Source organism: Polypterus senegalus, chromosome 10 (genome assembly GCF_016835505.1).
Source record: "Polypterus senegalus isolate Bchr_013 chromosome 10, ASM1683550v1, whole genome shotgun sequence".
Classification (NCBI taxonomy): domain Eukaryota; kingdom Metazoa; phylum Chordata; class Cladistia; order Polypteriformes; family Polypteridae; genus Polypterus; species Polypterus senegalus.
Genome location: NC_053163.1, coordinates 145,674,724 through 145,799,207, shown reverse-complemented (window position 1 = coordinate 145,799,207; position 124,484 = coordinate 145,674,724). Strand labels below are relative to the sequence as shown.

Genomic DNA, 124,484 nt, shown 5'->3' with positions numbered 1-124,484 from the left:
GGGCGCAAGGCCACTGCAGACCATAAAGAAATGATAAATGGAAATGGAACAGTTGGTTTGCCAGTTCCAAAAAAATAGGCTTCACTTTGTTCATTGTTTCTTCTATCAATGAGAACTTTCAACCTACGTATAGATTTTGGATCTGATCATTTACGGCACTTTTAATAAGTGATATGGTATTTTGTACATAGTTGCATAGATTAGTTCTAGAAAATGCTATTTGTCCAAACGTGATGAGACATTTGGCAGAGTCTATTGTGCTGATAAATATTCTTAAGCATTTCATTCAAATATCATAAAGGACCCAAAAATCCCCCTTTCTGCAGTAGAATACTGGGAACATAGATGGGCATCTTTTGCAATAAGTAACTTCAGCAAAACTCAAAAGAGACAACAGAAACATTTGATTTAAAATTTTTGTTTAGTTTGTCTCCAAAAGTCACAGTTCTCTCAGTGACTTACAAGATTTTCTTGTATTTTGCTGCATTAATTTTACCTTCCAGGGCCTGCTGCTGGGAAACATCCTCACAGCCTGATGCTGCCGCCACCATGCTTCACGGTGGGGATGGTGTGTTTTTGATAATGTGCAGAGTTGAAATGAGGTGTTTAGTCTGATGGCCAAAATGCTCAGTTTTGATCTCCTTACACCAGGGGTTCCCAAACTCGATCCTGGGGACCCACTGTGGCTGCAGGTATTTGTTCCAACGAGATTCACAATTGGTGGTGATAATCGAGAACAACTGATCTCATTTAATTAGCTGGTCTTTTTTTCTTTTTTGCTCTTCTCTCATTGTGCATTCAGAAAAACACAACAGTATGTTTTTTACATTTATAAGACATTTAGAAATATTTCTATTTTCTACAGCTATAAATGCTTAACTCTGTTTTGTTGTTTTCCTATTATTTTCCCCTTTTCCTGTGTAGTTTGCTCCCTTCATTTTACCCTAATAGTGACAACCAGCACAGCAGACACCCGGGATGATGAAAGCAGCAACGACTTCAGTGTCAGACTTGCTAATTAGTAAATACACCTGGAAAAGCAGAGTGAAAATTAGGTGGAAAATACCGTTAACGACTTAAAAAAAAAAAAAAACCTACATATTCCCCATGTAACTGCTTGTTACATTTTAATACAAATCTACCAAACTTAGTTTGTAATTTCTACACTGACTCCAAAACACAGAAACTGGGAAATAGTGACTCACTTAATTAGACTAAGAGTCCATAGAGTCTAATGAAAAACAGAAGTTGGTTGGAACAAAAACCTGCAGCCACAGTGGGTCCCCAGGACTGAGTTTGGCATGGGTGAGGCTCAACTTCCTTCAGTTGAACAGATCTAAAACAGAAGCCATTTTAGTTGGCACACTACACCATCTTCGTTTTTCTACCATCACCAGTATCACTTTCTCTGGTCAAAACATTCCTCTTTCTGCATTTGTTACCAATTTGGGTGTTAAAATGGACTCTCAACTCACATTTGACACCCACATTAAACATCTCTGTAAGTCATCTTTTTACCATCTCGGGAACATTGCTAAATTTTGTCCAACACTTACCCTGGCAGATGCAGAGAGGCTTGTCCATTCCTTTGTCTCGTCCAGGCTGGATTATTGTAATGCACTCCTCATTGGGATTCCTGGCAAGAGTATCCAGAGACTCCAGTACATTCAGAACAGCGCTGCCAGGATCCTGATGAGGGTGCGAAAGCATAGCCACATCACTCCTATATTGAAAACCCTTCACTGGCGCCCTGTACCACTTTACCCATCAGTGCATCTATGGATCTGCTCCCCTGTATTTACAGGAACTCCTTATCCCTCATACTTCCTCACGCACCCTCCGCTCTGTGCATATTAACACTCTTCAAGTTCCCAGAACTAAGCTTAGCAGTATGGGTGATAGGGCTTTTACTTCGGTGGCGCAGAGGCTGTGGAATTCTCTCCCTGATTGCCTGAGAGCTCCACAGTCGACTGATGCTTTTAAACGAAATCTAAAAACTTATCTTTTTAGAAAGGCATTTTGTTAAATTATTTCTATAGATTATCTTGTTTGTTAATTTATTCTTATTTTGTAGCACTTTGAAATTAAATATGAAGCGCAATATAAATAAAATTTATTATTATAACCACTGCCTTAGACCATAGAACCCTCTACCAGCAGAATTCAGAGTCTCCCTTGTGCCGAGACGTTACATGTGTATTTTTTCTCTTTGCCACTGTCCCTTAAAGTTATGTCTAGTAAAGAACCTGGACAAAGCTGTTGTCTGCACAGTCTCTCTGATATCTGCACTGTAGCTTGTGATTCATTCAGAACTGTAACAGCTCTTCACATTAGTGCCCTTTTTGCACGGTCTCCCAGTTTTTGAGAACAGCCTGCTTAGGTAGATTTGAAGCTGTGCCATATTCTATTCCATTTTTCACTGATTGACTCTATAGGATTGTCAGTGAATGTTCTTGTATTTGTTTCCTGACTGAAACTTTTCAGTAACCTTGTCCTGGAGTTGTTTGATGTGTTCCTGTGTCTCATGATGTTAGTTTGCCCGACTTCAAGCAGTTTTTACCTTTCAGATACAGGTGTGGTTATGCTGCAGTCACTCAAAACACTTTGACTGCACATTTTTAAAAATAGATGGCTACAACAGTAATGATTTAGGTGCGCCATGAGTAAGTAGGCAATCAATTATTTTGTGTTTAATAACAACAGTAAATTTAGATCATTTTGTAGTCTTTTTTTTTATTTTATTAATTTTATTGCACTCCATACAAAGCAATCAAGTTTTTACAAAAAGAAAAATAGAGTTAAGAACAGATCGATCCCCACCCTTGAGATAGAGAGAGCAAGCCGAACGGCATTGTAGTCTTTTTCTGATGAACAGTGATCATCTTCTGGCTGCTCCTGTTAGGGGCAGATCATCATCTTCCATATCTTCCTGTCCTTTTCCTCTTCCTCTTGCTCTGTCACCCCCATCACCTGCATGTCCTCTCTAATCACATCCATAAACCTTTTCTTAGGCCTTACTCTCTTCTCCTTACCTGGCAGCTCTATCCTTAGCATCCTTTTCCCAATATACCCAGCATGCATCTCTCCTCCTCACATATTCAAATCAACACCATCTCGCCTCTCTGACTTTGTCTCCCAACCGTCCAACCTGAGCTGACCCTCTAATGTCCTCATTTCTAATTCTGTCCATCCTCACCACACCCAATGCAAATCTTAGCATGTTTAACTCTGCCACCTCCAGCTCTGTCTCCTGCTTTATGGTCAGTGCCACCGTCTCCAGCCCATATGACATAGCTGGTCTCACTCATCCTGTAGACCTTCACTTTCACACTTGTTGATACCCGTCTGTCATAAATCACTCCTTGCACTCTTCTCCACCCTCTCCATCCTCCCTGCACTCTCTTCTACACCTCTCTTGATAAAGTAGTGATAAACATCCTAATTACATCCATTGCAATTGAGTGTTGTAAAGCAATAAAACAGGAGAAAGTCCAGCAGGAATGAATACTTTTGATCGGCACTGTGTAACCCACGGGCCTCTTTTAGTTCATTGCAGGAAAGCCGTGAATTCCCATATTGAGACACCGATAGAGTGTTTCATTTGTCATTCTAACGTTTTCATAATCAGTTATGGAAATCTTGGTAATCAGCTGTGATGCCTTTCTAGTCTGCAGTTTATTTTAAGGGGATGATTCGTCCTTTTAAAACTGCATTAAGTGCTTCCCAGAGTGAAATCCTCAGAGAACTGTTGGTCTCTAAGAAAATATCAATTTGTGTGGAAATAGATGCATTTTGTAAAGTCCTTACCAGCTGGCATTAATTGATCAAGTTGCCACTGGTAGTACTGTAAATTGATTTTACAGACTCCAAAGGGTAGAAGCAAGCTGAAGTATCTTGTGAAGCAGTGAAAGCCACCTGAGGAATCACAAAACGCCTGTGACGCCAGTTGTCTCAAACATTATGGTGGCCTGAAATGGTTGGGGGTCCAGGTAGAAAAAGTGTCATTTGTAAAATGCTTGTAAATCCCCCTTAAAAGAAAGTCTGCAACGTGCACTTTTTAATAATGACGTTGGAATTGTGTGATTTGTAATTTTAAACTATAGAGCAGAGGGGGGAAATCAAAGACAAATGTGTCTTTGTCGTAAACATTATGGAGGGCACTGTATAAGGCAATGGGGGTGTAATGTGGGGCTGGGGTCTGTTCTTGGAGCACAGAATGCAAATCGGGAACCAAACCTGGATGGGGAGATGCACATACTGAGTCTGTCAACCATTACATTGTTGTGCTAGTAAGTCTTTGTCATTTATATCAAAGTGCAGAAGCGTCCTGGAATGAATTCAACAGAGTGGAACTGCAGTCCTTGATACTTATAGCGTCACTCGTGACCGCATCAGAGTCACTGAAGGGCGTTCTTCTCAGTATAACCATTTCTAGGCATTTGTGACTTGTACTTAATAAAATATGTTTTACCTTTATCATTCCAACAGGAAATTTAAAAAATTATTAATTATTTTTCCGCTCTGATGCTGATCTTTCTGATCATAAAATAGGTCCTTACGATAGCAACTGGCTAGAAGAATTCATAATTCACGTATGAGGATCCTTCTAGAGAGCCTCTTTCTCCGCACATCATCATTTCATAACAGGCTTAAGTCTCAAGTTTGGTATTTTTCCGTCCAGTTGTTTTAGCTGTAAACTGTTCTCAAGAAGCTGTGACACACAGACCGACACACACACACACACACCCATCATCGAGGTATTGATGTTTTTGGTGTCAGGGGACCCTAAAATGCATCTAATGATCCATTAGAAACCAGAGATCAAAATTTTTGATGAATTGAAAGTTTTCGCTCCTCCCCAGTAGACGGTAGGATGGGGGTGGTGTTACAAAGCAAAAATAGTCTGATAGTAGAAGTACAGTCTTCGGGAGCCTATTGAGTGTCACGCTCAGGGTCTGACTGGGTGAATCTCAAGTTCAGATCCTGAGAGGTCACAATGACCTCCTTATAGCAATTTAATAGAATCTCTTATTTATTTACATTACTTTTTTTTTTTTTTGCTGTATTAATAGGAACAGATATCCAGAATGTTTAATGGCCACAAATGAGATTAATACTCCTTCTATCATTCTTTATTATTTCCTGTATCCTTTTCTATTTAAAGTCCCCTTTAAGTTATAGTGTCAGATTGTCCATTTGTCTCATTTCTGCGCCATCTGCTGTAGGATTTGACCCCCGTAACCCTGTCTCCTGTCACCGTCACCCTGTTCCTGGAGGTAAAACTGCAGCAAGCACTCCCCTTCTGACATCCTCTTTCACAGAAATGCTGTCCCGTTTCTTATCCTGCTCTTTATCCTCCTGTTTCTTCCCTTAAACAAATAGAAAAATGACAATTTTCAAAGATAACCAAACTTCATGGAAGTTGTAAAACTTTTAATGGCCAGAAATGAATTTGGTTTTCCCTCTGTCATTCATTTTTATTTACTACTAGCTGACCCCTGCAGTTCTGCCTGTGTAGTAGTGAAACAGGACAAACTTTAAAAGTCAATAAATAAACAGGTATCGCTAGCTAAATGGAGGCATGGTACACTGTAAAACGTGGCGAGAGGTAGAGCGACTCGAATGGAGGCTGGCGTGTGAGTGAGGAGGGCCCTGCCCGACTCCCCACTCCTGACATCACACTTCCCCCTTCCCTCGGCCAGCAGCCCCTCTCTCGGATTAGTGTGAATAAATCACCTCTGCAAGCGAACTGTGATTCCTAGCATGAAGGGAGAAGTCGCAAAATATACCAAAATGTTCAAGCAAATTATAGAAAAAAGCCTGATCTAAATTCATTAAGTACTTCTCTTATGACAAACAGACAGACGATGGATTTTATATATAGATATTTTTTTTCTTTTTAACTTTCCTTTATCAAATTATAAAGTTTGTCTGTTTGTCTGCTGCTTAGGTTGTATACCATTTGCAATCAGAATCTCAGCAGGAATGTGCCATCTGTTGGAATGAGAAATGCTTAGCATTTTTTATTACTATAATCATTACAAAATACATTCTTAAAGATGGTGTATTGCAATCGTTAACACCGAATATGCCAAAAAGAGTGAAACTGCTGGACAGTCAAAAATTGCTTTATGCTCTTTTCCCATCGGTGTTCCAGCCTTTGGTTGCCCTCGGATTAATGAAACTCTCCATGAGTCACATCACTACACCACCTCATCGATGATGGCATCATCTGTGTCAAAACAGCGACCATGCCCGGTGTTCCTTCATCGCAGGAAAAAGAAAGAACTTGGAAGGTGCCAAGTCTGGCAAATAAAATGGGGGTGGTGTCGTCACAGTTGAAACTTGCTTTTTTGCAATGTTTCCACTGACATGTGTGCTCCATGTGGTGGAGTGTAGTCAGTCAGGCTTGTCGCCGACAGTTGCTGGATTGAAAGTTGTCATGAGCCTATCCCAGTAACTTAATGCAGGAGCAATTCCTGGACAGGGTGAACATACTTACTGTCACAATGGCACATACTAGGGCTAGTTTAACAATGCCAGTCCACCCAAACTGCATGTGCTTGGACTGTGGGAGGGAAACGGAGCACCTGGAGGAAACTCCACACAGTGGCAAACCTCAAGTCTCCTTTAGTGCGAGACAGCAGTGCTACCACTGCACCCTGTAATTTTATTATTATCAATTGCTATTCTCAGTTAATAATAGGGTTAGTTTAGTAATGCCTGTTTACTTAAATTTAATCAGATTGTTGTCTAGTTAAGTCTAATGCAGATGGTTTAATATAAGCAGAGTGGTAGTGCACGGCTGTCATTCCTGCCTCACAGCACCAGAGTCTACATGTTCTTCCCACGCATTTATAAAAATATTGTTGAAGTAGGCTGACACGGGCACCCTTAGCCCCAATGAAAACACTTGGAAACTCAGAATAGATAGCAGAATTAAGCATTTAGAATTAATTATCGTGTAGCGCGTTTACACTGGCGCACATCCACTGGCGTCCTTCAACATCTGCAATAAGATGCTGCAGATGTTCTATTAGACGGTTGTGGCAAGCGCCCTCTTCTACATGGTGGTGTGCTGGGGAGGCAGCATAAAGAAGAGGGACACCTCACGCCTGGACAAACTGGTGAAGAAGGCAGGCTCTATTGTAGGCACGGAGCTGGGCAGTTTGACATCCGTGGCAGAGCGACGGGCACTGAGCAGACTCCTGCCAGTCATGGAGAATCCACTGAACAGGATCATCTCCAGACAGAGGAGCAGCTTCAGAGACAGACTGCTGTCACCGTCCTGCTCCACTGACAGACTGAGGAGACCCCACACTATGAGACTCTTCAATTCTACCCCTTAGGTAAACGTTAACATTATACAAAGTTATTGTCTGTCTGTTATACCTTCATTGTTATCACTCTTTAATATTTTTCTTTATCAGTATGCTGCTGCTGGAGTATGTGAATTTCCCTTGGGATTAATAAAGTATCTATCTATCTTTCTATCTAACTACAGTGGTGCTTGAAAGTTTGTGAGCCCTTTAGAATTTTCTATATTTCTTCATAAATATGACCTAAAACATCATCAGATTTTCACTCAAGTCCTAAAAGTAGATAAAGAGAAACCAGTTAAACAAATGAGACAAAAATATTATACTTGGTCATTTATTTATTGAGGACAATGATCGAATATTACATATTTGTGAGTGGCAAAAGTATGTGAACCTCACGGATTATCAGTTAGTTTGAAGGTGAGGTGTCGGGTGTTTTCAGTCAATGGGATGCCAATCAGGTGTGAGTGGGCACCCTGTGTTATTTAAAGAACAGGATCTATCAAAGTCTGCTCTTCACAACACATGTTTGTGGAAGTGTATCATGGCACGAACAAAGAAGATTTCATAGGACCTCAGAAAAAGAGTTGTTGATGCTCATCAGGCTGGAAAAGGTTACAAAACCATCTCTAAAGAGTTTGGACTCCACCAATCCACAGTCAGACAGATTGTGTACAAATGGAGGAAATTCAAGACCATTGTTACCCTCCCCAGGAGTGGTCGGCCAACAAAGATCACTCCAAGAGCAGGGCGTGTAATAGTTGGTGAGGTCACAAAGGACCCCAGGGTAACTTCTAAGCAACTGAAGGCCTCTCTCACATTGGCTAATGTTCATGTTCATGAGTCCACCATCAGGAGAACACTCAACAACAATGGTGTGCATGGCAGGGTTCCAAGGAGAGAGCCACTGCTCTCCAAAAAAAACATTGCTGCTCGTCTGCAGTTTGTTAAAGATCACGTGGACAAACCAGAAGGCTATTGGAAGAATGTTTTGTGGACGGATGAGACCAAAATAGAACTTTTTGGTTTAAATGAAAAGCGTTATGTTTGGAGAAAGGAAAACACTGCATTCCATCATAAGAACCTTATCCCATCTGTGAAACATGGTGATGGTAGTATCAAGGTTTGGGCCTGTTTGGCTGCATCTGGGCCAGGACGGGTTGCCTTCATTGAAGGAACAATGAATTCTGAATTATATCAGAGAATTCTAAAGGAAAATGTCAGGACATCTTTGCATGAACTGAATCTCAAGAGAAGGTGGGTCATGCAGCAAGACAATGACCTTAAGCACACAAGTCGTTCTACCAAAGAATGGTTAAAGAAGAATAAAGTTAATGTTTTGGAATGGCCAAGTCAAAGTCCTGACCTTAATCCAATCAAAATGTTGTGGAAGGACCTGAAGCGAGCAGTTAATGTGAGGAAACCCACCAACATCCCAGAGTTGAAGCTGTTCTGTACGGAGGAATGGGCTAAAATTCCTCCAAGCCGGTGTGCAGGAATGAGCAAAAGTTACTGGAAGCGTTTAGTTGCAATTATTGCTGTAAAAGGGGGGTCATACCAGATACTGAAAGCAAAGGTTCACATACTTTTGCCACTCACAAATATGTAATATTTGATCATTTTCCTCAATAAATAAATGACCAAGTATAATATTTTTGTCTCATTTGTTTAACTGGTTTCTCTTTATCTACTTTTAGGACTTGAGTGAAAATCTGATGATGTTTTAGGTCATATTTATGCAGAAATATAGAAAACTAGCCATGTGCGCCCAACTATGTTGCACGTGTTAAAATTGTCTGTGACGGGCTCCCTGTTTAAACGTGGTTGCCAGTCGTGAACTGGGCCCTTCGTCGCACAGCATTATGATTTTTTATAAGGGAAACAAAATTACAAAAGAAAACCCTTGGATATTGATTCGATAGGAACGGCCTACTCGGAATCACTGTCTGAATAGTAATTATGTGGAGCATTTCTGCTTCTGTCCGTTCACAGTCCGACTCGTTTTCACGACGCTGTCGTTTCCTCTCACGATGTCTTCTCAACCTTTCTCCAATCTCGCAGGTTGCTTTGTGGCAATCCAAAGAGTAAGGCAATATACACGGAGCAATGGTTATAAAAGGGGGACACATAGGTATCCAGGCTCTTTAAAGCATAAATAGGGATCGCTTTACTGACATGTGAGCAAGCCACGGTACAACTGTGAGACGCGCAGCACTCGCTGGCTACAACGTAACAATAATAATAATAATAATTTCCGTAACGTGCTGTTACGTTGTCATTCATTTTACTCACTGACTTTCTTTCATTCATATGTTACGTAGTCACGTACCTTTTATCTTCGGCAATCTCATTCTCTAACCAGGCCTCAGGAGCTAACCAGCGTAACAATGTCCACCACCCCTTTCGTTATTCCGGCACATTGTTGACATCCGTGAGTTACAACAACGTACTAAACTGGAAGGTGGTCTACGCATGCGTGGAATTCGCGGACAAACAAAGATCAAGATCTAAATGAAGATCTCTTTAGTTAATTTAAAGCACGACAATTTGTTTAGTTTGAATGTCTGTGTTTTGAGGTGTGACTGGCGTACTACAGTCTTCAGTAGTATAAGCCTGGAGGAGATTCTTAATGGAATGTCTGTGTTTTAGCTGTCTCTCTACTGCCATCTAGTGCTTCTTCTTCTAATTTATTCACGGACAAACAAAGATCAAGATCCAAATGAAGATTATATATAGAGATTCTAAAGGGTTTGCAAACTTTCAAGCATGTATGTATGTATCTATCTATTATATAGTGCCTTTAACATCTATCTATCTATCTATCTATCTATCTATCTATCTACAGACTCAAGATGGAACAATGAGCCCCAGCAGTGGGCACCTTTTACTTTTATTTCAATGCTTATCATTTCAGCCATCATTCTTCCTCATGTGACTCCTAGCATTCCATTGCTCTAGTCCTGCCTCTAATTAATTCCACCAATAATTCTTAGTTAAGGGGGTATCAAACCCCGCTCTGTCCATCTTATTTGTTTGATAAGGACTGTTCAAGCTTGCTACTATAATTTACAGCCAAAGAGTTCACATTCTCTCTTTAAGCGAGGGACCCATCTTTCTCCAGCTTTCTTGCACGTCTAACCTTGGCTTAATAAACTATTGGTGGTTTCTAGCTCATACAGAATAATAAAAAATATGTAGGCATAAATCTTTTTAATCATAACTCTTACATCTTAATTCTTAGTAAAATATAGTGTCTACTTTTCTCATGTGTAATACTTTTCTAATACATAGAAATTAGTAATTATAAGAAAACATCTCTCTATTATAAAAGAAAATCTTAAGATGAGACAAGACTATTGCCAAGAGATTTTTTCAAGTCCTGCCCTCCTTTCCACCATTTCAGGTTAATAGCCCACACCCGCGGTCCTCTCACCTCTCATTCGTGTGAATGATTTTGTCAGACACAGTTCCAGCGCTCTCAGCTCTTATAAATTTTTACGTTTTCCTCACTTTAAGTTCCCAATAAAAGAAGACTTTATTATGTCCAACTCTTATTGAAGACTTTAATCCCAAAGGCTTATCAACAAAAGAAATGAGTACATGGGCAATCCTAGCACCGAGAAATGATGAAGTCAAATGAATTAACGTGAAAATTGTTGATCGGTTATACAGCAAATTGGTTAAATGCGTGTCGATAGACTCTGCTGAAAAAGTTGGTGGTGAATGTGCGGAAGATGAAAACATCAATTTACGATATCTCGAAGAATATCTACAACCACTAACACTGTCCAGTCTTCCACCGGCCGAATTACTATTGAAAGGAGGATGTATCGTAATGTTATTACGTAATTTATATCTGAGTGATGGACTATGCAATAGGACAAGATTAGTTGTATTCAAAATTGGTCGAACAATTCTGACATGTAAAACTTTAATAGGTGATAAGAAAGGTAATGTAGTACATCTTCAGGGGAAAACATCGTACAGCAAAGGAGATCTTGATATGCCATTCATATTAAAACGCTTACAGTTTCCCATGAGAATAGCTTTTGCTATGACAATTAACAAATCTCAGAGCCAAACATTCGAAAAACTCGTTTTATTTATTAGAGAGAAAGAAATGATATTCACTCACGGGCAGTTATATGTTGTGTTGTCACGATGTAAGTCCAAACACGGAATCAAAATTCAATGCGATATTGAAGAAAAGTTAATTACAAATATTGTTTTTACTGTGGTTTTACAGTAAAAGTGTAAGCTTAAAAAGTTTTGCGTGTTAATTTCAAAGACAAACACAACAAAAATGTATAACGCAACAAATACCTCTTAAAGCAACATGAAACATAGTTTTTTTTCAATTTATTACATTTTACTATTTTTTACTACGGTTAATTACTCGATATAATGTAAAATAGTTAGGTCTGTTATGCATATGTAACAATTAACATGAAAATAAGAATCTGTTTAAATTGTACATCTGCATCCCCATACGCGAGCGACAGTGCCACAAAGTGCCTAGCACGTAGCACCTGCAAAGGAGTTGGCGAGCGGAGCGAGTAGGGGGCAGAGCCCCCAAGTTTTTCTATAATGTCAAGTGCACTTTGTTTGGTGGAGTGGTGTCACTAAGGCCACCGCCGGAAGATGGTAGGATTAAGAGTTGACAGAAATTACCATATATACTTGTGTATAAGTCGGGTCTTGATACCTGAAAAATCGATCATATAATTAGATCCCGACTTATACGCCCATTCAAAAATGCAACACTTAAAATTTTCATTTATTTATTTTTTTTAACATCTTCTTGCCTCCTCCAATCTCGCACCAGTTTCTCAAACACATTGAATTTTGTTGCAGCAGCGCAGTTACCAATTTCTTTCACCACTTCAATGACTTTTAATTCAAAACCAGCTTCATGTTTTCTTCTGATCGAACGCTCCTTTGTAGATAAGGGATGCTCTTACGATAAAGGTGTATGAGGGTGTGAGATACAAAAAACACAAAGCAGTGCAAATGTCGCTTCGGCATAGTTTGGGCATTACTGTGTGGTCACGTGGGCACAATACATAGAAAGAAAAGGCCGTGTGCTCCGTGGTGACTCTCTCAGGTGGGCGTTAGCATATCGTAATTTCTTGGACCAATAGCGGGAGTTTTCCGCATTCGACTTATACGACCGACATTATAAAATACCAGTAATTATATGGTAAAATCAAGCCCCGACTTATCCACGAGCATATACGTTACAAACAAGGTGTGGCCTACTTAAGAAAACATGTCATTTACAGTACCTGACGTCACTCCTTCATAGGTAGGCTCATTTCCCATCAGATACCCCTCGTAAGATTGTATGTGGCATAGTCTTGCAGCAGTTATTCCTCACGGACACACAGCGTCTTGTGTTTGAATCTTGAAAAATAATCACTGTGGAGTCTGCATCATGTAAAGCACGTTGAGCTACATTGTTTGTATGAAAATGTGCTATAGAAATAAATGTTGTTGTTGTTGCACGTTCGCTGTGCATTCATGTCGGCTTTTCTCTGGGTACGCATGTCAGTTTCACTGGCAACTCTAAAGCCACTGCAGCTAAAAGTGAGTCAGTTTTGCTTTTACCCCACAAATGTTGCTCAAATTATTTTTCCTACAGCCCAGATCTGCTGAGTGTGAGCAGACATGCATCCGGAATTTTGCCCACACGTGCAAAACCAATGAAAACAAAAGTGTCAGACAGAGTCGACCACAATGAATGCCAGTAGTGTAGCTGCTGCCCAAATCTGCAAAAGTGTTTTCAATGGTTTCTGGGACTTGAACACAAAATTATGTCGAGAAGGTAGATTCGTGTTCTGTTGGCCTCATTTCTTTAAATTTATTTTGGATTGAATACATTTTCCTGGGGCATTTTTTTTTACTTTGATTCACTTTCACTTTAATTTGAGATTTGTTATTTTATTTTCCACTCATATTTTATTTTTTCTATGTGCACCAGCATTTTCTTCACCCACTGCGATTATGTGGTGACCTATGCTGAGGACACGCCCCCTGAAGTCGTGTCACATGACATCAGCAGCACAACAATATTTAAAGGATGCATTTGGAGTTTTTCAAGTCAGTTATTTCTTCACAATTATCATGTATATTCGTTTGACAAATGAACTTTTATTCTAAAGTAAAGCATATTTTAAAGTTTTAAAAAATAACTAGCCCGTTCTTGCATTTAGAGCATATGCATATGCATCCATTTTTCGAGCCAAATACTTGAAGTTCAACTTGAGTTTAGACACATATTTCAAAGCAATGTGTCCATGTTGTTTTAAGAAGGAAAAAAAGCAAAGCATTGGTGTTAAGATTCCACCATTTTAAAAGGAGACTGGCTTTAGGTTTCACTTTGCCGCTTGCCTTTAAGTTCTGGGGTGTGGATTCACCTCAGAAAGTCCTTGCCAAGCACCATTTTTAAATGTCGATGCACAGATCTGATTTGCTGTCTCTATTCTGTAGACAACAATAAGTAAAAAGACACACTTACTATTGCTCTTTTTTTTAATATATGGAAGCCAGTTTCATAATTTTGCAAACACATTGGTTGCTGCTGCAGGATTGATGATGCATGATTCAGGTAGCAGAACATATTGGGCAGGGACATATCATGCAATCAAGTGACAAGAACTGAACAGACATTATGGGCATCCATCCATCTTCCTATCCCACAAGTATCGGGCCTAAGGCAGGACCAATTCCAGGACACGCATGCCCTCACACTCACACCCTCATGCACACACTAGGGCCAGTTTGACCACACCATCCATCTGACCCGCATGTGTTTGTTTGAACTGCGAGATGAAACTCCACACAGAGGCGAACCCCAGTCTCCTTCTCTGTGAGACAGCACTGCTAACACTGCACCACCTTGGTGCTCAATAATATTATTATTAATTGCTATTTTCAGTTAATAATAGGGTCAGTTTAGTAGTTTACCTAAGTTTAATCAGTTTGTAGTCCAGTCAGTCTAATACAGATGTTTAAATATAGGCAGAGTGGTAGTGCAAGGCTGTCATTCCTGTCTCACAGCACCAGCGTCTACATGGAGTCTGCAGGTTCTCCCTGTGTATTTATAGAAGATAACAATATATCTCTCTATAAAATATAAAATCCAATATCTGTCTGTCTGTCTGCTTTTCACGAGAGAACTACTTAACGGATTTAGATGGGGTTTTCTTCTATAATTTGCTTGAACATTCTGGTTAATTTTGCAACTTCTCTCATCACGCTAAGTATCATAGTTTGCTTGAGGTACCAATTTCAGTCAGTCAGTCATCATCCAACCCACCATATCCTAACACAGGATCATGGGGGGTCTGCCTAAGCCAATCCCCGCCAGCATGGGGCACAAGGCAGAAACAAATCTCAGGCAGGGCGCCAGCCCACCACAGGGCACACACACACCCACACACCAAGCACACACTAGGGATAATTTAGGATCGCCTGTGCACGTAACCTGCATGTCTTTGGACCGGAGCACCTGGAGGAAACCCACGCAGACATGGGAGAACATGCAAACTCCACGCAGGGAGGACTCGGGAAGTAAACCCAGGTCTCCTTACTGCGCCACCGTGCCGACCAGGAACCGATTTATTTACACGAATCCAAGAGAGACGCAGTGGGCGCGGGGCCCTCCTCACTCACGCTCAGCCTCGGGGCGTTTCTTACATCCGCTTAACTAGTGAACATAAGAACTACTTAACGGATTTAGATCTTTTTTTTTTTTAATAATTTGCTTGAACATTCCATTTGATTTTGCGAGTCCTCTCATCGCACTAAGAATCACAGTTCGTTTGCAGGAGTGATTTATTCGTGCTAATCCGAGACAGAGTCTGCGGGCCGAGGGTAGGAGGAAGCGTGACGTGGGGAGCCGGGCGGAGTCCTGTTACACTAGTATGCAGGCAGAGACGTGCTATTATCAAGTTAAATGAAACTCTTAACATGCGATTTGTACCACACTGCCACTTGGAGTGTGTCTGACTCCGTAGGTTGTGTAAAATAAGAGAATGTAAAGGGCACGGGGTGCTGGGTTGTCATAACTCCACCCACAATGGCTGCTGCAAGCACACAAAACAAGTAAGAAACATACAGTTACATCGATAAAATAGATTGAGGAATCAGTGATAAAATAATTATTTCTAATTTCCTTCCGTTGTCACAAGGATGCCTCATAAATGCAGAAGGCATGTTTTCTTAAATTGCAACCTTTGTCACTTCAAAGTGGATATATTTGGTCAATTTTAAGGTTATTTTCTTTCAACTTTATACCAGGTACCCTACAGCCCCATTGTGAACTGCAAAAGGTATTTTGAAAACTTATATAAAAAAATGGAATGGCATGGTGGCACAGTGGCAGCACTGCTGCCTCGCAGTTAGGAGACCCGGGTTCGCTTCCCAGGTCCTTCCTGCATGGAGTTTGCAAGTTCTCCCCGTGTCTGCGTGGGTTTCCTCGCACAGTCCAAAGACATGCAGGTTAGGTGCACTGGCGATCCTAAATTGTCCCTAGTTTGTGCTTGGTGTGTGGGTGTGTGTGTGCCCTGCGGTGGGCTGGCGCCCTGCCTGAGATTTGTTCCTGCCTTGTGCCCCATGCTGGCTGGGATTGGCTTAGGCAGACCCCCCATGATCCTGTGTTAGGATATGGTGGGTTGGATGATGACTGACTGACTGAAATTGGTACCTCAAGCAAACTATGATACTTAGCGTGATGAGAGAAGTTGCAAACAGACAATGCAGACAATGACTGACTGACTAAAAAACGATGTTTCACTTTAGTACACAGTTTCTTGTGCCAAGTAACATATACCGTGATGATCAAGAAATGATTTCAACTTGAAATAAATACCAAAGTTCTTCTTTGCATAAGTGTTTCTTAAACTTTTTTTTCCCTCACAACCCAAACTTGCCCTTTATTATGTCTTTGAGTCCTAGAAATGTCCCTGAAAGTCATCCTGTCTCCAGTGGACAGTCACCACTGACAGTCATCTGGGAATGGGGGGATGCCAGCTGCGCCCCATCATGAGACAATCCATGAACCACTACCGACCCAATCTCATTGAATACAATAGTGAATCGCCACTCCACGTGACCTAAAAGCCAGCCCCACGTGTCGCAACATGGGTTATGACCCAAAGTTTTAGGAACTGAGCTTTAAGCCCAGATACCAACCTGTAGTGATGAAGTCAGAAGGCGAAGCTCTCGATTTACCAGTCCATCTACGTCCCTAACCTCACCTATGGTCATGAGTTTTGATTAATGACTGAAAGAACGAAATCGGGAATCGTGAATCGGGAGCCAGGATCGAACCTGCGACCCTCCGATTGCTGGACAACCCGCTCTACCGACTGAGCTACTGCTGCCCTGAAAGGAATATAAGATCTAACACCATCACATTGAGCACAGGTGCCCCCCAGGGTCGTGTGCTGAGCCATGATTGCACCTCCAACTCTGACACAAACCACATTATTAAGTTCACCGATGATACTACAGTAGTGGGACTCATCGAGAACGGCGATGATGCGGCGTACAGAGAAGAGGTGGAACGGCTGGCACTTTGGTGTAAAGACAATAATCTGTCTCTTAATGTTGAAAAGACAAAAGAGTTGATTGTTGACTTAAGGAAGACCAAGGCTGTCCATCTCCCACTCAGCATTGATGGCGTCACAGTAGAGAGAGTGAAGAGCACCAAGTTCCTCGGTATTCACATCACAGAGGACCTGTCCTGGACTAAAAAGAGCCCAGCAGCGTCTCTGTTTCCTGCGACGACTGAAGAAGGTGCACCTCCCCAAACCCATACTTTTACCACCTTCTATAGAGGCACCATAGAGAGCGTCCTGACCAGCTGCATCACAGTCTGGTATAGAAACTGCCATGCCTCCGACCGCAAAGCCCTTCAGAGGATTGTGCGGACTGCTGAGTGCATTATTGGCAACTCTCTACTCAGTCTGCAGGAGATCTACACCTCACGCTGCCTTCATGAAGCCACTAGCATCATGGCTGATCCCCACCACCCCTCCCACCAACTGTTTACTCCTTTTCCATCTGGAAGGCGACTCTGCAGCATCAGGAGCAGGTCAGCGAGATTGTGCACTAGTTTCTTTCCCAAGCAGTCCGGCTCCTGAAACCTGAACACCATGCTGCCCTCCTCCACACTGGACTCTTTACTCCATAACATTACATAACACTGTATATATGTTGTTCATTTTTTTGATTTTTTTTATATATATATATATATCTTGTGTATTGCACTTTTTGACCCTGGAGGACGATATTTTGTCCCACTGTGTACTGTAAGTATATTGTTAGGATGACAATAAAGCTCTACTTGACTTGACTTGAAAGGAGTCAAATTGAGGGGGTTCAGGCATCTGATACGGTGGGATGAGACCCCAGGGAAGACCCAAGGTTTGCAGAGAGGATTATATCTCCCAGATAGCTTGGGAATACCTTGGAATCCCACATTATGAGTTGGCAAGTGTGGCTGGGGAAAGGACATGTGGGCCTCACTGCTAAGACTGTTGCCCCCGTGACCCAGTTTCAGATAAGCGGGTGGGAAATTAATTAATGAGTGAATATTAAAAAGGAGTCTACCAATACATGTAAATGCATTCCATTATCACCGTTCTTTTTGAAAATGACTCACTGTTACATTAAATATTTAATAAACTCAAATTTATTAACTAAATGATAGACTAAAGCATTTTTGAAATCTTTAAACTTTGAAATCGGCTAACTAGTCCTCTGAATGCCCTGAATGTCACGCTGTTGTGTACATTTTCTCATTTGTTAGAACATTAGAACAATCTAGACTAAAACAGGCCATTCAGCCCAACAAAGCGTGGCAGTCCTGTCCTCTTAACTCTTCTAAAATAACATCAAGTTGAGTTCTGAAGGTCCCTTCAGTCCACAACACTACTTGGTCACGTATTCCATGTGTCTGCAGTTCTCTGTGTGAAGAAAATCTCCCTAATGTTTGTGTGATATTTCCCCTTAACAAGTTTCCAACTATTTCTCCATATTCTTGATGAACTCATTTTAAAGTCACCGTCTCAATCCACTGCACTAATTCCCTTCATAATTTTAAACACATCAGTCACATCTCCCTTTAATCTCCTTTTACTTACAGTAACTGTAAAGGCTCAGCTCTTTTAATCTTTCCTCATAACTCATCCCCTGTAGTCCTAGACTCAGCCCTGTTGCTTTTCTCTGGACCTTCTCAAGTGCTGTTATGTCCTTTTTGTAGCCTGGAGACCCAAACTGCACACTGGACTCCAGATGAGGCCTCACCAGTGTGTTATAAAGGTTGAGCAGAACCTCCTGTGACTTGTACTCCACACGTCAAGGCGCTATATAACCTGACATTCTGTTAGCCTTCTTAATGGCTTCTGAACACTAACTGGCAGTTGATCGTGTTGAGTCCACTGCGACTCCTAAATCTTCTCATAAGATGAACTTTTGATTTTCTGCCCTCCCATTGTGTATCTAAAAAAAGTCAAATTCTGAAAGTCCCTAAAGTCCTACTGTCTACCACACTAACTTGTGTATGTGGTTCTCTGTGTAAAACTTTCTAATGTTTAGGTGAAATTTACCCTTCAGAAGTTTCCAACTCTTGATGAATTCATTTTAAAGTCTCCGTTTCGATTCACTGGACTAATTCCTTTCATAATTTTAAACACTACAGCCAGGTCAACTCTTAATCTTCTTTTGCTTCTTTTGTTATAATATGGAGACTAAAACTGCACTCAGTACTCCTGGTGAGGCATCAAAAGTGTGTTTTAAAGCTTAAACATAACCTCGTTTGACTTTTACTGCACACATCCACCGTTAGCCTTCTCATTCCACTGTCTGGGTGTAGATGGTGACCAGTCAACTGTGACTCCGAGGTCCTTCTCATGGCGGGTACTTTCAGGTTTCACACTTCTTATTGTGTATTCATGTAATGTATACTCACCAGTGTAATGACACTATGCTACTGTAATTAAGTAATAAATATTTTTTTATTTGTCCATAGTGCTGAAGGCTGCCGCCGCATAGCTCCAGACGACAGGCTTTAAATCTCACCTCAATGGAGTTTTCATGTTCATTTCCCCAGGTACTCAAGATTCCTTTCTACTTCTTAAAGCTGCAGCTGATTAGCAGCCCTAAACTGGTTGGTAGGAGGGAGTGTGAAAGTGTGTGTGTGTGAATGTGTGTGAATGTAAGGGTGATTGTGAGGGTGAATGTGTGTGTGTGTGTATGTGAGTGTGTGTGCATGTGAATGTGAGTGTGAGTATGTGAGTGTGAGTGTGTGTGAATGTAATGGTGAATGTGTGTTTGTGTGTGGGTGTGAGTGTGTGTATGTGAGGGTGTGTGTGTGTTTGTGTGTGTGAATGTAAGGGTGATTGTGATTGTGAGTGTGAGAGTGTGTGTGTTCTTGCCCACAGCAGGTCAGTGCCTTTGCACACACAGTACCTCTTTGTCTGTAGATCAGATGTGAAGGTAAGAAAGTGAACAGATTTTTCTTATGGCTTTAAATTGTCTTGTTGTTAAAAACAAAAATAAAAAAATCCAAGTAGTAAGTACATATTCAGTAATGAACATTTTATTTTTTATTAAAACTGGGCCTCCAGATCACTGTTTGTGATTATTTCTGTCAAGATCCTCCACATGTGGATATATTTCTAAAAATGAAGATTGACATTCATTTTATTTCACTTTTTCTATTTTAGCAGGCCTACTATGACTTACAACACCCACACCCCCCACCCCCAAAAAGCATGTATATCCTAATAATTTTGTTTGAAATGTATTCCTATTATCCTCAGGCTTTGGCAGGGCTGCCTTTCCCATTATAAAGAGATACATTTATGTTTGTTTTCCGGACCCCAAATTGCCCATTCCCATCACCTCCCCTGCTGCACCCCTCTGCAATTCATTTGGGTTCTCTGCACCCCCCTACCCCAGCTCTGTATGAGCCACAAACTACTTGAGAAAAAAAAACATTTTTAGGAGGGCAGGCTAATCAAATGCAGCTTTGGGTGAGCTCTTTTGTTACATTAATTATAATAATAAAAAAAAAACAAAACACGAAGACACAAGACTTGGGGGTCAAAAGCAGAGAAACGGACAGTCGGCAGATTTAAGAGGAAGGTGTTGGAATTCACAGGTTCTGACAGCACTGCAGTTTGCTGGACCTCTGGCCGTCGGTGGTGGGTGGTACGCTGATGTCCACTACGTTGTTGCCCGGGGACTCATCGTGTGCTGACCGGTCAGCTATCTGCTTCTGTGATACGATGCGGTAAATCTCTAAAAGGGTAGAACAGAAACAGGAGTGAGCTTTAACAATCCCCATTAGTAAAAACAGGACATTATACCCCATTGGAAATCAGAAGACAGATTAGCCTCTTTATTATGATTAAGACCTAACACCGGGGTTTCTTGAACTTTTTAATATGAAGACCCAAATAAGAAAACTGGTACCACACTGGGGCCCAATAAGAGAATTATTAACATAACGAAAGTGGAGCCATGCACAGACAGCTAAAAATGACCATAGAACGACAACAACAACAACACCAGTTATTTCTATAGCACATTTTCATACAAATGATGTTGCTCAAAGTGCTTTACAAGATGAAGAAAGAAAGAAAAAAAAATATAAACATTTGGCAATACTACTTAACAAAGAATAAACTACGGTCTGATGGCCAGGGAGGATAGAAAAAAACAAAAAAAAAAAGCAAAATCTGTAGGGGTTCCAAGGCCATGAGACCACCCAGCCCCCACTAGACACTAACAAAAAACAGTTAAAGTGTTTGTTTCCATTCTAGCATACTTACCGCATGAATATAACTGAAAGAGGAAATTGAAACCCAATATATTGTTAATCTATACTAATAAACGGCAAAGCCCTCACTCACTCACTCACTCACTCACTCACTCACTCACTCACTCACTGACTTATCACTAATTCTCCAACTTCCCGTGTAGGTAGAAGGCTGAAATTTGGCAGGTTCATTCCTTACAGCTTCCTTACAAAAGTTGGGCAGGTTTCATTTCGAAATTCTACGCGTAAAGGTCATAACTGGAAGCTATTTTTCTCCATTTACTGTAATGGAGATGAGCTTCAACGCCGTGGGGGCGGAGTTTCGTGTGACATCATCACGCCTTCCACATAATCACGCAGTACGTAGAAAACCAGGAAGAGGCCCAAAAAGCGCTGAAGAAAACATGCATTATATAATTGAGAAGGCAGCGAAACAATAAGAAGCGAGCGAGTGACATATACAACCATATTCATGAGTTCTGCTACTTCGGAAACAAAGCACGATGTAAACCTAAACTTTAAATTAAGTTCATAGACAGGCTGCCGCTGGCGTTTGTAATTTAGTGCCTACCCATATAAGGCCGTCCGTCAGCGCAATCCAATAGCAAACTCCCACTAAATATTCACGGGTTAAGGACTGTGCTTATGCAGAGGAAGATGAGATGGTCAGGGTGGTGTTTGACACAAACTCAGTGAAACTGCGAGAGAAAGTTTTAAGTGCCGCGACTTCGGTAACATTAAATACAGCCATGGACATAGCACGAGATGGTACCAGCACACCTGGGAACCTTCGATGCATGTACACCGAGTGGCTCACGTGAACTGACGCAGTGCACAACCAGAAAAGCAACAGTTACAAAGAGCTGAACAAAAACCGAATTACACAATTGAAAAGGCAGCAAAAATATGAAGCGTCTGATACATACAAGCATATTCATAAATCCAGCTACTGTGGAAACAAAGCACACGGTGGAAAAAGTCAATGTCCTGCTAAAGGAAGACAGTGTAAAAAAACCCGTGCATGCAGTGTGTCAGGTCTCAGATAAAGAAGAAGACGAGCTGTTTATTGATGCAGTAAGAAACGAATCGATGAATGAAACCTGTCATCTTTACAACGATTGACAAACACGGAATGTAACTTGAACACAACACATCCTACAAATACGAACCTGATTGAAAGAAATAATGATAATCAAATCCTTGATGACAGCAACACTCAGTAACACTCACAAAACAAATACTGTATATTGACAGTCATGTTACGTTATTTTTAAAATGTTCCCTTTTCTTTTTCATAGCTTCTTTAACACACTACTTTTCCGCTGCGATACGCGGGTATATATATATATGTATATATATATATACCCGATCTACATACTCGAATAATGGATACTTTATTCGCCATCAATGATTGTTTTGGTAAAGCCATACTCAGTGTATTCATTAGATGAACGGTAAAAAGTAAAAGCGAGGGGAGGATGACTTATTGAGGCATGCAAGCAAAACCACAATAGCACGCGGGCTCGATGTACGAAAAAATATATCTTTTCAAGTTCTATTTAGTCCATATGTGTCAAACTCAAGGCCCGCAGGCCACATCCGGCCCGGCGTGTAATTATATCCGGCCCGCGAGATCATTTTATATACTGTATTATTGTTATTAATGGCCCGGGATATGAAGCGATGGTAACACAATAAACTACAGATCCCATAATGCAGCGCTTCAGCTGCCTTGCCGAACACTTACCGCGTCCCCGCGGTCTCTTCAGTCGTTTCCTTACTTTGCGAAGGAAGCAGCTTTCTCACAGCTTCTGCACTGTTTTATAAACGAACGATATATAAGAAAGTCCTTTTTCCTTGCTTCGCCAACGAAGCAGCCTTTTTATTTAATCCACGGGTTCTCCACTGTTTCATTGTTCATTTATTACGATTTTTATAGTTATTGTGTAGTTTTAATTTAATCCACGGGTTATCTTCTGTGTACACTGCGGTGTCTTCTTTCGTTTACGAGCTTCGCCAAGGAAACAAATTTCTCACAGCTTCTGCACTGTTTTAAAATCAAACGACATATAAGAAAGTCCTTTTTCCTTGCTTCACCAACGAAGCAACCTTTTTATTTAATTCACGGGTTCTCTTCTATTTTATTGTTCATTTGTTACGATTGTTACAGTTATTGTGTAGCTATTTTAGACTTACTTTACTGTTCAAATACCCATTTCCTTTATTTAATCCTAAACGTCTTCTGCTTCTTGGCCTGCGCCACCACCACCACCTACTCAAAGCATCATGATGCTCCAACAATGATGGATGGATCAAAAGCCAGAAGTCTACGTGACCATCATCATCAAGTAATTCCGTGAGAACCCTAAATCCAAAGAGGACTGTTTCATTTATGTTAGGTAAAATACCCAGAGGGCACTGGGTGGTCTAATGGTCTGGAATCCCTGCAGATTTTATTTTTTTTTCCAGCCGTCTGGAGTTTTTTTTTTTCTGTCCACCCTGGCCATCGGATCTTACTCTTATTCTATGTTAATTAAGGTTGACTTATTTTATTTTTCTTATTTTGTCTTTTATTTTTCTATTCTTCATTATGTAAACCACTTTGAGCTACGTTTTGTCTGAAAATGTGCTATATAAATAAATGTTGTTGTTGTTGTAAACCCCTGCCCTAAGTAACACTTTGAGGGTGGCACAAACTGTACTCCTGCCCTGTCCTTTTTATTTGCCCACTTTTGGGTGCTTTTCCAAGACAAGGCAATGCAGCACATGCCTGTGAAGATGTACATAAAGCCCAGTATCCTTTGCTCCCTAAAAGTAGCCACAGAAATTTGAGAAAAAAGGAAAAGGACGTCTATGTTAGTTTTGTATCGAGGAGCAAAGACATCATGCAGCATCTTGATTTGCACCCATCACTGAGAAGGACCATGCCAAATTTGAAAAGGCCACCACAGAAACCTATGTCTACTCCTTCCACTTTGTGGTAAAGAAGCCAGCGGTGTGCAGCTGCCGTTTCAAACAAGTGCAAAATCCGGGTATGGAAAGAATAGGTCTGTTGGTAGAAAATCTTTTTTTTATTTTATTTTTTTGTAATTGTTTGATGCTCTGACACTGACCTGCAAACAGCTGGCACAGCTACCGGGCATGCAGTGTGCAGGCTGAGCTATGTATGCCATGTGTGCTGTCCATGTCTTTGCGGCTTGTCCTTCATTACCTCAAAGCTGTTTGATTCTAATCTCAAGGAGTTTCTGTTTCGCTTCTAGCAGTTCATAGCCAACATGTTTCCCTGACAATCAATGGTTCCCGGGGTCTACTTAGTGTTTAAATCTACATATCCAGATTTTGTTAGATGATGTCAGAAGGTGCCAGAATGATCTAGCAATCCCTGGTCGGTCCCTTATCCTACCAAAGTCCAGACTCACATCCCTTAGGTGTCCATGTTTGGTTACTTCATTAGTCACAACAGTTGTTGTTTGTGTGTGAAGGATTGACTGGCATAGCAGCCAGCACTTGGTTTTACCCCATGCCTACCTTATGCCCAGTGCTGCCAGGTCAGGTGAGCTATGGACACAGTTCAGGTTTACTGTCATGTGTGCACAGTACATTTATGTAATCTAACAACCCCGGCTTGCACACATTTCAGACGTTTTACCTGTCAGAATATTTTTGAACGCCTCTTCTACGTTGGTGGAGTCCAGAGCTGATGTTTCAATAAATGACAAGTTGTTTTTTTCTGCATCAGAGGACAAAAATCAAAAGATGTGTATTAGCTCGTGTAGGTGGGGGAGAGAAAACTCGAGGGGGAGGACAATTTAAAAAACCACACCTGCAAAGGCACGGGCTTCGTCGGTGGGCACGGCCCTCAGGTGTCGCAGGTCACTCTTGTTTCCCACTAGCATGATGACAATGTTGTTGTCGGCATGATCCCTCAGCTCCTTCAGCCAGCGCTCCACGTTTTCATATGTGAGGTGTTTGGCAATGTCATACACCAGCAGGGCGCCCACAGCACCCCTATAGTACCTGCAAAAATAAAAATGATACAAAGGAAGGATCTCACAAAAGTGCCACACTTTGTTTCAAAAATGTTGCACGAATGTTAGATGTCAGGTCAGGTTGGTTAGGTATCTTCACACTGGAAGTCCACAAGTACTTTACATGTTTCATAATGAGAGGTTGGGGGCATGCACTGATACAGCGTGGTGCCGCACCCACCACCTGAGGATCCCAAATTAGGACCCGAGTGCAGTCGTGAATGGGTGACACCTCAGCACCACACTAGTTTGAATGGAGTGGAACAGTGGGAGGTTTTTGACAGTGGCTGGGGTGCCAGTCCTGCCACCAACCCCCCAAGTTTCCTTTGCATGTTGAAGGACCTGCTCGCAGGGCTGGACGCAGATTAACGTCATACTTAGGATGGAGCATTTAAAGGTTAAGGGCCCAACGGAGTGGAATCCATCCATCCATTTTCTATGGATACAGGGTCACGGGGTTCTGCTGGAGCCAATCCCAGCCAACACAGGGCACAAGGCAGGAACCAATCCTGGGCAGGGTGCCAACCCACCGCAGGACACACACAAACACACCCACACACCAAGCACACACTAGGGCCAATTTAGAATCGCCAATCCACCTAACCTGCATGTCTTTGGATTGTGGGAGGAAACCGAGCGCCCGGAGGAAACCCACGCAGACACGGGGAGAACATGCAAACACCACGCAGGGAGGACCCGGGAAGTGAACTCGGGTCTCCTAACTGCGAGGCAGCAGCGCTACCACTGCGCCACCGTGCCGCCCCGGAGTGGAATCACTTCTGGCATTTATGGGATTCGAAACCGGGATGCGGAATGAGCCTCAGAGCCACCACATAAAAATATAGATTAGTGTGAAGACAAAGATAACAACGTAATTTCAAAGTGATTAACACAAAAGGATCCTAACAATAAACATCTGTTGATATTGTTGAAGTATGGCCAGCTGACAATGGAGGAGAGGAAAACAAAACCACAGTCAGCAATACCTCTGAGTAAAACTAAAACTCTGGGGAGTCCACGGTCAGTTAGGAAGATAAATGTCAGACATGGTCATATTGTGATTGGTGTTCTTTATTAATTTTGTTTACACTTTCCTAAGGAGTTTTTGGGACTTTTTGTTGGCTATTCTGGGGGTTATGCCATTTATTTCATCCTAACTAAGTCGTAACTTTTTGGTATCTTATGGTGGCGCCATTTTGAATATTGATGGGCAGAGCTGTTTTGTGATTTTCACAAAAAATCACACAGGAAGTGCCACAATGGGCTTTAACAGGCCCTGCCTCTTGACAGCCCCCCAGCCTTGACTCTCTGAGAAGACAAGGAAAAACTCCCAATAAAAATCTTGTAGGGAAAAATGGAAGAAACCTCGGGAAAGGCAGTTCAAAGAGAGACCCCTTTCCAGGTAGGTTGGGCGTGCAGTGGGTGTCAAAAGTAGGAGGTCAATACAATACAATATACAGAACAGAACAAATCCTTAATAAAGCATAATAATACAAATTTTAGAAGTATGGTTTAACAGTAGATGATATCACATAATTAGCTGGTTTGTCTCTCTTTGGGTTTGACTCATTATGTCTTCTGGTCCTGAAATAAAAACCATTCTGCTTTGGCAGAACAAGTCACAACTGGCTGCCCCTCCCATCCTGGCAATTCTACAGTAAAGTCGGTGCTGGGCTGTCTTATCTGATGACAGAAACTTTCCATCGTTTGATTCCAAGGCTCCCAGTATCACTGGTGTCTTACCAAAGGTCAAGCAAACAGCAAACAAGTACTAAAGCAGAACACCGAGAAGAGAAACAAAATAGAGGAGGATTAGTAACAGCTCAGAATTATTGTTTTAATTCTATTTTAGTACAGAGGATTAACAAACAGATGCATTATACACATATAATCAGCAGCTCTAATCAGGGTATGCCAGACTAAAGTCATCCATCTACAGTAGTGATGAGAGAAACAATTTGTGCAAAACTGAATTTGCAGCAAAACATCATGTTATCCTTCACAAAACAATTTAGCAAAGTAAATTGTTTTATTTCCAGAGTAACCCGTGCAATTGACACAAGAAGAAAGTGTAGTTTACCGTATATACTCGCTGTTAAGTCGGGACTTGATTTTACAGTATAATTTCTAGTATTTTATAATGTTGCTCTGTCTGTGGCAGATGGCCCGGACACAGACAGACGGACATCATTTGTTCACCCAACACACTCATTTATTATATACAATATTTACAAATACGTTACGTGCACCCCCAGTGCCTCCAGCACCGATCCCCCAAAGTCCAGGCCTCACAGTCTAACTGCCTCTCTCCTGGCCGCCTCCAGTCCTCTCTCCAGCTCCGTCCTTCTTCCACCCGACTTCCGCTACTGAATGAAGGGAGGCGGCCCCTTATATAGGAACCCGAATGGGCTCCAGCTGCTTCCCGGCATTCCTCCGCAGACACGCCCAAGTGTAGCAGAAGTGCCGGTTGCGCACCCAGGAGCTCTCCGGGTGTCCCCTGTCTTCTTCCCCTGGTGTGGCGGAAGTGCTGGGCTCCAGGTTTCTTCAGGCACTGGGGCTCCGCCTGGCGGTGGCCACAGGCCCCTACAGGGTTGGGCTTCCAAGCCCTCTACCTGTGGCCCCCAATACAACCAGGGCGGTCGCCCCCTCGCGGTCTGGAGGAGGTACAAGCCCTCCTCCGATTGTCCTGGGCATCCCGACTGGGCTTCCACAGTCGAATGCGGAAAACTCACGCTATTGGTACAAGGGGTTATGATATGTTAACGCCCACCTGAGAGAGTAACAATGGGGCACACTGCCTTTTGTTTCTACAGTATGTGGGTGCGGCAACGCACTGTATCAGCGTGTGCTCCTAACCTCTCCCTCTCACTCTCTATTGTGCCTTATGTGCCCACACGGTAATACCCGAACTATTCTGAAGCGACGTTTACACTGTTTTGTGTTTTTTTTTTGTATCTCACACCCTCATACACCTTTATTGTAAGAGCATCCCTCATCTATGATGGAGCGTTCAATCAGAAGAAAATATGAAGCTGGTTTTAAATTAAACATCGTTGAAGTAGCAAAAGAAATTGGTAACTGTGCTGCTGCAACAAAATTCAATGCGCCTGAGAAACTGATGCGAGATGAGAGGAGGCAAGAAGATGTAAAAAAAATTGTAAAATTAAGTGTCGCATTTTTGAACAGGTGTACAAGTCAGGGTCTGATTTTATGATCGATTTTTCGGGTTTCAAGACCCAACTTATACATGAGTATATACCGTAGTTTAGTTTAGAAAGTTTAGTTTCTGTCTGGAAGTGTTGACATGCATTAACTCTGAATGTATCTACTTGTAATTCAGTGTTTACAAACCCCTTTTCCGCTTCACTTAACTTCCCCGTCTCTGACTCATCTTGAATTTTGCGATCACCAAGAGTGTCATCATAAGTGGCAAAGTGGGGATCGTACTACCAGGACACGTCTGGCGGCTCCACAAAATGTCTCTTCATGTGACGGGAAATGAGTCTGTTGATGTTTTATTTATAAGCCACATTGTGAGAGCCAATCTTAGAGAGTTAAGGCTAATGTTAAATTTACATAAGTGTGTCTGCTTCAGTCCTGCGGTGGGTTGGCGCCCTGCCCAGGATTGGTTCCTGCCTTGTGCCCTGTGTTGGCTGGGATTGGCTCCAGCAGACCCCCGTGACCCTGTATTCGGATTCAGCGGGTTAGAAAATGGATGGATGGATGGTGTCTGCTTCATTTCAATAGAATATCAGTTGATGTTTTATTTACAATCCTCAACTTCCAGAAAAGTGGGGATATTTTCCAAAATGCAATCAAAACAACTATGGTGATACTCTTGGTGATCGCGAAACTAAAGACGCATCAGAAACGGGACACTCCACATGTGCAAACCCTCATCTGCAGGAATGAGGGCACAGGAAAGGGCAATCGCTAGGTAACAGCAGGGGTCGGGTAGGGCTACCCATATAGTGACAGATCACAGTCATGGGATGTTGGGGCATTTTGGTGTGTCTTTGTATGGAAAATGGGCAGCATGTCACATCTTTTAAAAATGCATTGTGATGTGAATGAAAGACATAAATGGAATTGATTTGACAGGTGTTGGTCATTGATCTGTCATTGGTTTGACAGAATACGTGCTTTATGCCGCAGCAGAAAAGTGCACCGGTAAACACAGGGCTGTAGGGAGCAGTATTCTTTGTTTCCCATCCCAAAAAAATGTTTTAATGAGTTTCTCGTGACAAATTTTAATGTCGGTTTCACAATACTGTATGTAGATTTGAAACTTGCCTGCTTTGCACATCACTAGTCCTCATCTGGGAATAGGCCTGAGTATGTTTCTGGCTCGAAATTCTATGTAAAAATGGTTAAGCCCGAGTGTCTCTTGGGTTAAGCTGTTGTGATCCCCTGTGTAAAGATGTTAAGCACAAATAATACGCGGGACAGTTGCCATCTAGTTGATAACATAACATGATGCGGTTTAATATTCAGCCTTCAACCAAAACACACAATGGCATGTAAAAAATCTGTAAAGCCAATTTTAGAACAAACTGAAAGTGAAGTTTAATTAGTTGAATCAAGTGATGGTGATGACAGTGTGAATTGATCATTAGCCTGGGGGGCTGCAGGTTTTTATTCCAACCCAACTGCTAAATTAGAAACCAATCCTTGCCAATCTCAGGCCTTATTTAATTTTACGGCTTGTTAGTCTGCAATGTTGCCCAGTGGGAGCTGGGTGGTCTCGTGGCCTCGGAACCCCTGCAGATTTTGTTTTTTTTTTTTTTTCTCTAGCCCTCTGGAGTTTTTTTTTTTTTTCTGTCCTCCCTGGCTTCAGCCCTTACTTTATTTTGTATTATTTAGTATTGCCAAATTTTATTTTTTTATTTTTTATTTTTTCTTTCTCCATCTTGTAAAGCACTTTGAGAGCTACATTACTTGTGTGAAAACGTGCTATAGAAATAGAGTTTCAAGATTCTTTATTTGTCACATCCATAGTTATACAGGACAACACGCAGTGAAATGCATCCTGATCCGCTTATCAAAAACTGTGCAAAGTTAGAAGAATATCAGTTAAATTAACAAAAAGTCACAGATTGAAAGATAACAGTATAATAGAACATAATAAATAAGTAAAAGTAAGTGAATAAAGTAGAATGGAGTGTTAAGGTGCAATAGTGCAGTGATTATTGTGCAAAACCAAAGTCAGACAGGCGTATAGTTAAATGACAGGCCAGTTCCAAAACAAGGCAAGGGCAGACATCAGGGTACAACTTACAGTCCAGTCTAAGTATGGGGAGGGTCATGGATGAGATGGCATGTTCTGATCTTATGTTGTTGTTATTAGGTTCTTTCATTGTAGATTTTTTCTTTTCCAAGGATACCATCCAAATGATTCGAAACCTAAAATGGATCATTTTCAGTCTGTAACGTTTTCATCTTAATTGTTGTGGATGATGAACACACATCGGTGTAAATGGAGACAAGTTAGATGGAGAACTGCTGGCTCCTTTGTCAGTTGCGTCTTATTGTTAATAAGGAGCCATTAAAACAGTGAATGCAGCTGTTTAAGACTGAAATAAGCAATTAAGGGTGGGGAACCTTAACACACGAGACCACTAAAAATGAGGCATCAAAATGTCACTTGAGCAAGACGTGCTTCATCAGCAATAATTGACTTTTCATTAAGAAACAGGGTTGGAACAAAAACCTGCAGCCACTGTGGCCCTCCAGGGCTGATGCTGCCCACCTCTGCATTAGACGTTGACCCAGATAGTGAAAGTGGTGCATATGGCTCAGTACAACCAAACCACCGTAATATGTCACAGGCGCCGTGCTCGCTTGGTTTAGCTCTTATTTATCAAATCGATTCCAATACGTACAGAAATGTGCTGACGGGACTCCATCATTATACACAGAAGTTCAATATGGTGTCCCGCAGGGCTCAGTACTCGGACCTTCACTGTTTTCACTTTACTTGTTTCCACTGGGATCTCTCATTAGGAAACATAATGTTAATTTTCACTCGTATGCAGATGACACCCAGTTATACCTTTCATTTAAATCAAATAAAGTTTCTCCGACGTTGTCTTTAATTAGTTGTGTTAGTGAATTGTGGTGGATGGATGAGAACTAAATACCGATATCTTTAAATACCAATAAAACTGAGATGTTAATTGTTGGAGGGAATGACGCTGATCACAATATTCTGTCATCATTTAACTCAGTTGGAATCTCCATTAATTTCACTGAATCAGCACACAATCTAGGAGTTATCTTTGACTCTAGTATGTCATTTAAAGCGCATATTACAAAGTTGTCAAAATCAGGTTTCTTCCATCTTAAAAATGTTAGGAAATTAACGCACTTTCTAAATAAACAAGATTCTGAGAAATTAATTCATGCATTTATCTCTAGTAGGATTGACTACTGCAATGCGGTGTTCACTGGCTGTTCAAACTGTTCTCTATACAGCCTCCAGTTAATCCAAAATACGGCTACAGGAATTATTACAAGAACAAGAAAATACGAACACATAACTCCAGTTCTTAAATCCTTACACTGGCTCCCGGTTAAGTTTAGGGCAGATTTCAAAATCCTCCTATTAACATATAAAGCATTAAATGGCCGAGGTCCGGCTTACTTGTCTGAACTTATCATGACTTACAAACCTGAGCGCACATTAAGATCTCAAGATGTCGGTCTGCTTACGATTCCAAGGATTAATAAAATAACAGTGGGAGGTCGAGCTTTTAGTTACAGGGCCCCTAAACTGTGGACTGGTCTGCCTGCTACTATAAGAGATGCCCCTTCAGTCTCAGCCTTTAAATCCCGGCTGAAGACTCACGACTTCAGTTTAGCACACCCTGACTAGAGCTGCTGATGAACTGTACAGACTCAGATATTAGTCATTAGCACTAAAACATAAGTGACATGATAGTTATAATTTGTTACTAACCCTCACCTATTCTGTTTCTCTTCTCGGTACTCAAATATGGCACTTGGTGCCACGGCCCACCTGCCAAGTTGTTTTGCCTGCCTAAAGTAAAGTCATCCCTGATGGAGGAGCGCAGGAATCGTGGGATTTTATATATTATACAGTATATTAGTAAACCTTCAAAATAATGTGCAGTTAAAGTCTCGACAGCATTTTCAGCATTTCTGGAGCTTAGTAGAGCCAGATAACTATAAGAATCTGAAAATGTCTGCTTTGTTGGGGTCTCCATACCTCTGTGAGTCTGACGTGAATGTCATGAAATCAAAGTTCAGAACAAGACGGACAGACAAACATTTAAGTGACTCCATAAGAGTGAACCTCAGTGTCTCCACTCCACCAGACGCCTCAGTGCCAGTCGTCTGACTAACTAAAGAACACATCACACATGCAACTGGACCTGTAAATAAAGTGACACAGTGACATGTGACAAAATGACAAATGAATAAGGAATATCTGTGGATTTGGAATTGCATTGTTTCGTTTTGACAGCATTCATGTTTTAATTCAATAGTGTGAGAAACACTAGAAAATGCATACAGACGTACAAAATGCACTTGCAGGTGAACTAAATATTTTTTGTGATGTTTTAATGCAAAATGTGAGTTGTGGACGCCAACATTTTGTAAAGGTTCAGGTAGAACAAGCTTATTCAGTTGAAATAAGCTGTGAGAATAAACGTTAGAAAAAATGAGTAGCTCTCGGCCATTTTAATTTTGTAAAAGTAGCTCTCAGGGGAAGAAAGTTTGGAGACCAATACCTTTGATTTACAATCTACTGAGGACTTCAGAAAGTTAAAAAAAAAAGTCGTTTAGCTGAGTCAGAAGATGTTATGAAAGGCAGAGGCACAAACAGCAAAACGCACGTTTAGTGCAAAAACGGTAATTTGAATGGGTTACCAGGGACTGTTTCTGACTTTGTTATAAATGACAATGGACCCTCCAGCGGGTTATCCCCACAACCCTCACTTCCCCCTAGATGGTGCTGACTGGAGTTTTTGTGATGTGCTATGTTCAAATATGTACTTTTTTTAAAAAAAAAAAACTTTTATTATATTTTTTAACCTTTGATTAATTACTAAGCCTGCCTGTACAGCCCGAGTATCCCTCCACTTTACAAAGACACAATAAAAACAACTCTCTGCTGCCACCTAGTGGACAGTTTCTAACAAACAGCCTCTGTACTTCACAAGACGAAACAAAAGAAATTATATAAGAATGCCTGTGATGGCCTTTGGTATTAAGATATTTCAGTCTCTTCTAGGATTTCTATTATTTTTTTTGTAAAGCACTTTGAGCTACATTTTTTTGTATGAATATGTGCTATATAAATAAATGTTGATTGATTGATTGATTGACTTACTGTTACAATGCTTTATATTATTTATTTATAGTATTCCCCCCTTTGTGGAAAGATTAAACATATAATTCATCTTATTACAGGATAATGCACCATGTCACAATCTGGTTTCTTGAACATGGCAATGAGTTCACTGAACTCAAAAGGCCCCCACAGTGACCAAATCTCAATGCAGTAGAGCACCTTTGGGATGCATCTGACAAATCTGCAGTAACTGCCCGCTGCTATCATGTCCATATGGACCAGAATCCCTGGTGAATGTTTCCTGCACCTTGCTGAATCTGTGCCACGAAGAACTACGGCAGGTCTGAAGGCAAAAGGGGATCCAACCCGGTACTAGTAAGGTGTACCTAATAAAGTGGCCATTGAGTGTAGGGATGGGCTTTGTGTTTATGAGTGTGGACAACCAATCAACACACACCTGGAAGTACATTTATAATTACACTTATTTGCTTAACAGATGTTTTCTATCCAAAGCTTCTTACAAAAGAAGTCAAAATAATCAAGGCAGTATTAATCTTGGGGACAAGTGTCGTAGGACAAAGGTACAATGTGTGTAATGTAGCATCAAAGAATAAGGAACGTAGGTGCTTTGGACTGCACAAACAGAAGAGAGGCTCATCTATTGTTGCATGTTTCGTGCACCACAACAGAATGTAAAAAAAAAAGAAAGTAAAGGGCCAAGATTGGTGGTGAACATGCTGTACCAGGATGAGATCCGTACCGCACCGGCTCTGTTATTAGCTGTCAGAAGGGAGAGAGTTTGCAATACTGTGCTGGGAGAGTCATTACGCAGTCGTCTCAGTTGTCATCCCCTGTGATTTCTTGTGACATCCCTAGATCAGCAACTGCAGTTGTCAAGTTTAACGTTCCCTCTGATTAGATGTCTTGTAATGTGACATTGGTTTAAAGTGAAAGTGGCAAACTCCCATTCAGATTAGAAAAAAATGTGTGCTGGTTGTTCTCAGTAACCCACAACCCCTGCCCCAGTACCCTGCTCCATCTTTCTTACTACCATCCGCCAATGTGTTTCTTTATATAGTGGACTAAAAGAAACAGTAGGCATATTTATATATATATATATATATATATATATATATTGCGGGATGCCCCTTCGTTTCTCCTCCTTGAACCGTCACCTTATCGTGGTGGAGGGGTTTGCGTGTCCCAATGATCCTAGGAGCTATGTTGTCCGGGGCTTTATGCCCTGGTAGGGCCACCCAAGGCAAACTGGTCCTAGGTGAGGGATGAGACAAAGAGCGGTTCAACAAACCTCCAATGATGAGCGAAATCTTTGGACGACGTTTTCCCTTGCCCGGACGCGGGTCACCGGGGCCCCCCTCTGGAGCCAGGCCTGGAGGTGGGGCTCGATGGCGAGCGCCTGGTGGCTGGGCCTGCACCCATGGGGCACAGCCCGAAGAGGTAACGTGGGTCCTCCCTTCCCATGGGCTCACCACCTATGGGAGGGGCCAAGGAGGTTGGGTGCAGTGTGAGTTGGGTGACACGCTGGAGGGACTATGTCTCCCGGCTGGCCTGGGAACGCCTTGGGATTCTCCTGGAAGAGCTGGAAGAAGTGGCCGGGGAGAGGGAAGTCTGGGCCTCTCTGCTTAAGCTGCTACCCCCGCGACCCGACCTCGGATAAGCGGAAGAGAATGGATGGATGGATGGATGGATGCCCCTTCGTTATATGCTCAGGGGGAGCAGCCATGGACGGTGCAATACCTCACCCTGGACGCTAGATGGCCGGCACCCTGGGTTGGAGCGGTGACTCAGTTTCCCGCAGGACTCCATGGGAACTGGAGTTGGGGGCAGCCCTGTTGGGTCCCACAGGAACCGCCAAGGGGGCCTGCAGCTGGAACTCCTGAGCCCTTGTGGGCAGTGTTTTCACCACACCCGGAAGTGCAGCCGGAAGTTGGCAATTAAGCATCTGGAGCACTTCTGGGTGAACTATAAAAGGGGCCAGCAGCCACCACTCGATGGTCACAGTCGGGAGGAGGAGGAGGACAAAGCTTGGAGGAGTGGTGGTGGTGGAAGGGAAAAGAAAAGGGTTAGTGTGGTGTGTTTGGTGGTGCTTGCACACTTGAGGCTGTGTTGTGCCTGTGGGGATTACAGGGAAGACGTGCCCCACAGGTGAAGAAATTTATACGTGCCTCCAGTGTGAATGAGTGTCAGGTCGGGCGCTTATACACAAAATACATTGCCGTGTCTGTCTCTTCTTCTGTCTAGGAACGTTTGACCCATTGACCTGAAATTTAATACTTATATTCTACGTGACGTCTACTATCCGCTTTCAGGGTGATGATTGACCTCCAAGGTTATTCCTCTTTTTATTTTTATTTTATTTTATTGTAGAATCATCTCTCGGGAGCGGCCAGCAGGGCGACCGTGCAGCGCATGCGTACGGGCGCCATTCTCATTCCCTACCACCTTAGCCGTCACTTCCCCTACCTCTTCATATCTTAAATCATTCTTGAGGTAGATTGAAGACTTAAGTGCCAGCTTAAGTGAAAAATTAAATAACATGTACTAAGTAATTGCAACACAAACACCGACTTAATCAGTTTTAACATGAAAAGATGCCGACAAAAGAAGAGAAGAAGAAGCGGGCAGCTGGGGTGGAGAAAAGAAGAGCTGCTCAGGAAGCAGCAAGCGCGTCAACCTCTGAGCAAACCAATGGTAAATGTACAGAGAAAGAGGAGGAAAAGTACAATTCCAGTGTATAATGTGCAGTGCGTCGTTACTGGTGTATTATAAACATACACACACCTCCCTTTAAGCCAGTCTCTGTTTAACTGGTGTCCTGATCCCTGTGTTTGATCTAACCCACGGGTGCCCAACTCCAGTCCTGGAGGGTCGCAGTGGCTGCAGGTTTTCATTCTAACCCTTTTCTTAATTAGTGACCTGTTTTTGCTGCTAATTAACTTCTTTTGAATTCATTTTATTTGACTTGCTCTTGAAGACTCAGACCCCTCAATTGTTTCTTTTTCCTTAATTAGCAGCCAAACAATAATGAGATACAAAATGAGCCAAAACAGGGCCAGCAAACAGTGACCATCATACAATATGTGAAAATAAAGAAAGGTGAAGGTCTCAGGAATGCTGATCTGCTCTTAGAAAAGAGAAAATCCACAATTTCGGAAATGTCTGCTATTGCACAATGAGAGCAGCAACAGGCCATGGAATTAAAGAACGAGTTTAATTAACGACAAGAATCAGCGCCTGATTAAGCAACTGGTTGGAGTGAAATTGGTTGGAGTTTGAGGCCCTGACTTAGTTGGTCCTCTGTTGGCTCACTCGCGTCACGTTTCATTTCTGTTTGGGTGCCATTTAAGGAAAGAAATGAAGCAATTCAGAGGAACAATGAAAAAATTCAGGGAAACCAAGTCAATTAAAATTAATTCAAAAGAAGTTAATTAGCAGCAAATTAAGAATAGGGCTAGAATGAAAACCTGCAGCCACTGCAGCCCTCCAGGACTGGAGTTGGGCACCCCTGATTAACCCGAATGGGTACTCCACAGTTAACTCCAAATTAAATGAAAAAAGAAAAAACAAAAAAAAACAATCGCTGCTCTTTCCCTTTATGTTGTAACTGAGCATTCTCACCAAGACATGTTCTCCAAACCTGTGTTTGCCTCACCCGGGTGTCATTGCATTCAAGTGTCCCTCAATGAAAAATTAAGGAAAACATACTAAGTAATTGCAACACAAACACTAATTTAATCAGTTTAAACGTGAAAAGATGCAGACGATAGAAGAGAAGAAGCGGGCCACTAGTGGCGCTTTTCCACTGCATAGTACGGCACAGCACGGTTCAGTGCAGCTCACCTTGGTTCGGCTCAGTTCGCTTGGTTTTGCTTTCGACTGCAGTTTAGTACCGCTTTAGAGTGGGCGGGATTATTCACGTGTCGTTAGAGTTGCGCCGACCTCCTGAAAAACTTTTTCATTCCTCGTCGCCCCATCCAGCTCTCGCTGGATCCGCTCCTCGGCTACAAACGAGGAACGCGTCTGTACTTCCTCATTAGACCACGAAACAGCCATTTTTGGTTAAAACAAAATGGTGCGTCCGAACCTTCGCTGGCTGTGCTAAAAATCTAGCGGGTCTGTTGTGTCTCGTGTCGCAAGTTCAGTGACGATTTTCTCCGGCCAATCAGTGACCAGCAGAGTTTACACGTCACGTTTTGGTAACGGTTCGGCGCGCTTGGAACCTCGGCTGAGGTGGTACTAAAAATAGGACCAGGTACCAGGTACTGTTCCCAGTGGAAAACCCCCCAAAAGTGAGCTGAACTGAACCGTGTCGTGCCGTACTATGCAGTGGAAAAGCGTCATAGGGTGGAGAAAAGAAGAGCTGCTCAGGAAGCAGCAAGCGCATCAACCTCTGAGCAAACGAATGCTAAACGTACAGAGAAAGAAGAGGAAAACTATAAGTCAAGTGTATTCACTGCATGTTATCGTGCAGTGCGCCATTACTGGTGTATATATATAAAAAGGTTTCAGAATATTGATCCGTGCCTTCCTTGTTTCTGATGCATGTTTGTGACAACAAAAAGGGTCTGGAAATAGTCATTTTATTGCATATTTATGCCACTGTTTTTCTCATGGTAAGGATATGTTTTGGATTCGTTTTTGAGAATTATCCTGTAGAGAAAAGCCAAGCAAAATGACACCTTTTATTGGCTAACTAAAAAGATTACAATATGCAAGCTTTCGGGGCAACTCAGGCCCCTTCTTCAGGCGAGATGTAATACAGAAACTGAAGTTCCCTGTGTTTATATCCACACACTAGGATAAGAAACAACAATGGTAAATGTTTAAATGAAAAATCCTTAAATGTAAAAAATTAATAGGTTCATTCAGGCTAAGATTAATTTAACAAGAGAGAGAAGAACAATGTATGGTGAAGATCTTTAGATAAGATAACTGTCCAACAAAGTCTTTTGAAGTCTGTGATGAGTTTTTCAAAACAATGTGGGTCTGTAGTCAGGTTGTCTGTGTCAGTCTGAGAGATGCAAACAGTCCTCATATCTCGCCATAAAACTCTCGTCTCTATTCACGCCATGTTGTAATGTGTTAAATTTTAGCATGAGTTTAACTTCCCATTCTCGTCTCTCTTGCTGTGTTCTGAAGTTGTCCATGAGCACTGTGACTTTAAAGTCCCTCTCGCAGTGTCCATGGCTGTTGTAGTGGGCCGCTACAGGAACATCTGTGCTGCCATGTTTAATGTGGAATCTGTGTAAATTCCTTCTCTGGCGGAGTGTTTGTCCAGTTTCTCCCACATACAGTGCAGAGAATTAGGTAGACAACATTAGATGATCTGCAGGAAAATGATCCCTTTATGTGATGTTCAAGTCGGCAGTGTGGTATAACTATACGGTCTGTATTGTAGATGTGGGCACACGTTTTACATCTTTTCTGTACGTAGGGAGATGTGCCATTTTCTTTCGGTTCATTTAGGGAGCTTCGGACAATTAGTTACTGAAGGTTTGGTGGTTGTCTGTATGCCAGGAGGGGACGTTCAGGAAATACATTTTTCAGTGTTTGGTCGTTGTTTAGCATTGGCTGAAGTTCTTTTATAATTTTTCAAAGTGTTTCAAGATGTGGGTTGTAGGTGACAACAAGGGGGATGCGGTTCTTGTTGTCTTTGTTTTTATATTCCAGAAGGTTGTCTCTGGGTATGGCAGTAGCTCTTCGTATTTGAGTGTCTGTTGTTTTGGGGGGGTATAACCTTGTCTGATGAAATCTTGTCTGAGCTCCTGCAGTTGTTGATCGCGGTCTGTCGGGTCTGAGCAAATACGATTGTACCGTATTGCTTGGCTAAAAATAATGGAGCGCCTTATATGCTTGGGGTGGAAGCTGTCACTTCTTGGGTAGGTCCGTCTGTCTGTTGGCTAACACGGTACAACACCCTAGTACTAGAGAATTATCCTGTAAATTCAAAATAAAGGCAACCAAGTTGCAAGAAATGTTTACTGTGATTCGGTCTTTCAAAAAGAAACCACCCACTGGGGGTGGTGTTTGGAATAAAAATGAGACTTAGGGTTGCATGGTCATATAGGGGTAATACTATTATTGTGTATGAAGTGTTTCTGTATGCTTTTCATATGAAAAATATAGTGCCTATCTTAGAGGGAGCAGAAATGGTTAATAAATGTCAGAAACGTGTTCAAGCATATCAGGAAAAACAGATAAAGGTCAAATGAACAACAAGGAACAAGAAGGTTCTGGGTGATGGTCCAAGAAGTTGGTTGACTATTATGTACCAGTAAGACCTGACACAGGAACTCAATAAGTATTGAAAAGTATTGTAAGGACCAGGAATGTAGTAGAAATGAGACTTTTACTTTGTGGGCTGGTTGATGCTCTCTGCTAAAACACCTCATGTCTTTTAGCCAATTAGAGTGATTGGAAGCTAGTGAACCAATCAGAGTAAGCATTAATTCAGCACTGCTATGTAAATTCAGCTATCTATAATATAGCTCTCTGCCTTTACTTTGTGACCATTCCATTGCAGGCTGCTTTGATGGAGTTTGTCCCTCTTTGCGAAGGGGAAATAAAAGACACAATGGACAAGCTTCCTCCTGCCTGGTTCTTTTGGGTTAATTATTAATAGATAAATGGTATATATTTAAGGTAACGATTTCTACTACAGGTGAAAGGATGTTCCGCAGAAAGGGTAAATGGTGCGCTATCAGGCCCTGTCGGTCTTCTTTTAAAATGTCTGAATCTCTTACAATTGTCTTGTTTTGTTCAAAAACGGCACGTATAAACTATTTTACAATGTGTGCATGTGATTGCGAGACGCGGAGCAGTACTCAACAATTGTCTGGGCTTAAAAAATTTACATATTTGGTAAGTTTGTAACCTCCTTAGCATTACATTTTTTTTCTTGAAAACAAAATGTAAAAAATGTTGCATTTTTTTGCTTGGTGGGCTGGTGCCCTGCCTGGGGTTTTGTTTCCTGCCTTGTGCCCAGTGTTGGCACCAGCAGACCCCCGTGACCCTGTGTTAGGATGTGGCGGGTTGGATAATGGATGGATTTTTTTGCTTGAAAAATGACATATTTATTCTTTCTTCTGTAAAAGATGCAAAATACTAAAAGTACAAAGTCAGAAGTATAGAAAGTATAATAAGGATACAAATCATAATAATAATATTACTAAAAATAATGCTAATACCATAAATACTGTCAAAATGTGCCATTTGTGTGGTGTATCTTGAAGCTCGGTGAAACACACAATCCAACATCCCAGACGGGATAACAGCAGCCTGATTCCTTGCAGATTTTCTTTCTCGACTGATCAGCTTTTGAATGGCACACTGCACAAGGGTGATTGACACGAGCATCATGTTCAGATTCATCAGAATCACTTTTGATTTCACTGTCTGTTTCATTTCCACTGCCTGAAGACACATTCACTTCGTCATCACTTTCAAGAGCGTGCAGAACACCTAGGCTGCTGCAAAACATTTCTTATGAGACGCCATTATGAGACTAGGAGAAGACGTGTCTGCACCATTGTCTGGGTAACACTCGGGCCTGTTGCTTACATAAGACATGACTGTATCGTTTCCTGAGCAAAGCTCGGCACTAGCGCTGTTGTCACTTTTACAGCCCGAGTAATCCTCGGGTCTAATGCTTACACGAGACACGTCTATCCAATTGCCTGAGTGATGCTCGGGACTAACGCTTTCAGCACTGTTTTTATAGACAGAGTGACGCTCAAGTCTAACGCTAAAAAGATTAAGCTTTTCCTCCATGCCCCATAGCTTACAATGTAAAGAACTAGTGCAGAGAATATATTTCTTCTATTTTTTACAACGTTCTTAACTTTATAACACAATTTCACGTGGCACATGCATATATAGCATGTTTGTGAAGAAATAACTTTGACTTGAAAAATAGCAAACTACCAAACCTAGGATGTACGTGTGAGAGTAGGCCAATCCATAACTTACGTAGTGAGTCTCACTAAACCTGTGAGAATACACCCCTACCTCGCCCCATCATGCCTGTCACAGCAGGATGGTCACCCTGATGAGCCTCCATCCTGCTTTGTCAAGGATTGCTGATGGTCTTCTAATTCCTTTCTTCTTGTTCACCACGGCTATCCCATACTATTTCCATTTATTGTATATATGGATAAATCTTTTGTAATGCTTCTCGAGTATTTCTACATGGTTTTAAAAACTGGAAAGATAACTGAACCCCTGAACTACTACCATGAAATAAAATGACATTGTCTACCTCATTACATTCTTGATTAGCACCAGGGAGAGGTAACCTGTTATTTGTTGGTTGGGAATGAAAGTAAGAATTTCGCTGTACTCTGTACACATGACAATACTACGACTACTACTTACGCGGAGGTGATGGCCCTATAGCGTTCTTGTCCTGCCGTGTCCCAGATCTGAGCCTTTATCGTCTTGCCGTCCACCTGGATGCTACGAGTGGCAAACTCGACTCCAATGGTGCTCTTGCTTTCCAAGTTGAACTCGTTGCGTGTGAATCGAGAGAGCAGGTTACTCTTCCCAACTCCAGAGTCGCCGATTAGCACCACTGAAATTAAAAGAGGTTCGCAAATATTACAAGAAACGTCCTGTTTGTGCCCTCATACACATGAAAATGAGAAAATAGAAAAAAAATATAAATAATGAATGATATATGAGAAGAACCCACATTGATAAATAGATTTGAAAGGAACTATAATAAATATATACTGTATAGATAGATCAATAGAGAGATGTGAAAGGCACTATATACTGTATAGCTAGATCAATAGAGAGATGTGAAAGGCACTATATAATCAGTAGATAAATAGATCTGAATGGAACTCTATAATAAATATATACTGTATCGATAGATCAATAGAGAGATGTGAAAGGCACTATATAATGTATAGATAGATCAATAGAGAGACGTGAAAAGGCACTATATAATCAGTAGATAAATAGATCTGAATGGAACTCTATAATAAATATATACTGTATAGATAGATCAATAGAGAGATGTGAAAGGCACTATATAATGTATAGATAGATCAATAGAGAGACGTGAAAAGGCACTATATAATCAGTAGATAAATAGATCTGAATGGAACTCTATAATAAATATATACTGTATCGATAGATCAATAGAGAGATGTGAAAGGCACTATATAATGTATAGATAGATCAATAGAGAAATGTGAAAGGCACTATATACTGTATAGATAGATCAATAAAGAAATGTGAAAGGCACTATATAATGTATAGATAGATCAATAGAGAGATGTGAAAGGCACTGTATAATGTATAGATAAATCAATAGAGAGATGTGAAAGGCACTATATAATCAGTAGATAATTTGTCCCCACACAATGTAGCTTTTTACAGAAGTTCATAAATACAGAAATATAACAAACAACAACAGCTTCTCATAAACACACAAGAATTACAAACTAAAGAGACGTTTTCATTTCTACAGTCTATGGAAAGCACTTTGAGCTTCATTTCTATGTATGAAAGGTTCTGTATGAAGTTGTTTTTATTATTACTATTATTATTTCTTTGGGTCATATTTGTCTTGCATGTTGTGTTCATGTAGTAGATACTCAGGTTCAAAGTGACCTTTCACTATGGGGGATGCTGAAGTGGTCTTCACGTTACTAACAAGAGCTGCTGGATGCTTTGGGTGTCACTAAGGGACCAAGACGTGCTGCTTAGAGGAGCCTGTGACATATTTAATTTGTACACAGTGGCTTGCAGCTTTAAACATCAAGTCAGGAAGCCATGTCTCCTTGTGGATGACCTGATGTCCTGTTGCTGCATCCAAAAGGAAGTCCAAATCAGCAGCTCTGGGCCTCCTTCCTTCCAATGGCAAACATCAACTGTAACTCCGCGTGCAAAGGGTGTGATCACGGGACACCTCAAAAGGGCCGAGTGAAACAACAGAGTAAAGAAGAAATCAGACGCCACTTACTCCTTACTGCATGAAACAAAGCAGAAATATAATCGAGTATTATTACATGGCGCCTTTCATGGGGCAGCACTAGAAGTGGGGCAAAAGCAATAATAAGACACTATTTGCCTTTAGGAGCTGAACAAAAATAAATAAGTCGATTTTTTTATAGCACCTTTCATAGCTAGCACTACAATTGATCATGGCGTCATAGTCGGGAGTTTTGATTACCCAGGGCCCACTGCAGGGGGTGGAGGGTAGTTGGCTTGAAGCCTGGAATGAAAGGTTTGGCTGCTTATGTACAGGGCCCAGAGTTTGGTGCTACACCCCTGCAACTGAACCCCCAAATCAGAGACTCCATTGACAACGGGGCTAATCAGACTCTTTGTGCACAAGTCTTTATTTTGCCTTTCAAGAGCTGCCCTGCTCAAGTGGTGTATTACTTTGTGTAGACCGGAGGTTCTCAGGTTCAGTGCTGGGGTACCAGTGGGGCTGCTGGTTTTCATTTTAACCATTTACAGTCTTACTTCTTCAAATGTCTGCTCTCTTACTTTGCATTCAGAAGATGTGTAAGCCTGATATTTACATGTGAATGAAATTCTTTCTTTTACTATCCATTCATCTTCTAAACCCACTTTATCCTGAGCAGTGCTACCAAGAGCTTACGCCAGTGACTGAAAGGTGCAAGGCGAGAACAATCCCTGGACAGGACGCCAGTCCATCACAGGACAGACACACACATCAGGGGCCAATTTAACAACATCAGTTCATCAAATCTGCCTGTCTTTGTGGCTGTGGAAGGAAATCCACCTGCCCACAGGGAGAACATGGAGACTCAATGCAGGGAGAGTCCCTTTGATGTGAACCACCGGCTTTTCTTGCATTCTTTTTAACTCCTCTTTTGTCTGTGGAGTTTGCTGTCCTATTTGCATCCAGGTACTCACTGTTAGTAAAAAGCAGTGTAGACATGGGTGCCAATGATACTGAATGCTGAGGGGAGGCAGACACCTCTTGTGCTACAGAATTAATCAGACTGCAACTGCCTTTGTGCATCAAAGCCCCCCAGAGTCGTGTAGTGTGGCATCCCCAGCGACTCCGTCCAACTAGTGCAGACAATGAGTTCTCGGCCCAGTAGTGCAATGTGCATAACACAGCGACGAGGAATAAGCAACGTCGGCATTTTGAACCTCGTAAACAGAAGACAGAAGAAAAATTAAGGGAAAGAGATTGCGGCTCAGCTTACCCTACGCTTTGCACGGGCACCGGCTCTGTCAGGCAGCATGCTACTGGCTGTCGGAAAAAGGCTGCCAGCTTGCGATCATTTAGAAACGTAAAAGCGTGCTGGAAATCCATTGCACAGTTGCTTAATCTGACAAACCCCGCAATTACAGTTGGGTGATATGACACGGTCCGGCAATGCGATCAGCAACTGCAGTCATAAAAGCCGACATCCCCTCACTTTTCACTTCAGATACTCCACCTGCACTGCCAACAACAGAATGACAAAGTCGAGGGCAATTAATAAAATCTGCAAAACCAAAAAAGCACAACTTTCTTGTATACAGCACCTTTCATAAGAAGTGAACCACCAAGAAGAACATCACATAGACAAAGGTCATGATCAGATCTGGACTGTCTTTATGCACAGATCAAAAACGTAAAAGATCAATGAATCATTATGGTGCATGCAGCCTTACATATTAAGGACTATAATTAACCTGCCACAAAGAAAATTACAAATTCATTAACACTATTTTATTGTTGTTATTCAGAAATTAATATGAAAATTCATCCATTTGAAAACATGCTTAGCTGAGTTTAATTCTGTCTAGGATAAAACTCATAATAGACAGGTGGATATTTAAAGGTGATACATAGAAAAAGCACCATATAACACAACTAAAAGGCCATAGGTAGATATGAAAGGCACTATATAACAGATCTAAAATGTGATAGAGAGATAGCTAGATAGATAGGAAAGGCACTATATAATAGATAGATAGATAGATAGATATGAAAGGCACTATATAACAGATCTAAAAGGCAATAGATAGACAGATATGAAAGGCACCATATACTGTAACAGTAGATAGATAGATAGATATGAAAGGCATATAATAGATAGATAGATAGATAGATAGGAAAGGCACTATATAATAGATAGATAGATAGATAGGAAAGGCACTATATAATAGATAGATAGATAGGAAAGGCACTGTGTAACATAGATCTAAAAAGTGATAGACTGGTAGTGATCAACATAGACCTCAGTGTTATTTATTGGAATGTACAGTACTTCCATCCATCCATTATCCAACCCGCTATATCCTAACTACAGGGTCACAGGGGTCTGCTGGAGCCAATCCCAGCCAACACAGGGCGCAAGGCAGGAAACAAACCCTGGGCAGGGCACCAGCCCAACACAGGGCACACACACCCACTAGGAACAATTTAGGATCGCCAATGCACCTAACCTGCATGTATTTGGACTGTGGGAGGTAACCCACGTAGACATGGAGAGAACATGCAAACTCCATGCAGGGAGGACCCAGGAAGCAAACCCGGGTCCCCTAACTGCAAGGCAGCAGCGCTACCCACTGCACCACCGTGCCGCCCGTATTTTTTATGTCTTCATATTTATTAATATTATGCTAACTTACATGTGCCGAGATGAGACTGGGCTTTATGCAAATCAAGGACGAAGTAGAAGCGATTGACGGGTTGAACGGCACAACTAACCAATAGGGTGTTTGGATGACTGAAGAGGGGGCGGTGTCCTAGACAGAATAAAAGACAGTCAGGTGAGTAATGGTAAAAGGGAAAGTTCATCGAGAGTTAGCAAGCGAGCTGTAAACATCAAGTGCTAGTGCCAGGTGCTATGTCTGCCAGGGTAGGTGAAGCAAAAAGGAAGAGAACGGAAGTAGACTTGTAACTGTTATCCTCATCTCCAAGACAAGCTTGGAACAACACAGTGGTGACAGGAAGGGAAGAACAGGCTTCAGAGGTTTAAGCCATTATCGTATAACCACTTATATGAACATGAATATAATAATGATAATAATAACAATGCAAATAATAATCATTCTTTTCATTTACAGTATATGGCACTTTTTTCACTTCTCAAAGCACTACCATGCAGGGAGGACCCGGAACGGAAACCCATGAAAACCCAACGGGACGAATCATTCTCTGATTTTATATATGTTACCATCAATATGTGAAATTAGGCATTGTGTAGAATGCTAAGGAAATCTATAAAATGGGATGTCAAAATATGAAACGACTAAAAAAAAATATGAAATGATTAAAATTTCAAACATTTCCTAGGCATTTTATGCAATGCCAAAAGGCAAACCGACAAAGTATTAAATACTTCGGCTATTGACCAATGTTTCCTCTAATTATTTTCATAGGTGCACTGTATAATTTTGCAAAATATTTTTATGACAAAAATTAAATACTCACAATATCTACAGTATTTTCTATTAGTATGTAATATAAGTTTATCATCTGAGTGCAAAGGAAATACAAAACAAAATAGTGCAAAGATGGACTATTGCAAGTAATTTCCTCCTGGGGACCACTGTGCGAGTTCCTATTCCTGACGTCGAGAAGAGATGGGGTGACTGGCGCAGTCTGTTAGCAGTTGTTATGAGGGCAGTGTTGGGGAGTAACGAAATACATGTAACGGCGTTACGTAATTAAATTACAAAATAAATGTAACGGTAATACATTACAGTTACTGTATAAAATGTGTAATTCAATTACAGTTACTTGTGTAATTTTTCAGAATTACAATTTAAGTTACATATTAAAAATGTCAGCAAAGCCTTTATGAAATATGAAATAATATTTTTTTGCCTGTTTCGCACATTTTCATTAGGCCTATAAACATCGTCCTTTCCATTCCCTCCCACAGACAATAATTATTTCTGATAGGCTCTCCTATCACGTCTATAATTGCAGCGCCAGCGCCATCACCTCAGTCTGATAGCAGATGCCTGGGCATGTTGTGATCTGAGTTTCAAACTACTACTAGCAATGTCTAATAAAACTGCATTTCACAGCTGGAAATTTAGAAAACATTTCAGATATGTCGCGGAAAAGGGCATAAATCTAACTGTGCAATGTAATGCTTGTTTGCCGGCTATCAAGATGTTGTCCACATCGAAAACCTCAATGTCCAACCTCAGGAAACATCTAGAGGTAAGTGCTGCTTGTAAGAGCAAACGGAAAGTTTTTTAGCAATGAAGCCTTCACATTGTCACACAGTCACAGACGCCACGCCACTTTTCACAGCCACACGCTTTTAATGTGCCCAAATGCAGATGTAGCCTATGGCTATTTTAGCTCCCTATTTCGGTTCACTTTAAGCTAGCTACTCTAGATAGCTAGCTAAGGAGGTTGTTGAGCCATATTACGCACTTTCCCTCCCATTTTGTCAGTTTTGATATTAGCGTGCCTGACTTGCTATATGTAATTTAAAATGTGCCGTGAATGGTAGATTTTAACAAAGACTACGCATTGTCCAAGTTTTACATGTATTGTCTTGAATGCAAGCGATCGGCTACTTCAGCATTTGTGATTGAAAAATAGACTGTAAAATGTTTTGTCTAGTAAAAAGTAACATGTTTTTTGTAAAGTGTAAACACAATAGTGGTGCACCATAGTCAATGTCTACCCCATAATTTAGTTTTAATTAATAATAACCACCATTTAATGCTACTACTACTACTACTACTACTACTACTATTCTTCTTCTTCTTCTTCTTCTTCTTCTTCTTCTTATTATTATTATTATTATAGCATTAATATTAATGCTATACATAATTAATAATTGTAATAATGTTGTAATAATTCATAGCTATTAGCATCTTGAAGTCTGACCTTGTGGTGGTTATTATAGTGTCTTTATGAAAGTTCTGATGTTACTTTGTGTATTAAAAGAGGATCAAAAGTGTTTAACTATTTTAAATAAGAAATTCGGTGTGAATTATCCCATAACTCTGTTGTTTGATGTCCCCCAAGTGCTGTCAGCTGGAAAAGAATTTAAAAAATTGATACAACATACTGTACAACATAGACTGTAATAGTCTGGCAACTAACAATAAGTGGATGTGACGCAATAATTAACTTTCAGATTATTTTTTCTCTGCTTCATTGATGTAAGAGATATTGGTCCATTATTCGGTCTATGCTGCATCAAAGATTTTTTTTCTTCCTATATACAGGCAGCATTCAGTCACCTTGAACAACAGGGCTATGGACTGATTCACACTTGATTTCACCATAAAGATTATTACTGTCAGGTTTGAAATTGAAAATGGATACATACAAGCAGGCTACGGGTACAGAATACCCATCCAAAAATTGGAAAAGTAATCAAAAAGTAATTAAAAAGTAATTAGTTACGTTACTCAGAACAAGTAATTAAAATAGTTACACTACTATTACATTTTGAACAGGGTAACTTGTAACTGTAACGAATTACATTTTAAAGTAACCTTCCCAACACTGTATGAGGGTAACAGAAGACGCTTTTTACCGACTTGGAACTGCTGCAGAAATTTTGAACCAAGTCTAAGCCAGATCACAATTCATTTTATGTCCAGTTGAAGACGTACCTGATCACGAAATGCCTCTTTGATCAGCTGCTGTCTCTCAGTCCACAGGAAGCGGTCAGGGTTAGGTGTATGTGCAAGAACAAGTGTCAAAAGTATCAAAATATGAAGAATGAAAAAGACAATTAACTGCAACTCAAAATGTCATTCTTGCCGTGGGCTGGCACCCTGCCCGGGGTTTATTTCCTGCCTTGCTCCCTGTGTTGGCTGGGATTGGCTCCAGCAGACCCCCGTGACCCTGTACTTAGGATATAACGGTTGGATAATGGATGGCACGGTGGCACAGTGGTAGCGCAGCTGCCTCGCAGTTAGGTTCACTTCCTGGGTCCTCCCTGTGTGGAGTTTGGACGTTCTCCCCGTGTCTGCGTGGGTTTCCTCCCACAGTCCAAAGACATGCAGGTTAGGTGGATTGGCGATTCTAAATTGGCCCTGTGGTGGGTTGGCACCCTGCCCGGGATTGGTTCCTGCCTTGCGCCCTGTGTTGGCTGGGATTGGCTCCAGCAGACCCCTGTGACCCTGTGTTCGGATTCAGAGGGTTGGAAAATGGATGGATGGATGGATAATGTCATTCTAGCCTTCCTTGTTGCAACAAGTATTTGTTTTCAGTAAGAAAATCCTTTATTTTCTATTTCTTTTTTCATTTTCATATGCATCTTTTCAATAAAGGACTCACTTTTCATACTTTCCCTAAATAGCGTTTGTCGTTCTGTATAATGCCTAGGTATTATATACAATGCCTAGGGAAAGTATACAGCATATTAAAGTAACGCAGACATTTCATGGTTTGCCTAAAAAGTCACACAGTCTACAGATTCCCTAGGCATTCTATACAATACCAGCTTTTCACACATAATTCCTGCTCACATATACAAGGCGGCATGACACTATCAAACAGGGGGCTAAGACCCTGATACAGAGGAACCTTGGATTGTGAGTAACTTGGTCTGCGAGTGTTTTACAAAATGAGCAAGAGATTTTAATAAACTTTGACTTGATGAACGAGTGACGTCTTGCAATACGAGTAGTACGCATACACTTCGCCTGCCAAGCCTCACGTGATCACAACTTCTCTCTCCCTCACTCTCTCACTGCAGGATTGTGGCTCACTCGTATAGTCAACATCTATATCAGCACACGTATACTGTTAGTGTGTGTGCAAAAATGGCCCCCATGAAGAAAAAAGGAAGGTGGTGGAAGGAAGGAAGGAAGGAGATGATTATGGTGGAAATCATTGAGAAGCACGAATGAGGTATGTGAGTGGCCAACATTGCAAGATTTTATACCAAGTCTACGTCGACGATTTGCACAATATTAAAGAAGAGAGAAGAAATAGGGGGGGGCTAGATGCAGCAAAAGGAGTCACGAGGGTATCAAAGCATCGGCCACGTGTTCTGGAAGATGTAGAAAGGTTGCTTCTCGTGTGATTCCGTGATTTATAGTGAAAGTCATCCTACACAATAATCCTCCTCCTCCTCTCCCTTCTCTCCTCCCTCTCTTGTCTCCCTCACACCAGCCATGATTCTTTTCAAGGTAAAGTGCAGGTTATTTTGTTTTATGTATTTTTACTTTATATTTTGGGCGACAAGGTGGCGCAGTGGTAGCGCTGCTGCCTCGCAGTTAGGGGACCCGGGTTCGCTTCCCGGGTCCTCCCTGCGTGGAGTTTGCATGTTCTCCCCGTGTCTGCGTGGGTTTCCTCCCACAATCCAAAGACATGCAGGTTAGGTGGAATGGCGATTCTAAATTGGCCCTGGTGTGTGCTTGGTGTGTGGGTGTGTTTGTGTGTGTCCTGCGGTGGGTTGGCACCCTGCCCAGGATTGGTTCCTGCCTTGTGCCCTGTGTTGGCTGGGATTGGCTCCAGCAGACCCCCGAGACCCTGTATTCGGATTCAGCGGGTTAGAAAATGGATGGATGGACTTTATATTTTGTATTAATCATTTTTATTTAAATATTTGTGGGTTGTGAAACGAGTTAGGGCGGCACGTTGGCGCAGTTAGGAGACCTGGGTTCACTTCCCGGGTCCTCCATGTGTGGAGTTTTCATGTTCTCCCCGTGTCTGCGTGGGTTTCCTCCCACAGTTCAAAGACATGCAGGTTAGGTGCATTGGCGATCTTAAATTGTCTCAAGTGTGTGTTTGGTGTGTGTGTGTTGTGCGCCCGGCGGTGGGCTGGCACCCTGATCGGGGTTTGTTTCCTGCCTTGCACCCTGTGTTGGCAGGGATTGGCTACCGGCAGACCCCCATGACCCTGTAGTTAGGATATAATGGGTTGGATAATGAATGGATGGATCTGAGTTTCCATTATTTCTTATGGGGGAATTCGCTTTGATATACGAGTGCTTTGGATTACAAGCACGTTTCTGAAATCCAAAGTTCCAAAGTACCTGCAAATCCAAGAAACACCCCTGGACTGACATCTTCAGTTTACACTTAACAAGTCCCCCACAAGCTATTTACATTTGCATGTATGGACTTTGGAAGGGGACCCCACCCGCTGGAATCATTTATACTTACATGCATGTCTGAATACTTTGAACGGAGATGTCCATAACTGGACGCCTCTCTGGCGAGGTGTTTCAGGAATCTCCAACTGGGAAGAGACCTTGGGGCAGACGCAGGACACACCGGAGAGATTATTTCTCTCAAATGGCCGGGGGATGCTTTGTTATCCCCCCCCAGAGGAGATGACAGAAAATGGATGGATGGTTAGATCTACAGTATGTACTAAAATAATTTAGTAATTCTCAATCCTTTTTTCTTTTCCATTTCTTTTCACATGTTTTACATGTACATGATATTTGTTTAAGGCTATGTCACATTACATAACATTTGCAGAGATTGCCTTCATTTAGATAACCTTAGGCATTGCAGCGAGGTGCTCCTGTGAAGATGATCATCACATTTGACATAAACATTGACTGAAACCAACAGGTCGGTGACTGGCTAAGATAAAGTCAACAGCTTTGATTTTCACTTTGGTCAGAGGGGTGGGCTTTTTGCTTGGGGGAGTGGAGAACCAATGAGCATTCAGCTAGAAAGTACAATGCATTGACTGTAGAGACAAGGAATAAGGAACACGTGTGTTTTGAACCTCACAAACAGAAGTGAAGTTCGTCTATCTGATGTCCTGTGTTTTATGCACTAAAAAAAGGCAGAGACTGCAACTGAACGCACCACAGCTATTAACCTTTCGTACGGTGCCACTACAGAAAAAGGGGTGAGAGAAAAGGGGTGAGTACAGCCGTGTTGGAAGATTGGAGCGCAGACGGTAAATGTGACATGGCCATCGATTTTCAGTTGTTGAAACTGACATGGTCAGCAACCGTGATTGGCAAATCTGTGACACTGATTTTAGCAGACACTTTTCTCCAAAGCAACTTACTAAAGAGGTCAACATAATCGAGTAAATATCAGCCTGGTGGACTGTTTGGGAACACGCTACAGTACAAGTATACAGAATTGATCATCACAGGTCAGTTGCAGAGTACCATACTAGCAGGGGATCTAGCCCAGAGTATGAGGAGATAAACCTCAGGTGTAATTGCAGTCGGAGGGAACGGTGGAACAAGATCAGTCCCAAGCTTAACTAATCTGCAACTACTCTTAATTTGGTCTCATGTTTCTCTTCAGTTTGCTCAGCTAGCTTTCTAATTGCTCAAAAATGGCAGCAGTGCCAGCGATTAACATCTGGTCCTCTCTCAATTAACAACATGCTGCTGCATGGTCCTCTCGATTTAAAGGGACTGCGAACAGGAAAAAGTACATTGTGCTTCACATAAAGATGACTGTAATTGTTAAGCTACGTTAGATTGAAATGAGTGCCGTTATCTATACTAATAAAAGGCAAAGCCCTCACTGACTCACTCACTCATCACTAATTCTCCAACTTCCCGTGTAGGTAGAAGGCTGAAATTTGGCAGGCTCATTCTTTACAGCTTACTTACAAAAGTTGGGCAGGTTTCATTTCGAAATTATACACGTAACGGTCATAACGGTCGACAACATCCACCATGTTGAACTTTCTTATTTATGGCCCCATATTCACGAAATTTGGTAGGCGGCTTCCCTGCGCTAACCGAAACTGATCTACGTACTTATTTCGGTGGTATGACACCACTGTCGGCCGCCATATTGAACTTTCCAACGTCACTAATTCTCAAACTTCCCGTGTAGGTAGAAGGCTGAAATTTGGCAGGCTCATTCCTTACAGCTTACTTACAAAAGTTAAGCAGGTTTCATTTCGAAATTCTACGCGTAACGGTCATAACGGTCAACAACGTCCGCCATGTTGAACTTTCTTATTCATGGCCCCATCTTCGCGAAATTTGGTAGGCGGCTTCCCTGCGCTAACCGAAACCAATGTACGTACTTATTTTGGTGGTATGACGCCACTGTCAGCTGCCACATTGAACTTTCCAACATCACTAATTCTCCAACTTCCTGTGTAGGTAGAAGGCTGAAATTTGGTACTTATTTCGGTGGTATGATGCCACTGTCGACCGCCATATTGAACTTTGTTACTTATGGGCCCATCTTCAAGAAATTTGGTACACGGTTTCCCAACGCTAACTGAATCGTACTTACGCATATATATACGCCCATAGCCTGCAGCTCGGTCATCGTGAGGCGGCGCGGTCCCCATCCCAACGCCTCCCACGTTGTTGGCTGCCTGCCTATATAAGGCTGTCCATCGCGCCGGTCTCTACATTCCCTTACTTGCTTCGCCACGGGATTCACGTCTGCCTGCTGATAACTACAGCCTTTTTATTTAATCCACGGCTTCTCCGCTGTTTTATTGTTCATTTATTATGATTATAGTTATTGTTTAGGTATTTTAGATTTACTTTACATTGTTCAGGTACCCATTTCCTTTATCATTCCAACCGTATTCCTATTAACATGTCTATCGAGGTGATCACCATCGATCAAAGAACTGTCACTTACCGAGTGGTTTCCATGCCCGGAGATGGCACCTGCCTTTTACATTCTCTGTGTTACATATTGCACGGCCATATCAGGCTCACTCTTGATATCCGGAGGAACATTGTGTCTTATGTATTGAATGACTGGGACAGGTTCAAGGTGTGGACTGATGACAGTACAGGAGATAATTATACTACACAGGAGCACTATAAGAGTGAAATGCTTAAGCCCTTCACCTATGGTTCTGCATGTGAGTTGATGGCTGCCGCTGAATTGTTTGGTTGTCACTTTCAAGTGTACCGAAATGGCCAAATATTTTACACCTTTCGACAACCGCCAATGCCTATTAAACATCTTAGATTCACAAGTGACGATTTCAGTAGTGGACACTTTGATGTTTATGAATGTTTAAACTCTCAAAAGCTGGATGTGAAGTTATCGATGAAACCGGTTGTATGCTTACAACGCTTGACAGATGCCGAATGTCTCTTCAACACAAGTCCTACAAATACTGTCGTAATTGAAACAAACCATGAAACTCAAACCGATTATGACAGCAGCAATCCAAGCTGTGAGATTTGAGACAAGATTACTGCTCACATGGCCAACTGTAAGTTGTATGCTCAAGAGTAAGCTCAGCGCACAGCTTGGTCATGTTACAACCGGAGGGCCGAACTGACAACATGGTATACAAAGAGATCCTTAACAGATAATTATTGGTATATTTTCCCTCAGTTTAAAAAGGTTTAATTTTCTTCTTAATAAAAATTTTAAGGAAGTACTTCGCCGCTGCGAAGCGCGGGTATTTTGCTAGTTGTTATTATAAATGTTATTCACTTCAAGCACATGAAAGGGAGCTGAAATCCCCGTATGGAAATTAATGACAATGAGAGGTTCTGTTATGAATTCTGCACTTTGACAATTTTTTTTCTCTCTTAAAATGTTTTTTTACATATTAATATATTATGTGAGAATGAGGATAACTTCTTCTCTAGTGTCTTCTGTGTGGATTCTTTGCTTTTATATGTTACCTGAATGTAGTGATTAATTATTTGCAGTGCTGCGACATTATTTTGTTTAACAATCCGCCACATTATCATTCTCATTACTGGCATGTGGCCTCTGGTTGACGTGAAAGTTGCGTAGCATGACATTGCACCTTCCGTCATTGGTGCGACCCTTTAAATCAGCCACAAAGATTTATTCGGTATCCATAACTGGGGTAAAAACCCTACCAAACGAAACACATATTATTTTTCAACTTTCTGGTTACCGATTCTACCGTTTCTCCCTTTGACTTTAATTTCTGATTTATTATTAGGCTTTGGTGTTGAGTGTCTGGTCTTTACGGTTTCAGGTTTAACATACATTTCATCTCCCAGACCTCATCTTGCCTTCAAGCAGAATTGGTACACATTAGTAGAATTGTATTTGAAGCATAATTGTCTCTCACTAACACATTTTCTAATTACCTACAGAAGATACGACAGAAGAGTTGCTACATTCCTTTCGTTAGCCATACAATTTTTCCTAATAAACCAAATTAAAGTAACAGTCACCTAAGTATATAAAACACCTAGTCACTGGTGGGACAAAATTCGTAAAGAATGTCTCATCACAGCACGAATTTCACAGTAGAGCACAATAATTCTATATAAAACATATTGTGAGAGATCTCATATCAGATCTGGAGGACGCCTGCGAAAATACCTTCACAACATTCTGAAGGAATACAGCATGGAAGAAACTGACAGAATCTTTCAATACACACTTTATGAAATGGCGGCCGAGAGATTTCTTAATTAGGGGCACCCACTCTGTGACTTTTTTACCAGAGATTAACAGTTTAATATATGTTGATTCCTAGTTTTTATATTGTGCACTATAAGTATACCCATGCATCCTTGAGTTAAATATTTTTGATTCAGTATCATGCTATACTTTAGTCCAAGTATAAATATACTCTAACCAGCCAGCTTTATTAGGTACACCTTGCTAGTACCAGGTTGAATGCCCTTTTGCTTTCAGACCTGCTGTAATTTTTCATAGCATGGATTCCAGAAGGTACTGGAAACATTCCTCAGGGATTTTGCTCCATATTGACATGACAGCATCACGCAGTTGCTTCAGATTTGTCAGCTGCACATCCATGATGCGAATCTCCCGTTCCACCACATCCCAAATGTGCTCTACTGCATTGAGATCTGGTGACTGTGGAGGCCATTTGAGTCCAGTGAACTCATTGTCATGGTCAAGAAACCAGTTTTAGATGATCTGAGCTTTGTGACATGGCGTGTTATCATTCTGGAAGGAGCCATCAGAAGATCATAAAGGGATGAACATGGTCAGCAACAATACTCAGGTAAGCTGTGGTATTTCAACGATGCTCAGTTGGTACTAAGGGGCCCAAAGTGTGCCAAGAAAATATCCCCCACACCATCACACCACCAGCCTGAATTGTTGATACAAGGCAGGATGGATCCCGGCTTTCATGTTGCTGATGCCAAATTCTGACCCTACTATCCAAATATCGTAGTAGAAATCGAGACTCATCAGACCAGGCAACATTTTTCCAATCTTCTGTTGTCTGATTTTGGTGAGCCCATGTGAATTGTAGCCTCAGTTGCCTATTCTTAGATGACAGGAGTGTCACACGGTGTGGTCTCCTGCTGCCATAGCCCACCTGTTTCAAGGTTTGACTTGTTGTGCATTCCAAGATGCTCTTCTTCATACCTCAGTTGTAACGAGTGCTTATTTGAGTTACTGTTGTCTTTCTATCAGCTCAAACTAGTCTGGCCATTCTTCTCTGACCTCTGGCATCAGCAAGGCACTTTCACCCAGAGGACTGATGCTCACTGAATATTCTTCCTTTTTCGGACTGTTCTCTGTAAACCCTAGAGATGGTTGTGCATGAAAATCTCAGTAGATCAGCAGTTTCTGAAATATTCAGACCAGCCCGTCTGGCACCAACAGCCATGTCACATTCACATGTCACTTCGGTCTCCTTTCTTCACCATTCTGCTGCTCAGTTTGAATTTCAGCAGGTCGTCTTGATGAGGTCTACAGGCCGAAATGCATTGAGTTGCTGCCACATGATTGGCTAATTAGATATTTGTGTTAACAAACAGATGAACAGGTGTACCTAATAAAGTGGCCGGTGAGTGTAGTTTCCATATTTTGTAATGTCGTTTTTTTGTCTTTTTCATGTCTGTCTGAAGCATGTGGAATTCACGTTTGCTTTGTGTCCTCCTCTACCGTAACCTATTGTCTATGGGGAAGGAGCGAAAGCTTTAACATTCCTCAAACATTTTGACCTCCAATTTTCGATGGATCTCGATGTTTTAGGGTCCCCTGATATCTCGATGATGGGTATGTGTCTGTGTGTCACAGTTTCATGAGGTCGGTCTTGAGCTAAAATGGCTGGATGGAAAAATAACAAACTCGAAACTTATGTCTGTTATGAGATGACGATGTGCTGATGAGTTTTTGAGCCAAACCATAATTAATAGGTTATGGTGGGGAAGGGCACAAAGCAAAAATAAATATAACCCTCTCTCTGGAGGACACAGAGGGCTCTTCGAGTCTCGTTATGGTGATAACACACGCGTCCAACAACAAAGAGCAAAGTAAACTAAGTGTTTGAGGTTTAAATAAGACAAATGAAGAGGAGATCCTTTAAATTGAATTTGTTATCATTTACACCCGACTCTAATATGTGATAAATGTAAGGGTGCACATTGTTAAAAATCAAGGTGCCAGAGCAGTTCTTCAGAGCGATGCCATAGGGGAGCCATTTGTGGTTCCCAAATAACCTATCCACGTGATGGTTTCACAAAGAACGATGATTTATTTAGAGCCGCAACAGTCTCCATAAATAACCGTGAATAGATGATAACAGATTTGTGAGATACCAGTGGCTCCTGATTCGAATACAATAACACAGCAGGCTTAGTCCTGGTTTCCTTAATGTGTTTGTGTTCTGCTAGGTAGCAAACCATACATGAAATAGTTCAGGTTTTTTTTCCCCTACATATTACACTCTTAAAAATAAAGCTGCCAGAGTGGTCTTCAGAGCAGTGCCACAGGCCCGCCGCCAGGGAGGGACAAACAGGACTCTGGTCCAGGGCCCTAACGGAAGGGGGTCCCTTCACGCTTGATTTTTTTTATGCTGATTTTGTGCGCATAGATATATATTTGGACAATTATTCAAGTTACATGTAATAGAAAAGTTAAATCATTTAGCTTACAACAATACAAGTGAGTGTTTTAATAGCCGCACGCTCCACGCAAGTAGATATCGTGCTCGTGTCGTGTAAGCACGCTTGTCAAAGACAAAGGAGAGCCGACGCCGACGTCCTTGAGCTTGACGTCGAGCAGTATGTTTCTTGTGCAGGGTACGGGGATAATGGATTGACTTCGCCGCTGTAATTGAATACTTCCCTTTCACACACACAGGCGCTGTTCTGTCTCAGACAACAGCGATATTGTTGTGCACTATCGTGGATGTTGACGTGTATGGTGTAGCAGAAGTCCGGCTCCGTAGTTTGATAATTCATTCGCTTGGGTGTTTATCGTTGCTTTTAAAGCAGTGACGAGTGTGCGCTGGTTTTGTGTGTATCACTAAAGATTCTGGATCACCCGGATTTTTTGAAAACTTTGAAGTTTGATACAGCAAGTTACCATACTGATTGTACACCATGTAGATAACCCTAACCGTTAGCATATATTAAAATGTTCAGATGTTACTCCTATTCATTGCATTGGTATAACTGTACCGTTACACGTTAGATAATACATAGGCCTATCTCATTAATGTATTGTTTCAATTCCGTTAGCACTGACTTCTCACATTCAAACTTTGATGTGCAAGAAGGTTTAACTCATCAACTATGGTATTCATAAATGCAGCATTGTCGCTGTCGGATAAACTACATTTCGATCATTTTGTATACGTATTTGAAGGTTTTGGCATGTGGGGACCCGGAGGAAGGCAGAGGGGCCCACACGTACCCAGTTGTCTGGGGCCCAAATATTTCTGGTGGCGGGCCTGAGTGCCATAGGAGAGCCATTTTAGGTTCCCACAAGATCCATCCACAAGAAGTTTCCAGAAAGAACCTTTTATTTATTTTTATACAGTGAGCCGGCGTGAACAGTAACATATCTGTGAAATACCAACAGGTCCTGATTTTAATCGCTTTCAGGGCTGATGTCGACTTTTGTCGAAATTCAAGGGTAGAGCACAGTACTCAGCTGTAAACTGCGACAAAACTCTCCCTTTCAAGTTTGACTCTCTTTGCTAGAAGGAAGGTTAAGTAGCTTTGTTGATTTGAACTCAATTCCCTGCGTGAGTAGCGAAGAGCAAACAACCTCTAAAATGGCATCGACATCTGGTGAGAGACTAAAGCGAATGTTCAAGTTAAAGTACTCCGTGAACATTTTACATATTATCACCGAATCGGACTCTGAGTTGTCGGACTTGGAATTTGATGCAAGTGATCAGGAGATCAGGACATCGAATACGAAAGTGAGGTACCAGCATCAGCTGATCGTGGTGTTTAACACGTTTGTGTAGCTGATATGCCTATGGCAGTGCTCGCCTGGGAGGACCACCACTTATGATGACAAGAGGTACAAACCATCAAACCAATTGCGTCACACTGCAACTGTGCCAAGGCAGCCAGCCCACCGTGCATTCATATAGGCCATCGAGGTGCCCCCACACAGCCACTGCACCCAGAGATGCCGAACTTGCGCCAACAGCAGCCACAGCAGGCAGCAACAGACATTTTATGTTGATTTATGCATGAAGCCATTGCTTTGTGTGCTTTTCAGAAAACTGAGTTTTTTGGAAAAAATATTCAGCCCTCAAAGAGTTAAAGGGATTCTCCCTGTATTCAGTAACACAGACTAACTGCAGGTCTTCTTGATCTGTTATGTCCTGCTAGGGTAGCATACCAAACATTAAAGACTTCATGCTTTTTTCTGCTTTTTTTTTCCACATATTAGGAATTTTTTCAAAGCACAAAGAACCGACTTCATATGCAAAGAACCCATCCCAGAATGAAATGGTGCTTTGTCAAGCAAGAGAACCACACAACTCAGTAAAGAACCAGAAAAGAACCAGCATTTACTTTATCCACAAGCAAAATGGAAATGTGGCCTGATGTTTGTTATATTATATCAGCTTTATCTGTACCTCTGTTTAAATGACAATCAAATCTTGATATGTCTACATTTCCTGGGGTGACCTTACGTTTTCACCTGATTCTATATGACTATACTCAGCAAAAAAAGAAACGTCCTCTGACTTTCAACTGTTTTTACTTTCAGTAAACTTAATGTGTAAATATTTGTATGAACACTAAAAGAGTCAACACCATAAGACATAAACTAAAAATGTTTCACAATGTGTCCCTGAATGAAGGGAGGCTCAAAATCAAAAGTACCAGTCAGTATGTGGTGTGGCCACCAGCTGCTTGAAGTACTGCAGTGCATCTCCTCCTCATGGACTGGACCAGATTTGTCAGTTCTTGCTGTGAGATGTTACCCCACTCTTCCACCAAGGCACCTGCAAGTTCCTGGACATTTCTGGGGGGAATGGCCCTAGCCCTCACCCTGCGATCCAACAGGTCCCAGACGTGCTCAATGGGATTGAGATCCGGGCTCTTCGCTGGCCATGGCAGAACACTAACATTGCTGTCATGCAGAAACTCGCGCACAGAACGAGCAGTATGGCTGGTGGCATTGTCCTGCTGGAGGATCATGTCCGGATGAGCATGCATAAAGGGTACCACATGAGGGAGGAGGATGTCTTCCCTGTACCGCAAGGCATTGAGATTGCCTGCAATGACAACAAGCTCAGTCCGATGGTGATGTGATATATCGCCCCAGACCATGACGGACCCGCCACCTCCAAATCGATCCCGCTCCAGGGTACAGGCCTCGGTGTAACGCTCATTCCTTCGACGATAAACACGAATCCATCCATCACCCCTGGTGAGACAAAACCGTGACTCATCAGTGAAGAGCACTTTTTGCCACTCCTGTCTGGTCCAGCGAAGGTGGGTTTGTGCCCATAGGCGGCGTTGTTGCTGGTGATGTCTGGTAAAGACCTGCCTTACAACAGGCCTACAAGCCCTCAGTCCAGCCTCTCTCAGCCTATTGCGGACAGTCTGAGCACTGATGGAGGGATTGTGTGTTCCTGGTGTGACTCGGGCAGTTGTTGTGGCCATCCTGTACCGGTCACGCAGGTGTGATATTCGGATGTACCGATCCTGTGCAGGTGTTGTTACACGTGGTCTTCCACTGCGAGGATGATCAGCTGTCCTTCCTGTCTCCCTGTAGCGCTCTCTTAGGCGTCTCACAGTGCGGACATGGCAATTTATTGCCCTAGCCACATCGGCAGTCCTCCTGCCTACCTGCAGCATGCCTAATGCACGTTCACGCAGATGAGCAGGGACCCTGGGCATCTTTCACAGTCGGTAGACAAGTCTCTTTAGTGTCCTGCGTTTTTAGAACTGTGACCTTAAATGCCTACTTTCTGTAAGCTGTTAAGGTCTTAACGACCATTCCACAGGTGCATGTTAATTAATTGATTATGGTTAATTGAACATGCATGGAAAACATTGTTTAAACCCTTTACAATGAAGATCTGTAAAGTTATTTGGATTTTTAAAACATTATTGTTGAAATACACAGTCCTGAAAAAAGGGACGTTTCATTTTTTGCCGAGTATATATAGCCACTATGTACGGTGGAAGAAATAAGTATTGGACGTGTCAACGTTTTTGCTCAATAAATATATTTCTAATGAGCCTACTCACATGAAATTCTCACCTGACATTGGCATTAACTCCAGAAATTCACAAAGATAAAGAATTCACAACATTAAAGGCCATAAATAAAGGTAAGGTGTAATAAAGTGTTGAATACACTAAGAAAAAGAAGTAGACCAAGGCAAGGAAGCAGCTGAAATTCGTTAAGTACAGTAAAACCTCGATTATCCGTCACTCGATTAACGTCAGTCTCTGTTAACCGTCACAAAAAAAAAAAACACCATTGCACACGCCAGTGCCCCCCTATTACTGCCCTACTACTGCTCTGCACATTGGCGCGACTCTCCCCTCTGCTAGCGCGTCGTCTTCTTCCCCAGCACCACCGTGTCAGTTACAGACCTTCAGTTTTAATAGCGGTTTGTAGATTTTCTCTTTTGTTATCATTAATCTACCATACATTGTAATGGCCAATAAATATATGCATGTAGTGTTAGAATTGTCACAAAAATTGTAATTATTAAACATGTACGAAAAGGCGAAAATATTGTTCTGATTTACGGAGTATGAAGAACAACAGTGAACGATATAAAGCACAATGCCGCCAACGTGTCGAAAATGGAAACCACTGACGGTATTGTTATTCTGTATTAATGTAAATTGTAAATTTATTTTTAATTTCTGTTATGTTTTGTTAATATATTGTGACGTGAAGGCAGCTTGTAATGAGCTGTATGGTAGCAGAAAAGGCAGAAAAAATGGTGTAGGTGTTGGGACTGAGTGAGGGGCTTCTGTTCTGTGAGAGGCGGACAGAAATGACAGCAGAAAAAGGAAGGTGCGGAGTAGGGAGTCAGGGGACAACAAGCAGGAGTGTCTGTGGTGTACAGAAAAACAGGAACGTGAGTGGCAGGAGATACGCTGACTGGTAAGGCAAAGCTTACTTTTACTGTTGTGGAGGTGTGCACCGTAACCCAGTTTGGTTATGGAACGAAGACTCCAAGTAAAACGTTGAAAACTCCACTACCTCTGATTTATGTTTGCTATACGCTGGTTGTTACAATATTAGAATAATAAAAATAATTCTTTGCATTTATATGGCACTTTTCTCACTACTCAAAGCGCTCATCAATTGCAGGTTAAGGGCCCAACAGAGCAGAGTCCCTATTGGCATTTATGGGATTTGAGCCGACAACCTTCCGATTGCCAGTGCAGATCCCTAACCTCAGAGCCACCACTCCTCCCCTATGAATTAAGTACTTTTGTTAATATAGTTTTGTTTTGTAAGTAAATACGACCATTCGCTAAACTAATCCACTGTATATCATTTTCTAAGTAGATGTTCTGTTAGCCGTCTTTTCTCTTATCCGTCATGGCTTCTGTCCCGAGCCCTGACAGATAATTGAGGTTTTACTGTAGTTAGAAAGAAATTCCACCTCCTATTTGTGCAAATCGACATCGGCGGGGTTAACACATACAGTATTGATGGGCTATAAAAGGGGTTTTGCTACCAAGGTGTCACACAAGAAACATCTCATGACGGGTAAAAGCAAAGAGCTCTCCCAAAACCTGCGCAATCTGACTGTTGCAAACCACATCAGTGGAACTGGTTACAGACGCATTTCAAAACTTCTGAACCCCATTATCTGCAAGTGGAAGGAACACCAGTCCACCATCAACCGGCCACACACAGGAGCTCCTCGTAAGATTTCTGACCAGGGAGTTGATGGATAGTCAGAAGAGTAGCCCAAGAGCCAAGGATCACTCGGAGAGAGCTCCAGAAAGTCTCAGGAGGCAGCAGGTGTAATTGTTACAGAGAAAACAATAGGCTATGCACTCCACCAGCACGGCCTTTATGTGCGCTCACACCGCAAGACTCCATTACTGGAGAAAAGGCACGTTGAAGCTTATTTAAACTTTGCTACACAACATTTGGACAAGCCTATGAAATTCTGGGAGAATAGGGTCTGGTCAGACGAGACTAAAGTTGAACGTTCTGGCTGTCTTACTACACACCATGTTTGGGGGAGAAATGGCACTGTGCTTCACCCGAATAAACACCATACACCAACAGCGAAGGTGGAAGCATCATGTGGGGCCGTTTCTCACCTCATAGTATTGGCAGACTTCATGCAATTGAAGGAATGACGAATGGGGCCATGTACAGAGGGAGTCTTGAAGTGATGGATGATGAGGATGAGACGCGGGTGGACCTTCCAGAAGGACAATAATCCAAAACATACAGCAAAGGAAACTTCCAATTGGTTTCAGATATTCAAGTTATTAGAATGGCCCGGTCAATCAGCTGACTTAAATCCAATAGAACATTTGTGCACGGAACTAAAAGATCAGGGTTCACAAGAGGGCCCCCCCCCCACCCAATCACTTTAGAAGAATGGGCAAAAATCCCAGCTGAGCACTGCAGGCAGTTGGTTTCTTCATACAGGAGGCTCCTTGAAGCTGTCATTACAAACAAAGGCTTCTCCACTAACAGCGTCGACTAACAGTCGGTTATTTTGCACCCTAGGCCAAGCCTATTAGTGTGCCAACTGACCGTTCGGTAGCTAACCTGTGCGGCTGAGTACCCCCCAGTATGATCTGTGCCCTTCGTGAATCCCTAATTTTGGCACCAGCCTTGCCCACTAAGAATTCAATTATTTGTCCAATACTTTTTCCCTGTGTCATTCCTCTTTACCTTTATTCACGGCCTTTAATGTTGTGTATATTTGTGGATTCCTTGAGTTGCTATCAATGTCTTCTGAGAATTTCATGTGAATAGCCTTTACTGAAAAAAATATTCACCCGTTCAGTACTTAATTTCCCCCACTGCATAAATTCTGCCATATCTCCACTACTACCTTATAATAAAGATAAATGAATGTATTTCTTTATACCACCAGCTCGTTTGTCACCAATACACGCCAGACAAGTGCCCTGCTTTGATGACCCAGGGAGCTGAAGGTGCCACACAGCCTCGAGGTTTTAAACAACCATAAAATAAAGCCTCATAGTACATATAATGCAGATCATTCACAACTGTTAGCATTCACACATTCATCTCAAAGCGATGGCCGGCTTTCTGCGGGACCTCACAATTGAGACAAGCAACACGAGAGACGCTATATAACTGCAGCAGCCTCTCTGCCGATTGCGCCCTGTTTGTTTCCGCCTGCCCTTTGTCTGAGCCTCGTTATCGACTCCTGATATGCGGGTTGAGGGCTGCTTGATGCGTCACGCCTTTTCTAACGGTGCAGCCAGGTGCACAGCCAGTCCTCGGTGACACTGCGGACTTATGGCATCATAACAAGGCGCTAACCCCGACGCCCCGGGGGACTTCCCTACTAACGCACTTTCCTTATACTTCGGGGGGGTTGGTCTCTCAGACTACTCGCCAAATGATTTGTGCGACACTAACCCTAATCTGACCGAAATCTGGAATGCACCACGTCCGATAAATAAAGTCGAATGACTTCATCTATTTGGCAGTTGTATGTCAAAATCCTAAAACGGATTTATGACGTATTACTCGACATGCAGTACTGGCTCGCTAAACAACGCCGTGCATCATTTTTAATGTCACATTCGCCTGACATTGAATTATTGATTTGAAAAAAAAAATGTGTGCAAAGACAAAAGGCGAAAGCAATCGGAGGATTTTTTTTGGCGATTTGCGGTGAATACATCTGTATGTTCGGGATTTCTTGCTGCTGCTTTTGCGATTCTCCGTTTTTTTCTATCCTAATGAAACAAAAGGGATTTGTGCAGATGTCAGCATTATAAGGGTGGAGAGCAGCAATACATGCAGTACAAAATCCCCAGCAGTCCGCTGCTTTGTGGACACACACACACACATACAAACACACACACGTATATGCAGCTTTATGTATACAGGAGACAGCACACGCCACGGCAATTGCTGATATTCCTTTACCTTTGAATAAGAAATCGTACTCGTCGTCCCGGTTCCCCATGTTCTGCCCCGAACGCGAAGCGACGAATGAGGGGTTTGTCTGCTGCGCGATGCTGCTTGCGAAATGCCGTTTTTTTTTTTTCCTTCCTTTTTTGAGTTAACCACCGCCACCCCCGTCCGCAGACGGCAGACAATGAGGCTATCACATTCGACCGCAGGAGCTGCCCAGAGCCTCTCGGTGGGACTACAGCCAAGAGGCGGAGCCTTATGTTAAAGGTGCTGTAACGAGCCCACCCGCACGGCACCGCAACCGACCGGGAGCAGGAAATGAAACGCAAATCTGAGAGAGCAGCAGAATGATAAGGAACCACCGTCCTCTATAAGTAGGGGTCGACTATGGCTGTCCGGCCGCACAGGACGACAAGAAGGCGTACCCAGCTGCAGAAAAGAGCCGAGATGGGTGAGAATGATACGGAGTTCAGCTTACGTGAGCAATATCAGCCTCCCGACATTTAAATTAAGTGTCAACGATTGAACGATGTCAGGCTATGTAAGGCTGCTTAGACTTGATCTTTCACCAGGCTACATAGCAGGGGATTGAACTTCATTTTACATCTGACTAAACAGAGGGACACATAGGCTTAAAATAAGCTGCATTTTAAACCAGGACCCCCCAACACACACGCACACCAGAGTTAGATTAAACTAAACTATGCAGAATTAATAAGGCTTCACTTTATACCAGGGTGAACTGAGTGATGCCAGGCTACAAAAACGGCTTTTGTTATACTTTGCATTGGACAGAATGGAGCGACACAAGGCAATGAAAGCTTAAATTAAGCTTCTTCATCATACATTAGACTAATCTGCAAAGAAATCCTTCTTTCAAAACTTAATTATATCCTTTAAAACAGTGTTCCCCAACCTATGCTCCACAACTGACCCCTGATGAAATTTCATCCACCGCAGGCCCATCTTAATGTATGGGCACAATGGGCACCAGCCGGGGGTGCCTGTGTTTCTGATGATGTTTCTTCTGTCAAAACAGGGGCCCCAGCACCCTGCTTTACGTGGGGAGCTATGATGCTGGTAAGACGGCCCTGATCCACTGCAGTGCCAGTGCTCAGTAATTTTATTACTTATTAGAGCGCCAACTGTCTGTTCAGTAGCTAACCCATACAGCTGGGTTTCTGTCCACTTATGATCTGCACCCTAGGCAAATGCCTAATTCACCTTAATGGTGGTGCCATCCCTTGATCCACCTGCCCAATGATTGCATCATATGTGGACAGCAGCCGATCCTGAAAGGCTTCCCCAATCCCTGCTCTTATGAACACACTCAATTCACCAAGGTGCATAAGCACTGGTGATCGCCTGGGACCCACTCAGACATTGGTGCTAAATTGATGGAGGGGAACCCCCCCACCACCACCACCCCCACCCCCATGGGTGGCAAACACACTGGCGTGTGAAAACCTAAGTCAGGGCACCACAAAGGTCAGGATGCGCTACTCGAATAGAAATGCCCACCATCTCCTCTTTACCTTCAAGTCTCTCTTAAGCACTCCTGCTGCTCACAAACCATCATCCTTCTCTTATAATGACTTTGCTTCCTTCTTCTCTTCCAAAGTCACCTAACATCCAACAACAGTTCAAGACCCCAAAAACCTCCTCTGACTCTCCTCTGCGTTATTCTTCTCTTTCCTCCTTCATTACTGTAAATAAATCTGACATTTCTGACACTCTACCTATGCACTGGACCCCATTCCTTTACATCTTCTTTGGTTCATCTCTCTCTCCCTGATCCTCCACATCTGGGGTGTTGAACTCCAGTCCTGGAGGGCCATAGTGATTGCAGGTTTTCATTCTAACCATCTTCTTCATTAGTGACCAGTTTTTCTCTGCTAAATTAACTTCTTTTGCCTTCATTTTAATTCACTTTACTCAGGCCCCTTAGTTGTTTCTTTTTCCTTAATTAGCAGCCAAATAATAGTGAGACACAAAACGAGCCGCCACATGAGCAGCTCACCTGTGCCCACCACACGATATCTGAAAATAAAGAAAGGTGTTGATCTCAGTAAGGTTGATCTCTCAGGCCACCAAAACCTTTTGACGATGTTCTTAGTTAAAAAATAGAAAATCAACAGTTTTGGAAATGTCTGCTTTGGCAGAGTGAGAGCAGCAACAAGCCATGGAATTAAATAACGAACAGCAAGAATTGGCTTTTCATAAAGAAACGGGTTGGAGTGAAATTGGTTGGAGTTTAAAGCCACAATTTAGCTGGTCATCTGTCGACTCATTTCACATCTCATTTCTCTTTTGCTGCCATTTAATGAAGAAAAGAATCAATTCTAACCGTAACCCTAATCCTACCCTCAACTAAGATGAAGGGAAAAGAAGTTAATTAGCAGTGAAAACTGGTCACTGATTAGGAAGAAGGTTAGAATGAAAACCTGTAGCCACTGCGGACCTCCAGGAACAGAGCTGGAAACCCGTGCTCTGCATCTCTTCTCTTTTCAATGCCTCTTGGTATCTTCCCTCCTAACTTCAATAGGTCTCATGTAATCCTTACTCTCAAGGAACGTTCATAATTTGGTATGATATTAGGTCCTCAGATGTCACCATTATTTAATTCTGTTGCTAGATCCGCTTCCTGCATTGCTAAGGGCGTGGACTCTGATGTCGTGACCCATGCATGGTTGACACAATGGGATAAAAGGACAGCTATGAGTTCAAATTCTTATCTGATCTGCAGATACCAGAACCCTAAAGAACACAAAGCTCTCTTTTCTGGCATGGACGTTCGGGTTTTGATCCTCTTGTCTTCTCAACCACAGTCGATTATTGTCTCTCGTATTGGGCTTCGGTCTTCTTTTGCATTCTACCTTTTTTGTTTTGTTTTTTCCATGCATCTCCCGGTTTTGTTCGATATCTGCCATTTCGCTGACAGAACAGAAACTCTGTCTCAATCCATCTGCCATTAAGAATTACCCTCTCGTTTCCCGCCTGCCATTCCTGTCCAAGACTCTTAAATGCATAGTCTACAAACATCTCTCTTCATTTCTTTCTGACAATAATTTATTAGAAACACTTCAATCTGGATTCTGCATGGGTCACTCTACCTACCGATGGTCTAAAGGTCTTAGATCTCCTGGAGATGCTTCTCTCTCAACCGTCCTCACCCTTCTTGACCGCTCATCAGCTTTCAATACTGTTACCCATTCTCTGCTTATCTCTTGCCTTGAGAAACACAGAATTAGTGGTTCTGCTTTGGATTGATTCAAGTCATTTCCCTTGGATCAATCCTTGCGTATCGCCTGATCTGACTCCCTGCCTTCTCTACAGAAAAATTCTATAAATGTGCCATCAAGAATAGGCGTTGAGTCCACTTCTTCATTCCCTCCTTTGGCAATTTTATTTCTTCTCATGGCTGATGATGTATAGATCAGGTCTCTCTTTCATTTTCCTCTTACCACCGACAGGCTTTAGCCCAGATCTGCAACTGTCACTCTGCCATCTCATCCTGGATGACTGATCATCAACTTAAATGTTCAAAATCAGACATCTTGTACTTGCCCCCTGATTCTCCTTCCTCATATTCGCCCTTGAAGATGTCACCCTTTCAGCATCAGTTGTAGTCAGGAATCACTTTCATCCATCAAACATATATCTCCAATAGGGTCATTTGTAGTCCTGTCAGTTCTATTTTCATAATATTCAGAGGATTTGACCCTTCCTCGTGTGAACACTAGAGGTCGCTGTTGCCCCTTTAAACCCAACCGACAGACACACAGGACACAGATTAAAAGCACCAAGAAGTATTTTAATACTTTTTCTTCTTTGAATGGTGCCTGTAAGCACCACAGTCACCAATAAACAAACAGATACCAAGCACAATAATCTTAAATCTCTCCTCCAAACCTCTCAGCAAGCGTTGCCCACCTCCTCCTGACTCTGGCTTACTAGCAGGGTTCACAGTAGTCCTTTATATAGTCTTTGACCCGGAAGTGCTTCTGTCCTTCCGTCCACGTGACTTGCCAGCACTTCTGGGTCAGATGGAGAATTTGCACAGCACAGCCCACCAAAACAAAGCCTTTCACCTCTCTTTCCTCAACTCCTCCCAGGCAAGTGCTGTTCAGCTCCTCTCTGGACTTCAGCTTGCTATGTGAAGCCAAGTGCCTCATTTTCAACCCAACCCAGAAGTGCTTCAGGTGTTAAAACATCAAAGCGGAAACTCGTACCTCACCTTCCATTAGCTCTCCGTGGGTAGACCCCATGGAAGCCAACAAGGCAGTTCTTTGGGACTGCATCTCCCAAGCTGCCCCGTGGGCAACCATGCCAGGGCTCACCATAAGGGGTGCTGCCTTCCAAAACTCACTAAAATCAGTTTCCTAGAGGATTGGAGGATTAAAAGGAGTACAATGAAAAATCAGGAAGTAGCGAACATGGAATAAAGACATCCAAAGCAAGAGAAAGAGAGGTGGAATATGGAGGTCCATAAAGATGAAGCAGGAGGGGAATGAGGACCAAAACATATGAAAAACTCAGGAGTGCTCTCCCCTCGACTTTCTTGTATATTCAGATATGGGGATGGATATTTGAGGAGTAAACGTCAAACAACAACAACAACTTTTATTTATACAGCAAATTTTCATACAAACAGTAGCTCAAAGTGCTTTACATAATAAAGAATAGAAAAATAAAAGACACGGTAAGAAAATAAAATAAGTTAACATTAATTAACATAGAATAAGAGTAACGTCCAATGGCCGGGGTGGACAGAAAAAACATAAAAAAAACTCCAGACGGCTGGAGAAAAAATAAAATCTGTAGGGATTCCAGACCATGAGACCACCCAGTCCCCTCTGGGCATTCTACCTAACATAAATGAAACAGTCCTCTTTGGATTTTGGGTTCTCACGGAAGGACTTCATGATGATGGTCACATAGACTTCTGCCTTTTAATCCATCCATCATTGTTGGAGCATCATGAAGCTTTGAGTAGGTGGAGGTGGCGCAGGCCGCCACCCCAAAGAAACCTGAAAAAGAAACAGAAGAGAGAGTTGGGGTCAGTACGGATTTTAGAGCCACCATGAATAGTTATTATGAAGAATTGAACATATAGAGTATCAGGATTAAGTTAAAGTGAAGTTATAAGAAGGCCATGTTAAAGTAATGTGTTTTCAGCAGTGTTTTAAAGTGCTCTACTGTATCAGCCTGGTGAATTCCTATTGGCAGGCTATTCCAGATTTGAGGTGCATAGCAGCAGAAGGCCGCCCGCCTCAGCACTTCTTTTAAGTTTAGCTTTTGGAATTCTAAGGAGACACTCATTTGAGGATCTAAGGTTACGATTTGGAATATAATGTGTCAGACATTCCGATATATAAGATGGAGCGAGATTATTTAAGGCTTTATAAACCATAATCAGTATTTTAAAGTCAATCCTGAATGACACAGGTAACCAGTGTAGTGACATCAAAACTGGAGAAATGTGTTCGGATTTTCTTTTCCTAGTTAGGATTCTAGCAGCTGCATTCTGCACTCGTTGCAAACGATTTATGTCTTTTTTGGGTGGTCCTAAGAGGAGTGCGTTACAGTAATCTAGTCGAGTGAAAACAAACGCGTGAATTAATTTCTCAGCATCTTTCAGTGATATAAGAGGTCTAACTTTACTTATGTTTCTTAGGCGAAAAAATGCTGTCCTAGTGATCTGATTAATATGCGATTTAAAATTCAGATTACAGTCAACAATTACCCCTAAGCTTTTTACCTCCGTCTTGACTTTTAAAACAAAACAATGATTATATTTTTATATTATGTACATCAGCATTTCTCAACCTTTAGGTATTTGCGACCCGAGTTTTCATAACAGTTTTAATCGCGCCCCCCCTAATGTTTTTTTGAGATGTACAGTAGATGCATATTTTATTATACCTACTTAACTTTTATCGACATTTATCTAACTCTATATTTATTTTTCTAGTATCAGAATGTAGTTTAAGTTCATTTGTTTTGGTTTCAATAGATGTATTTTTCATATTTTCGATTCTTGTTTTCTTTTTTTCACATCTTCACTTTTTGTTAATTCGTGCCCCCCTAGGGGCACACCCCAATGTTTGAGAACCACTGATGTACATTAAAGAGCCATCAACAACAAATTAAATCAAATGAATAATATTATTATATATTATTATTAAAAATATATTGAACAATTGTTAATAAGTAAAGTTGAATAAATCTGTAGCTGCACGAATAAAAGGTAAAGTACCACTTCTGGTTAGAGGAAACAGCCCAATGGTTGAAAGAAATCTACGTTTTGTACATAATACTTGTATGCAAAATTTGGTTGACCTAAGTGAAAGTGAACTCAAGTTACCCTGTTTAGACACACAGACACACACGCGCGTTTGGGAGTCAACCAAAGGGACCAGGAAACACCAATTCCACGGCAGGTCAGAGGGAGGTGGGCTGCACTAAATCTCTCTCTTTTCTCTCAGCAGACCAGACACCGGAAATTCTGCCTGTATCCAAGTATGGTCCGATGATGTCACTTCCTATCTGGGCCCCGAGGACGGGACTTCCTGTCCCGGCCCCAAGGACATCAAATCAAATCCAGTTCTGCCCCGATGACATCACTTCCCTTGAGACACCTTAAAAACTCACCATCATCCATACCAACGCAGTTCCACTTTGGACTCAACCTGTACACATTGTACTATGTGGCGAGTGCCACGGGACTACTACCCAGCCGGGACGCCCATGAGAGCTGGAGGAGAGCTTGCACCTCCTCCAGACCACGAGGGGGCGACCGCCCTGGTTGCTTTGGGGACCACGGGTAGAGAGCTTGGAAGCTCATCCCTGTAGGGGCCCGTGGTCACCGCCAGGGGGCACCCAATGCCGAGAGAGCCCTGGACCTCAGCACTTCTGCTACACCCGGAAGTGCTGGGGGGAAGAGGATCGGGGACACCCAGAGGGCTTCTGGGTGCACAGCCGGTGCTTCCGCCACACAGGGGTGTGTCGGCGGAGGCTTATCAGGAAGCACCTGGAGCTCGTCCGGGTGTGGTTAAAAGGGGTCGCCTCCCTCCATTCGATGGCTGGAGTCGGGTGGAAAAGGACAGAGCTCGGAGGAGAGGAGTGGAGGCGGACCAGAGAAGAGGAAGGCATTGTGAAAGGCCTGGACTTGAGGAGTGATTGGTGCTGCGGCACTGGGTTTGTGCTCACCTACTTGTGTAAATAGTGTAAATAAACGTGTGTGTGGTGAAACCATCATGTCTACCTGTCGGTGTCCGGGCTGTACCCCACAACTAAAACTTAAGCCCTTTGGCAGCCAGGGAAACTATACGGGTGGCTGCCCCAAAACCTTCATTGTGTGTCCAGCCATTTATTTCACACACACAGACAGAATTCCAGAAATAGTATTTTCGGACTCAGGGAGGTCTAAAATGTCGAGCTTCATCAAAATCTCAAACTGAATTTTTAGAGGATTCCAATACTTTCCCTATACTATACGAGAAAATTAGGAAAGTCTAAAACATTGAGATTCATCAGAATCTCGACATTGAATTTTTGGATGATTACAATACTTTCCCTACACTTCACATACGTGAAAGTAAAAAGGAGCCAGGCACTTTAATTGATCATAAAGTACAAACTGTGTCAGGGCCTAATCTCCTTAAACATCATTTTAAAGACGTTGCATAAATCCAATGAACTATTTTATATTGAATAAAATGGTGATTGGAATTTTTGGAGCAGTTCTTCACTTCTTTAAAGACTGAATTCCAGTTTAAGGCAGAAGAGGAGTGCAGGTCTGATATTACTGATGTCACACACGTGCTCTTGAGAGACAACTTCATGGCTCATATAAATGTCATTACACTCCCAACCAGGGGTTGGCATTGTTGCCTAATCCCTTCTTTTCCTCCATCTGCAGAAGCAGTGATTGACTGTTGCAAAGCCAATGACATCACTTCCAGGTCCTGATTTCCTGAACCCGCCTCTTCCTGTTAAGGCTGTGGATAGTATGGCTGTCAATGCTGCTGTTTTTCCAGAGCTCAACCTTTGCAACTAAAAGGCCGTATACAGGGGACTCAGTAAGTCTTCAGACCCCTTGACTTTCTGCACACTTCATTGTGTTGTAGATTTCATTTGAACTTCATACATTTGCCACTTTTGCCCATCGATCCACACTCAGTAACCTATAATGACAAACTCAGTGCATTTTTTCATAAAGGTCTGCAAATGTAATGAAAATCAAAACCTGAAATCTTTCATTGTTAGAAGTATTTGTACCCTTTGCTGTGGCACTCCACATTGTGCCCAGGTGCCTCCTGTTTTCTTTTGTTCTGCTTGAGATGTTTCCAGAACTTGATTGAAGTCCTGAATTGACTGCACATCATTTAGAAAGACACACATACTCCTGTGTATAGAAGGTCTCATAATTCACACCATATGTCAGGACAAAACGTCCAAGGAACTCTGCGTAGATCTTCACAATCAAACAGCGGTGAGGCAGACAACAAGACAAGGGGATAAAACTTGTAAAGCTTTGAGTGTTCTCAGGAGCACAGGGGCCTCCAATCTTGGGAAATGTAACAAGTGTGGAACAATCAGGACTCTTCCTAGAATTGGCCACGCAGCCAAACTGAGCAACCCGACAAGATGAGCCTCAGTCAGGGAGATGACCAAGATCTCAATGGCTGTTCTAATGGAGCTTCAGGAGTCCTCTGCTGAGATGGAATAACCTGTGGGAAGGACAGCCATCCAGACAGCACTCCATCAATCAGGCATTTATGGTAGAGAGGCCAAACGGAAACCACACTTGAGTTTAAAGGTCTTTGAGAATCTGAGGAAAAAGATTCTCTGGTCTGATGAGACAAAAATTAAATGGGGCTTCTAGAAAGTACTGAATTAAGGGTTAGAATACTTCTATTAGGAATGAGAGATTTCAGTTTTTGATTTCTGAGAAATTTCCAATCCTTTCTGAAAATGTTTTCACTTTTCCATTATGGTTTACTGAGTGTGGATTGATGGTCAGAAAGACAAATGGAATCCATTTAAAAATGAAACCTGCAACACAATGAAGAGTGCAGAAAGTGAAGGAGTCTGAGTACTTTATGAATCCACTCTAGTTCCTTTTACCCCTTTCTACATTGGATTATTTCTCACAGGGTTCGGGGTGGTGGGGTTCTGGGATGTTATTCCCATATATATATATATATATATATATATATATATATATATATATATATATATATATATATATATATATATATTTAATAGTTTATGATTATTTTACATACATATTGACAACAATTCATAAAAATTTGATCTTAAACAAATACGACTGGCCAACAGATGACAGTGACTTGTTAAAGTGGGACCACCAGGGCTGTTGAAACCCAGACATTTAAGGGTTGCACAGGGCTGAGAGGTGCAGAAATGGGACCACTAGGGACAGAGAAAGACTGAGAGAGAGAGTTTTAACCAGGACAGCTGTCACTGATCCCTCCATCTTCACGCTATTGCGTTGCTGGGGTTTCTACCATGATATGTTTTGAAGTGGTTCCCCACTGTTGACGTAAAACATTTGAGTACGTTAGGAAAAACACTATATAAATGTAATTAGGTATTAATAATAATAATAATAATATTAAATAGGTTGCTGTAGTAGGTCTGTTGTCTTGGATGAGTGTGTTACGGGGCTGCCGTAAGTTCAGCATGTCTGTTGCGATAAGCACGGATATTTGGCGCCCTCTGGCGGATAAAAGAGTTTTAAAAGGATTAATGAGTACAGTATTAACAAATACTATGGCACAGGTGTCGAACTCCAGTCCTGGAGGGCCGCAGTGGCTACAGGTTTTCATTCTAACTGTGACCAGTTTTTGCTGCTAATTACCTTCTTTTGCCTTAATTTTAATTAACTTGACTCAGGCCCCTTAGTTGCTTCCTTTTTCTTAATTAGCAGCCAAACAATAACGAGACACAAAACAAGAATCCATATGACCAGCTCACCTGTGCCCATCACAAAATATGTGAAAATAAAGAAAGATGGAGGTCTCTGTTAGGCTGATCTCTCAGCTCACCAAACCATTCTGAGGGTGGTCTTAGAAAAATCAGAAAAATCAACAGTTCTGGCAATGTCTGCTGTGGCAGAGTGAGAGCACCAACAAGCCATGGAATTAAATAACGAGTTTAATTAACAGCAAGAATCTGCTTCTCATTGTGAAACTGGTTGGAGTCTGATGCCCTGATTTAGCTGGTCATTTGTTGGCTCGTTTCATGGCTCATTTCTGTTTGGCTGCCATTTAATGATGAAAGGAATCAATTCAGAGGACCGAATCCTTAAGGACAGGGCTATTAAAATGAAGGGAACAGGAGTTAATTAGCAGTGAAAACTGGTCACGAATTAGGAAAAGGGTCAGAATGAAAACCTGCAGCCACTGCGGCCCTCCAGGCCTGGAGTTCGACACCCCTGTTAGGGTGTTGAACAGCGTAAATGTAGTGAGAAGTCAAGCAAAATGACACCTTTTATTGGCTAACTAAAAAGATTACAATATGCAAGCTTTCGAGGCAGAAGGGGCCAGATTTGCCTCGATCGATATTGATTATCATATTATTATTATCATAAGATTATCATATTGTAATCTTTTTGCTTGACTTGTCACTGAGTATTAACAAAAAATGTTAAAAGACGGGCGGCAAGGTGGCGCAGTGGTAGCGCTGCTGCCTCGCAGTTAGGAGACCCGGGTTCGCTTCCTGGGTCCTCCCTGCGTGGAGTTTGCATGTTCTCCCCGTGTCTGCGTGGGTTTCCTCCCACAATCCAAAGACATGCAGGTTAGGTGGATTGGCGATTCTAAATTGGCCCTAGTGTGTGCTTGGTGTGTGGGTGTGTTTGTGTGTGTCCTGCGGTGGGTTGGCACCCTGCCCAGGATTGGTTCCTGCCTTGTGCCCTGTGTTGGCTGGGATTGGCTCCAGCAGATCCCTGTGACCCTGTATTCGGATTCAGCGGGTTGGAAAATGGATGGATGTTAAAAGACACAATATACCGTAGCTGGAGGTCCACAAAGGGAGAAAACAAGTCACGTATCTGAAAACAGTGTTTTTATTACTAAGCTTTCGACAACCTACCAGGTGTCATCATCAGAGGAAAATGATTAGACGCATAGGAATCAAAGGCAATGTATAGCAAGTTGGCTGGATTAATAAGGTGGGGTTCAGAAGGTGTTGGTCATAAAGTCCTTTTTATTGTTTGCATGTTCTTCTTTTTAAGCCTGCATATGCTGGGTTCAAGTCCAAGTGCTTGTTAATGGCGTTTTCATTAGGGAGCCACGATTCTGTCAGCTCTCTGGCACTCTTAGCATTGGCCCTGAATTTGACTTTCACAGTGTCCCAGTTAAACGTGTGTGTGGTGGAACTTGTATGTGTGTAAATCAGAGACCGTGGGTCTTTCCTTCCGATGGGATTGCGAGTCTTTTAGATGTTTGTCCCTCGTATACCACTGGGCATGCACTGCATGGAATGCTGTAAACGGCGGGTCTTGTCTCTGTGGTCAATGTTTTGCTTTTGGCATTGAAAAGGACAGTCCATAAAGTGTTTGCCGGTTTGTGAGCTATTGTTTATATGTAATCTAGTTTGCCATTTTTTCTGTATACACTACCGGTCAAATGTTTTTGTTTTTTCAGTTTAATGGAAATGCACGCAGTTTAATATCATAATGTTTTATGAATTCGAGGCATAGAACAAATAAACAATGGCAAACAAAAAAAAATAAGTCAAGGAATCCCTAAGCGTAACCCTTGTGACACCTTAAAAACTCGCCATCATCCATACCAAGGCATGGGCTGGTAACATCACCTCAAGAGAGTCCCACCAAATCAACAAGCTAATTAAAAGGAGATGACCAGTTATGGGACACACTCTGGACCCCCTGGAGGTTGTAGCGAATGAGAGAATTAAAACAAAACTGAGTGCCATTTTGAACAATGCTACACATCCTCTCCATGGCACACTAACACTGAGGACTTTCAGCCAACAATTTATTCAGCAGAAGTGTGTCAAGAGACTCGACGGGGGCTCCTTCATAGCAACAGCAATCTATATATATAAAATTCTTTTCGTGTTTGAAACGGAAATTACGTATGACCGCAGAACATATTATAATGCACTCGCGTTTGAAACGGAAACTCCGTATGACCACAAGAGTCAGGTTACACAGAGGAAGTGAGACAGAAGCAGATCGAGAGAGAAGGCTCGCTGATCATCGTATAAGACAATCACAATTGACAGCCTCACAAACACCCGAACAACGGGCTGAACAGAATCGAATTCGACGGATACAGTATTCACAGGCTACCACGTCACACAGGCCTCAGGGTCTGTATATGGAGGGATTCAGTTATAACATTGAAAACGATTATTGCCTACATCAAAAAAGTTACAATAGGAGAAATGGACATCGTGTGTGAGTACTGCCAAGCAAAGAGGTTTAAATTTGAATCACGTGGGATGTGTTGTTCAGACGGCAACGTGAAATTAACACCTTTAAGCCATCCACCTGAACCATTGTATTGTTTTATTTCTGGTGCAAATCCACATTCAACTTATTTTCTACAGAACATAAGGAAATGCAATTCGTGTTTTCAAATGACATCGTTTGGCCCCACGGCTGCTACCGAGGAATCTGGCTTTATACCGACATTTAAAATACGGGGGCAAATCTATCATAGAATTGGGTCATTAATGCCGTTGCCTGATGAGAGCCACAAATACCTCCAGATACTGCATTTTATTTTTTTCCCTTCCACTCAGTGAGCGAAGCCATTGGGTAAAGTGCTAGTACTCCTATATATTGCCTCGTGACTAGGACTGTACAGTCGAAAGTTTGCATTCTTTTTACTGTTCTTCCCTTCTAATCAGATGGTGTATCGCCTCGATTGCTGAAGGCCTGTGCGTTGGAACTGGGGCGTCCTCTACAGCGCATCTTCAACCTGAGCCTGGAACAGGGGAGAGTCCCAAGGCTTTGGAAAACATCTTGTATCACTCCTGTCCCAAAGGTATCACGTCCTAGTGAGCTGAATGACTTCCGGCCTGTTGCTCTGACGTCACATCTGATGAAGACCATGGAGCGGCTGCTGCTTCACCACCTGAGGCCACAGGTCCGCCACGCCCTCGACCCTCTGCAGTTCGCATACCAGGAGAAGGTGGGAGCGGAGGATGCCATCATCTATATGCTTCATCAATCCCTCTCCCACCTGGACAGAGGCAGTGGTGCTGTAAGAATTATGTTTTTGGACTTCTCTAGCGCCTTCAACACCATCCAACCTCTGCTCCTTAGGGATAAGCTGACTGAGATGGGAGTAGACTCACACCTGGTGGCATGGATTGTGGACTATCTTACAGACAGACCTCAATATGTGCGTCTTGGGAACTGCAGGTCTGACATTGTGTTCAGCAATACAGGGGCGCCGCAGGGGACTGGACTTTCTCCGGTCCTGTTCAGCCTATATACATCAGACTTCCAATATGACTCGGAGTCCTGCCATGTGCAAAAGTTCGCTGATGACACTGCTATTGTGGGCTGCATCAGGAGTGGGCAGGAGGAGGAGTACAGAAAGTTAATCAAAGACTTTGTTAAATGGTGCGACTCAAACCATTTACACCTTAACACCAGCGAGACCAAGGAGCTGGTGGTGGATTTTAGGAGGCCTAGGCCCCTCATGGACCCTGTGATCATCAGAGGTGACTGTGTGCAGAGGGTGCAGACCTTTAAATATCTGGGAGTGCAGCTGGATGACAAATTGGACTGGACTGCCAATACTGATGCTCTATGTAAGAAAGGTCAGAGCCGACTATACTTCCTTAGAAGGTTGGCATCCTTCAACATCTGCAGTAAGATGCTGCAGATGTTCTACCAGACGGTTGTGGCGAGTGCCCTCTTCTACGTGGTGGTGTGCTGGGGTGGCAGCATAAAGATGAAAGACGCCTCACGCCTGAACAAACTTGTTAAGAAGGCAGGCTCTATTGTAGGAGTAAAGTTGGACAGTTTAACATCTGTGGCAGAGCGACGGGCATTAAGCAAACTCCTGTCAATCATGAAGAATCCACTGCATCCACTGAACAGGATCATCTCCAGACAGAGGAGTAGCTTCAGCGACAGACTGCTATCACCGTCCTGCTCCACTGACAGACTGAGGAGATCGTTCCTCCCCCACACTATGCGACTCTTCAATTCCACCCGGGGGAGTAAATGCTAACATTAATTTTATTTTAATTTTTTTCATTTTTATTACTATTTAATTTAATATTGTTTCTTTGTATCAGTATACTGCTGCTGGAGTATGTAAATTTCCCCTTGGGATTAATAAAGTATCTATCTATCTATCTATCTATCTATCTAATCATTATTATGCGTGTTCACCGCACTTCACATTGCATCACTCTTCTTTGCACATCACATATTTTGTATAAAGGTCACAGTTCCTGTTTTGGCCAGGGCCTACATGAACTCATTGGTTTCTGAAAACAAAGTTCCTACAGGGGGAAAAGCTTCTTATCTGTAAAGTTATTCTCACTAGTCTCAACTGCAGTATTTGCAGCTTGTTCAAAGTACTTATTCAAATCATTATTTTATTTACTTTTTTACATGTCTGGTATTGTTTTCTGTGCAATGGGGCCTTTTGTTTCCATCTCTTTTTTAGTTTTCTTTTTTGCTGCACCACTGGACTCTTGTTTTGAATGACCAATCTCATCAGGGAGACTTGCTCTGCTCATGCCATACTCATGCCAACCAGCCAGGACTGATAGTTTTCTTCTATAAATGCTTTGTATTTATGTTTGATTGGATAGGCGGAGGTGTGTGTGTTGCACAGCAGACTGATGTGAGCGCCTGCACTGTTGGTGAAAAAGTGGGCGTTTCCTTTTTTATGTCATTTTTTTTTTTGTTGCATCTGCTACAACTGCTTAAAAGCCCGAGGGTGCGCTCCGATGTGTCCTACTTTGTCGAAGTTCCTACCGTAGTTTATTGTAAGTCGTAACACTAAACTTATAACGTTATACCATGTCATCATTTAACATGTTGTATTTAGAAGTCGTCTATCAAGTTTATGAAAATGTTAGCATTTCTCAATTTATTCTATATGCATCATTTAATGCCCGAAAGAGACACAGCCTGGTGCAAAGATTTCACAAGACGGTCATTACTCGTGCATGGATACAATGGGCTGTACAAGATTAAAAGTCACACATGCAAAATATCCAATTTATAAAATGTTGACAGTAAATACCTATGCAGTAAACTGTAATAAATGCATTAATGTAGTAAGGCTAAGTTGCGTAATTTTGGTCTGCGCACGCGTAGTATCAGTGAGTAGATCATTTTGATGGGTAGGATGTTTCGTTAGAACACCTGTGCATATTATAGTCTTCTGTATCTCACAATATTAGACTTTGCCTCGTTATTGGATACACTAACTGAAATGCTTAATAAAAAAAATTAAAAGGAAATTAGATGTGATGTTCTAATATTGCTATTTACAGCTCATTTTTTATTTGCTGTTCTCCATGAACGTTCATTGATCTTGTGTTTCACAGAACATTTTATGAGGGACACAGAAAATCCCCACCTGGGAAATTTTCTGCGCACACCCTACGGTCGAAAATTTCGGATTGCTACCAGACATGGTCATTATTTTTAATGTAATGGGGAAATTATAAGGCTTCTGTAGAAATTAGTTATCGGTCCTTTTTTCATGTAGAAAACGGCTGACTGCTTCATCATCTTGTTTAAAAGTTTTCATGACATCTGCACTATTGAAAGTTTATACATTTTTACAGGTTTTCTATTCGCATGTAATATCTGCTTATCTATCATATATTCATATAATGAAATTAATCTTCATATATGTTATCGCCGTCTTCGTGTTCTTGGTTTTTACGACAGGTGATATTACATTTTATTGGCATGGCAGTCAGATGATTTTTTTTTAAGCACTTCTGCCATTTTATAAGAGCGCGCGCGTTCTTACGCTATGGCGTAACTCCCAACATGCATCGCGCGCCTATAAAATCTTACCTAACGACGTGCTTGCCGCCATTTCATTTATCTTGGAGTGGAAGTGGTTACGTTGTTTCACGGGTTTGTGCGGCAGATTACTTTTGTTTTCATACCTTGCATCTAGGTTTGCATTTGCAACGCATTCTGTTCTCTGCGTGTCCACCCGTTTACTGTTAGACTTCTAACTTTTCTAATTTAATACGGAAGACGAAAAAAACTACGTCAAGATGTCCGCAGAGGCACCAGTTGAAAGCGCCGAGACAACTAGCCCAAGGTAGGTGTTTTATATGTGCATCATGCTTTTCTGTCCATATCTTCGTTTGTTATATGTTCAGTGCGCATACTTAACTCATTTAATGAGGTTGAGTGGTGCTGAGAGCAAGCGCGTGGCCCATTTGGCTATATCATCCATTCGATTGTTCAATAAACTAAAGACTAGAATCAAATTGTCTTGTGCAACTACTCCATTCATTTCTGCAGGAGATCTGCAATGATGACAGTTAGTGTTGTTCAAAGCGTGTGTGTTTTTTCAACTTGTGGGTATTCGTTCATTAAATGAGTACAACGGCGTGTCGGCTTTTGAAGGCTGCTCGGCGATCTCTTTCTGAAAAGAGGCCTTAGAGGTGAGGATTTCTTTGTGTCGGTGGAGGATTAAGGGCCTCGTCTAACCAAGTAATTTGTAAGAGGGGCGATGGACCGAATGATAAACCCCAGACTGAATTGTCGCCGATATGACTGTTTGGTGAAAATTCCGTCGCGATTAATGCGTCGCCAGGTATGTTCTCAAAGTTTCTCGCGGGCGGTGTAAAGGCCTAAAGCGTGGCTCCAGAGCTGGTCCTCTTGTACTTGGGAACAACGGGAACAGGAATGGGCGGAGTATAAAGGATCTGTGCAAAACCTGAAGTAGTTATTGTTAACGTGTATATAGAAAAGACCGTACGAGTTTCAGATTATATTTTTAGCAGGAATGACCTCCGTTAATTTAAAATAAGGAAATGAAGGCTAGTATTTTAACTCGTTTATTTTTGAAGGCCTCAAGTTAAACAATCAAATAGAAGTGATCTTTAACTGGAAGTAAAATACGCCATAACTTGTAAATAGTGAAGTTTTTGTGGATCCCTGCTCAGGAATGTCCTTAATGTCAGCAAAAGAGCATGTAACTTAGCTAAAAGTTAATTTTTGTTTAGAACAGAAATCGACTGTAAGGTACTAAGATCAGGCATTTTTATAGGGAATGGGTGAAAAACATTTTGGGAGAATAGTGGTAAAGGGAAGGTATTTATTTCATATTAAGCCTTCATTAAGGGGTAGGAATAATATTGTTGATATATATATATATATATATATATATATAAAAATAACACAAAATCAAACTTGGGCCGTGTTGGTTTGAATAAACAGTATTGGCAAGCTATGTGGTGTTAGGAAAACAACACTAAATGGTGTTTTTGAAATAGGGTTCTACAAAAGCTAGTAAATCTGTCCTATTTACTGTCTTTTTTTTTTTTTTTAAATATTAAAGTTGAGAGTAGAAGTCTGTTTATAACATTTACTAATTATCTAAAATATGCATAAATGTATAATACATTCTAGAAGATTAAGTACAAGTAAAAAAGTTGGAACTTTCATCCAATATTTGGAAATAATGGATTGTTACTTGTATCCCAGTGTGACTCTGTCTGTGAAGCAGTAGTTTTGACTTTCATTATGAGTTTGTGTGTTCATAAGAATTATTAATGCTTTGAAATCACTTCAGGTGTATTTTTGCGTCTTTACATCCTGACTTTCTCCTACAAGATCACCATTGTATAATATACCATTCGATGATCTTGGTGTCTAGTGGTGCAAGCTGATGGTCTTTTAGTGTTCATCCTATTTTGGCTCCCTAAGCCTAAAAAACAATTTTAGGGTATTTTTATCCATATTTTGTGCAGGAAATGCATCCTTGTGTTAAGGAGTAAACCTGTTGGCGTCTTTAGCAAAAAAGATCAGAAGTGACTTGAAGCCGGGCATCAGCCGACCCCAGGGGTTACTCTTTCCACATGCCTATATTCTCAAACCCCAAGTTTTGTGAGTGTTATGCTATTGTGAGTTTGCTGATCCTGATTGTGGTATTTTTGACGTTTGGCAGTAGTCCCAGCACTCCCAAGAGCAAGTTAAAAATGACATGTCCAGCACAATGTCTCATTTCTTATGTACACACTGAATTAGTGCTGCTGACCCTAAAGTTTATTATAAAAGGTTATCAAAAATATGGAAAAAAATACAACTCAGTGATTACAGTAAGTTCACAGTACTGAAAGTATATTAAGTGATAAATTGTCATAGAGGATAAATAGGCTTATTAACAAGTATATAAATACTTGTCTGAAAGTCAGTTGAAAAGGAGTTAAAAGATGGAATATATGACCACAATAAATAACATTTGTGAATAATGTGGTATTTACCCATAAAAAAAATTACATTTATTAAGTAACTTAGAGTCACAGTTGGAACACTGCTGCCTTGCAGTTAGGAAACCAGAGTGTGTAATTTTGTGTAGATATTTATAATGATAAAAAGCAAACAGATATGAAATTTGAGAAAAAAATACATTTTATTTAAACAACCATCCAAGTTTTTGTATCATCTAAAAATAACACGGTGGCACAGTGGTAGCGCTGCTGCCTTGCAGTTAGGAGACCTGGGTTCGCTTCCCTGCATGGAGTTACGTATGTTCTCCCTGTGTCTGCATAGGTTTTCCCTCCACAGTCCAAAGCTATTCAGGTTAAATTGATTGGGTGCTAAATTGGCCCTAGTGTGTGTACTGTACATGCTTGTGTTCATTCTTTGATGGACTGGTACCCTGTCCAGTGATTCCTGCTTTGTGCCCCATGGTTTCCTGGATAGGCTGTAGGTCCCCCTCAACCATGCCCAGAATAAGTGTGTACTCAAATTTAATACAGTATGTAAAAGTATAATATGCATTAACATTTTCTGAGTTCTACAAAAGGATGTGCTACATTCTCGGGTGCACTTGTTGAGCTTAATTCGAAGTATAAAATATGCTGCTTTAGCATAAAGTATGGACGTTGCCCTTTCAATTCTGTATTTAACCTTGTAGCTTAATGGAGTGTTTTATGCTTCAAGTTGACTAAGTAAATCCAGTAAATCTGGATCTTTTTAAGCCAGGCTCTTTTTTTTTTTTTTTTGGTGCACAGTCTAGCCTTTAACTTGGGTGTTGGTTTGAACATAACACATAGTCCAAATGCTTTGGCATAACAAGCACACTTTACAATTCTTTTTTCCAGGTGGACACAAGTTTGATTTTTAGAGAAATACACAATGTAATCCCGAATAGTTTCCTCCGATTAATGATAGCTGTGTGTCTTGTGTTTATGCATTAATAAAGTAGTACAATACAATAGTTTATTTTTGTATAGCCTAAAATCAAATTAGAGGCAGGGCCTGTTAAAGCCCATTGCGGCACTTCCTGACAGCCCCCCAGCCTTGACTCTAAGAAGACAAGGAAAAACTCCCAAAAAAAAACCTTGTAGGGAAAAATGGAAGAAACCTTGGGAAAGGCAGTTCAAAGAGAGACCCCTTTCCAGGTAGGTTGGGTGTGCAGTGGGTGTCAAAAGAAGGGGGTCAATACAATACACAAATGTACACAATTGTGCCTTATTCAAAGGTAAAAATGTGGTTTTTCCCAAATTTGACATGCTTTTTCTTTATTCAAATTGCACTATATCTCGATTTTAATGCTCAAAGGTAGATACATTAAATGTTAATGGTGATTTAGTGACTGCGTTCTGTTCATATTCATCTTTCTTGATATGATCACTTGATTCTGGGTGAGTAATTTTTGTGTGTGAATAAAATGAATCTCTGACAAATTAATTGAACAGACTAAACAGCACTTAAGAGGTAAATTATCTGTGGGTAATGTCAAATTTACCTCTCTAAAATAAGAAATTCACTATTCCAAATTTGCTGTTTTTTGTTGGAATAACTGATTACTCCTATCTTAGATCGTAGAATGAATTTTGTCATTCCTGTGCATGCTTTGTCTGCACCATTGTGAAGTGTGCATATGTCCATAGTTCAATCATGATCCTAAAATAAAAAAAAAGTCCAAAAACATTTGAGTTAGGCTTTGGGCTACAATAAGAATGTGGAACAAGTTTTAAGACAACAAAACATGAACTTGAAGGTTTGCTGGAACAGATTCAAGAGCCCTTTTTAAATCAGGGTTCAGGTATTTGTTGAATATGAAAAATGACCCTTGTTTAAATGTTACAGTGTAATCCCACAAACTCCAATTTAGAATGTTGGATCCAATATTTTGTTTTTCCTTTTTTCTACAGTGAGGTGAATGGCAAACCTAATGAGAGTCGGAAAGAGAGGCCTCAGAAGCGAGGAGGTGGCAACACCCGTTTTGAGCCCTACTCAAATCCATCCAAAAGATACCGAGTTTTTGTCAGCAACATCCCTTTTGATGTCAAGTGGCAGTCTTTGAAAGATTTAATGAAGGAAAAAGGTAACGTTGGCATCTGTGAATTCTATGCCATCAACTCTTGGAGTATACCACTAGTTAAGTGTTTTGTACATTGAACATTTAGTTTCCATAGTTCTGGATTTGCAGTGTTATGTACTTGAGGTCCATCTTTTGATGCGATTAATCTGTTTTTGGTGCAGATGGAAGTGTTTAGAAGAGTGGTTGCTTTATTTCATGCAGTTTTACCGGTTAGAATGCAAGCTATTCCCATATTTGTGCCGATTTGTAAAATGTAATAGTTGGACTGTAGCAAAGTGTATTAATTGTCTGAAGTTTAAGTATTATAATTTGTTTTATTGTAGATACAAATTCCAACAGAAATTTGGAGATTTAAATATAACTTCCTACTTGTTAGTCTTCTGTTTTAGTCAGTTGAAAACAAGTTCATTTCAAAATGGTGGTCACATCTTTGAGTTAATTCAATTACATGCCTTCCTATAAGTTTATTTTCTAATGGATTAGTTTGACTGGGATTAGAATTGCAGCCATCTAGTCTGGAGCTCCTCCTTTAGTAAAATGGAATGTTCCACACTGTTAGCCTCAGCACCTCGTGGCACTTCCCAGTACTGTTTAGAGGATATGCCTTGGACACTAAAACAGTATACATATTGTAACATCATAGTTGTTGGCTCAGGGTGTCGATTTTATGGCACTTGACACTGATCAGCATTTCAGTTTTTTGAACTACTTTAGTTTGCATATGTTGCAGTTTAAGGTTTGTAATTGGTAATTTATTTGTAAGGCTTTTATACTTTTTGCATTACAACTACTCTTTGTAACAATGTCACAGTTTCTGTCTTGGAATACAATCTATTGTCTGGACCTTTAATGTAAAAGTATGAGTAAATACTTTAAGGCATTATGTTTGTGTTATTGTAATTCATATGAAGTTGTGTGTTTTAGTTACCAGAACAGAATTTGATTTATCTGTAATGATCTATATCCTGAGTGTTTCAGATTTAAAAATCGGGCATTCCTATAGTGAAAGGACATTAATCTATTGCAGTGGTTAATCTGTCAAATGCTAATTTGTATATAGGATGAGAACTAATGCATCAAATATGACTGTCCCTTATGTAGTGATGTCTGTATAGTTTTTTTAATGTTCTTGGCATATTCCATTTCGTGTTAAAGAATAATTTGGGCTTTTGGGCAGGCATGTTATGGTTGTTGTCTTTCTTTATAAAGCCTCATTTTGGGACCTCTAGGATTTTTACTTGCTCATTGGCGCAAAGGTGTATTCCGTGTGGTTCCAACTTGACACTTTCTGAGTGAATGGCTTCTGACCATTATGCATTATGGGTCTGTACCTAGTTCTGATCCAGTAATACCTTAAAAATCTGTTTCACTTTTGGTAAATGTTATCTGAACTAATTTTCTCCATATGGCTAATCTGTTGATTGGGTGGAAATTTTCAAGCTCAAACCTTGTTCATATACCAATGGCATAACTTTCTTTAACGTTTCAATATGATGTGCACTGATGTCTGGTTAAGACATGTTTATAGCTTCCTGACATAACTCATTTCAATTAAACTTGTTATTAATGGTAGCATCTAGGAGATGTATGGCAACTGCTGTATGTGTTTTTAAGCCACTTGTACGAACTAACTTTTGTAAGGAGGATTTTTGTGCTGTTTGCCTCTTTCTTTAGTAGGTTCCCTGGAGACATTTATGGATGCGATACTGGAATGCAAAGTTAATATTTTACTTTCTTGGCATTAAGATGGACTGACTTGACCTGCAGCAGTGTGCTGGTTAGAAAGTGTGCCATCAGTGGGGATCATGCTGGTCCTTCCTGGGATACAGAAGCGAGTTAACCCTGGAGCACCATTTGGGGATCAACAACACTCTTGATCGCAACTGATTTTGCAGCCCATCTTGATTTCATACCTGGAATTGTGAAGCTTTGGCAGTCATTTTAAAGATTTCCTTTATAAATAGTGGCTTATTTCATGCGGAGGAGTTTAGTTTATTGAAGGTATTTTGGCATCATTTCTTGGCTTTAGTGGATTAGTGTTCCACAGATAAGAATGCCCAAGAAAAGAGTGGCCAAATAACCACATAGTGTATTCTGCTTATCGTATGTTTTGTAAATGTGAAATGTTTCTTTGACCAATCTTGTTTCAGTAGTGACCAGGAGTGGTTTTTTCATCACTGGCACATGAACTGTGATCTGGCTGATTTATTTTTTTCAGCCTGAAGGCTCTATCTTGGCATTGTGGCAGAGTAGCTAAAGGTTCTGTGGTGTTAAAATTAAGCTTTCTTTTTTTTAGGTTACACCACATTTATTACAGTGCCTGACTGAAATCCCAATGCCATGCCATGAAGCCACATTGGCAAATTGTTAATTTTCTCTTGAAATGTTGTCTTTGGTGTAGGAGGAGTGGGTGGAGGTACAGGTCTACAAAGAAATATTGCTTCCTGCACTTGTCCGAAACTTGGTTCGGATAGCAGCTCCTAGTCTGGAGTTTTATGAAGTCATCTGTTGTGTGACTGCTTTTTTTTTAAAAGCTTGTTGTTCGGTATATCAGCGTTTCATTTCCTTGGCCCTTGAAGACCACTGACATGTTATCCTATTAATTTAAGGCCAGCTTTCAATAGTTTAGATTTTTTGGGGTTTGACAAAACGTGGTTCTGTGTATTTTCTCAAAAGAGCATCTTGATAATTAAGACCACTACTAATATTGCAGCAGTTTTCACTGAGCACCCAGTGATGACAAAAAACCATGCTGTAGTAAACTTCTGAATTGAGGCCTGTTAGAAGTTGACAGTCAGTGGCTTCCTAGGTCCAGAGTTGTGGAGTGCTGGTTTTATATATAGTAACAAACTTCTCTGTGACTCTTGAGGGTTTGCTTACTTTTGAGGAAGACAAAAGTCTGGGTATTTGCGTTTTGGGCCATTGTCACCTGTGTTATGGTAAATCACTTGGCAGTCAGACCTGGTGTGCAGTGTTTGAAGTGGCTTTTGTAGCACTTGCAGACAGTATCTTGGAATTGTGCAGGGTACCATGATTATCTGACACACATGGGCCCCACCTTAAGGCCACTGTCTAAGAAAGTGGTCCTTGCTCACAAATAGGTTGTGGATTTTCAAATGAATTGGCCTCCGTTGATGTATCAATTGTTCATTGGTGTAGATTTATACCAAGGGAGGTGACTTTTTGAACTCCTGGACATGTGCACCAATTCTTTGTACACCTGTACCACCAGTGTTGGTAGCTGAGGTATCGCAGAAGGCCCAGGCCTTATAAACTGAAGCGTGGTGCTCATCGCAAGGTTGTCGATGTCTTTTCTAAATCCCCATTGTTTTCTTGGCTTCTCTCCCTTGGTGTGTGTCGTCTGGAATCTGATTTGTAGTGGGTGAGGTAACATACGTGGAGCACTTAATGGACGCAGAAGGCAAGTCGAGGGTAAGTGAAAGATGGACGTTTTATGTTCGTAAGTTTGAGCTTTTTCTTTTCTTTTTAATTTATGGGTTCTATGGCTTTGTAGTTTGAGGCACATCATACACAGCTATAAAACTTAAGGTTTTGTGCCTTGTCTCATTAAGTTTACACGCTTGCGTGTGGTAAATGAGGGGTGCTGTAGAGGCACGAGATCAATGTTCTCCAGTTTTTGGGGTAAGACCCCCGGGTAAAGTCCCAATTGAACATTCATATTCTATACTGGTCCTTAATTGTATATTGACTTGCAAGTGATCTCCAACATAGGTGGTGTTAAGTTGTTGTATTGAGTCTGGATTTTTATATTTAATTAAGATACTCCTAATGTCCACCTGTTAAGATAGTCCTTATTGCTTTTTGCCTTTTTGGTTTGTATGAAGGTATTAGTGATTATGGATTTTTATGTTAAATCCATTTGTGCATGTCTGAGATGGTGGTTGGACCAGTTGGGGGATTGTAATGGTTGATACAGTGGAAGAAGCAGTTAATTGTTTAGTTCTGTAGTAATTGGCAGTCAACTGATTGAAATTGCATGTTTCTAGGCTGCAGGAGGAGGTTGTAAAAATATGAAAGGAGGTGAAATTTCCAAAGGTTTATGCATATCTTTTGGTGCTGGTTTTAAGCAATGTTTTAATAATTTGTCTAATTTTTTGTGTTTTGTTTTATTTTATATCTCCTCCCTTGGCCACCTTCCTCTGATTCCAGGGCTGTGCGTAAGTAATTTTTGACTATTGGTGTCTAAATATAATGTATATTAAGCCTTGACCTCTGCTGACCAAAATGACCCTTTACAGGGTGGTTGAGTTCAGAACTGAGGAGCTCATGAAAAAGGCAGTGGAGACAGTACACAAGTACAACATGAACGGCCGTCCTCTTAAAGTGAGAGAGGTAAGACTCCGGACAGTGGATTATTAAAGTTTAGAGCAAACGGTAATTTTGAAGTATTCACTTTGTTTTCCCTACTTTTCAGGATCCTGATGGGGAGCTTGCACGCCGGGCAGCTCAGAGAGCTGGAGGAGGCCAATCTGGAGGGATGGGTATGGGTCCTAATATGGCACCACTGACTAATATTCCTCCTAGTCTTCAAAACAATCCAAACATCCCCAGTGAGATTATTCATGCGCTACAGGCTGGGAGACTTGGTAGTACCATTTTTGTTGCCAATGTAAGTCTTTCTTGACTTGTGCTTATATTTCTGAAAGTTTTATTTCTGCAGGATGTATACAGATCATCAACTAAGGCTTGTTTTAAAGCTGGATTTTTCTCATTTTTTAAGCTTGTAGACCCTTTTTTTAATGTTCAGAGTAGGTGCATCTGCTTTTGCATTTAAGCAAATATTGTTTAATTCTACATTTTTTTCTGTTTTCTGGATAGTGAACAGCCAAAATAGAAAGGTCAATTCATTAAAGTGGTTACTGGTGAAATTGATGATAAAATTAAACATGCCTAATCATTTTTGAGGACTTTCAAATTTTACCAACATACATGATGCAGTCTAGATCAAAGGGTTTGTCTTGGAGGAACAGAATCATAGTCTGTAGCATTTGATAGGTCCCCAAAGGTAAATGTTGACATTTTTTCCCTGTTGGTTGGTTGTTAAATATTTGCATAGGATTTTCTGCAATCTTGCTTCTGAGTGACTTTTGGTTGGAATCTTAAGAGCCTTTTTAGCAGAATATTCTATTCCTTTTTTCAATCATTGTGTTAAGTTTCTTTACAAGTAAGCTACAGGAGCCCATAGTCCTAATATACTAAAGATGGAAAAAGTAAAATCACTTCATCATTGCATGATATGACACTTGCATTCAGAAACTGGAGGAGCAATAACAAGGCAGTACCCTATAGTAACAGTTCTGAGTCGGTTTATTTGAAGTGGGCATTGTGCATAAAGCATAGTTTGTCAGATTTAGACTCTTAATTGCTCTTGTTCACATTCTGTAGTAAATGAGATTTAATGTGCAAGGAAAGCACTGGGCTTGATTAGGGTGAATGTTAGTCAGGTACGTGCACCAAGTACACTTCCTCTATTTTTAAGAATACAAAACTGATACAGCATAACTCTTGAGTACACCTTGGTATGATTTACCTGTGTAAGTAGCATTAACATGTTTGTTGCTTTGTGTTCTGCAGCTTGACTACAAAGTTGGTTGGAAAAAGCTGAAAGAAGTCTTTGCCATGGCTGGAAATGTGGTACGAGCAGATATCTTGGAAGACAAGGATGGGAAGAGCAGAGGAATGGGCACAGTCACATTTGAGCAGTCACTTGAAGCTGTTCAGGCAATTTGTATCCTTTTGGTGTCAAATGACCTGGTGGTCTAAAGCTGTTGGTTTAATGTGTAATTGTATTTGGGTTGTTTAAATTGTACATTAAAGTAAATGCCTAAATTGTGCTAGATACTCACAGCCACAGTTAATACTCTAAACCCACAAAGATGTACATATTTACCATAAGGGAATTTAAAAAAGAATCCAATGAAAGGATGAAGTTACGTTTTGTAGCAACACATTAAGAACCTGGATCATTCTGCAGAGTGAAAAACAAAACTAAGCATATTGACTAATGTAGAAAATTGATAATGTCCATTTAGTACAGTAGCAGGTGTTAACTGAGAATTGGATGGTGGGATGTGTAGACAGTGGGGTTAACATGGTGCAATTTTTAGTAAGTGACATTGATACATTTAATAGAGCAGCTTGCATTTATTTTGTGGTCTGGTTTATTTTGCTATTGCTGTTATTGATTTATTATGTGAAAGTAACCTTTTCTTAAAGGTTTTGTTTGCAATCAGCCATTTTCGTAAGGTAGAACAGTATTGGTGTGGTGGTGTTTTATTTGAGGTTGTGTTTTTGTTTTAGGGAAAAGGATAACTTACTTTGAAACTAGCTGTTAAAGTTAAGATAGCAACAATGTTGTATTTCCAAGTATTTTGTTACCATGAATTGGCATGTCAATAATAACTTGCAGCCTCTTCGTGTGTTCATTATTTGCCTTAATCATTATAGCCATGTTTAATGGACAACAGCTATTCAACAGACCTATGCATGTCAAGATGGTAAGTGTTGCTTTGCTCAAAGTATCTTGCAGGGCTTGCAAATATAGTATTTCTTGATGCTCATTTATGTCTTTACAGGATGAAAAAGCAGTGGCTAAATCAGACTTCACCTCTCAGGACAGATCATCACTACCTCGTAAGTGTTTGGCAATATGTTGTGGCTCAGCTATTAAGGTGCTATTTATCTGAGTAATCCTCCTCTAATTTCTTTGTAGATGGACTTGGTGGTATTGGAATGGGTTTGGGACCTGGTGGACAACCTATTGATGCAAATCAACTCAGAGCGGGATCAAGTGGTATGGGCAATGCTATGGGTCCTGGAAGTGGAGGCAAGTCTACTAATCTGGAATTTATACAGGGGTGGGCAATAGTAGGTTTACAGTTGTATGGAAAAGGACATGCAGGTTATGATTATTAAGATAGCTTTATTAACTCAATACCTTTATGAAGGAGATAAATACAAATACAATTAAGTAATAAAGAATAAACATTTTCACATACTCTTATAACTGTAAACCTGCTTTTTGCCCACCCCTGTATATTTCGATGCTTGTCTGCCCTGTCTGAAGTCATTCAGGGTTCTTTGGGGATTGAATGCACGTTTGAATACAAGTACCTTTTACTTTTGCAGGCATTGATGGAATGAACTATGGTGGCATGGGACGGTTGGGAGGTATGTTGTGTGTTTTTAAATCTGTTGCATCTGAGCACAGTTAATTTTAGTAGTAGTTTTGTATATTACCTGGTAATGGAAACTTTCTGGATGTTTTTAAATTCATAGGCATGGACAGCTCCTTTGGAGGTGTCATGGGTGGAATGGATCGCTTTGGTCCAACAGGAATGGGACGGATGAATGGTAAGAATATTTTTTTAATCCCTGGTTGTGTGTGTGGTGGTTTTTTTTATATATATATATATATATATATATATATATATATATATATATATATATATTGTAAAGGACCGAGAGACAGTAGCAAGGGTTGGGGTTTTCCGCCCCGTATATTGTACAGACACAAAAAACAGGTCAAAATCATAAACAAACAGTTCATATCGCGCGACGCCGACTCCTGGCGCGCGCCATTTTATTGGGGAGGAGCCGGAAGTGGAGGAATGTCGGGAAGGACCGCAAGGGAGGATGGGAAGGATGACGCCAGGGCAAGATGGCGGAGGAAGGGCGGAAGTATCGCACTGCGGTCATCCATGCCTATGGTGCAGGAGGTCTTTTTCCTATGAGGAAGCAGAGGGAGAAAGTTAATACCCCACCATTCCCTGGCGGCAGTGGTTTCCCAGGTGCTGTCGAATCAATCCGCTGCCTCCTACTCAAGCGCGACACGATCCCCCTTAGCCCAGGACCGCCAGGTCGGGCGGACCTAACCGAGAGGTCGTGAATACGAGAGAGGGCATCGGCATTGGCCTGAAGGGTGCCCGCCGATAAGTGACAGTGAACTTATACGGCTGTAAGTCCAGGAACCACCTGGTGACCCGCGGATTCGACTCTTTGTGCAGGGACATCCACTGAAGTGCAGCGTGATCAGTCACCAGAGCGAACTCGCACCCAGCAGGTAGTACGGAGGTGGGTCACTGCCCACTTAATGGCCAAGGCCTCCCTCTCCACTGCCGCACGGGTCTCCCGGTCCATCAGTTTCCGCTAAGGTACATCACAGGGTGCTCGACACCATCGACGCTTTGGCTCAGCACGGCACCCAGGCCTGTGTCCGAAGCGTCGGTCTGGAGAATAAACGGGAGCCCAAAATCGGGCGTCCGTAACACAGGTGCCGGCGTTAGGGCCTTCTTTAGGTCACTGAACGCGTGTTCTGCTTTGTCGGTCCACACCACGATAGGGAGCCCTTTTGTCAGGTCAGTCAAGGGTGCTGCTCTTCGAGAAACGGGAACAAACCGGCGGTAGTAACCCGCAAGCCCCAAGAAAGCCTGCACCTGTTTCTTGGTACTCGGACGGGGCCATTCTAAGATGTCTTTCACTTTGGAGCTCTGTGGCCGCACCTGTCCTTGTCCCACGAGGTAGCCTAAATATTTGGCCTCCTTTAATCCAAAAAAACACTTCCGGGGGTTTATGCGGAGGCCGGCTTTAGCCAGTGTTCGGAGGACAGCTGCGACCTGCAGTAGATGCTCCTCCCAGGTGCCGGAATAGATGACAACGCCATCCAGGTAGGCGGCGCTATAGGACTGGTGGGCTTCAGCACTCTATCTACCAGACGTTGGAAGGTCGCCGGGCCCGTGCAGCCCAAATGGGAGGACCTTGTACTGCCAGTGCCCGCTAGGGGTGCTAAAGGCCGTTTTCTCCTTTGCGGATGCCGTTAAAGGAATTTGCCAATACCCTTTGTCATGTCAAGGGTAGTCAGATATCGAGCCGCACTCCAGCCGCCAAGGAGGTCGCCAATGCGGGCATGGGGTAGGCATCGAACTTGGAGATCTGATTCAGACGCCTAAAGTCATTACAGAACCTCCAGGAGCCGCCTGGCTTGGAGACGAGGACAATAGGGCTGGACCAGGGACTATGGCTCTCTTCAATTATGTCCATGTCCAACATACGCTTCACCTCCAGTTCGACCTCTGCGCTGCTTTGCCTCCGGAGTCGGTAGGGCCTCTCCGGACGATTACCCCGGCTCCGTGACTATATCGTGCTCAATCAGCGGTCCGGCGGGTGACTCGCTCACTACCTCGGGATGGCTCGGAGTGTTTGGGCTAACTCCTGCCGCTGCTTGGGGTCAGCTCTTCGCCGAGGTTAAGGGCAGTTGTGCTTGCGAAAGGGAGAGTGACCTACGGAGCTGGGAGCTCCTCTCTATCTCTCCAGGGCTTTAACAGGTTGACATGATAGATCCTCTCACTCGGTCGACGATTGGGCTGTTTTACCAAATAGTCGACGAGTCCCTTTCTCTCCTTAACCTCGTAAGGCCCTTGCCAGTGAGCGAGCAGCTTCGAGTGGGAGGTCGGGACGAGCACCATAACTCGGTCCCCCGGGCGGAACTCCCTGAGGACGGAGTTGCGGTTGTAACACCGGCCTGCGCTGCTTGCGCACGAGTCACGTGCTCTTTTAGGAGGGGCCTGATCTTTGTGAGTCGGTCGCGCGAGTTGCGCTCGTACTCAAAATATTAGAGGAGGGAAGAGCCTCGCCTCCCAGCCTTCTTTAGGATGTCGAGGATTCCCCGGGGTTGTCGCCCGTATAGTAATTCAAAAGGGGAGAAGCCCGTAGAGGCCTGGGGTACCTCCCGGTAGGCAAAAGCACGGCGGGAGGAGCTGGTCCCAGTTCCTGCCGTCCGCGCTGACTACCTTGCGGAGCATCTGCTTAAGCGTCTGATTAAATCGTTCACCAACCCGCCAGTTTGCGGGTGATAGACTGACGCTTTCAGGTGCTTTATCTGCAGTAATTTGGCCACCTCCTTGAACGTATCCGAAGTGAAGGGCGTACCCTGGTCCGTGAGGACCTCCTTGGGTATGCCCACGCGTGAAAACAAGTTAACCAGTTCCGTGCGATGCTTTTAGTATTAGCGGGCGCAGGGGAACCGCCTCTGGGTACCGGGTGGCATAGTCCACCATGACTAGGATATACTTGTGGCCACGGGTTGAGGGCTCCAGGGTCCCACCAAATCGACCCCTATCCTTTCAAAGGGGATGTCCACGAGGGGAATAGGGACTAGAGGAGCACGGTCCCTCCTAGGAATCTGGCGGGTCTGGCACTCGGACAGGATTGACAGAACCGCCGGACCTCCTCATTGATCCCAGGCCAGTAAAAGCGGGCTTAATCCTCTCCAGTGTTTTTCGCCCCGAGGTGGCCTAGGAGGTGAGCATGTGCCAACTCGCATATCTCCCGCCGGAAGGTACGCTGAATTAGCAACAACTTCCGCACCTCGCCTCATGGGTAGCCACCGGTACAACAGATCATTTCAAGGACAAAGAAGGGTTCCCGCGTGTGGATCCGTCCGCTGTCGAGCTGTTAGGCAGAACAATCGCTCCGGCAAAGCGCAGGGAGTCATCATTCCACTGCTCCCTCTTAAAGGAGGCGGCGTGGACCGAAATTGATGGTCCAGGCGCGAGAGGGTCTTGGGGCCTGGGCCGGGAGAGTTCCTGGCTAGTCCCTTCTCCGGCGGAATCTTCGGGTCAAGGTCCGTAGCCACGAAAGGTCCCCGAGACACCAGCGCCCATAGGGCCTGCCCTTGTGCACGGCGTGGAGGCCGCGGGAGGGGTGCCTTTTCCCCTCATGACAAGATCCAACGAGGCCCCGGGAGCGGCGAATGGCTTACCGCTGATTCTTTTAGACCAGTCTTGTCCCAGGATCACTGGGAAGGGGGGGTCAGGTAACACAGCGACCGCCATTTGGATTGGTTCCCCCTTCCAGGTAAGATAGCAGTGAGCGGAACGATATGACCTAGTCCCCCCATGTACACAGGTAACCAACAAATGCTGCTTTAACCACTGTTGCGGTAAGACGAAACGGCGAGCAACAATGGTAATGTTGCTGCGGAATCAAACAAAGCCACCACGGCGTGCCCATTTAGCAACACCACTCCCGTGTTCGGACTCGCCAAGGGATGCGGCGGGGTACAATACCTCTCCGTTGATGTCCAGCTGCAGTCCATAGGCTCCGGGGCGATGTGATGGGGGCAGTTTGGCAGCAGGTGGCCGGTCTCGCCACACTTGAAACAGCGCGGCGGACCCGGCCTCTCTTTGGCTCTGGCTGGCGCTTCTGCAGCGCCGAGGGGTCTCGGGGTGGCCGCCCGTCCCTGCCGGTTCCCGCGAGCAGGCTTTTCTGACCCCCCAAGTCGGAGGACCGCCAACTGACGCTCCAGGACGCCGAGGAGGCCCGACATGTTTGATAGGCGTGCCCCGACCTGCTGGGCGAGGGAACTGGGCATTGCATTGACCAGGCCTTCACAGGCCACCCGCTCGACGACTTTCCGCCCGGGGGCTCTCTGGCCGTAGCCAGCGCCCATCTTGCCCCAGAACTTCGAACGCCTGGGCGCGAAGCGGCTTTTCGGGTCAAAGACCCAGTTCCGCCATTCGCGCCTGCTGGCCGGGCTAATGCCGTAGCGGGCCAATATTTCGGGCTTGAGGAGGTCGTAATTAGCGCCTCCTCCTCAGGGAGGTCATAATAGGCCCGCAGCTGGTCCCTTTAGGTATGGCGCCAAGATGGACGCCCACTGACCGCTGCCACTCGCTCCGGTGGCCGCCTCTCAAACATGCCCAGGTAGGCATCGGCGTCCTCGAAGGGCCCATCGGTACCATAGGAGAGGCGGCTGCCTGGGCGGGTCTGGTCTCGCCCGTTGGGCTTCCACTAACCTGGCCCGTGGCCTCCAGCTCCCGGTTGGTAGCGGCTTGCGCTTGCTGCAGGGCCTGGAGCTGGGCGCTCATTCCCTGCAGCACGGTGTTCAGGTCCTGTCCCTCCGTCATTCCGGGATTTCTGTATCCTGCCGCTACGCCACTTGTAAAGGACCGAGAGAGACAGTAGCAAGGGTTGGGGTTTTTCCGGCCCCGTATATTGTACAGACACAAAAAACAGGTCAAAATCATAAACAAACAGTTCATAATGCGCGCCGACTCCTGGCGTCGCGCCATTTTATTGGGGAGGAGCCGGAAGTGGAGGAATGTCGGGAAGGACCGCAAGGGAGGATGGGAAGGATGACGCCAGGGCAAGATGGCGGAGGAAGGGCGGAAGTATCGCACTGCGGTCATCCATGCCTATGGTGCAGGACGGTCTTTTTCCTATGAGGAAGCAGAGGGAGAAAGTTAATACCCCACCATTCCCTGGCGGCGAGTGGTTTCCCAGGTGCTGTCGAATCAATCCATGCCTCCTACTCAGCGTGCGTGACATATATATATATATATATATATATATATATATATATATATATATATATATATATATATATATATATATATATATATATATATATATATATATATATATTTTTTTTATATATATATTAATCTTATTTGCTTTTAGAGATGGAACGTGGACTAGGTGGAGGCTTTGATCAGAACTTTGGCAGAGGTGATGTTGGCATGTCAAGAGGCTTTGGCGATTCATTTGATAGAGGTATAGGTTAGTAAGTTTTACTTTTTTTCTGGACTTTTTTTATTTTTTTTTTTTTTTTTTTTTCCTTTTTGTAATCAGTTGCTTTCCAGTACCTAACAGTTCGGAATTATTATTTTGTTTTTTGTTTTTTTGGGACCTTGCTAACACAAATATCTGTGTTTTAATTCCATAGGTAGCTCAATGAGTATGGAGCGGATGGGATCTAGTATGGACAGGATGAGCTCAGGAATGGATAGGATGCAAGGACTAGACAGAGTTGGAATGGGAATTGATCGAATGGACCGTGTTGCTGATCTTGATAGATTAGGCTCTGGTTATGACCGGTTGAGCTCTGGGATGGATCGAATGGGGCCTGGGATCGATCGGCTTGGTTCTGGCCTGGATCGTATGAGCTCTAGCATGGACCGTCTTGGCCCAGTTGGATATGATCGTTTAGGCCCTTCTGGCATGGAGCGAATGGGGTCTGGAATGGATTATATGTCTCCGATGGGCATGGATCGGATGGGGTCTGGAATGGATCGAATGGGTGGCAGCTTCGACCGAGTTGGTGGCATGGGAATGGACCGCTACCCAGCAACAGGATTGGACCACATGTCCTCGGTGGGAGCAGGATCTGGATTTGATAGGTCTGCTGAAATGGATCGTGGTGGCTTTGGTGCTGGCGTAGCAGCATCTGGTGCTGGAGCAAACCCCCGAAAGGGATGCCAGATTTTTGTCAGAAATGTAAGTACACATACCTTTTGACACATGAATCCTCTACAACATTCAGATGGTTTTTTTAACGCTGCGTATACCTTCTTTCAGCTGCTCCCGTCAGGGGTCGCCACAGCGGGTGATCACCTTCCATATCTTTCTGTCCTCTGCATCTTGTTCTGTTATCTCCATCACCTGCTTGTCCTCTCTCACCACATACATAAACCTTCTCTTAGGCCTTCCTCTCTTACCCTTGCCTGGCAGCTCTATCCTTAGCATCCTTCTCCCAATATACCCAGCATCTCTCCTCTGCACATGTCCAAACCAGCGCAATCTCGCCTCTCTGACTTCGTCTCCCAACTGTCCAACTTGAGCTGACCCTCTAATGTCCTCATTTCTAATCCTGTCCAGCCTCGTCACACCCAGTGTAAATCTTAGCATCTTTAACTCTGCCATCTCCTGCTCTGTCTCCTGATTTCTGGTCAGTGCCACCGTCTCCAACCCATATAACATAGCTGGTCTCACTACCGTCCTGTAGACCTTCCCTTTCACTCTTGCCGATACCCGTCTGTCACAAATTACTCCTGACACTCTTCTCTGTCCATTCCACCCTGTCTGCACTCTTTCACCTCTCTTCCACATTCCCCATTACTCTGTACTGCTGATCCCAAGTATTAAAACTCCTCCATCTTCACCAACTCTACTCCCTGCATCCCTCACCATTCCACTGACCTCCCTCTCATTCACACACATGTATTCTGTTGTGGTGGTCCTACTGACCTTCATTCCTCTCCTCTGTAGAGCAGATCTCCACCTCTCTAGTGTCTCCTCAACCTGCTCCCTACTCTCGCTACAGATTATATTGTCATCAGCAAATATTATAGTCCATGGGGACTCCTGTCTAATCTCATCTGTCAACCTGTCCATCACCATTGCAAATAAGGGCTCAAAGACGATCCCTGATGTAATCCTACCTCCACCATGAAAGCATCCATCGCTCCTACCGCAGACCTCGCCACTGTCACACTTCCCTCTTGCATATCCTGTACAACTCTTACGTACTTCTCTGCCACTCCCGACTTCCTCATACAATACCACTGCTCCTCTCTAGGCACCCTGTCATATGCTTTCTCCAGGTCCACAAAGACACAATGCAACTCCTTCTGGCTTTCTCTGTACTTCATCAACATCCTCAGAGCAATCATTGCATCTGTGGTGCTCTTTCTTGGCATGAAACCATCCTGCTGCTCACTAATCACTTTCCTTCTTAACCTAGCTGCAACTACTCTTTCCCATAACTTCATGCTGTGGCTCATCAATTTTATTCCCCTGTAGTTACTGCAGTCCTGCACATCCCCCTTATTCTTAAATATCGGTACCAGTACACTTCTTCTCCACTCCTCAGACATCCTCTCATTTTCGAAGATTCCATTAAATAATCTGGTTAAACTCCATTGTCATCTCTTCTAAACACTTCCATGCTTCCATATGTATGTCATATGGACCAGCGGCTTTTACATTCTTCATCCTCTCCATAGCTGTCCTTACTTTCTCCTTGCTAATCCGTTGCACTTTCTGATTCACTATTTCTGCATCCTCCAACTTCTTCTCTCTCTTGTTGTTTTCATTCATAAGCCTCTCAAAGTACTCTTTCCATCTGCTCAACACACTCTCTTCGCTTGTGAATGTTTCTATCTCTATTCTTTATCATCCTAACTTGCTGCACATCTTTCCCAGCTCGGTCCCTCTGTCTAGCCCACAGGTCTCCTTAGTGTCCAACCTCTCAAACAACCCATCATGTGCCTTTTCTTTAGCCTTTGTCACCTCTCCCTTCACCTTGCGCCTTATCTCCTTGTACTCTTGTCTACTTTCTGCATCTCTCTGACTATCCCACTTCTTCTTTGCCATCCTCTTCCTCTGTATACTCTCCTGTATTTCCTTTTCCTCCTTCCTCTGTCCAGATGTCACGCCAAGCACCCTTCATGCTGTCACCCTTACTACATCTGCTGTAGTTTCCCAGCTGTCTTGTGACTCTTCACTGCCAACCTTGCAGTTTTCCTTTTTCAACTTCCACCATTTGATCCTGGCTCTGCCCTCATTCTCTTCTTGATCTCCGTCATCGTACAGACCACCATCCTATGCACTTACCTACACTTTCCCCTGCCACCACTTTGCGGTCTCCAGTCTCCTTCAGATCAACTCTTCTGCATCGGATATAATCTACCTGTATGCATCTTCCTCCACTCTTGTGCGTCACCCTATGCTCCTCCCTCTTAAAATACGTATTCACCACAGCCATGTCCATCCTTTTGGCAAAATTCACTATCCTCTGACCACCTTCATTCCTCTCCTTGACACCATACCTACCCATCACCTCCTCGTCTCCACTGTTCCCCTCACCAATTTGCCCATTGAAATCCGCTCCAATCACCATTTTCTGTCCCTTGGGTACACTGTTCATCACTTCGTCCAACTCACTCCAAAAATCTTCTCTCACCCATTGCACACCTAACTTGCGGTGCATATGCACTAACAACATTCATCACACCTTCAATTTCCAGCTTCATAATCATTACTCTGCCTGACACTCTTTTCACCTCCAGAACACTCTTGACATATTGTTCCTTCAGAATAACTCCTACCCCATTTCTCCTCCCATCCACACCATGATAGAACAATTTGAATCCACCTCCGATCCACCTGGCCTTATTCCCCTTTAATTTAGTGTCTTGCAAGCACAATATATTTTGCCTTGCTTCCTTCCATCATATCTGCTAACTCTCCCCTTACCAGTCATACTGCCAACATTCAAAGTTCCTACCCTAAGTTCCGCTGTCTGTACTTTCCTCTTGCCTCCGGACATGTCTCCTCTTCTTGTTCTTGTGCCTCTGCTGCTTCTTTTCCCAGCACCCTGTTGCCTAACAGAACTGGTGGTGGTCGTTGTTGACTCGGGTCTCGACTGATCCGGTATGGAAATTTGTATTGTGGTAAGCTAAACGTTACACCAGATGCCCTTCTTGACTTTACCCTCCCCATTTATCCAGGCTTGGGACCGGCACGAACAAACACACTGGTTTGTGCATCCCCTGTGGCTGTGTTTTTAACGCTGTGTAAACCAAATAGCTATTATGCAATAATTGCATTGATGCCTGCTAGTGTAGTCTCCCCAATCAATGGAGACTTAAATAAGCATTTGCTGCCTAGTAATAATTTAGCTGCTTTGGACATATTGTATGTAGGACCTGGAGAAACTTCTGAGTTGATAATACCGAGAGAACGGTTTTGTTCACACTTTGGGTCAACTGGCAACTTCTCGGGTCATTTAATATTCATTCATAAGAATGAAATTGGGACTAATTAAGAAATAGTCAAACTCTGACAAGCAGTGCGAAGGATAAATTTAGACAGTTGTACAGCCTAGAGGGTGTGCATGCAGATAGTAGATTTTTACTGTTCCTTAAAACTGCATAAACATTGACTTATTAGATTAAAAAGCGCACACTGTTCACTCCAGCTTTGCTGTTTATTGAGCTGTGGAAAGTGTCTACTGGAGCTGCAGCCTCTTTGCTGACTGGGCTCTGGTTTTATCCTTGGCTTGAATGGAAAGTTCTTCATTCATCCATTTTACAGCGTTTTCTCAGATTAAGGTAGGACTTGTACCCCTTCCAAGACTCTGCTGTTATCGGTTTATGATGGCTTTGGCCATTGTGATTTGTAGTTAGCCTGCCTGCCTTCTCACAAACGCAGAATTTTTTTTTTTTTTGGCTTTCAGATGGCTGAGACAATTTTGCTTATACGATTATATTAAGTTTCATTTTGAAAGGTTTAGTGTTCAAGAGTTAAACTAAATACATGGAACCTCAGTTTGCGAACATAATTCATTCCAGAAACGTGCGCGCAATAAAAAGCACTCGTATATCAAAGCGAATTTCCCTGCAAGAAAAAATGGAAACTCAGATTTGTTCTACAACCCAAAACTATTCATATAAATAACACAAAATAAAGTAAAAATACATAAAATAAATTAACCTGCACTTCACCTTTGAAAAGAATCATGGCTGGTGTGAGCGAGTTTCTAAACTCTTTTGGGATTCCACCCAGTGGGACGACAGGCCGAAGCAACTGCAGGTGTGTAGCAGTTCACCATAAAAGCGAATCTGAAAAGATCGCAGACATGCTAGAAGTGCCTGCTGTTGATGGGTAATACAGGAACATTATAAGTGCGCTGGGCACAGTATTACTTGGCCCTGACCCTGCCTAACTACTGTGTCTGTGTATAAGAGTGGCAGATCCCGCTACAATAAACAACCGTGCTGTTCCTCTTTCTAGCTGAATAAAGCTGGTGTCACTAAAGTACTGAGACTCGGCTTCGTGTTTTGGGGGGTGCAAGACAGGGACTTGCACGTTACAACACACACACGGTCACCATGCTATAGTAAACAGTATACGCTCATACGGATGTTGACTATATGAGTGAGGCACTCAGACGGAGAATGGGAGACGATTACCCACAATCCCGCAGCGAGAAAGAACCATCGGCTCAGTTGTGATCACGTGGCACTTGGCAGACAAAGCGTATACGTACTACTCTTATTGCAAAACATCGCTTGTTTATCAAGTCAAAATTTATTAAAAAATTTTAGGTCATCTTGCGAAACACTCGCAAATCAAGTTGCTTGCAGTCCAAGGTTCCACTGTATATGCAAGTTTGATTATAGTACAATACAAAGGAGTCATGAAAGTAAAAGCAGCTTCAGTGTATTTCTTATACCTTTTCTGAAGTCTAGCTTCTTAAATTGTGTATCCTGCAGTATGTTCTCTACATGCTGGAACTGAATTTCACTCGTTGAGTAAATTTGACTTAAAGATGCAATAAAAAAAACCCACAAGTACAAATGTACTTGACAGGCTCCCTGTGCTTAAATGCACTATACAAAATGGTAGTTTAGTGTATGTGCAGAGATGGCTGTAGATTTAAACAAGTCTCTCATACATGGTTGTGGTGACTGTGGATCCAAGATGTGTAAAATATTCAGAAAATAAGGTATTTGCAGAGCTCTTCCTGGACCTTCTTTTAAAAACTGGCAAAGTGCAACACACTTCAGTTTAATTTAGATGGGTCTACTCTGTAGCTAACGTTTTTTCATACTCTTCTTCCTTTTAGTTGCCATTTGACTTCACTTGGAAAATGCTGAAAGACACTTTTAACTCATGCGGTAAGTTTGCATATGGTTTCTGATCATAGACTTGGGTGCTTAGACACCAGTATTGTCTGATACTGTCAAGTGTGTGTATTGTTTATATTCCTGAAAGCTAACTTTCACTTTCTGTTCAGCTCATTTGAAATCTCCTCTCTTTTTCTGTCTTTCCTTAGGTCATGTACAGTATGCAGACATCAAAATGGAGAATGGCAAGTCAAAGGGCTGTGGGGTTGTTCGTTTTGAGAATCCTGAAACTGCAGAGAGAGCCTGCAGACTCATGAATGGAACCAAGTTATCTGGCCGTGAAATTGATGTTCGAATTGACAGAAATGCATAAAATGTTCTAATATTGTCCAGTTCTATCCACTGTTTCAGATTTGAACTATGTTGGATTCCCTCCTCATCCATGAATTGTTTTTAATGACCAAACTTTGAGTTAAATTTTTATTTCTACCATCTTTTAAATGGAAAATGTTTACTAGTGTTTTTTGTCAAGTGGTGAGTTAAAGAATTTCAGTTTTGTCAATGTTGCGTGGTGGCTTTTTTGAAGGTGAAAATTCAACTTTTTGTATTTAGCAGACTAGATACTGTACCCTTTTGAACTTGAATGGCTGTCCTTGCCTTCATGGTCTTAGGAATTTTTAGTCTCTTTGCATAAAAATATTTACCAGATGAACTCCTCTATATTGGGTGCATTTATTAAAGATACCTGATCTGGATCACATGCTGTCTACTTCGTCTGCTTTTTGCACTCTCTCTCCCAACCCCCAATTAGAATATTTGTGTTAGACTCCTCGTACATGGAAAAAGATGTGCTGGTTTATAAACCCATTTATGCAAAATGGCCACTATTAAACAAGGGCATACGTTACACAGGTACTGTGCTAGAGCTCAGTGACCAATTTATTGGGCTCTAGTATAGTTGGCATTTTGGTGAAGCAGCTTTATGGGTTGAGAACTTTGAGCCAGTCCAGTCAGTCGGATGCTGTAACTTTGTCTTATGTTTTACTCATGTTTTAGTGTGTTCTCATTAACCTGTTGGTTTGCTCCTGATGAACTGTTCATTGATGAACATAATTTGAAAAGGTTTATGTACTGTTTGATATGGGTCTAACATGGCAAAGCCATTTTTACTGTCCTGTAACTTTTGAAGGTTTCTGAATGGGCAGAAATAGTACATTTAATTCCATTTGTTTAATAAACTGTGGACTTTTACACAAGATGTTTCATATACTGTGGGTTGTTATAGCCTGTAGTGTTTGCCCACAGCAATGGTATTCTTATCCTGAGTTTAAACAGACTACCCTGTAAAAGTTGTTGCCACATACCTGCTCTACTCATCCTCTTGGCTTATTGGTAAGTATGGCGTTATTTCAGTGCCACTATTCTGAGCGCACGTAAAAAAAGATTGCAAGTGTTGCATTTTGAAGAGAAATTTATTTTGAGCGTACAACAGCTGAATTTGAGTGAACAAAATTCATTGCTGCGTGCAAAAATGTATTTCAGTGTTTGCGCTTATCCATATACACACACACAATAGCACCCCCTCTGCTCAGTTTTTCATTTGCTTTGCTTGCTACAATGTGTTGCTAGCTCACAACATTCTCTGCTGCGGCTCAACTCTCTGTACACGTTATAAGTGTGCCACAAAACCAACCAATCACAGACTTGGTTTCAAAAATTCTGATTGGCTCTTACGGTCTCCAATCAGCTCGCTAGGTGCTGCATTCCGGAAACAGTCCGAAAATGTAGCTAAATCAACTAAACTCAATTAAACCCCCAATTTGCGGATAATATCTTTAATTATTTTATTTTAAAATTGCAAAATGCAACACTTGCACTTGCAATCTTTTTTTACGTGCGCTCAATATTTTTTACGTGTGCTCAGAATAGTGGCACTGAAATAACGCCATAGGTAAGCCTGTTTGTAATCACTTGTTTGAGAAATCTATAGGAAAGGCCAGACCGAATGGCGCGGTTGGTCCCTTTTACAGGAGAGTTCGAATGATCTGATTTGCATTTCACCTAGATATATTGCAAATTGACAAAGTTGAAACTTGAGGCTTTAGTTCTCTTGAAAACTGCAGTTAAATTTGTAGTTTAACTCTTGTGAAGTGTGCCTCACTTATACAAGAGGCAACACTATTTACTCAGGTTACACTGTTCTGGCTTGCTCTTGGTGCTTTTCAGGTGGTGTCACTGCCCCATATTTGAGCTTTCGTATAGTTTATATTATGGGAATGTGGAATCATGACTACTTGTCCTCATTTTGCCATATTCAAAATGCCCAATGGTGCTGAGGTTTTGCACTGTGGCACATTTCATTCTCCAACTCAAGTATTCAACGTAAAGGCTTACAAATGCAGAGATCACTGCACTTGCAAGTAGGGATGTCACCAAACATACTTTTTCACTGTACCTGATGCCCATTAATAACTTTACCAATTTTTTTAAGTTAACTTGGTTGTTCAAATTTACATGGTTTTTCTGTAATAAAATGTATAAATAGTAGCAGCAAATTTAAAATAGCAAGGAATTGAGTAATTACCCATCTTAAGTACAATTTATAAATCTCAAATTACAATGCAAGCTTTAAATTTATTGTGTGATAGGTATTTTCCCGGTGTAGCAAGTGGTGGGGGAATTGGGTATTGAGAGGTTTTCAGCATAGTATTAAGGAATCGTATCATGGACAGTCTGAATTACTGTTTGCATATTCTAATTTCACTCTGACATTTCCCACTTGTAACTGAAATACTGCTTAAAATCAGTACCAAAAATAAATTCAAGTAATACCTGTACTGTTAGATTTGTAAATACCAAAATTATCTTCTCTCTTAATCTGAAAGTCTAAAAGGAAGGGTTTATGGACAAACCAAAGTTTGTTATTGAAAGAATTGTTTGCACCACTAGCTGGCAAATTAATAAAAAGTAATATTTAATGGATGACCAAACTGGTACAAATGTCAGACTCCTGCTGTTGACATTGTTCAGGTCTGTTCCATTATTCAACAACTCTTGTGAAAGCAGTCTTTGTTTTTGCCATTTAAATTATATTATGGCTGATTTGTTTAGTCCTTAGCCCACTTGCAAATCCAGAATTAGAAAATTTACTGGATTACCATTTTGTGTTCAATTGTAACTGAGAGACTTCATTACATTCACTAATGTATTCAAATATATGTAGGTGTATGTTTGTGACATGTTGGGGACTATACTAATGAACATTTGTAAATGTGTGTTTAGTATGCTGTTCTCTCCATGCTATAATTGTGGGTCTCTGCAATTTGTTAATGCAATATGTATTGTGTTCCAAGTATTAAAACATTACATTTTAATTTGATATTGGCAAGTAGCAGGTTATTTCATTAGCAGTGCAGAAAAGCCAAATAGCAGCTTAGTTTAAAACTTGCCTTGCTTTTTACATGTTGCAGTCCCATGTGTGGCTCCGACATTGCTTAGACAGTAAATGGATGATCAGATGAATAATTGGAGAATGAATTTGACAAAAAAAACTGCTGTTCATTTATCAGGACATTTTAGGATGTGGTAGTAAAAAGTGATTAATCACGTCTTCGGTTATAAAGTGCATCTAACGTCATGTTTTCAAAGTACACACATATCCACTGAGCTAATTTCATAATGGTGGTTTTTTACTTTTTTTTTGACAGCAAGGAGGAGTTTGGCAGTCATGCACAGAAATTTCCAGGCATGACTTCAGTTTTTCTTTGGGATGTCTTAATGTTAATGTGGTTCTGTAGCATAAGCCATTTTCACATGTTGCTTTTACTCTATTTTTATAACTTGTAGTGTCTTATTTGTATTTTAAGAAGAGGGAGGAACATAGGGTTACGTACAAGAGTGGAGGAAGATGCACACAGGTAGATTACATCATATGCAGAAGAGTCGATCTGAAGGAGATTGAAGACTGCAAAGTGGTGGCAGGGGAAAGTGTGGATAAGCAGCATAGGATGGTGGTCTGCAGGATGACATTGGAGATCAAGAAGAGGAAGAGAGTGAGGGCAAAGCCAAAGATCAAATCGTGGAAGTTGAAAAAGGAAGACTGCAAGGTTGAGTTTAGGGAGGAGGTGAGACAAGCACTGGGTGGCAGTGAAGAATTACCAGACAGCTGGGAAACTACAGCAGATGTAGTAAGGGAGTGACAGCAGGAAGGGTGCTTGGCGTGACATCTGGACAGGAAAGAGGAAAAGGAAACCTGGTGGTGGAATGAGGAAATACAGGAGAGTATACAGAGGAAGAGGATGGCAAAGTAGTGCGATGGTCAGAGATGCAGAAAATAGACGAGTACAAGGAGACAAGGTGAAGAGAGAGGCAGCGAAGGCTAAAGAAAAGGCATATGATGAGTTGTCCGAGAGGTTGGATACTAAAGAGGGAGAAAAAGACCAGTGGGCTAGACAGAGCTAGGAAAGACAAGCAGGTGGTTAGGGTAATAAAGGATAAAGATGGAAACATACTCAGAAGCGAGGAGAGTGTTGAGCAGATGGACAGAGTACTTTTTGAGAGGCTGATGAAGAAAACGAGAGAGAGAAGAGGTTGGATGATGTGGAGATAGTGAATCAGGAAGTGCAACAGATTATCAAGGAGGAAGTGAGGACAGCAATGAAGAGGATGAAGAATGGAAAGGCCGTTGGTCCAGATAACATACCTGTGGAAGCATGGAGGTGTTTAGGAGAGATGGCAGTGGACTTTTTAACCTGATTGTTTAATGGAGTCGTGGAAAGTGAGAGGATGCCTGAGGAGTGGAGAAGTGTACTGGTGCCAATATTTAAGAATAAGGGATGTGCAGGACTGCAGTAACTTCATGCTGTGGCTCATCAATTTTATCTCCCTGAAGTTATGTGAAAGAGTAGTGGAAGCTCAGTTAAGAAGTGAGGTGATGGTTAGTGAGCAGCAGTGTGGTTTCATGCCAAGAAAGCACCACAGATGTGATGTTTGCTCTGATGGTGTTGACAGAGAAGTTTAGAGAAGGCCAGAAGGAGTTGCATTGTGTCTTTGTGGACCTTGAGTAAGCATATGACAGGGTGCCTAGAGAGGAGCAGTGGTATTGTATGAGGAAGTCAAGAGTGGCAGAGAAGTACGTAAGAGTTGTACAGGATATGTACGAAGGGAGTGTGACACTGGTGAGATCTGCGGTAGGAGTGATGGAGGTGGGATTACATCAGGGATTGGCTCTGAGCCTTTTCTATTTACAATTGTGATGGACAGGTTGACAGATGAGATTAGACAGGAGTCCCCGTGGACTGATGTTTGCTGATGACATTGTGATCTGTAGCGATAGTAGGGAGCAGGTTGAGGAGACCCTGGAAAGGTGGAGATCTGCTCTAGAGAGGAGAGGAATGAAGGTTAGTAGGAACAAGACAGAATGTTTGTGAATGAGAGGGAGGTCAGTAGAATGGTGACAATGCAAGTAGAAGAGTTGGCGAAGTTGGAGTTTAAATTCTTGGGATCAGCAGTGCAGAGTAATGGGGTGTGTGGAAGAGAAGTGAATAAGAGTACAGGCAGGGTGGAGAAGAGTGTCGGGAGTGATTTGTGACAGACGGATATCAAGAGTGAAAGTGAAGGTCTACAGGAAGGTAGTGAGACCAGCTATGTTATTTGGGCTGGAGATGGTGGCACTGACCAGAAATCAGGGGACAGAGCTGGAGGTGGCAGAGTTAGATGCTAAGATTTGCATTGGGTGTGACGAGGATGGACAGGATTAGAAATGAGGACATTAGAGGGTCAGCTCAAATTGGATGGTTGGGAGACAAAGTCAGAGGCGTGAGATTGCGTTGGTTTGGACATGTGCAGAGGAGAGATGCTGGATATATTGAGAGAAGGATGGCAAGTATAGAGCAGCCAGGAAAAGAAGGTTTATGGATGTGGTGAGAGAGGACATGCAGGTGATGGGTGTGACAGAACAAGATGGAGAGGACAAAGATATGGAAGATGATCTGCTGTGGCGACCCTTAACGGGAGTAGTCGAAATAATAAGTGTCTATTTGCAGTCGTTCTTCACTGTGGTATCAATTTTCACTTTGACACTTTTTTAAAACACAAAAGTTAACGCTGTTAAAGAGTTTCGAATTTTGGTATTGAGTTTTGAAAGCTCTACTTGTAACTCATTTTGCATTTCCACTTTGTCTAATGCAGTACAGTGCAGTCTTCAAGATACTTTTAATTCTCTACATGCCAGCTTTGCTCATGGGAGGTGCAGTATTCAACTTTTTTTTAAAAGAAAAATGTGTATTGTCAATTTGACTTTTTTTTATTTTTAGTCTAAATTGATTTTTATTTGCTTTTTGCCTCCATTCCATTATCTCCATTGCTTATTAACATATTCTAGTTAAGAGCATTTTTAACATTCACATTAAAATGGTTAATTTCTAAATTCCGCATGAGAAGGCCTTATCTGTTTTTATGTGGGGTAGGCAGTTTTTCAGTTTTTACCATCTGAATTTCAGGAGTACTTGCTACCTTAAATTACTTGTATTGATACGGCCTTAATTTAAAGCAACGCTGTGATTCAATGTATTTTCTCAAAACACCTTAAAGATGGCAGATTAGCACCGTCTGTACCGTACCTGTCTGTTTTTTCATGTCAGTATTAAATATTAGCAAAGGAAATATTTTCCCCTAATATGTGACTTTCATGAGTAGCTGTGCCTGAGGCAGTTGTCCAGTATGTTTTTACAAACTTTTTTTTTAAGCTTCTATCAAACCCTGCCTGCCTTGCTGGAATCGGTGTCTACTTACACACGTGGACAAAATTGTTGGTACCCTTCAGTCAATGAAAGAAAAACTCAAAATGGTCACAGAAATAACTTTAATCTGACAAAAGTAATAATAAATAAAAATTCTATGAAATTTAACCAATGAAAGTCAGACATTGATTTTCAACCATGCTTCAACAGAATTAATAAAAAAAAAAAATCATGAAACAGGCCTGGACAAAAATGATGGTACCCCTAGAAAAGACTGAAAATGATGTGACCAAAGGGACATGTTAATCCAAGGCGTGTCCACTAATTAGCATCACAGGTAGGTGTCTACAATCTTGTAATCAGTCAGTGGACCTTTATATAGGGCTCCAGGTAGTCTCTGTGTTGTTTGGTGACATGGTGTGTACCACACTCAAGATGGACCAGAGGAAGCGAAGGAAAGAGTTGTCTCAGGAGATTAGAAAGAAAATTATAGACAAGCATGTCAAAGGTAAAGGCTATAAGACCATCTCGAAGCAGCTTGATGTTCCTGTGACTACAGTTGCACATATTATTCAGAAATTTAAGATCCATGGGACTGTAGCCAACCTCCCTGGACGTGGCGCAGGAGGAAAATTGATGACAAATCAAAGAGACGGATAATACGAATGGTAACAAAAGAGCCCAGAAAAACTTCTAAAGAGATCCAAGGTGAACTTCAAGCTCAAGGAACATCAGTGTCAGATCGCACCATCCGTCGTTGTTTGAGCCAAAGTGGACTTCATGGGAGACGACCAAGGAGGACACCATTGTTGAAAACAAATCATAAAAAAGCCAGACTGGAATTTGCCAAACTACATGTGGACAAGCCACAAAGATTCTGGGAGAATGTCCTATGGACAGATGAGACAAAATTGAACTTTTTGCCAAGGCACATCAGCTCTATGTTCACAGATGGAAAAATGAAGCATATCAAGAAAAGAACACTGTCCCTTCTGTGAAACATGGAGGAGGCTCTGTTATGTTCTGGGGCTGCTTTGCTGCATCTGGCACAGGGTCTCTTGAATCTGTGCAGGGTACAATGAAATCTCAAGACTATCAAGGGATTCTAGAGAGAAATGTGCTGGCCAGTGTCAGAAAGCTTGGTCTCAGTCGCAGGTCATGGGTCTTGCAACAGGACAATGACCCAAAACACACAGCTAAAAACACCCAAGAATGGCTAAGAGGAAGACATTGGACTATTCTAAAGTGGCCTTCTATGAGCCCTGACCTCAATCCTATTGAGCATCTTTGGAAAGAGCTGGAACATGCCGTCTGGGTAAGGCACCCTTCAAACCTAAACCACTGGAGCAGTTTGCTCATGAGGAGTGGGCCAAAATACCTGCTGAGAAGTGCAGAAGTCTCATTGACAGTTACAGGAATCGTTTGATTGCAGTGATTGCCTCAAAAGGTTGTGCAACAAAATATTAAGTTAGGGGTACCATCATTTTTGTCCAGGCCTGTTTCATGAGTTTATTTTTTTAAATAATTCTGTTGAAGCATGGTTGAAAATCAATGTCTGACTTTCATTGGTTAAAATTCATAGAATTTTTATTTATTATTTCTTTTGTCAGATTAAAGTTATTTCTGTGACCATTGTGAGTTTTTCTTTCATTGACTTAAGGGTACCAACAATTTTGTCCACGTGTGTAGCCTTTGAGTGTCTGGATTCTGGATGGAGGTATTTCTGACTATTCTTCCATACAAAATCTCTCCAAGTTAAATTTGATGGCTGCCGAGCATGGACAGCCTGCTTCAAATCATCCCATAGATTTTCAATGACATTCAAGTCAGTTGACTGTGATGGCCATTTCACAACATTGTACTTCTCCCTCTGCATGAATGCCTTTGTAGATTTCCAACTGTGTTTTGGGTCATTGTCTTGTTGGAATATCCAACCCCTGCGTAATTTCAGCTTTGTGACTGATGTTTGAACATTATCCTGAAGAATTTGTTGATATTGGGTTGAATTCATCCGACCCTCGACTTTAAGAATGGCCCCAGTCCCTGAACTAGCCACACAGCCCCACAGCATGATGGAACCTCCACCAAATTTGACAGGAGGTAGCAGGTGTTTTTCTTGTAATGCGGTTTTCTTCTTCCACCATGCAAAGTGCTTTTTGTTATGGCCAAATAACTCCATTTTTGTCCCATCAGTCCAAAGCACTTTGTTCCAAAATGAATCTGACTTGTCTAAATGAGCATTTGCATACAACAAGCGACTGTTTGTGGCGTGAGTGCAGAAAGGGCTTCTTTCTCGTCACCCTGCCTTACAGATGTTCTTTGTGCAAATTGAAAACAATTGTAATCTAAGCCAGGAGACTGAACAATCTTTGTTTTCTGGGGCCTCATGTATAACGCCGTACGTAGAATTTGCGCTATCACATGACGTAAGCACAAAAGCGGGAATGCGCGTACACAGAGAAAAATCCAGATGCAGAAATCTGTGCATACGCAAACTTCGACATTCTTCCGCTCCATAAAACCTGATCAGTGTGAAAAGTAACGCATGTGCCTGCTGTCCCGCCCAAACACCTCCCAGAATTACGCCTATTTGAATATGTAAATCAATCTAAATAGCCTGTTCTCTGAAAAGGCAATGGAACAATTTCAGCAAGTACTAAGTGGAGACAAAGGAAAAACGTACTATTTTTTTGGTTTAAACAGTGGTGTGAAGAAGAAAAGGAAGCTGATTGAGTGAGAGAGAAACTCTTTACAGTTTACAGTCGCACAGTACCTTGAAATAAAAAAAAGTCACATATCAAAGTCGCCGTGAAAAGGCGAGTCGTAGCCCACCGTCTGAGTGTCGTATGAAAGCTTATTAGGGTACAGAGAAAAAAAAAAAAAATAGGGACACTGGGTTAAAAGCACGAAATGTCAACTTTAATCTCGTACTTTATTTTGTTATTAAAGTAGAACATCATAAACTTAATCTTAAAATCATTTAATTTACTAGTTTCTCAAATCCCATCAAAACTAAAGTACATTAAATGCTTTGTTTTGTATTTGAACTTCTGTGTGTGAATCACTACCTGCTTCTGTTCGTTCTCTTCCTCTGAGAGGGCACATAATCCATTACATTCGTGATATTACAGCTCTCTGAATAATTAAAATACTGAGATATATACGTGATATCATTTTCATGATGATAGGAGTTAAAGCACGTTATTAAACATGGGAACACGGTGGCTCAGTGATTGCTCGACCTTTGATGAAATAATTTATTGCAGCAGTACTGTCTCTTTCAAATGTACTAACCCCTGAGTCCTGCCCTTCCTTTTCTTTCTCCAAGTACCTGACCGGCACACAATCAGCTCTGTAATAAGCCATCTGTAAGTTTAGAGCGTTAATTCTTCAAAACATTTAAGGAACATTAGAATAATTAAACACGCACTACGAAGATATTTCATCTTTCACGCCAGTCCAAGTGAAGCATACAGTGCGAGGCAGGAACAATCCGTGAATGGAGCGCCAGATCCTTGCTAGCGTAGCAACACTGTGTCCTTTAATTATTAACAATATAGATTATTTAAATAAAGTTATTTTATCTGTATAATAAACATGTTTTGCATTTGCATTTCATCCTAAAAATGATAGTCATATGTAAATACGCTCTTTATAAAGTGGCTCAGGTTGCTTGTGAGATATTATAACTGTAGTGCAAGTTTACAATGAGGTGATTGTACTCATAAGTACCAACAGTTCTACAAGAAGCACTTGATGGACTGATTGAGTGCGTTTAGAGCTTTTGGGATGAAACTGTTTCTGAACCGCGAGGTCCACCCAGGAAAGGCTCTGAAGTATTTGTCGTATGAGAGCAGTTCAATAGACAACATGGCTGATTCAGTGTGTGCTTGATGCTGTATACCCGATAATTCTCTTTCCAGTCAGCTGCTCTGAGTGGTGCAGTGAGAGTAATATGGAAAAAGATGATCCGCTGTGGCAACTCCTAACGGGAGGAGCTGAAAGAAGAAGTGAGAGTAACAACGCTAAAGCAGTTATGGTATTTGGAATACTATGGCTGTTCCCTGAACCATTATATTGTTACGAGTTAATTACAATCAGATGCATTACACTAATAAACAATATGTGGTTAGTTTCAGAGTATTTATAAAGCCGCGACAGGAAAATAAAGAGTAACCACACATGAACAGTAGCATTGCTTTGACGCTGGGTGCCGCCAGTCTGCAAAACCGAGCGGAGAACTTGCGTACGACAAGGCATGAGGTACCGTGGAAATGTGCGTGGCTTTACGCCAAGTGTAGGCTTTATACATCGCAATTTGAACGTGGAAACGTTTGTATGCAACATGACTGTTGATACATGAGGCCCCAGATCTTTTTGAGAGTTGCTTTGAGGACCCCATCCCAACTTGCGGTTGACCACCTTAAATACTTTTTCTCATGATTGGACACTCCTGTCTATGAAGTTCAAGGCTTAACAAGCTAATCCAACCAATTTGGTGTTGTAAGTAATCAGCGCTGAGCAGTGACAGGCATTCAAATCAGCACAATGACAAGGGGACCCACATTTGTGCACAGCCAGTTTTTCACATTTGATTTAATTTCATACAACTAAATACTGCGTCAATAAAAATCTTTGTTTGGAAAACACCGCAGTACTCCTAGGAAATGAAAGACGTTCCACTATTATCTTTTTTTGTTGAAAGCAGTGCAGGCTGAGAGGGGTTCCCAAACTTTTTCATACGACCGTATTTGCATACAATGCCTTTTCTGATCCTGATCAGTCACACAATAGAGCATACAGAACAACCATACAGCAATATTTTATTTCTATAGCACATTTTCATACAGATGATGGAGCTCAAAGTGCTTTACAGGATGATGAAAGAGAAAAAAGACAAAATATAAAACACTAGCCAACCCGCGGCGTACCATACACTGCATAATCAGGCCGGTTTTTTAATAATTTTTAAGCACATGGAGAAAATTCACATTTGAAAAATCAGTAATGTAATAAATCAAGAAAAGCAAAATTGTAACAATGCACGGAACGAACCAGGTGCGGAGGGTGGAACGGGAGGAGAGGAGAAGGACATCCACTCGCTCCCTCCGTCAAGCTAGTCTGCTGATTTCTCGCCCGGTATGCACTGCCTGCTCATGTGCCCACCTCCAGCTCGTCACTCGAGTCGTTGTCGTCTTTGTACAGTCCAGATGCAGCTAGTGATGAGTCGTTCTTGGAACGATTCGTTCATTTTGAACGAATCTTTAATGTGATTCGGGGAGAGCGAGTCGTCTCGTGGGAGTGATTCGTTTAGTCGCGCATGCGCATTTGTGCAACTTCCTATAGTTTCTGTATTGGAATTGATTCACTTGTTTCGAGTCTTTGGGTTTTTCAAGTCGTTCGTTCATCACGTGACAGTCCCATACGCTTAACCAACTCAGTCTGAGCCGTAAAGAGAATTGATTAGTTCATCTCTCGAGTCTTGGTTCGAAATCGTTCGTTCATCACGTGACAGCCCCATAAGCTTAACCTATGCAGTCAGAGCCGGAAACAGAATTGAACGAAATGACTCGAAAAATGATTCGTTCATTTTGCTGAACGAGACTCAAAGGTCCGAGTCGGTAAAATGATCCGAACTTCCCATCACTAGATGCAGCTGTGACTCGCGTAGACTTTTCATTGCTCTGTGCGGTTTTGGCTGCCTTTCTATATATAATCCACCAAGACACCCGACCACGGTAGCAGCGAGGTGGGAGGGGGGTGTGAACAAAGTGCAGGAGCATCTAAGAAGACGCATGTTTGTCGCGGATGCGAATTGCTGTATATAGCGTGTAAAACAGTTTGCTATGGTGCACGCGGTCGTGCGTCGTAACCGAAAACTCGTTTTTTAAAGACTGCTCACTTCATTGTGTATACGACTGTAGGTGAATGAAAAGATCCAACTCTGGAGAGGGCAACATACAATACAGCGTTTTACACGCCTGCATACAGCAATTCACATTCGCGACAAATTGTTTTACACGCTGCATACAGCGATTTACATCCGTGACAAACATGCCTCTTCTTAAGATAGTCCTGTCGCGTCCACCCTCGTTCTCGAAGCATACACACCGCTTGGTCGTGTGGTGCCTCTGTGTGAACCGGTCAGGAACATAGAGAAGGTCAGCTACCGAGAGAGAGTCTCGACTGCTGCAGGGCCTGCATTGGTGAAGCAGGTGAGACGGTAATGAAACGGAGGCACAGGGCTTATTGGTTTTTAAAGACTGCTCACTTCATTGTGTTTTAACCTCAGTTGTAAAGGAATATTTTAAGGATCCCATGGGATACCCCTCGCAAACCGTTTTACACGCTGCATATGGCGATTCACCTCCGCGAGAAACACGCCTCTATGAACAGTCAACGTGGCATGTGACCTCTACGACAGACGAATATAAATGACGCCGGTTTTTCTGTGTCGTCGCGTCCGAGTTGGTGGCCGTGGCTCTGTGAGTTGTCGTCTTATCCAATGGTCTTGGAGTTGGTGGGCGTGGCTCACTTGTCGGCGGCTTAGTCAATCCACGCCCCTTCCGGCGTGCTTTCCATGGTTGTCTTGCCTTAGTGAATTATATACAGTATATAGATATTAAACAATACTAATCAACATAGAATAAAAGTAAAGTCCAATGGCCAGGGAGGACAGAAAAAAACCAACTGGACGGCTGGAGAGAAAAACAAAATTGCGTACATACATTCCTTCTGTTTTATATTTTCTAAACTTAAATGCAGTTCTTTGTTCTGATGACGTTTATTCGCTTCAGTCGAGTAAAATGAAGCAAAGTTCCACGTTTCAATTCGCAATAATCACAGTGGCTCGTGGGTAGTTCAGACCTACTCAGTGCAGCCCTCTGCGGTAAAGGACGACACACCCTAGTGAGATTTGTTTTGGGCAGAGGGAGTGAAGCTGCTGAAATTCACCAAAGGATGTCCGCTCAGTAGAGAAGTGAATGCAGGATGTAACAAAAACTTCATGATTAGATGGGACAAAGTGGGGAGAACAAGTGTGACTGATGAAAGTCAAGCCGGTTGAGCATCAGCATTGTGCACACAAGCCCACATGGAGAATGCCTTCATCCGTGAAGACCGAGATCACGTCCACTTTTGCTGGATATTTGGATATCCGTGATGGATCTGCACACGCCATAATGCATGATGACTTGTCGTACCGTAAAGCTTGTGCTAGATACCTACCCAAACGGCTTACTGGCCTGCACATCCATGATGTGAACCTCCCGTTCCATCACATCCCAAAAGGTGCTTCTACTGGATTGAGATCTGCTGGTGACTGTGGAGGCCATTTGACTCCAGTGATCTCCTTGTCATGTTCAAGGAACCAGTGTGAGATGATCTGAGCTTTGTGATATGGTGTGTTATGCTGGAAGTGGCCATCAGAAGATGAGTACATTGCCATCATAAAGGGATGGACATGGTCAGCAACAATACTCAGGTAGGCTGTGGCATTTAAATGATGCTCAGTTGGTACAAAGGGGGCCCAAAGTGTGCCAAGAAAATATCCCCCACACCACCAGCCTGAACTGTTGATCCAAGGCAGGCTGGATCCCTGCTTTCATGCTGCTGACCCTACCATGTTAATGTCGCTGCAGAAACCGAGACTCCTCAGACCAGGCAACGTTTTTCCAGTCTCCTATTGTCCAATTTTGCTGAGCCGTGTTTAATTGTAGCCTCAGTCGCCTGTTCTGAATTGAACCCTGGTGTATACTGATGGCGTCTGCTTTTTCAACAAGACCCTTTCCCTTTTTCAGACCATTCTCTATAACCCCTGGAGATGGCTCTGTGTGTGTGAAAATCCCAGCAGTTTCTGAAATATTCCGACCAGCCCACCTGGCACCAGCAGCCATGCCACATTTAAAGTCACTTCAGTCTCCTTTCTTCCCCATTGTGGTGCTCAGTTTGAATTTCAACAGGTGGTCTTGATGAGGTCTACAGGCCGAAATGTGATTGGCTGATTAGAGATTTGTGTGCCTAATAAAGTGGCCGGTGAGTGTCCATCCATCATCCAACCCGCTATATCCTAACACAGGGTCATGGGGGGTCTGCTGGAGCCAATCCCAGCCAGCACAGGGCGCAAGGCAGGAAACAAACCTCAGGCAGGGCACCAGCCCACCACAGGGCACACACACACACGGGACAATTCCGGATCGCCAATGCACCTAACCTGCATGTCTGTGGACTGTGGGAGGAAACCCACGCAGACACGGGGAGAACATGCAAACTCCACACAATGAGGACCTGGGAAGCGTACCTGGGTCTCCTAACTGCGAGGCAGGCGCCACCGTGCCGCCCGTGAGTGTATATACGCGTATTAATGTTCCTTTTCTTAGTGTAGTGCATATCATATCATATCAGTAGTATAAACGGGGATGTCCCTTTTTTTTCCACACGTCTCGTTTGAATGATTGTTGTTAACACAAGTTTTGAATCCACTTACGAATGATGACAATAAAGTGGCTGCCTACCTTTTGACGATACGTACGAGACAGCAGCCCATCGCAGGTCACAAACGCCCAACTGTGAATATTTTTCCCAGTAACTTTATATGAGGGCAAACTTCCAAGTTGCCTTTTTGTTTTCTTTGTGTTTTTATGAAGGGCCGAGTTTTTCATGCCGCGTGTTTTGAACGTTCCTGATGTGTGCGTTTCCAGTCTCCGAATCTCCTCACGGAGGTCATCACCCGAAGGCCAAAGCCGTACCTTTCAGGGTCGCGTCCCCCAGAGCTCAGAGCTGCTCGCCTTTACTGGCTCTAACAGAAGCTGAAAACTTGTAACGCCGATTATTGCAGCCTTCCCCTTTCTTCACTCTGCATGGCCTCCATTGTTTCAATCCATTTAACTAGGCAGTTTTTCCCACTTGGACTGTGTGATGTTGGCACACAGCTGCCAGCAAGAGGGGGTCTCCTGTGCCAAGTGTACACACGTAGAAGGTGGCACATAATAACCATGCTAGCTCATTAGGCCATTTGGTGGCTTTGCAGGTTGGCCAGTGAGAAATGTGGGCGGGCACAGGGCTACTCGGGCCATAGACTGGCACAGCGCCTGGTCAAAGGTCCGGCCATTGCTGCTCATAGCTACAACACTGACCACTCGCGTGAAGTCTAGTTTTTATATTCTGAAAGTGATTTTCAACGAGATGTTTCAGCATGGCGGCACGGTGGCGCAGTGGTAGCGCTGCTGCCTCGCAGTTAGGAGACCCGGGTTCGCTTCCCGGGTCCTCCCTGCGTGGAGTTTGCATGTTCTCCCCGTGTCTGCGTGGGTTTCCTCCGGGCACTGTGTGATGTTGGCACACAGCTGCCAGCAAGAGGGGGTCTCCTGTGCCAAGTGCACACACGTAGAAGGTGGCACATAATAACCATGCTAGCTCATTAGGCCATTTGGTGGCTTTGCAGGTTGGCCAGTGAGAAATGTGGGCAGGCACAGGGCTACTTGGGCCATAGACTGGCACAGCGCCTGGTCAAAGGTCTGGAGTTTGCATGTTCTCCCCGTGTCTGCGTGGGTTTCCTCCGGGCACTCCGGTTTCCTCCCACAATCCAAAGACATGCAGGTTAGGTGGATTGGCGATTCTAAAATTGGCCCTGGTGTGTGCTTTGTGTGTGGGTGTGTTTGTGTGTGTCCTGCAGTGGGTTGGCACCCTGCCCAGGATTGGTTCCTGCCTTGTGCCCTGTGTTGGCTGGGATTGGCTCCAGCAGACCCCTGTGACCCTGTATTCGGATTCAGCGGGTTGGAAAATGGATGGATGGATGTTTCAGCATTGTAAAACAACACTAATTAGAATCATATCTTCTTACAGTATGTAATACGCTGCCGTGGCTGTCCGTTTGTCTGTCCAGGATTTTAAGTCACCCGTAGCTCACAAACTTGACTATTTATTTCACTATTGACCTGAAATTTGGTACACATATACTACGTGACGTCTACTGTTCACTTTCGGGGTGACGGTTTTTATTACTCTTTTTATTTTATTTTATTGGAGAATCAACTCTTGGCAGCGCACACCATGGCGGCCATGCAGCACATGCATACGGGCGCCGTTCTCATCCCTACCACCTTCACCATCACTTCCTCTACCTCTTCATATCTTAAATCATTCTTGAGGCAGATTGAAGACTTAAGTGAAAAATTAAAGAAAACGTACCAAGTAATTGCAACACAAACACCGACTTAATCAGTTTTAAAGATGCAGACAAAGGAAGAGAAGCAGCGGGCCGCTAGGGTGGAGACAAGAAGAGCTGCTCAGGAAGCAACAAGCGTGTGAACCTCTGAGGAAACGGATGATAAACAGAGACGGAGAAAGAGAAGGAAAACTAGAAGACCTAAAACTTTGCAGACCTTTAAATATCTGGGAGTGCAGCTGGATGACAAATTGGACTGGACTGCCAATACTGATGCTCTATGTAAGAAAGCTCAGAGCAGAATATACTTTCTGAGAAGGTTGGCATCCTTCAACATCTGCAGTAAGATGCTGCAGATGTTCTACCAGACGGTTGTGGCGAGTGCCCTCTTCTATGCGGTGGTGTGCTGGGGTGGCAGCATAAAGATGAAAGACGCCTCACGCCTGGACAAACTTGTTAAGAAGGCAGGCTCCATTGTAGGATTAAAGTTGGACAGTTTAACATCTGTGGCAGAGCGACGGGCACTAAGCAAACTCCTGTCAGTCATGAAGAATCCACTGCATCCACTGAACAGGATCATCTCCAGGCAGAGGAGTAGCTTCAGCGACAGACTGCTATCACCATCCTGCTCCACTGACAGACTGAGGAGATCGTTCCTCCCCCACACTATGCGACTCTTCAATTCCACCCGGGGGAGTAAATGCGAACATTACTCAGTTATTGTCTGCTTTTTTTATTTTTATTTTTTTTTCATTTTTCATTTTTATTACTATTTAATTTAATATTGTTTTTTTGTATCAGTATACTGCTGCTGGATTATGTGAATTTCCCCTTGTGATTAATAAAGTATCTATCTATCTATTATATAGTGCCTTTCATATCTATCTATTATATAGTGCCTTTCATATCTATCTATCTATCATTCTATCTATCTATCTATCTATCTATGTATTATATAGTGCCTTTCATATCTATCTATCTATCTATTATATAGTGCCTTTCATATCTATCTATCTATCTATCTATCTATCTATCTATCTATCTATCTATTTATGTATTATATAGTGCCTTTCATATCTATCTATCTATTATACAGTGCCTTTCATATCTATCTATCTATCTATTATATAGTGCCTTTCATATCTATCTATCTATCTATCTATCTATCTATCTATCTATGTATTATATAGTGCCTTTCATATCTATCTATCTATCTATTATATAGTGCCTTTCATATCTATCTATCTATCTATCTATCTATTATATAGTGCCTTTCATATCTATCTATCTATCTATCTATCTATCTAAGTCGGGAGTATTCCAGCTTATATTTACAAAAGGAGACTCCACACCTGTGGAATTCATGGAAAATCCCCTGGGATTCCAAAGGGCAAACTTTCAGGCAGTGGTCACAACCCTGCAAAGAAAAAGACGCCTTTGACACTAAGGGACACTTTAGCTAAGCAGGATGATAAGAAGATACTGTCAATTTGTAATTATGGCGGTTAAGAATCACTGGAGAGACGGAATAATGGTAGACACGATAATATAGTAATACGCCGATTATCTGTCAGGGTCGGGACTGAGGCCATGACGGATATGAGAAAAGACGGATAACAGAGCAGCTACTTTAAAAATGATATACAGTAGATTAGTTTAGCGAATAGTATTTATTTATTATAAAAAAAACTGCATTAACAAAATAAAACAGTTTTAACAAAATTAATTCATATAATATTGTAACAACCAGCGTAATAAGCAAATGCAATTCAGAGGTACCGGAGTTGTCTACGTTTTACTTGGAGCCTTCACTCCATAACAAATGCTGCCCTGCCTTAGACTCCGTTATCTCCAAAACAAAAAAAGAAAGTTTATCTCCTGCCACTTGCATTCTTTTTTTTTTTTTCTCGTATACATAGTATAGAGAAAGTATAGAAATCATGAAAAAATTCGTCCTCGAGATTTTGATGAATCTTGACCTTCCTGAGTCCGAATATACCATGTTTGTAATTATGACTGGCTGCGTGTAAACACGACAACTCGAAAAAGCTACACCTGCTTTATACCAAAAATAAAGGAATCCTATCAACGGCGCGTTGCACGGCTGCAGTCGGATCTCAATCCAGGTGGTTTGCCGTGTGGTGGGTGCGCCACATAGACATATATAGACAGACGCCGCATTCGCTGTGTTGCCCAGTCGACACGATACGTCAGCACATCCGCCATATTGCGAGTGGCAAAAGTGCCATTTAAACTAATACAGGTTAATGACGTGGAAATCGGGTTTTCTGATGAAAAAAACATCTATCCATCCATTTTCCAACCCACTGAATCCAAACACAGGGTCACGGGGGTCTGCTGGAGCCAATCCCAGCCAACACAGGGCACGAACCAATCCCAGGCAGGGTGCCAACCCACCGCAGGACACATACACCCACGCACCAAGCACACAGTAGGGACAATTTAGAATTGCCAATCCACCATGTCTTTGGACTGTGGGTGGAAAACCACGCAGACACGAGGAGAACATGCAAACTCCACACAGGGAGGACCCGGGAAGTGAACCCGGGTCTCCTAACTGTGAGGCAGCAGTGCTACCACTGTGCCACCGTGCCGCCCATGAAAAAAACAGTAACGTTTAAAACAGTATCGTTTACATACAACAGATTTTGGCGAATTATTTAAATGCAATTATTTATATCCATTTATACACTAATAATGGCAATTATTAAATAATAATAATAATTATTATTATTATTAAATAATTCCCCCCATATAAGTAACATTTCTCGGACCGCCTTCCTCCATCTCCAAAACATTTCTAGACGTCTTGTTCTTACACAACACAGTACTGAAGTATCAGTTAATGCCCGAGTCACCTCACGTATTACTTGTAAT

At 42.3% G+C, this 124,484-nt stretch overlaps 2 protein-coding genes across 3 annotated transcripts; one reads left to right on the top strand and one right to left on the bottom strand.

The window, feature by feature from the left end:
• Window positions 1–19,904: 19,904 nt before the first annotated feature.
• Window positions 19,905–65,923, bottom strand: LOC120537790 (ras-related protein Rab-11B-like). Its single transcript, XM_039766990.1, has 5 exons — window positions 65,705–65,923; window positions 41,890–42,085; window positions 24,974–25,167; window positions 24,800–24,880; window positions 19,905–20,630 (listed from the first exon to the last, which is right to left on the bottom strand). Exons 1-5 carry the CDS (start codon window positions 65,742–65,744, stop codon window positions 20,485–20,487), a joined length of 657 nt encoding a protein of 218 aa, XP_039622924.1. The 5' UTR covers window positions 65,745–65,923; the 3' UTR covers window positions 19,905–20,484.
• A 15,841-nt stretch (window positions 65,924–81,764) lies between these two features.
• Window positions 81,765–105,444, top strand: hnrnpm (heterogeneous nuclear ribonucleoprotein M). 2 transcript variants are annotated; one of them, XM_039766988.1, is made up of 16 exons: window positions 81,765–82,011; window positions 86,084–86,256; window positions 89,633–89,685; window positions 90,424–90,431; window positions 90,513–90,606; window positions 90,689–90,883; window positions 91,849–92,002; window positions 92,722–92,771; window positions 92,850–92,907; window positions 92,987–93,100; window positions 93,403–93,444; window positions 93,553–93,627; window positions 98,734–98,832; window positions 98,999–99,549; window positions 104,684–104,735; window positions 104,894–105,444. In XM_039766988.1, exons 1-16 carry the CDS (start codon window positions 81,965–81,967, stop codon window positions 105,055–105,057), a joined length of 1,929 nt encoding a protein of 642 aa, XP_039622922.1. In that variant the 5' UTR covers window positions 81,765–81,964; the 3' UTR covers window positions 105,058–105,444. The 2 variants fall into 2 exon arrangements, with proteins under 2 accessions (XP_039622922.1, XP_039622923.1); XM_039766989.1 differs by lacking the exons at window positions 81,765–82,011; window positions 89,633–89,685 and having other exon boundaries at window positions 86,156–86,256.
• Window positions 105,445–124,484: the final 19,040 nt, after the last annotated feature.

Excerpts from the sequence above, each read along its gene's own strand:
- LOC120537790 (XM_039766990.1), bottom strand. The coding sequence starts at position 65,744 with ATGGGGAACCGGGACGACGAGTACGATTTCTTATTCAAAG. Across the intron at positions 25,168-41,889 it reads TATAGGGCCATCACCTCCGC|GTACTATAGGGGTGCTGTGG; the intron begins GTAAGTAGTAGT and ends TTATTTTTGCAG. Across the intron at positions 24,881-24,973 it reads CGAAGCCCGTGCCTTTGCAG|AAAAAAACAACTTGTCATTT; the intron begins GTGTGGTTTTTT and ends CCTCTGATGCAG.
- hnrnpm (XM_039766988.1), top strand. The coding sequence starts at position 81,965 with ATGTCCGCAGAGGCACCAGTTGAAAGCGCCGAGACAACTAGCCCAAG. Across the intron at positions 90,884-91,848 it reads GTACCATTTTTGTTGCCAAT|CTTGACTACAAAGTTGGTTG; the intron begins GTAAGTCTTTCT and ends TGTGTTCTGCAG. Across the intron at positions 93,628-98,733 it reads AGGAATGGGACGGATGAATG|AGATGGAACGTGGACTAGGT; the intron begins GTAAGAATATTT and ends ATTTGCTTTTAG.